Genomic DNA, 144,179 nt, shown 5'->3' on the forward strand with positions numbered 1-144,179 from the left:
TTGTTTTCCAATTATAATTAACCTAAATGTGTTTACAGTCATGTATACATTCTCTGTTCTTGCATTACCCCAACACGCTGAGCTACATCTGCACCGCGCATTATGACACTGGCGCTCGTACACACTTACCTAGCAACATCAGCTCAATACTGGTAGTTTAAACACATGCCACCCAGAAACATGAACGCATGGCAAATAACTGTAGGCTATGAACAGTGTTTTCATTAGGTTTACACCGGCTGAAAAAGATGTTAGCTGCAATAAGGAAACCAATAAATAAATACACAGAGAGATGTAATGACCAAAACAAAACAGGTTAACATGTTACGCCGAAAGGTGTCATGTAATGTGCCAGCAAAGTGCAAGAAATGGCAGACAAAATGTCAATAGAGAATGTAAAACAGTACTAAATAGCACCTTTCTGGAACTCCAATACTGTATCACAGCATAAACCAACATTAGCATTAGTGTTTATAGATATAAGCCAGAACGTAGGACATATACCTACAACTTCTACAACCTCTCGTAGCATAATCACATTCTTCTAGGTGCTATGGCTTAGGGACCTATAGGGACCTATAGGGACCTGAGCCATTTATGCGGCAGCAAGTATGGAGCGTCAAAAGTGTAAAACGTCAAATGTTTCTAGCTATGTGAAATTACATTGGGTCTGTGCCTGAGACCTGATTTGAAAGGTAAACATCTAATATTTAGCAATATAATTGTGATGGTGGCGGAGCGGCGAAGGATAAGACACGGAATCCCTTGTTTCGCAACAGACGTCACTTTTAATTTACATATATTGCGCAATAGCGCACGAGAATACAACATACACACGAACCACGTGCAGACTCAGACAACGACGAGCACGGGACACTGTGCGAACGCACATTAAATAGACAAACCACATAAGTCCCACGTGATTACGAGACGAGCCACAGGTGAGACGGATGATCACAAGACACAACCGCATCCACGGAGATCCACTGACGCAGACTAGGAGACGTAGACAACGTAAACACACGCCCAAAAGGGAGGGGCCGGGGTCCTCAACGTGACAATAATAATGCAATTCTATAGTATTTGTAAACAAATTATTAATTATGAGTATGTGGCGGAAAAAAACCTATGTGCTAAGCCTATTATAATAAAAAATAGTGAAATAGTGATAGTGAAAACAAGGGGAAAAGCACATTTAATATTTATCATTTTGTGGAATAGTTTTCACATTCCAAAAGGTTTTTAAAATGACTAAATATACCTATTTCAAGTTTATTTCAAATATTCTTTTACCAGTAAGTGGTTAAAAGAATTGCAATATTAAGAAAACATTTGTCTGTATATTTAATTAATATTTTTAACTGCTTAAGGTGTTTCTTTTAAAAGAGGCCAAACTGTTAAATTTGTCTCTTTGTCGTTAGAAAGTGTGCACTGGAGATGGATTCAAGACAAACATCAAATGTAGAAAAGTGAAATTGCTACACAGTGATCTCACTTCCTGGATTTTTGGCAGGACACCCAACTTTTAAAAAAAGCTCTCTACAGAACCCAATCTGTTTCCTCAACCAGACAACATGGCTGCCTTCCTCTGCATACCAATCAGTGGTAGTTGTTTTCTTTAGTAAAAATTGCTCAAATAAAATTCCCATTTTTCATTACAGACATTATATAACCTTTCCTTTTTCTGTGCAGCTTTTCCATTGGTAAGCTGATGAATATTACGCAATAAAAAGAAAATTAAATCCTACATGTCTTCATTTAGTTATTAACTTACAACATTATGAATTACATAATTACTGTTTGTTAATCAATCTTGATTTGTTGCCATGGAACCATCATGGAGAGTCAAGCATCAATCCTACCACCTGTAACACCATTTCTCTACGTACCATCTCCACCTGCAACAACTAAAGACAAGATGGACGTACCTTCAGGTCATTCAGTACAAACACTTCACCAAGGAAAGCAACAGGTTCTGTCTTTGCCACAAATACTGGAGGTGAATGTTGTGATACTGAAAACCCATGAACATCTTACTTACCAGTTAATGTCGACCACTGTGAAATCCATAGCCAAACCAAAGGGGCAGCTCCAATAAGGACAGGAAACCATTTTACAATTGGAAATGGTTTTGACACAAAATATGATGTCTGCGTTAGCAGGGACAGAGTCGAGCCTTGCTGGCACATTTCAACAGGCCATCAGCTCCTCCAAAAAACATCTGGTGCAAGATGAGATGGTTGCTGTGTTCAGTACACATGAGGCCGAAGCACAAGACCTCCCTTCTGCCAAAGGCACTGCCTGCCTGTAAAGTGGCTCCAGCCACAGTGATGGATGATGAAAAACCTTTCACATCCCACGCGTCACGTCAGGACAACCAGTGTGGCAAGTGTAATGGACCCAGAGAAAGACCCAGGTAGCCACATAATTACTGTTACTCCAAGTGAGCAAGTCAATGTGAAAATGAAATGGCTTGAGGTGGAGTTTCATGGCATGTTGGCTTAACTGGACATGTTGGAAAAAGAGGGTGAAGCAAAAAATAAAGCAGGTCAGGAAGAGAAAAGGGGGCATCTTAAATCTGCAAAAACAAGCACTGACACAAAACAAGAAGGAGCAGAAGAAAGAAGAACAAGTGAGGTAGATATAATGAGGGCCAAAGAGGAGGAGAAAGAAGAAATGCAGATAAAACGGAAAGAAAAGAAATTTGTTTGGCAGCTACACATGGAAATTTCTGAACTTGTATTTAAGTTTAAGAGAGCAGAAAATAGAAACATGAATAAAAGAGAAAGGAGGAACAGGAACAAAGAGAAAAAATGAAAAGGTTAGAGAAGACTCAGCAGGAAAGACAGGTCCAACAATGAAGAAGAAAGAAAAACGTAGAAAAAGAACTGTATAATGAGGAAGAAAATGAAAAGCCAAAATAAATTAAGGAAAGTAAGAAGAAAAGTCCACTAGAATGACCACTCTGCACCCAGCATGCCCAAATAGACAAGAACAAGTCACTGTATTGTTCACGGATATCACTGGGTCTGCATAATGATGGACATGGGCCAGTTTTAAATTAGAATTTTGGGTTTTGTAATATTCTCCTGGACAACTTTTCCAGTCCATAAATCCTTACAAACTTAACAAAGACACCCACATGGTCCAGACACACGCACAAACATATTAAATGCAGTAAATGAAAAAAGTAAAGTAAATAAAAGGTTGCTCATTAAAAAAAAAAGTTTCTGTGTTTTTCCATTGTTCAAGTATATGCTTTGTCAAAATGAATTTGATGAACAACTTATTTCAGCTGATCATTGCCATAGAATTGTGGATTGTCATTGATGTTAATAATCTTGGTATTGATAAGATCCATCGATCTGATTTATGATCTGGTCAGTTTGAGTCTCTGTACTTTTGAGGCCAAATCTGGAATATGACCCACTACTACAGATTACACACAGTTTAGCTAGCTAAACAATTTGGGTAGTGCTTTATAATACAACTACAATAATCCTTTAACAGGAATAAGTCCTTTAACAGGAAGAAATTCATTTGTGGAAAGGGAGCTTAGTTTGTTTTCCTATGTAACTATTTGTGAATGGAAAAAAATATGATTTATAATATTACTACCTCTTAAGTTTATACTGTGTTAGCCAACATCAAGTAGCTAAATACCATAAGCCATAGTTAAAATGTTTTAAGAATATAATTTTCTTTACAATATTCTATTCAAAATTTTGCTAAATGTACACGAGATAACATCTTTTACATCAGTTGTCTAAATGTAAAAGATCCAGCCTGTTTTCCAATTTGGAAAACTATCTTGGGAAGAGCTTGTCAAGTCCTGCACCCTGTGTCCTTCCTTCCACATCATGTATGTCTGATTGTCACACAGGACTATGTAGCTAAAGAGCTGATTATGTTTCTTACTCTCTCCCATTGCATTTATGCTAAGTTATCAATGAACAAACAAAAACATTTAGTTATTTTACAAGCACATCAAAACACCACAGACACTTTCTTAACTGCTCGTACTAACATAAATTCATGTGTTTAAAAGAGATTTCACAGTACCTTTTGATCAAGAAGGCACCGGACAAGCTCAAATTAATATCTGATACGCATGTGCCTGCTTGTTTCACCAAACGATCCACATACTGTATATTCAACATCACCACCTTTTGACATGGTGTAACGCAACACTAAAATACCACTTTGGTAATATTTACAGATGATAGATAGGCATGCCCTCGTGCCCATGTTGGTGAATGATAGCCCTTTGTGTAATATGATATCCTAAAATACCACTTTGGTAATGTTTATGGGACTCGTTGGTAATATCTGACTCTAAACAATATTTAAATTTGTTAAATCAGACATGATGCCAGATATCTGTTAGGCAAACCCTCATTAACTTCAGGGTCCATTTTGGTGAATGATTCTAGCCTTTTGTGTAATATGAAACCCTAAAATACCACTATGGTATCATTGGGGACACTTGGGTAATATTTGGTTTCCATCAGTTTGTACTTGAGACCCAATTAATAAAAGTGATTGATGGCAAACTGGTGTTTAGTGATTTGCAGGTATGTGTATTTTACTATTCTAAATGCCACAGCAATCACTGTATTATTGGACTTATTTTATATTCATAGATGTTTGTGGTTTACTTCAGCAGGCAACAGTACATTCAGTGAGTGATCTGTAGTGTAACTCCAGCACACAATAGCTGCCCTCTTGGGTGTATAAATATTTTATACTACATACATATGTTGGCCCCTCAACAAAAATAAGTTACATTATCATTTTTCCCTGAAGGAGACAAAGTGATGTGAGTCACACCAATGTCATGTGGTTTAGTCCTCAGGCTATGTAAGCCCCTCTTACAAACATACTACTATCTACTGCTTCTCGTACCCAGCCTCAGACTGTAAGCACACATGCATCTATAGCTGAATCTGCAGGGTTCATAGATTGTTGACCAACATAATCAAAACATCCTCAAGACTATTGAAACTGACTTATTTAGTCATTATGTCAGGAAAAGGTGGCTTAGATACTCGCTGTGTCTGGTTGAAAGTGGCTTAAATATTCATTATGTCATGATTAAAGTAGCTTAGGTATTTACTCTGTCAGGTTGACAATGGCTTATGTACTGATTACGTCAACCAGACATTGTCTTATATTCTTGCTATATGAGGCGGATGGTGGCTTGTCAGGCTGAAAGTGGCCTGTAAACTCACTATGTCAGGATAACAATGACAGCATTGACTCTCAAGCACCAAATCTGAGCACGTTAGCACCTGTCGTGCCTGCTCCTTGCCTATTGGCTACAGAAACTGACAGCTCTGTGTGGCTGACTAGCAAAACAAATCACTCTGCTGCTAATGTCTGGCTCCCATCCATTCTGGCTAGCAGAACACTGAACAGTACTGGTCATGATCCAACTACAGACCAGTAAAGTGGCCCGTCAACTACGTGGAAGGTCCTGTCAGGACTGCTAGATGATCTTAACTTAAACTAAATGATCTTAGGTGCAAGTGGGTGAGTACTTCTGAGAAGGGGATCTTATCAACACCAGAGGATTAAAACACCAACTACTGACAGAGCTGTCCACCAGGATTGTAAGACCTGGTAGATCAGCCACAGCAACACACCTGGACAACTACCCAAATGACTATAAACTGTGGTATACAACAAAAAAAGGAATGCTCTCATCAATAAGAGTGGGTATATTGGTAGAACTTAAGGAGTACCATTAACCACCTCCTGGACACCACCTCCTGGACACCTCCTCCTGTCAAGATGCATGATGAAATAAAGTGACTTAGCATGACATTGGACATTGGAATGTTATTCAGACTGCAGAAGTGTGTATTTACCAAATATATGCAATAGTAAAAAGAGGACACGTTATTCAGGACAGATCAAATTTAATATCAGATCATAAAACAGACGAGGAGAGGAAACACAAACACCTGTGGATCCTCCAAACACACGAGCACCATAAGGGCAAAATCATCCAGGCACTTTTGTAGGCTGAGGCAGGTCCTTCTGATCCACTTCAATGAGAACAATGCGATCAGTGACATAAACACGCACGCCCTCCCGGTCTTCTGATACTCAACAAATGCAACAAGTGGCCAAGAAAAGAACCAGAAGCTGGAAGACCAGAAAGCTCTCACACACTCACACACAACGCCCCAGATCCAAAGTGCCTGCCAGAAGAAGGAGGTGGACAAAGTGTTAGACCCATTGTCCAGACTGAGGCAAGAAACATCCATGACCACATTCACCATAACAAATTGCTTAAATTTTCCCTAGCAATGGCATCGATTGTCCAGAACTTCCAAGCCGCAGCGCGCCTAACCGTTGAACCAATTTACACTTGGCTAGTTCCTGGGCATGCAGATCAAACCCACAACGTGCCATTATCCATGGCTGGGACTACACAGAAATGGAGGAGATAATCATTGTAATCACAGGGAGATAAAATACACATCATTATCGCACTCTGAATCTGTGCAAATGTGTAACATTTGGCAAACATCCGATCTGTTCATAATAAGATGTTCAATTGAATTTTTTTTAGTTCTTGTTTGACTGGATGGATCTTTTGTTTTTGACTGAGACCCTGGGCCACAGCTGGTGACTCCGCCCCTTCCTGGAACTCTATCCAATAGACTGTGGCTTCCCTAGTCTCCCCTGGAATACTGGTAGAGGTGGAGGAATTGTAGTGGTTTTTCAAGAGTATATATATATAACGTTATAAAAAGAGCTGTTCTCATGTTTTGAGGCACTGGTTTTTAAAGCTCACTCCAACTCTCCTGTACTCAGTGACCTAGTATAAAGGCTTTCTAAATTACATAAAGACTTTACCACCGAATCTGCTGCCTTTCATGTCTAAGGAGATCAGTTGCCTCACACTAACAAACTTTGCTTTACATTACTGCTCTTTACAGAAGCAGGCCATGCTGGTCCGGTCTGCCTCTCTAAGGTATGCAGGATGACCACTGATGCCTCTTTTGTTCAAGCCCATGGCTCGAAAGATTTCCTTTATTCAGAAATATAGGACCTTTTTCTGCTGAATATAAATATTATTTTTCTGTTAAATATAACCCTATTATTAGTCTCCCTTTTTCAATGCACTGTGAAAATTATAATAGAAATACATTAAAACACCTTCTTATAAAGTTCCCTCAGATTCTCCCTCTGAAACAGGCAAGTGGGTCTCTACAATAGGAGTTAAATCACTTGGTCTAAACAGCAAATAATCTTTCCACAGTTTGCTTTCTGCTGCTGTCTGCTCCTTTCCTGGTTTGTCCCCCCCCCCCCCCCCCCCCCCTTGAATTTGAGGCTCGAGTGCACACAGAAGCATTATGACAATTAAACAAAACCTTAGCAGTACGGTTACACCTAATCATTTTAGCACTCCTGTGTGCTTTGCTCTTTAATTTGCCCAATACATTTTTCTTCAGTAAAAGCTGACAGGGATGAATATACTGTGTGCGCCATGTTTGTAAAAGGATGTGTGTGTTGTCTTTACAAAATGGCGCTACAGAAAGAATTTGGGGTTCTCTAGTTATGTACGCCCAACATCCACTGCAGAACCAGTGGAAGGCAGACATAGGGGGTATAGGAGGTACAACAAGTTTATCCCATATAGGGCATTTCTTCTGTTATTGACATAGAATTATTAGTAACAGAGACAACACATTAAGACAAAGCCCTTCTTTGTCTTAATGGGTTAAGAAACCCATTAAGAAACCCACTATTCCTTAGCAAACCCAACAAATTAGGTAGCCCCTAACAAATCCACCATATCTTAGCAAACCCACTAAACCTTTAACAAATCCAGAGGTCCTGAGCAAATCCCATAGGCCTTATTCAACCCAACACTTCATTAAAGATATACATATCTGTTTATGTCTGTAGATGCATGTGAGTGTGTATAATTTCCTAAAGCTCTGCATAAGTGGAATACCGTGTACAACATGGCCATACTGAGAGTCTTCACCAACATATTTCCTCATGGCCAAGGAAGCAATTCCTAAATATTTTATGTTGTCTGATTAATGCTACAGCATCAGTGTGACAAAATTATGCCGCAAAGTGTTTACTGTGCAATAGAATTTGTTCCACTATCTCTGCATTTACTGTAGGTGCCACAATAATACCCATTAGTAACACCTAGTTTAGTTTAACTATCCCTCGAGGCGCATTTAAAGGGAAGTAACATGGGGGTTTGTCTCCCTTACCTCCTAATACGCTACCATAGCTTAGCACACCAGCAGAGAGGGCTTATCCTAATGCACACTTATGACCAGGGGCCAGGGCTCAGGTGATTTGGAGAGACTGAAAGGGAAATGTAAGTGTCTGCATCATTTAAAGGTGGCCCCGGAGAAAGCATGCAACACTGTCACAGCCTGAAAAGTGTTGCACGATGTTGCCTCATTTCTAAAAGAATAAGCACCAACACCTATACTGGAACTGGCCAGAGGCCCTTATAAAAGACTAAAGAGGACAATGAAGGCAGTCTGGGCACACACATCTTTTTAGCTAATCACCTTCCCTCCCCACACATGTAAGAAATCAATGACAGGTTTCCCAGTACAGCGTTCCAGGACATTTCTGTTTTGAATTATTGTGTTTGAATTAACAAACAAATTCCCTATTTAATTCCACTAAGAGGTAACTCATCACGTATATCAAGATGAAAGTGGAAAAGCCCTTCATTAAAAGTATCATGATCCATGATCTACTTACATCTCTTTCCAGTCTTGGTAGTGCTTAGTGTCATGTACACATTTGCATTCTTCAACAAGAAATTAAATGTAAGCATGTAAATTATGTTAAAAGTATGTTACTTAAAAGTCAGTGATTATCTAATTAGTAATTATGAAAATCTGCATTATGTAATTGCATTACGTAATCAATCTGCATTATGTAAAGCAAGGTTTTCCAAATTTATCATCACATTATCATCACACTATCACATTATCATCATATTATAATCACACTTAGCTGGCTAGGTCCCTCTCTGTCACACGGGAACTACAAAGTTTTCATCTCGTGAGACACATAAAGCCAGATACCACATCTTCCCAAACTGCTGTTTATACAACAAAACTGGACAACTAAATATGCTTAGAATGCTAAATACCGTACATGTAACATTTCAGTGAATATGACCTAACAGATGTCTATGATTGGCTAGTGAGAAAATGATCAATAGAAGGAGAAGAAAATGAATTTCCATCCAGTAAACAGAGCCCTAGCTGTGGCATGATCAGTACTCAAACTAAAAATCTCCTAGTATCACGGCTCCCGACATGTCTGTTCCTTCTGTCTCACCATCATGGACTCCAACTCCCATGATCCTCTAAGCAGCTTCCTTAGATCCAAACCCCCTAACCCTACTGATCACATCTGTTTCCAATTTGAACACCTCTCCCTTTATATTTAAGCTCAGGCTTTCCGTTTACATGTATCTACAAACATTGCTAAGCCTTTATGATTGTACTCTCTAGTGTTTTTGTCTCTACACTGGGTTTTTGATCACGCTTTATTGCTTAGTGCTGATTATATTTGTTTGCCTGCCTATTACTGAGCCCCTGCCTGGATTACTATTGTGCTTTTGGATACCGGACTGAATTTGCATCCATGTGTTATTAAAGCTGAATTATTACTTGCAAAATCTGTGTAATGTAACACCCACCAACAGTGAGAAATCTTAGACACAGCTTACTTGATGTAATGAAATATCAATTGTGGATGGTATACATATGTATACATGCAAAAGTATTATATATAATTTTTTTATATAATTCTTTTTCAGGCTCTTTATTAGAATGCAGCCACAAAATACATCAGTATTAAAAAAAACTGAAGAAAAAAAAAATCAGTAAACTAGAAGCTTCGGCTACGGTGGAAGGTATTTAATGTGACCTCCCGTTACACTTGAGCATCAGAAAACAGATGAAATATAAAGAAGAACTCAAGAAGACATGCTGAAAGAATCGTGCTATAATACACCAGAAGATGACTTCAGAATGTCTCCCTAGAAGAGGTCAACATGGGCGTACTGCCAAGGGAAGCCACACTAAATACTAAAGACATTTTTGATTTTGTGTACATTTAATGTATTTTCTGTTGGTATCTTAATAAAGACAGATTTTTTATTTATTTATACATTAATACCATTACTAAAACAACAAATCTAATATGGTTGTATACCATATACATTCTTAATAACTGCACAAAATATATGAGAATACATACATATACATATATACACCATAATATATAATACATATTTAATATTTAGTATTTGTGCATTACATTTTGTCAGTTAATGCACAAGCCATGCTTAGATCCACTCACCATGTTGCAGTTATAGCTCTTAAAGTTGTTGACTATCCCTGCAATTACCGCAAATATAAACAAAATCTGAAGGCTCCATCGCAGGTTAATGTTGTTATGTTGACTACATATCAGTCTAAGCCTCGTGGTGAATTGGAACTTTGTCCCCAAGTGACAGAAGCAGATGATGAAGCTGCTGTTGGAATACAGGGAGACCGGGTAATGAATGTCTGCACAGCCTTGCCAAGAGCTGCATCTCCATCAGTGCCGGTCGGCCTCGTCTGCAGTACTCCGCCAGTCAACCTGCTCCCAACTTAGAAGTGAATTAAAATATCCGCACGGGAATTATAGAGGGGACCGTAGGAGAGACGGGGTCAGGGAGGGGAGCAGGAACAGAGCTCCTTCAGATTCCTGGCTGTGTAGTCGTAGCCTCGGTGCCGTTAGGCACTGGCTCTGGGTGCGCAGGCCAGCCCATAATGCCAAAGACAGCCAGCATCGCAGTCATGACAACCAATTGTCACGTTCTACCCCTCCCCCCACTTTTCTCTACCCTTCTGTCAGCAGCAGATTACCTGCTGGGCAGGAGATCACACCTCCTGCCTCACAACTCATTTTTGACACCTGTTTTGAACTCCATCTTCCTTCTTCATCTTCTTTCATGTCTACGTCTCATGACGTAAAAAAAAAAAAAAAGAGATCACGTCGATAACTATTTCCCCATTGTCACCGCTTCCTGTGTCATCAAAAAAAATAATTAAGTGAATTGAACATTAAGGTGGGAAGTCACAATAATGAGATGAGCTGGGTTTATAAGATGAAGGGAAAAAGAGCAGTGATGAATTGCGAATTTGTGATCACAGCGAGTAATTGGTTGTGAGTGACGGAGCACATGAACCAGGGATGGGTGGGGTGGGGTGGGGTGGGGTGTAGCTGCTCCAACACCTCCAGAGCTGGGACAGAGAGAAGCACTCAAGAAGCAGTCTACATTTGAAAATGTAACTGTATTAGAATTTCTCCATAAATTCTGAAAAGTAAATGTGCTTTTCTTACTTTGAGAAGGTAATCGCTCTTTTTGGATTAGTTTTTTATTTCATTTTTAAATTTATTTATTTATTTTAAGATAGGATATATTTGAATTTCTTACACTATTGTACTAAACCTAAAAGAATATAGATAATATAATAACACTGCAGCTGGCTGAGAGAAATGTGTCCTATCATTGTCAACCAAGCCTGAATGGCAGCAGTGCTGTTATCACCCATGGCAGGATATCCCGTAGCACCCAGTAGCCCCTGCTCTCGGCCTGGAGAAGGTGGCATTAACGCCTCCCTCCTTTAGCACCACTGGGTTGTTGATACCTGCCAGCGTGCGTAAACACAGTTGGGCCTTTTGCATCAGGCTTGGAGGAGTTCTAGGACATCACATCAACCACACTTCCAGGCGTTAATGAATGTCAGTGGAGGACACACTTGCCTTTACTAGTGATGTCTAACACTTGGCTAATAACTGGTAGACAACATGAAACCTACAACTGTTTATTCTGTAACTGTATCTTTATTATGTATAACTTAATGAGCAAATATCTTTTACACACATTTATCATAAACAAGAAAAGCTGTGTACATTCAAACGGGACCCATACAATGTAACCTTCACACAATTCAAGCTATAACTACTACTTACAAACACTAAATGTTATATAAATATAAATGTTTGTAGTTTAAAAGTTTCAAATTGCTATGTTTGCTTGTATTTATACAGGCTACAGATTCTAAGCAATGTGCTCCTTAACATTACATCACGCAGTATTTCTTGACTGTTCATAATGCACAGAATTTCTGTCATAGCTAAAAGTTATTATTACTGCCACCTAGTGGCAAACTGTTTTATCTGCACCAAATGAAAAGATTTGTTAGTTGAATGCTCATCGTTGAATGGTTATATAAATAATTACACAACCATTACTACTAAAAATAACATTTATTATTATAATTATTTATTTTATTGGATCCTTTCTTCTCATTATGAAAACGCACCCAACATTATATTGTAAATAACAGAAATTGTAAATAACAGAAATTTATAGAAATGCAATAACTATAAAATCTTACCTGCGTGTTACCTAATAGATAGACAGAGTAACAAAGAGACAGAGAGCAACAAAGAGAAAGAGAGTAAGACAGAGTAACAAATAGAAAGAGTAAGAGACAGAGTAATAAAGAGAAAGAGAGTATCAAAGAGACAGAGAGAAACAGAGTAACAGAGACAGAGAGTAACACAGAGAGAGTAAGACAGAGTAACAAAGAAAAAGAGTAAGAAACAGTGTAATAAAGAGAAAGAGTAACAAAGGCAGAGAATAACAAAGACAGAGTAACACAGAGACTAACAAAGAGAAAGAGAGTAACAGAGACAGAGAGTAACAAAGAGAAAGAGTAACAAAGAAAGAGAACAAGCACAAGGGAGTGATTTCTCCTCACTTTACAGCCAGCTCCACTCTCAACTCTCTCCTCCAAAATCCTGTGCCCCCATGGCCCTGACATCATTCAGTCTTATCTTGCCCACAATCAGAGTTTTCCGCCACTGACAAATCAAAGTTGACCACATACTGGTATCCCCTCCCACCGTAGGGACCAGACACAGGAACTCACACTGATCATTGTAACGTGACCACTCTTATTTTAGCGAGATCAGAGGCATGCACTGCAGTGGGGGTAGATGGAACCAAGACTAGCTCAGAGCCTTCACCACTCACGCCAAGGTGCTACAATTTGTAATCTCCCGACACACAAGTTGCATCAACTTTCTTTTGCTTTTTTCACCGGTGACTAACTTGCTTACCACTGGCTAGGTTTCTTTCAGTGAGTCATTCCATACTCACAATCCAAATGGGATTACAGGTCCAGCCTTCCCAAAGTTTAAAACTCTTGTATTGTAGTCTTTAAAACTCTTAATGCTCCACAAATTAGTGGAGTGTGTGATGAGGTTCCAGCACTGTTCACCCATCAGCCCCATTAATCGTCGTTTTCAAATGTTCCCATATCTTTTGTACAGTTATTAAGAATGCATTCAGTTTTGACACTAGCATAATCTATTAATGTAAACAACAGCCTGAATGCTATGTCCTAATCATAACTAGCTAATTAGAGTGCACACACTGCTGCTTTTTATATTATTATTTATCAATACAAGTTTGTTGTTTTTATTCTATTATCCTATAAATATGGCATTTGTAGCTGCCAACAACTTTTAAATCAATCAAGTGACCCTGTAGACTGTATTTTATTGATTTATTTGCAGATTTACTTAAATCATCTTATGAAGCAACACCAGAATTAGTATTTCCCAGAGGCAGAATTTGCTGTGATCTTAGTGCAACATGTTTAGCTGTTCTTTGTTCTTCATTACTTTGTACTGCACTTCTTTGACTTTGCTTTGTGACTAAAGTCGTCCTCTGACACTCAGAGCAGGAAGCGTTCTAATTATCAGACTTGTTTTCTCTCAAGGTTTCTTCTTTCTACTTCTTTGCCATTATCACCTTGGCTTTCTTATTAGAGGCCTGGATTCAGATATAGCTGATTTCTGCTAAGATGCTTTTGACAACATGTTGAACCATACACATAAAATAACATCTAAAAGCAACCAGAATACTCTACACCTCTATACTAATACTGACCAGTGTCCAAGTGACTAGTGACCGAGGAGGGTCGAGGTTGGCTAACATGACCTATACACTAGACATTTGCGGTTCACGTCACTCTTCAAAATACACCGGGCCAAGAGAGGGCCGGGAGACTGGTGTCCATTTTGATGTGGTTAGCAGCTTGGCCAGTGTTGGCTAGCGAAATCGCAGGGAAAATGAGGAAAAACTGAAGAGGAGCAGTATTAGCTTTACTTCCACTTTAACATAACAAACTGAAATTTAAATACTGATAATATACTTAAATATAAAAAATATCTTATATTTAAGATAACATACTAGGCTAATCAGTACCCAGGTTTCACCTGCTCTGTAAATGGATGCAAATGTCTCTAAATTGGGTGCATTCAATACAATACTACAAAGAACTGTGATTTCGCTTATAAATTTTCACTGATGAAAACACAGTGTGACCACAACTTAACAAATGTAACCTTCTCCACCCCTACAGCTGGTGCAAAGAAGAAGCAGGAGTAAAACTCGACTGAAAGACCCAAATAACACTTAACGTATTCTCTGTCATCTCCTCTCAGATGGGTTTGCTTGTACTGATTTGTGCTAAAAGCATTATGGTTGGATTTTATGTTAAATACATTGCAAACTATATGAATGAACATAAGTGATCTTAACTGGAATTAGTGCACCATAAATAAGAACTGGTGCGTCTGAGGGAGGTTTAAAGCTTAGCCAATACAAATCTGCAGATGTTTATATCATGTCATCAATGCACCAAACAGGGGTGTGATTATAAACATTATGACACTACACTGTGCTTCATAAAGCCTGTGTTCATTTAACATGAAAACAAGACTCCGTGAATGATTGTACAGCATTCATAAGGTTAGAATATTAGTGCAGAGATTTTCAGAGCTGCTCCTGTAACACTCTCACACTGTACATGTTTCCACTGGGCTAATTATGTTCAATTTTAAACCCATGAATCAGCTTTAAAATCAGGTGAATTGATTCAGGTGAATTGAGTCAGATGAATTGAGTCAGGTGAACTGAGTCAGGTGAATTGATTCAGATGAATTGTGTCAGGTGAATTGAGTCAGGTAAATTGATTCAGATTAATTGAGTCAGGTGAACTGAGTCAGGTAAATTGATTCAGATGAATTGAGTCAGGTGAACTGAGTCAGGTGAATTGATTCAGATGAATTGTGTCAGGTGAATTGAGTCAGGTGAACTGAGTCAGATGATTTGAGTCAGGTGAACTGAGTCAGGTGAATTGATTCAGATGAATTGTGTCAGGTGAATTGAGTCAGGTGAACTGAGTCAGATGATTTGAGTCAGGTGAACTGAGTCAGGTGAATTGAGAATGATTTGCATCTGCCTGCCTGCCTCACTGCCATTTGTCCCCCACTTCCCCGTTTACTGTGCCTCATCATCAGGAAGAGCTTAGAGCAATGAAAGGACAGATTTAATCTCTAAAGTCACATGGTCAAGTCCCACACTATAACACCACATGTCTCTCCGCTCTGTCTTTCTCTTTATGACGCCCTGACTCCTCTTCTAAAGAGCCAGGACGAATGGAAACCATCAATGAAATGGGCTTCTTGTTTTTGCTGCCCACATTTTGGGGAACACACGGCATCAATCAGAGCAAAATGTATTTGAGCTACAGAAGGCCAATCTCTAAATTGACTGGCGTTTGTGCCTTTAAGAGCAGGATTGCTTTAATGATTGTGCGGCTGCAGAAGGTCTCACACTCCATGATCACCCTTCCGGGATGAGGGAATTACCTCAGGTTGATTACATCCATGATTCAGCAATACTAGGACAGCTTTTACATAAATGAATTCCAGCTTTTCACTAAATTCTTCACAAAATGGCTCTTACCCTTTTTTATAAAATTTGAGAATAGCTGGAAATTTTTCAAGCCCAAATGCCTCTAGTCTAGTCATAAAACTGCATTTGCTCACCACCTGCCCTGAGGGAAACTTCAGAGGGAACCAGCTAGATCAGATGACCGATTTGCTGTTTTCCTTGTGTGGAGAGACTTGTGGGGAGAAGTGTGAGATAACAGATTTCCTATTCTGTAAACTAAACTTCCTAAAGCACAGTTGTAACTCGGATTGTCAACCCGAGAACCCTTCCATGACTCTTACTGGTGTCAAGTAAGTGCTAATGAGTACATTTCTAAGGAGTTTCCAAGCGATGCTTAACTTTTCACTGAGCCTAGCTAAGCAACATACTCAAACACTAGCATGTAATACTGTGAGCTAGTGTCTTTGAATGTCTCCAGCGAGACCACCAGCTTATCCTGAAGTAACAAAGAGTGCTACCTTAGCACTCCGTTCATTCGATGAGGGAACCCTTGGGTCCTTGAACCAGGCAGCATCCTGGGTCGTAGGAGTTCCACGGGCAATGAGCGCTAGCACGGCGAGCGATAGTCTGTTCCAGCCACCACACCATTACTGATTTAGAAGAGAGATTTCTGTTCTGAGAACTGACAACAGAACGAGGTCTCCACATTCTTGAGCATGGGTTTCTTATTTTATTTGTAGAATTGTTAACAAAAGTTGTTATTTATTGAGATTTGGTGTTAAAGGAAATCTAGACAGGCAACCACATAACTCTGAAATCTGAACCAGGGGCCCTTCCTGTTAAAATATTATAGTGAGGCAGGATGTAAAGGGGAGTGCTACACAATTTTAATGTTACATTTAACACATCAGAGACTTCTGGAGCTCTTTGTGAGGACATACTCCAACCAGCTGACAAAGCAACTATCCTCACAAAAAGATACATTAAACTGACTTAATCCTTCAGTGAAACATCCAATGAACTAATTAAAAACTGGTAAAACTTTATAATAACACTTTATAATAATAATTTCTAAAACATTTATGATTATCTTCTTAATTAACTGAAATAACGAGTTATTTTGGGTTATTCATCAATAATGAATATATTTGCAGTCATTTATAAAACACATCTGGACTTGTTTCATAATTAACTTAACATGTATTAGCTTACACTTCATAATAAACTTATCACGAAATAATGTTGTCGTGGAGTAAATGAGGGAACAGGAGGCGAGGTGGCTAACGGCACATCTTTACTTTCCATAATGCCATGTAGCGACAATGACAAAATTAAAAGGAAAGCGCCTTAGTGCAGCATACAAACAAAGGAAGTTAGGTAAGGTTGTAAGGTGCTTCTTGAGTCTGAAGAGTGGGGGACTCTTACAGTGGAGTGTCGCAGACAGTCTCAGGGTGTGAGCCCAGTACACAGCACTGGCAGAGCGGACCTGTGGGCTTTAAATTGTGAATGGAGGACAATGAGGATCAAGTGAATGCAATGATGACAAGTGGGTAATAGACGGGTGATTGGGAAGGGATATGTGATGAGTGGGTGTGTGTGTGTGTGTGTGTGTGTGTGTGGGGGCATCTCCCTCATGGCTTCGGCCTTCAATGACAAATGTATTACTTACTTATTCATCATGAATGTGCAATCTTATTCAAGACACATCTAACCTCTCACTTCATAAATAACTGACCATGCACAAATAAGTAAGCTGGATGTTATGCTTTAGTTGTGAATATACACTTGAGAAGCCTATCAAAATGCCCCCTTGACCCAAACGGTAGCCTCTGTCATGTGGTGACAACTGCATGTGGTATTAATGTTCCATTATGTGTCACGTGCTTTTTTTAAGACATCTCACCACGACCCCCTCTGGTGGTGTGTTGTGTCCCATTCACTACATCACCTGGTGGTTGTGTGTTTATGTACTGTTCTTTATAAGCCCTTTTCATTTTGTGATAATTTGTCAGTTATTGTGTATTGCTCACGGTCTTTTGCTCCAGTTAATGCACTGTTATGCTTGGTTATGTTAAGTATTAATGAGGAGCTATGAAAACTTACCTCTCAACGTGTTCTACCTAGCACGACTTTTGTGAAAACGTTGGCTAGAATTAAAAATGGCTCTAATTTGAGTAAGATTTGTCAACGTCATCTCATCTCTGGTAGATGCACACAGATAAATGGGTGAGGGTTAATTGGGACAGCTATGAAGTTCAGTGCTCACGGCATGACTACAATCCTGAGATGTTCCGTCACCATGTGATGGAAGTCAGACCTGTGATGCATATACTCATCGCACATACACCATCAAAGTGAGAGGTATCTTTTGGGCTGAAATGAAGTCATGTACCGACGTGCGAAAACCAAATACAAGTGGATTACGGATGATGCAACTGGTATGAAATGCAAGATTATTTTTACATGACTGATGTATTATTCACACGATTGTATCAAATCAAACACTTGGATGAAATAAGAGTAAAGCTCTGATCAGTGTGAGGCCGACATTAGCCATCTGTTTAAGAATGGGTGTGTCATTTGTGTGAACAAGGGGTGACCTCCGGACCCTGCTCCCTCCCCATTGTGTGAACACAGAGTCACCCCTGGACTCTGCCCCACACCTCCTTCAGCATAAATACATGTTGTCCCCACCCAACCACAAAATACAAGGGTTGCTTTCTGCAATGACGTCTTGTCACAACAAGCCAGATCCTGAGATGTCTGGTGAAATCATGTATGGGATTCATCAGCTGAAACTGCACCCATTTTGAACCAGAGAAAATGCTGGAAAAAGCATTCTGATGATGTGAATGTAATGTACTCTATATGTCTGCTTTTACCACATTTCTATCAATGAAACCTTGACTCATAACTCATCACAGTGATTTACACCTTTCATCATGACTGAACACAAATTTTAAAATATTTACTATGCACCCTCAAAACTTTAAACAGTGGTTATAGAAAATGTAGGTAAACGTGTTACATAAATGATACAGAGTTTCAAAACTCATTATCAGACGGGAATGTATACATGTTCATAAACCAGTTAAAGAGGAAACTAATGAAATGGTGTTTATTAAACATGCTGAACAGTAGCAGGTGGACTTAATCAGACTGTTAAAGCGAAAGATTTTTTAAATAAAAGGATAAAGAAACTTTACTTAATGTTTAATGTAGATTATACCATTAGACATTTGAATTTGAATTGAAAAAATGACCATTTGAGAAAGGTTATAAACATGGATGAAATGTTTCAGAGGCACACAGAGAGAGCCACTGGTACATGGACTGTGTGACTATAATGGAGAGATGTGTTTTATAAGCAGGAAACGCTAAATCTCATAATCAAAAAAAGACAAGGTATTTAAACAATAACCTACTATGAAGAGAGAATGTTTGGGCGAAAAGAGGCAAAACAGGAAAAAATCTGTATTCAGTGAAATGGTTAGGATGCTCTGATAAATTTAACTCCTAGGTGCCAACCATGGATGTGTTAGATATCACGCTTAAAATAACCACCATGCTCATTTTCTATACTATTTGTATCAGATCTCAGATATCAGAGAGCATATTCTTTGTTACTCTCCCAAGAAACCCTGACAAGATATCTTCCTACACCAATACATTCACTAAAGCCTTTGAACTCAAGGTTGACTGGTTTATAACCCTGATAGAAGTCCAGTACCTACTCACCTGGGCATCTACAAAGGTAAGTTAAAATATCTTTCACCTGGATGTACGGAAAATGACTGCTATAGAAAATAATTGTATCATTGTCAAATCCATCCCAGATATTATGCAAGGATATATTTCCTGCATCAGGACACGAGGAAGGTGATAAAAAACAAAGCACTGTTCTCTTTTTTTATAATGCAAGTATACATATAAGTAAACTTAACTTAATCCTTTACTACTTATATATACTTTTTGTAAAGCATCCTACTAGGATTTTACTTAGGAATTATTTATATACTTGAAATATATCTTAAATTCTAAAACAGGTTGGAAGTTACTATGAACACTGCACTGTATAAAAATCAGTAAAAACATCTTTGGTATATTTTCAGTAAAATCCGTGTGACAGCTGTGACATAGTAAACACAAGGCACAGACGCACGCAGATCCAGAATACGACTTTAATGACAGGGCTATCCAACAGATGGAAATATAATCCAAAAACCCAAGTAGAAAACAGTCCAGGGTCAAAACCCAAATGAAACAGTAAAGGCAGGCAAAGTTAAGGGGCAAAAGGCAAAAAGAGGTGAACACCAGAATTAGAAGTAATAGAAAGCTTGGTGCACATGTAACAGGTGAAACCTGTGATGGGCTACGAGTGGGTTGCGAGTCGTGACTGCAACTATAGTCAGTGTGAGGTGTTTCCATTCTCTCCTTTCCTCTACGTGAGCACCAGGTGTGTCCAATTAAGAGTGGGTGTTGGCTCTAGCATATATACACACGAATGGTGGTGCTGCAGGTAGGCAATATCCTCCCTCTGTTGTGGTCTGCTGTGGCTGGGCTGAGTCATTGAACGGGTAGGTTGCTTTTAGAGGTGGTGTACTTTGGGGTTGGGGTTTTATATTAATGGGTAATGTCTCTGTGCAGGTGTGCTGTTTGGCTGGTTCATGCAAGTTTCTATTTTCCACTCCGTGTTGACGGCGCATTGGCGCAAAGCTCCCTAAACCGGCTTTTACATTGTAGCCATTTGTTGTGGCTTCACGGCGGTTTTATTACTTTAACCCGGGTGTGCTGAAGGAGCACTGATCCGGAGGTAGGTACGCGGTATTCCGCACAGTTGTTGGTCATTGGTGGTTCATGCAGCTAATACCTGTTCATTGTATAGGAGTAACAGGGGGGCGCAACAACTAACAGGGTGTGAGCTGTGAATTGCAGCGGCCGAAGGTCCTGTGTGAGCGTCGCCAGTGACTGGTCCGGGTTGCGATTGGAACGAGCGGGCCTGGAAGCAGCTATTCGTCAATTCATGTTTTAATGAAATATTTCAATACCTACCTAGTGAAATTGGAGTCGCTGCTGTTTTGTTTTGCTTTGTTTGTGCTGGTGTTTTGTTTTCTTTTGGCTGCGTTGGATACGCCGTCGGTTAGGTTCCTTGTTTTTTTTCTATTTTGGTTTTTCTGTGTAATTTTATGTAACGTGTTGTCTAATTCGTTTATTGGTTGTTTTGCTGTACTTGATGTGATATTTTTATTTGATTATTAACTGATGGGTTGATGATGATTTTTGTTCTGTTAACTGATTATGGTTTATTTTGGCAGCAGTTTCTGGTTTAGTGGTATTGTTTTTAAAGCATTTTTCTTGACTGTGGGGCGTCCTGTGGGTCTAGAGGTCGGAGCAATTGCATATTCTAATTGTATCTCTTCTTTCTGTAGGACATCTGGATGTCCATTCACTCGTGGTTTGGCACCTTAATTTGCAGTGGTGTGAGTTCACGTGCATTGCACTTTTGCGTGTGTATTGGAGATTTTAGAATATAGACTGGGCGAGACCGCTAGTTCTTTGACACCCACAGCCAGTTCGTCGGAGCTCCTGTTTTTTTTTTTTTTTTTTTTTTTTTTTTTTTTTTTTTTTTTTTTTTTTTTTGTTGTTGTTGTTGTTGTTGTTGTTGTTGTTGTTGTTGTTGTTGTTGTTGTTGTTGTTGTTGTTGTTGTTGTTGTTGTTGTTGTTGTTGTTGTTGTTGTTGTTGTTGTTGTTGTTGTTGTTGTTGTTGTTGTTGTTGTTGTTGTTGTTGTTGTTGTTGTTGTTGTTGTTGTTGTTGTTGTTGTTGTTGTTGTTGTTGTTGTTGTTGTTGTTGTTGTTGTTGTTGTTGTTGTTGTTGTTGTTGTTGTTGTTGTTGTTGTTGTTGTTGTTGTTGTTGTTAAAATAATACTAATAAATGAAGTGATTTTATGGATGGGTTGTGAATAAACCTTTGATTACCTCAAATCCACATCTCTGAACATTTTATTCAGGTTTACCTGTGTGCCTAGGTGCCTTTATTGGCTTGGGTTAATACATGTCCTGGGGTGAAATTCCCCAGGTGGCGTAGTTGGGTTTGCTCTATTGCTACACGGGCCACACACACACACTAATGTGTCTTGAAATAACACAGTGGACCTACAACAGATGACGTGGCTCCCCAAACCATCACTGACTGTGGAACCTTCACACTGGACCTCAAGCAGCTTGGATCGTGTGTCTCTCCACTCTTCCTCCAGACTCCGGGACCTTGATTTCCAAATGAAATGCAAAATCTGAAAACAACACTTTGGACCTAAACCTGCTGGTGTAGAAGCAGAACATGAAATACCAATACCTGATTTAATAACCACAGTATCACTGTGCTTGATTGGCCAGCAAACTGGCCTAACCTAAACCCCATAGAGAATCTATGGTGTATTTTCAAGAGGAAGTTGAGACACCAGACCCTACAATGCAGACGGGGTGAAGGATGCTATCAAAGCCACCTGGACTTCCAAAACACTTCAGCAGTGCCACAGGCTGATCGTCTCCATGCCACGCTGCATTGCACTTTACAAGTAGGCCAACATATTTTTTCAGTTGAAAAAATCTATATATTTCACTTTTTTTCTCTTTATATATTTTTTTATTCTAATTTATTGAGATGCACCTGTTTGTCTCCTCTTTGTGGTCTTTAGTGCCTGGTTTATCTTTCATTTGATATTAGAGTGAAAATAGTCTTAAGTACTTGGCCCATTTGTAGAGTCACTTACTATTATAATGTTTTACTTGCTGTTAATTTGTGTGGCTTTTTTAAATCTAATCTTTCCTCTAGCAGGTGTTCATGGTTGATCCATATGTATCTGAGTTAGAGATCCCTTCCTTTGTGTATGCCTGGTTAATCTCACCCTTTACTTGGTTTGTTTTGGACTTGTATTTGGTTTGTTTTCCTGTAGAATTGGTTTAGCCCCTTGAGTTCAAGTCTGTCCCCTGTTATTGAGTGGTGCTTGTATGAATGTTTAAGATGTTGTATAATAAGGCTGAGCAGGTGCTGTCCAGGTTCCTTCCAGTTAGTGTAGCGCTCAGGTTTTGTTGCTATCTATGTACAGTTATTTTGATGTTAGTAGTTGTCTTGGGTGTTGTGTGTTTCATATTTGGGTTTATTTTATGTGTTTGTAGTCGTATCTTGGGTTGTCGAGGGTAACAATAAACCTTGCCCTCACCTGCAATTGTGTTCGCCTACTTCTGACCAATCTTTACAGTACATCTCAAATCCAAAGGCCTCAGTACCTCCATTTGGTTCATTCTCAGGTTACAAAAAAGTGATACTTTCTGGTAATAAGTTAGATAAACAGGCTTTTCCAAATGTTATATTCAAACGTGCACAAGATAATTTCTCATATCTGGGTTGATATAAGAAGAGCAGTTGATTAAGTAGAACTGACAGAAAGGAACTGATCAACTGTAGGAGAAAAGAGGTCTGGAAAACTCTTCATATCATTAGTGGGTAAAATTGAATGCCATTAAAATGGTTACTTTTCTTCAAAATTTTAATCTGTTCCAGTCTGTAAGTGCATTCATTCCAGAGTCAATTCAAATGACTGAAGAGTGTTATTATTTCTTTTATATGAAACTACAAAACTGCCATTTCAAATAAACTTGTGTAAACACAAATCTGCCAGAGGTATTAGCTTATCCAACTTTATGTTGTATTATTTGCTAGCCAATTTAACCACTCTCCCCTTTCTGGCTAAGGCATCCTTTAGGTTATGATAGTGCCATTACGTCTTTGTTAGCCTACATATTGAGCAGACTGTGTGTGAGAATAGCTGTGAGGACGTGAGGCAGGATGCAAGCAAGAGAAAATGACACACCAAAAGAAATAATCAAGCACATACGATGAGCAACATGAACAAGGACTCGTGGACAATGCAGATGAAGGGGAGGATCGTCGCTAATAAGAGGGTGTGGCATGGGAAAACGCGGAACAAAGGCTTTTCCTTAGCTTTAGATCTTAGTCATTGCTGATACTGTTCATTAACAGCTTGTGAACATAAATTGATTTTTAATACCATTCGTAGTGCTATTTCCCGTGCTGTGCTGATGAAACTCAAGCTACATTCACACAGCAGGTAAATGTGACCCATATCCAATGTTCTCCTCCACATGTGACACAAGTTTGTCATTTGGTTGGCAGTGTGAACTGCAAAAGCCCCAGTGAATCTATCATTTTCCATTTCCGATGTGGACCACTTTCAAATATGACACTGAAATCTAATATCCAATACTGCGGAAGTGCAGCGCAGACCGAACAGCCGGATCAAAATTCGTGTGACTTATGTCAATCCAGTCCAAATTTCCTCAGGAAGGAAAATTACAATTACAGCTAAATTAATGGTTAAAGCTCTTGGTGTAGTTATGGATTGTCGCAAAGCAGCAGCAGGAAACATAGTAAGAGCTGTTAAGTCTCTACAGTAACAGAAAGACGCAGGCAGCTTTTAAATGAAAGGCGCAGAAGGAGCTGCAAGGTAGGCTAAAGGCGTTAGCATGCGCTAAACGGTCACAACTCTCAACGTCCGAGTAGTTCGAAGGCAAGCAGAGTCCGGTGTGGCAGCAGGCTCTGTGAGATCAGACGAGAGGAATGCACGGCACCGGACGACAGGACCTGCGGGGATAAATATGGCAGTTGTGATTGAAACCAGGTGTGAGGAGAACCGGGGCCACCCTACCGTGACAGGGATCACAGTCTGTTGTTTGAAACTCATTGAAATAATGTTTCTAGGACAGCTGTTTTCTATCCCAGGGACATTGCAAATATTGGAAAAATATTATAATTACATGATGCAGAAAAGCTAGTCCATGTGTCTAACATCCAGAGTTTAAAGTCCAAGGGGCAGAGAGAGTTAGTTCATGTTTGTGCCTGGCATTTGTGCTATATTGGGAAGAACAAGCAAAGCTTACATGCAAAGTAAACTAAGATTTTTGATTTTTTTATTTCTTTTTTTTTTTTTCTGAGAAACCAAGTCAACAGCCTTTCGCTAAGCACATTAAAACAAACTCACATCTTGTTCTCTTTTATATTTGTTTTTATCTTTAAATCCATGCTTGTAAGCCGCCTTTTGTTGTGACCTACATTTTTGATTAAGCAAACACATTTTTGCTTGTGCTGATAGTTTTTTTTTTTGTCAAATGGCCAGTGATTCATCTGTTCTTAAGCAAAGACACAACTATAATAATATACAGAACTTATCGCTACCAAGAGTCATGATTTGTCAGTCAGGAAAGACTCCATTCTGTCACTGTCCTTCCGACCACTGACCACTCCCATCACTGTCCTTAAGACCACCGACCACTCCCATCACTGTCCTTCTGACCACTGACCACTCCCATCACTGTCCTCATGACCACTGACCACTCTTATCACTGTCCTTATGACCACTGACCACTCCCATCACTGTCCTTCTGACCACTGACCACTCCCATCACTGTCCTCATCACCACTGACCACTCTTATCACTGTCCTTATGACCACTGACCACTCCCATCACTGTCCTTATGACCACTGACCACTCCCATCACTGTCCTCATGACCACTGACCACTCTTATCACTGTCCTTATGACCACTGACCACTCCCATCACTGTCCTCATGACCACTGACCACTCTCATCACTGTCCTTATGACCACTGACCACTCCCATCACTGTCCTCATAACCACTGACCACTCCCATCACTGTCCTCATCACCACTGACCACTCTCATCACTGTCCTCATGATCACTGACCACTCTCATCACTGTCCTCATGATCACTGACCACTCTTATCACTGTCCTTATGACCACTGACCACTCCCATCACTGTCCTTATGACCACTGACCACTCCCATCACTGTCCTTATGACCACTGACCACTCTCATCACTGTCCTCATGACCACTGACCACTCCCATCACTGTCCTCATGACCACTGACCACTCTCATCACTGTCCTTATGACCACTGACCACGCCCATCACTGTCCTCATCACCACTGGCCACTCCCATCACTGTCCTCATGACCACTGACCACTCTCATCACTGTCCTTATGACCACTGACCACTCCCATCACTGTCCTCATCACCACTGACCACTCTCATCACTGTCCTTATGACCACTGACCACTCCCATCACTGTCCTCATCACCACTGACCACTCCCATCACATCATCCTTCTAAATATTATCCATGCCCATTGCCAACCCTTCCAGTCACTGGCCACACCCCTCACATTTTCTCATTTTTGACCACTTTTTCTCACCTGTTCTGATTTTCTGACTTCAAGCTTGCCTGAGCCCCTGAGTATCTATGATGAAGATTGAGTGTTTATACTGTCATTTGAATGTTACTCATGCTATTTTGTTCTGACACACAAATCAAAAATGTAAAGTAAATTGAATCGGATTAGGGAAGTCCATGGTCCCCCTATAGCTATTTATGCAAAATAATGTGACAATGTGGAATACAAAATATTTTGTTTTGAATGCATTTTCACTTCAAACTCTCTGCTAGATAGAATATTGGCAGAAATGCTGATTTCTGCAAATATTGCATTTTTCTCCCAGATGCATATGTTTTTTTTATACATATATTCATTTTCATGTATATTTACCAGTCGCTCAGTTATTGTCAAAGTGATTTGCTTTTTGGAGCAGCCGTGCATATCGGTAGCAGAAGGGGAAGCTGAGTGCTCACAACGACACACTTCCAGCCTCTCTTGGCATGATTGTGTATTAGAAGATACCAGCCCCAGTACTCAAGCTGAAGCCAGAGAGATTTCTTTGTGGTGTCTCCTGATAATCTAGTCAAAGGAAAGTACCTAGCCTGTCTGAATAAAAAGCAGTAAATATAATCAAGAATGTAATTCAAAATGGTACTGGTGGAATGACCATGTGTAATGCCATTAACAGAATTTGCACAGAGGTTTCAATTTTCAAGGTTTACACATGTATAATGCCCTATTGTACTTAAATGTAATTGAAATAAAAGACAGGAACCTGGAAACTGCACAAGGCCTTGTGTTAGGCAGTGTGTCTGGGCAGTGACACAGTGTAGTGAAACACATGGCAACGTGAGACACAGTGATGGGTGTGGAGCAAAGGAGACCACTGGACCTTCACTTACACATGCTGGTGGAGATGTGAACACTGTGGAGATGTGAGATCACTGGACGGCTGGGTCGGCAGCACCGAGACCAGAAACACAAACAACAAAGACTGAGGCCAGAGGAGGAGCTTTTCTTTTACCACCTCTTGATGGACTGAGAAGAACCCAGCAGAAATGAAGAGGAAGAAATAGACAGGCTCCGTGCTCAGTCAGGAGAACATCCAGTGAACACAACAGGAACAAGGGGGCAAACTTTAGGGAACGTTCTAGAAATGCAGGTGGCACTATAGACTCTGAGAGCAGCCCAGCAGCATCACCTTGCAAGGTGTCAGCGATGAAAGTGTGGTGTCCTCTCTAGAACAATAGACCTGATGGAGACCCGATGGCATTCTGAAGGACACATGAATGTTACCGAGTGGTGCTGCAACACTGGTGCTCTACGGGGGCAGGAGATGAGATTGGTGATAGCTGGACCACCGAGTATGAGATTTTCACGATCAGGGGAGGTTGCAGTAGTTCCAGAGGCTGGAGGAATTGTATCACCACCAGGGATGAACAGGATACCAAAGCTAGAGGATAGAGTCAGAGGAGAGGGTGGAAAACCAAGACATAGAGGACAGGAGTTGAGTTGAGGTGAAAACCACACAGCAGAGGAGAAGTGGAGAGATTAGCTGTGGAAGAAAACCGAATACTGAAACTGAGATGTGTATATTAGGAATACGAAACAGCACTCGTCTTCATGACAGGACTCTGGAGTATAACCTCATTAGGTACGCCTCATTAGATTGGACAAAATCATATTTTAGGACAGGGCCACAGGATCCGAGCTGGAGTTCTGGGCACAGAACAGCAAGGAAGCTCTGTGTTCACTTTAAGATCCCCAACCCTAGCAGCCAAATGGGGGTCAGCCCTCCAGCGGTTATATAGCTGGCCTCGACATTAAGCATATTTCACAAAGCCTATCTGTCTATTTCTTTCATTTTTCATTCTCCTTTTATATGTCTCCATTATTCTTCATTAAACTTTTTTTTTTTCGTCCTTTCATCTATCTGTCACTCTCATTTTATGTCTCTGTACCGGAGATACTCCCTCTGACACCTTTGTCATGTGACATTCCATATCTCCAATATCAGCATCCATTATCAGTGTCCATTCCTGTTGTCCAACTGCAGTCAGAATCTGTCCTCAAACTCCCCTCTCTCTGTTCTTCTTTCTCCTTCTCATTCTTGCTTTCCCCCACTCTTTGTGGGTGCTCATAATACATTGTCCTTTTGAAAGTAGTATTGATTAATATTTTGCTCTGCAGCGTGGGCATGAAGACCCTGAGCTGGTTAACAAATGATCAGAAATGGAACTGGAAACAATTCTAATTATAATAAGTAATTATAATAGGTTTTTGTGTGGCACAGTATGTATCTTACCTTGACTCTTAGTATAACTTCATCTTCTTCATCTGTTTCAACGCAGAACTCCCACTGCCACCAGTAGCTGTTTAACAATCCCAAGCCTGAAGCTCACAGATGCTCATACTCAAGCAAACACATCCACATGCATATACACACACACATGCATACACACACACACACACACACACACACACACACACACACACACACACACACACGCACATGTGCCAACACAGGCCACTCTTTGGCTGTGTTTGAAAGCGTAGTACTCAGATGATGGGTTAAAAATACACTGTGCTTTGCTTGATCCATTTCTATCCAAAGAGAAGCTGCCTCTGCAAATCTGTCTCTTCACAGCCACAATACGCACCTAGATTCACCGTACAAAATGTACAGGTACTGCACGAAAAATATAAAAGAGCGCACAGCATCACTGGTAGAAGAAAGAGGGGTGTGCGAAGCCACATCAAATTACCCACATCATTCTCCCAATTTCAGCCCAGCCAAGGGACCAGTTCAGCCATTTGCCAAACTGATTCAGAAATGATAAGAGGGGGAACCCAAAACCATTCCTCCAGCGTCTTGAGGTGTGTGATAATGGTAGGGCTCTCGGGCTGTGCTAAGCCTGGCCACACTGGTTCATTAGTGGCTACCACTGATGTGTTAAATGTCCATCTGTGAGCAGGCTTACATTCTCATTAATGAGTCCACTGCTCTGGGAGGGAACAGGTAGGTGAGCAAGATAAGATTAGTTCTATCAGAGCAGCAGGCTGTCATAGTGTGATCAAAACTGTATTTATTTGGATTTAATGAGCTTTGGTGTAGTCTATGAGGAACTAATGTCAACAAATTATTTCTGAAGATCTTGAAAGCTAATTAAATAAAGCTTACACTAAGTTGCCAGTTTATTAGGTACAGCTCCTACCCACTTTCACAGAAACAATGTATTACAAGATACGTGTAATGTGAAGTTACATCACAGACTATAGTGTGTGGTTTGACAGCCACACTTGCATAAGCACTGTTTAACTGAGAGTTGAAATGTGCAAAACAAGTGAACTTAGTGTGGTTCCTGAATTCCCCGATGTGCCAATACTGGAGTTTAAACTCCTAAATAATCCAGCAAAGTAGTTATTCAAAATAAAGACGAAGACTCCAGAATTATTATTAGGTTCTAATGTTGATATGAGAAACTTCCTCATTGTTATAGAACCAAATACGATTACGTTCCAGTACCATTTTGTGCACGGCAAAAAAATGTTACACCTCTCACAAAGGCCTACTGAGGCCCCAGTATGCACCCAGACACGCACCTAAAGACGTTTTCTTGCTCTTCAAATTTGCACTGCTGTTAGTATACATGCTTTCTCATTACCTCATTACATCAAAAATTGCAGAGAAAACATCCTGTCAGAAAGCATGTCACATATCAGATATATCACAAATGGGCTACAACAGCCAGAGATCAGGAGGGTTGCTGGTTACACCACGTTTTGAGTGCCTCCACTGGCTACCCATATAATTTACACTTGATTGTAAGATCTTTTCATTAGTTTAAATGCCTTCATGGTCTTGTCCCCATCAAACTGAGTGAAGCTTCCTTCAGCATCTACCTTCTACCAATGGCTCACCCTCTCATCTCTTCTTTTGGGAATGTGCTAGTCTTCCCACCAGCTGAAGAGAGGAAGTCTACTTTTTGTTACTCTAGCCCCAAGTGCTGGAACTCTCTACGCTGTAATTGTGTTTTTTTTCTCGCAGTGACATGTATTTGAAAAGGTATATCTCATTACTATAGTGCAGACCTGGATATAACGCACCTTGTTTACCACCTTGTTTACCCGTGTCTGCATTTCGTTCCTTGTCTTTCTTTAGCCGTGTGCTTTGTTTTATGTTGGTTCTGTGCTCACCCCTTTAACATGCAACTCCTACTATATCTCATTCTGCTTGCAAGTCTGTGCTTGTGTGCGTTGTTAGACTTGTTTGCTGTGTGTGTGCCAGACTTCTGTGTGTTTGCAATAAAGAGCTGTTGTTAGAGCATAAAATGTCTTCTGTGTCTTCTTTATCGCTGATGTTCCAAAGCAGTAAACACTTTTGAATTTTTTTCCCCCTCTTTTCATTCTGTCTTGTCTTTACTTTAGTTATATTCAGGGGTAAAATCTGGGGAACTTGACATTTTGCATAAGATTAAAAGAACTTGGGGCTATTTTTACCAGCCATTGCATAGTAGGTAAAAGATACCAGAATCTTTACTGATGAAGATGGTAAAAGTGACTAACATGGGAGATTAAAACAATTCAAGGAACGCGAGTAGAAATTACATTACATCTCCTCATGTAAAACTAAACGGACAACAGAGGGACACAGAGTCAGTGTAGAAGACCGGTAAAGAATCACAAAGCAAAGCCAACAAATCGCCGTTAAACAGACAGACAAATGCCTGAGAAGGAAGGACGGTTGACGTGAAATGAAATGTGCCATATTTGTGATTTTTCACCGCAATCGAAATTTGTTCTCCACATTTACCCATCTGTGCAGTTAGAACACACACCCCAGTGATTACTAGGGTGCTGTGGTGCACACGTGTCCAGAGCGGTGGGCAGCCCTAGCCCGGCACCCGGGGAGCAGTTGGGGTTAGGTGCCTTGCTCAAGGGCACCTCAGTCATGGCCTCAGGTCTGGGAATCGAACCCACGACCCTCCGTTCACAAGACCAGTTCCCTAACTACCAGGGCATGACTGCCCTTTAAGTTAAAGCACAGGACCCACACATGGCAGCATTAACAGCAGGAAAAACTGTGGCAGACCTCAGCCCGCCATAAGGGACAATAGCCACACCCGGGACCATGAGCAGATGTTGGTTGGGGGGGGGGGGGGGGGGGGGGTTGATCTGGAGCCAGGTGAGGATCAGGAGCTCCAGGTGGGGATCAGGATCTGGGCGTCAGCAGTCGCGGCAGGTGGATCTCGGAGCTCATGTGGTGCCAGTCAACAAAGATGTTCGTTCCCATGTAAAACTCCATGACCTCCTCGGTGTACGACACTGCCAGCAGGAGAAGCTTGAAAAGCCTCCAGATACCATCTACACACCTGTAGACCCCCTTGCACAGGAGGGCTGGCTGGCTGCAAGGGAGACTCGACTCCTGGAGTCGTGTAAGGGCCACTAGAAAATGAATGATCCCCCACACTGAAGTGAGCAGCAGCAGCAGAGTCCAGTGAGTCAAGGGCAGCAGAAGCCACAAGCAGCATGGGATGACACACGCCATGCACTAGAGGAGGAACAGCCAAGACTACAGGGAGCAGATCTAGAAGCAGAAGAAAATTCGTGGAGTTGAGTGGCTACAGTAGAGGTGACCATACAGGACTGCAGAGGCAGTGGTACGGTGAAGTTAGGAATTAAGTCAGCTAGCCAACTTGAGCAGCTGACCCCCGGCTCCGAAATGCATTTCATATGGACTGCACTCATCCGTTTACCACTTTTATCCATTCATCCCTCTATCCTTCCACAGGAACGCATATATTTAATTACTTTAGCCATCAAACTTTAAATAAAAGAAGACATGAAAGCTAACAAGCACAAATCTGCATTTCATATTGACCCTACTCTCATCTACCTCTTCTATCCATTCATTCATCCTCTCATCTTCCCCTAGCATTCCATTGCTTTTATGTGCAGCATTTTACAAAATACCACTAACAAACCCTAGCTCCATTTTTACATTTTTAATGTATATTCATCAGCAGAGCACAAACACTGATTATCAGCTAACGCCACCATAGTTTTCATGTTGTTACAGCCAATGCAAAAATTTTCTTCCAAAAATTTACTTCCTAGTTGCATCTTCCTTCTGTTGTGTACACACACACTACACTGAGGTGGACATGGGGACATCTGTACTCTGGGCAGTCATGGCCTAGTGGTTAGGGAACTGGTCTTGTGACCGGAGGGTCGTGGGTTCGATCCCCAGACCTGAGGCCATGACTGAGGTGCCCCTGAGCAAGGCCCTTAACCCTCAACTGCTCACTTGTATAAAAAAGATAAAATAAGTCGCTCTGGATTAGGGCGTCTGCCAAATGCCGTAAATGTACTCTACTGTCTCCCTTATGTCGTGTAGTTAACTACACTGAGGTGGACATGGGGACATCTGTACACTACTGCCACTGTCTCCCTACCTCCATTATATTTTGTTTGACTCTTAATTTTCAGCCATTCATGAAAACCATATTGCAGGTCCAAAACACGTGACATCAAAGACACTGACGTTTGACCTCATGTGTGACCTCATCATGTTTTCACAAGTCTTTTTTTTTTATATTGCATATTCCATATGCATCATTGGTCCTCATTACAACATATATATCTAGCCAGACTTGTAGCAATATTGTATAGGCTATATTAAAGTCTGTTTTTTTTGTTTTGTTTTTTTCTTTAGCCCATGACTAAATCATCTCTAGACCTCTAACCAACAACTTCTATGCATAGTCCGTCAGCCACTGAATCCTTTAATACCTCATATGAGAAGTCTTGAATCTCTCACCATTACCCCCTCTACCTTTCTCACATTAACTGATGTTTGGTCCCAAGACATGGCCGATGTCAGGACGTTTACACAAGTACAGTTCCCCAGAACTCTCTTCATTCTCTAAACCCGGTGTGTAATTGGACAGTTTATGGCTGGAGGCAGCTGCCCAGGACTAAACTTTCTCAGCACTTTCTAACACTAACTCACCTTACAGCAGTGTGAGGCTACCACTCTGCAGTGCACATGACTGTAATAGAAATATAACGTAAATATAACATTCCGTTTAGTTCTAGTACACATTAAAAGTCTTTACGTCTCTCATTTGCATGGTAACATTAATGTCAGTATGTCATTTTACACTGTAATTGTTGAAATAAAAATATTTTATTAAAAGTTTCAGTTATGTATGAAGTGGAAACTAACATTTTTGGTGAAAAACAGATGAATTTGCAACTGCTAAATATGTCCTTCACCACTAACATTAGTTAGCCAGACATTGATGCAGTGAAAAACAAGGGTCACAGGCATATTCAGTCTTGTCTTTATATTGGTTAGACATCACAGAAGAGGTTTCAGTAGTGTCAATCTTTGTAGCAACGCGTAGACAGTGGTATATTTTATTTATTGCAGTTATATAGTATCCTGTGTACCTGTCTGTCAAGAGAAAGAAGGATTACACTGACATTCACCTGATTTTTGAGCAGCCTCAGCAAAAATATAAAACTGTCAGTCAGATCATAAATTGTCAATAATACAACCGTATGTTGTTTCACAGGATGTCCACAAGAGGGCACCGCAGGAGGAGCTGCCCAATGAAATGCTGATCGTCCATCACACGACTCTACACCATTATAAGCTTGTCCCCCAGTGTAGACCATGTAATTGGCTGACAGGATGACTGACTCCTCTTTAGAAGGCTGTGGTTCACGTGTGCCGGTGCCCCCAACGGTAATCACCACACGGTCACAACAGACACACCACCAGAGGTTATTGGATGGGGCCTTTTGAGCTTGTGCTTAAAATACATTTGAAGGTTTTACATGAGGTCTTGAGTTATATGTCACACAAATAATTGGTTATTAACTGGACTAGTACTAGTTAATTCCTAGTAAATCTCCTGAAAGATTGCTTTGAGAAATACTGGACCCATTTTTAAATCGTTTGTGTTTAAATTGTTTGAAGGTGTGTATTACTTTATTTTAGACGTCTTTGTTTAGATTTTAGGGGTAGGTGCCATTTTCTCCCCGTTTCTGTTTTGTTAGGTGTCATGAAGCGCAGGGCACCCAGCAGGAGAAGGACTCCTGCTGACACACTGACATACCGCACCTGTCCACATCCCAATCACCTGACTGCTAATCACGCACACGCCTGTGCCTCATTTCTCCTCTCCCTATTTAAAGCCCACGGGTGCACCATCTTTCAGTGCTGCGCATCGCTCATCCGACAGCGCCCTAGAAGACGACGTCCCAGAGTAGCCGCGTTTTGCCATCATCCAGCTCTGTGCTGTGCCTTTGTGTTTATTTCTATGGAGAATAAACACCCTGCTCACCTGCACTCACGTCCTGGTCCCTCCCTGCCGCCGTCTCATTAAGGAGTTAGGGAAGAACTCTTACTTCTTTTTTTCTCCTCTTTTTTGGGAAGTGAGCATTCTGGTGTTGTGCTGGCGTAAGCCCATCCTGCCCATACTCCTGATATAATTACTGTTATTAATATTGTTTTGAGTTGCCATTGTTTAAACATACTGGGGGTTTCGCGTCTCTGTGAGTTTTTTCCTTTTTTTTTTGGTTTGTCGTTTTTGGGTTCTAGATTATCGAGCCCGCAAGGTCATAACAGTCCAGAACAAAGAGGGAGAGTCTGAGGATGCTGACAGAGCAGGGAGAGCACATAACATGGAGATGATTGAGAAGAACAGAGAGGAGAGGGTTAGATGGAACAACAGGAGAGGAGGAACCTGGGGAGAAGAGAAGAAAGGATATAACTATAGACTATAGTGGGAAGGAGATAAGAAAACAGCAGAGGAAAGGAGAGAAGACAGGACTGGAGAGTAGGGAGAGGTAGAGTGATGACTGGGAAGGAAACTAACATGTAGGACCAGAGGAGAGAAGGCGCTTGGAAAGGAGAAGATAGGTGGAGGAAGGACAGCCAGAGCCCAGCAGATATCCCTGATGCACACCCTCAAATTTCCTCAACCTTGGTCACAATATCTAGGTTTGTTTATAAGATAATGCTTATGGTTGTGCTTAATTACTCCCTTCCCATTATAATAGACTATTAGCTATTATTGATTTAAAAGATTATTGTTGTTTTAATTGGTTAAATGTTCTTCTGATCTGTTAGCAAAGTTTCAAACATTTTTAAATGTCAGGAAATAAGTTTAGAAATGTTTTGTAATGCCCCTGGGTAGTAGATTTGGTCAATCAAATGTTAGAATATCTCCCAGCGAGCAAACCAAAGGTGACAGTTGAAATCTCTTTATTCCACTATGTAGAATAAAACTCAAGAGGAACCAAAACTCAAGGGAAAAACCATCCTCTGGCACCCCAGCACATAAAGTACCAGCAGCAATGCATTCAGTGAAGTGTTGGAGATTTGTATTACTGAATATAGATTTGTGTTGCTCAATATAGTGCCTGTATTTATAGCCCCACAGAATGAATGTGCATTTAAAAAACTTTTTTCCTGTTTTTTTTTTTTCTTTTTCATTTTCCATGGAGAAGGGGGCTGGTATTTATTATAGGCATGGGAAGGAGAGAGAGAGAGAGAGACAGCATGCTGTTTATAAGATGTCTATTCTTTTGGTGAGGGGGAGAGAGAAAGGGAGGGGGGGCAGCCTGTTGTTTGTAACGTGGCTATTCTCTCAGTGAGAGGCAAATTGAGGACACAAGTGCCCTGCACTCAGGCATGAAAACAGCATCAGTGTTCCTGCTGCTGAGCTGGCTGGAAGTGAGGCTGAAATGAGGCTGTCTAATGACACAAGAGCCTGAGACACACACACACACACACACACACACACACACACACACACACACACACACACACACACACACACACACACATCCAGGAAGGTCTAGCAGATTCCATGCTCCATCTGAGAACTGGCTCCTCGGTCATACCAGCTGCCCAACCTCATGTCTACAGCCCATGACTGTGGGTTTTTGAAGTTATATATATAAATATATATAATAATGTGATGAAAACAGGCATCAGGTTTTGAAGGTTCACCCAGCCAGCAACCCGAGAAATAAATTCAGCCCACTTTCCTGTACAAAGAGTATGGAGTTGAGTTTGCACCATGAACTTTCTCCTCATCTGTCAGAATTAAACTTATAAAGTCGATCCACATCCGTATTCATAAAGGCATCGTTTTTTTTTCTTCTGCATTCTTCTTTTCTTCTACTTTCATACCAGCTTGATAAATAACCAAAGTCCATTTCCAAGTGTTTAATATGCAATAACCCTTCAATTGCCCCAAGGGTCAGAGAAGCCAGGTGCTCATGAATATAGAAAGAATTAAAGATGCGTAAACTTATTAATTACAAGTTTGGAATCCTTTTTGTTTACAAGGTTACTGTGTGTTTTCAGATTCCACTTGGACAGTCCTGTCATCACATAGTTCCTTTTGCCCTCCAGGTGGTTGAGAAATCAACACTCACCCACCCCCAACACCTGTTAGCTGGGGCAAGGCATGCTCTTCTGGATAGCCAATGTGCAATTGTTGCGGTCACTTTCTGGCACTTAATAAAAGTTCTTGGTAAATAACACGAAAGAATCAACGGCGTCGCTCAACATCCATGTTCCTTTTGAAACAGTTTACAAACATATGCAGACAACCCGGTGTTTCGTCATCGCACAGAAACATTGATTGACAGCAGCAGGTGGTGAAGGTTGAATTTCTGGGTGCTGTTGTCAGAATGAGCTTTGTATATCTGCCTTATAATGTCAAAGACATATAGACTTTGGTGAAGTGATGTCCTGGATATGTTTACACATTAAGAGTATTCATTTTGGGTGTTGAAACTATGCACAGATCTCTCTCCTCCACTAATTAAAATTGAGAAGGAATTATTTTTTACCATAATACAGGATATTCTGATCAATGCAGTTTGCAGGGATAATTGTCAGCGCTCTTTACAAATGTCTGTGTGCTAATCCATGAGTGAAACAAAACGGTTTCTGTTCTGATATAAATCTCTGACTTAGCAAATTCAAGACACAGTTCAACAGTTCAATAGTTAAACTCAATTCAGTTTTTTTTTTGGATGATATGACAATGCAAAATTATTGAAACAACATTTTGAATGAGGACAGGAGAGGATCCAAGCATAACACGTAGTATAATTACAAAGAGAGTCTGGGATCTGGGCAACTGGGAAATAGGTGCAACTCAAAAACCAGGTGGGCAGAGGGATAGGGTTGGGGGTACAGAAGGGGGCAGAATAAAAATGTAAAAATGAGATCCAAAAACGCAGGATAAGACACTGGAGCACCATCCATAAGAAAAATGGGCATTGGAGGTAGCATCCAGTTTTGAGGAACGTGGCTACGTTTCTTACGGTTGCTCCTCAAAAGGTCTTCCCGAGCTTTCTCTTTCCTTTCTTCATGCTGTTAAGCATAATTCACATATGTCAGAATGCCGTTCATACAGAGTTCAGCACTCAACACCATCGTTCCTCAGCGTCTGACTGGAAAGCTGAGAGCCAGAAGGTTTGACAATATTAGTTCGGTTCTTACAACTCGGCACCGGCTCCGAATTGACTTTAAAATGCGTGTGTTGATGTACACATCTCTAAATAGTTTTGCTGCACAGCGTCTGAGTGAACTCACTGAATACCGCAGTGGTTCGGCGGGTAAGACACGTGGGCCTCAGGTTAGGGTGCAAAAGGAGCTGTTTATTCCATCCCAGTGCTGAGTGTAAAAAATGCAAATTTATGCAGTGAAAAGGAAAAAATATTACTATTATCATCATTGTGTCATTGTTGTGTTCTCCATGAACACTATCCAGCTACAACAAATGTGGTTAATTTTATATGATTGCATTAAGAAATTTGTCCATATTGTCCATATGAACGTAACTGAATTGACAAAATTTTAAGCAGTTAAAAAAAAATTGTGGCGTACCCAGTCAGATCTGACAGGTTATAGACATGGAATGGGTTAGACTGAAATAAAAACTAAGAATTCAACATTTCACCTCCCCACTCACACACACACAAATTCAGTCAGTCCGATTGCTGTAAACTGCCACAGGATCGAATCTTTGCATCACTGTATCTTTTTGCTGGAAAAAAATGGTGTAATTTTTTTCGTCGTAGCTCTAGGCTATAAATTTGCTTCTGGGGTCTTGCTCTATGCCAGCACAATGAGCAAACATTTCACTACATATGAGGCTCCTGATCATATATTTGATCACGACTCTAGAGAGCATAAAGAAGCCTTAGATGCCACTAAGGTAGAAAAAAAAACAAAAAAAAAAAAACAAGGTAAAACAGGTTCTCCTCTGGAAAAATAGGCCCTCCTCAGGTGCAAGTTACATTCTTGTCAAAAGTTATGAAGTCTTGTTTCACGAAAACATCTATTTTAACTGTAATGTCTAAATCCAGCTCAATCTGGAATTTTCATAGTGCTGTTAGGGGGTAAAGGCATGTTCCATATGCACAGTAATTGCAGCATTTCGTAGAATGTCAACAAAGTTACGACAACAGATAGGTTTACTAAGTTATAAAACAAGCATACTTCAAAATATAACTCAACCACCTGTTTAATTAGAGGTTTATCTAATGAGTCACAACCATCCCTACCTGTACCTGATGTATTTTAAGACAAGATGTGGGATGTGTTGTTCCAATCTGATGTTCCATATCTTCCAGAACTCTGCAGGGGAAGAAATAAACAAAGCACATGCATTTGAGGTTTGATTTTATTCCATTGCACACCCTTAGTTTTGACTCCAAATCTCTGGTCGATCTCCAGCTGACTTTAAATCACATTTCTCCTTGGTCAGTGGGGTAATAAGTTATTGCGGTCAAATCAGACTTGATCATAATTCACACCTCTGCCCTGTCGTTTATCAACTACTTAGCACTGCCTTAATGTTTGTTTAGACACTGCATTTAAAGCAACTGGTTAAAAGATGGGAGATTAATAATACATCTTGCTGATAAGATGCTAATGATTATTATATTTCCATTTATAAGTGCACAGCATTTCTGACTGCTCTCATGTGAAAATAATAGGTTGGGGACAAGGAATAAGGTGCTTCACATGACCAAAATGGTAGCAGCCGTGTGACAAGAATACGTAGTTTTCACTTAAGTGAATTTTGTTCAGATGTCTAAGATGTAAAACGCTTGGCTGAGGTGAGATGGTTTCTCCATTTGATGGCCACATCAGTGTACACGCCTCCATCAGTTCCAACTTTACAACTTCCTGTATGTAAATTACTGTTAATAAATTAAATCAGAAATACAGAATTTTACCTGTGTGCATTTTGTAACAATAATCCTGATGACAAAAATGAACATCTATTTCCAGATATACTTATTTGAAATGCAGATTGTTAGGTTTACAAACTTTTTAATTACTATTCCTGTTTTTTCTCACCTAATGATTTGAAAGATCTTACTCTGCCATTACTTAGCAACATTCTATACATTAAATGAACTATATAAATTAAGGCTTAAAAAAAAATTATTTTTCAATATTTAACCATACTACTACGTCAGGCCCCCTTAAATAGGTGTGGAAATGCAACCACTCACAAGTTGAGCAATTTGAGAAAATTATATCTTTAAGAATGTTACAAAATTCCCCAATATTCTATAATTTGATCCCAAAAATATATGTAACACACCTTGTTTTCTCCGATTCTGAATGGGCTTAAAATTAAAGAGGAGAGTTCACTCTCCGTCATCTACACGTGAGGATTTATCTTCATTAGACAGCAGGAAGCACATTTGGAACAGGGTGAATGAAATGCCAGGTACCATCAAAACACTGTTAAATAATTGCAAGATATTTATGGAAGACAAATGCCTGCAATTTCTACCCTATCTGATTTCTGTGAGGTAAAACTTGGTGTTAGCCAACAAGTCAGGATCTCCCCCAAACGTAATGAATCAGAAGCCTCTTTCATATCAAGGGACCTATGCCTTAAAAAGCAGTCAACAAAAAATGGATTATATAAAAAGGTTCACATAAGGTCTTCTGTTGAACCATCACATCACTGTCACTTCACCTGAAGGAATACTGAACAGGAAATCCATAAACATTAATGAAATTCAGCATTCAGAGAATGCCAGCAAAGGCAGAATTACATTCCAAGACCACAAGCACCCTCCTCTGGCAGGTCTTGGAACTGCAACACCCACCAGCCATTTTCTCTTGTACTCACAAACATATTTGTGCACGCATACATATACATACTTGTCAGAAGGTCAGCCAAGATTGACTGAAACTTAGTAATATCATACATGTTTCTTTAGCTTGCTTACATGACTGGGTTAAAGTGACAAGCAAACGAATCAAATTGCTATGCTAATATATATTTTTCATCTTATCGCAAACAAAAACCGAACAAAAACACTGAAACAAAATACACAGATGAGAAATGTCAGCAAACCTTTTGTACACAAATCCACACATTTACAATACAAAGGTTTTAGCAAACATTAATTTATTTACATTTTAAATATTTGTGATAAAACAACATTTTAAGTAGTCAGGCTTTGACTTTGAATTAATATTAAGAAAATAAGCTTCAAAATTAGCTGGAAGCTCTTATACAAGACATCACAGCAAAACTTCATGCTGGGAAGACAAACGACTGTTCACTGCGATTTAAACCAGCACATTAGGCATGAGCAGTTGAACCTGCAACCTACCAGGATCAGCCAATCACCTGTATTTCTCTGTTAGGCATTCTTAATTTGCATATTTGAATGAATTGAAGAGCAACTTTGGGTATATAAAAGCAATGTTTAGTCCTCAATGCTGTTCAGTCTGTGATGTGAACTCTGCTCTCCTTTACAAATCTTTGGTGCTTGTAGTAGTTGCTCCAGCTGCCGTATACATGAAGAAATCACTTGCTTCTGAACTTGTGCTATTTTCAACCTAAAAGAAAGAAAAACCATCAACATCCCACACGCATTCTGCACAGGTTCACTACTTTCAGTTTATCCCAGTTTTTCAGGCTCATGTAGAAAAAAAAATCCAATATTCAATGTAGTGAGATCTCAAGAGACACAGATCAACATTTTCAAAACATGTTATTACTGGCCTAGGAAGAGGAACCGTGTCAGAGTGTGTCAGCAGGTAAGAAAGCCAGCAGGTAATGGATTCAGACACCAGCACACTGGCTGGAGTGGCTACAGTGGTTACAACAGACTGCACCGATTTCACTGGCCATTAGGACTAATGAGGACTAACACTAGCACCTAGAAAAGACGACTTCATCGATGTCAGCGTCTGCTTTCATAGTGAAACAGGTGAGCAAAATAGACTCCCGACCCCATAAACCAGTGAATGAAAATCCAATAATAAAACACTAAAATCTACAACGGTAAGATGACTCACTTTTTTTTCCCCTGAAACCCCCACGGTTGTGTGGAAGACTCTCCAATCATACTGCATTACTAGCCTCTAGTCATGTGCCATCACTTCATGCTAGAAATGAGGAAGCACTACGAACAGGCAATAGCACAGAGTACGTGAGGATGTGGCCAAGCTTCAATTAGGCATCCAACTGTAAATGTCTGAACCACAGACCTGTATATATAGGTGTGCTGGACAACAGCAGGTGAAAAGAGAAGTCACCACGTGCTGCCCTCTAGTGGCAGTACAGATTTAAATCGCACCCATTCCCACAGCTCAAACTAATTTTTTTTTTTTTTTGAAAATTACAAAAATACAATTTCAGGTCCATTGTGTTAATAGGTTTCTCAATACAGCCGTGTTGATTGACACTTAATGCTGTCAAATGTCCTGCACAGAGGCAGCTGACTCAACAGCAGCGTCAATAAGCTTGGTTTGACTTATAATGTTTGAGTGCATTAATAACTTTGCTCAATTTGAAATTTTTTAAATAAAGCAATGTTTTGTTCAGCTGTAAATTGTTTTAACTTAGTAAAATTCCATAATTTGCTACAGTCAACAGCTAGCTGCTAGCATTAATTTTCCAATGTTAGCTTGGTAGCTAGCTAGTTAGTTTATAACTGAAGCACTTAGTATGAAATTTAAATTTGGGTTTTACTGGGAATATTTCACCAGATTTACTAGCTAGATGTATTGCCAAATGACAATGACTTAAAATGATAGACAACCACTAAGCAGTTACATTTCATATTAACAACTCAATTCTACCCACGGTTGGTTGAAATGAAAACTGACAACTATTGGCAGCTACAGGGTTATTTACTCTATAATTAATCTTCGTGCAAAAGCATTTTCCATCTTTCACACGCCAACAAAAGGATCTTACGAATATTTAAAGTAGCAGTAGGTAAGGAAAATGACATCAATGTTTTATTTGATAAATCACCATGTCTATGAGAGTTGTACATGAGGCATAATCTGAGGTGGGACAGGCTCTTTGTCATCCTAAACACAATTTGCTAAAAAAGAACCAGGGACAAGAAGTGTGTGAATGCCTCTGCCTCTCAACACTAGGTTCTTGGGTTTATGCCTCCATCTGGGTGGGTTTTCCAAGTTCTCCACATGTCTGGGTGGGTTTCCTCTGAGGTCTCTGGTTTCCTCTCAACAGCGCAAAAAATGTGGCTGTTAGGTCAACTGGTTACTCTAAATTGACCTTGCACAAGTGTGTGCGAATGTATATCTGCTTGCCCAGTAATGGACGGTACTCCATCCTGGGTGTTAGGCGTCTTCCCCTTCCGTGCCCAGATTAGAAATTGCTGTAAATATCTTTGTGCTATGCCCAGTCAGCCATTTGGTGTTTGTCCCGATATGTCTGCCTGTGTTCCAAAAGCTAAATGTCTTCATAAATGGTTTATTGCTTTATTCTTAGTGTGTTATCATACAAACATCTGAAATCACTGAAGCAAGAGTTCTCACTTGCTGTAGATTACTTTCCATGTCTAGAAGATTTACATTTGCTTACATGTTGGCCACTGAAGTTGACATTTCCCAACATGCATAGGAGGGGATTTGGAGGCGGGACTAGAGTGCAGTGGAGGGGGAAAGGGAGGTGCCTGGCAGCTGGACCTCTTCGAATATTTAAGGCAAGTCCACTCTCTTCTCAATCCTATTGACTGCAGTTTTAATACATTGTAACTTGCATTTCATGGCATTGTTAAACTCACTGAAAGTAATGTTTTCAGGTGTTGATCAGGGAAGGTCCTTGCCATCCCTTTAGAAAACTGCCAACACACGCCAGTCAGCACCACCTCCTTCTGAAGTTTCATGATTGGTTAATAGTGTTCATTTTTAGTCGTTTAGTAACTCTGGTGTCTAGGATAGTCAACTTTTTTTAACAAAGTGATCTTTGCTTTACTACACTTTATAATTAATGCATACCCCTGGGCTGGGGGCACACAAAACTACATAAACAATGAGTAAACAAGCAGTAAGACTGCTTACATGCACATTAAGCATTCATTAATGGAACATTAGTTCCTGCTTCCAATCTCCAGTCTATGACAATGTCTAATTACTGACAATGGGCACAGCACAAAGCAATGTATTAATACATATATAAATAATAAACAAACTGAATTTACAACTTTGCAGAATTTTGTTTGGGAATTTGGGACACATCATTAACATTGTGAAGTTTAGGACCATGGGAGGATTTGAAGACGGAGCGACTGATCTCGCACCTCAACGTGAGGTCCACGAGAAGGCATTGTTCCCTTGAGAACAGGGTTAACTCCAGCCACTTAAGACCTTTCAAATCATACATCAGTAGGAAGTGTTTTTCTCCCGTCCCTGAATGCTCTTACTCTATTGGAAGTGTGCACTGTACCTGCGCAGCAGTTCACGGGCCTTGCTGGCTCTCGGCCTGTGGTGCTGCAAAGCTGCAGTGCAGTAGCCGGCTAGCGCGCCGTAGCACTGCTCGCGGACGCCATTGTGGTTGCTGGTGTCCCACTGGGGAAGCTCACTGGCGCACTGCCAAGCTCCCAGCACAAACTCCAGAACATTCTCAAACTTGCCACTCTGCACAAGGATCTGGCCACCTTCCACACAGGAACGCTGAGACCAAGGACAAAGTGTTTAATATTAGAAATTAAATCCTTAGGCAAGCACAGACGTACATTCATGCAATATGCAACTGTTTTAAATGTGACAAATTATGTACTCACCTTAAAGGCTAATAAGTGTGGATATGCTTTTCTGTAACAGTGCGCATCTCTGTTGGACCCCAGGCGAGAATATGGAATAGATCTGTACACATTTATCTTCTGCTGCTGCAACTGGTCCAGTATTGCTTTTAGACCATACAGGGGAAACCCAGATTCCAGATTTTTCCCACTCTAAAACAGACACAGAGAAACGTATGCTGTAGAATGTAAAATACACAATTCATAAGGAGTGATGAGGGATACATTATATTCCTAAAACCTGGTTCATTCCTAAAACCCGGTTAAAGATCGGAGACGGTGCTTTTAGCCACTATGGCCCAAAGTGGACATTTCATCCCTTCCTGTTTAGAGCTGTATTTAGTTAAGGAACCTCCACCTTTAATTACTTGAACATGTTATTTTACTTTTGTTTGTTCTTCTGATTATTTTTAAAGTTTTGCCATTACATTACTTTGCTGTTTTCTTCTATTTTAATAAGCATTTGTCATTTTATTGTTTCTTTTCTCTATCATGAAATGTATGAAAGGTGCAATACAAATAAAATTATTACAATATTTTAGTTATGAAGCACCTGCAGTAAGACATGTAGAAGGTGAAGTATATGATATGAAGTTATACCTATAGTGCCTCTCTGTACAAAAGGATGCTTTTACAATCAACACGAAACATTTTTACACCCACTATACCACGAGATATGTACCCCTGAAACTATTTCTCTCATACTAAATGGAGTAAAATTCCATTGTGTCATTCAATTACTGAGTCAATTATTTGCGTAAGCCTCAAATAAAAAGAATGTTGTTAGAGTTGTAATTGCATTGGCTTTAACCCTAGCACTATTAGTTAGTACTGCTGTAGCCTCTTAATTGTGATATGTAGTTACCTGCAGCATAGCTGAAGAAAAGGCCCAATTCAAAATGCTTGAATCACTGAAAGATTTCTATGAATTCTCACCTGTTCCATCAGTATGAGGGAACTCAGCAGCTGGGCTAGCTCTCGTCTGGAGAGAGACGTGCGAGACGCACCCAACCCCGTCGCCTGGAAGTCACATCCTCTCCAGCTCCACTGTCGTTGGATCACTGCTTCCACTATGGAAAAACACATTTTCTATCAGATACAAAGAAAACCGCTCTGAAAAGCAACAAAATGACAGGCTTTTCAGGACGCAGTTATTTTAGTAAACTTCATTTTCATGATGGCTATGAAAATTATGATGAGGTGGATTAAATTTATCATATCTGCCTTACACTGTCTTCCACTTTTGCTAGTGCCAAATTTTCCATTTCTAGAAGTGTAAGAAACATGAGTTAGGCGGGCCTCCAGGATGTCCATGTAAGATCTCCGCATGCGACCTGATGAGGGGGAAAAAGCGTATTCGGTTATTGTGTTGCCAATTTATTTTTACTGAGCATCGCGCACTAGTAATTAGTAATATTTAATTAATTAATATCGATATTTAGTGAGCATTAGTAATATTGACCGACATGGGCCAGTAACGTTATCTATCTAGATCAGTTTTGCGAGACACCAGTTTGAGCGCGCAGGCAAACACATTTATGAGGCTCTTTGAAACTTAACACACAAGAAACGTCAATCTAGCCAGCTACTTAACTATTACTCACTCACATAAAAATATGAAACTGATTAATAAACTATTTCTGAATAATGTTTTCAGACGTGAAAAGTCAGACGTGTGAATATTTTTGCTGTTTCTAAAAAAACCCTCAAAGGCTAGCAAAGAAATGTTCCTGATAGCTGCTTGGTTAGCTGGAGTACTCCAAAATTAGTAAACCACTAATGTCAAATTAAAAACACCAATCATAAAAACATAAATAAAACAAAATCACATCAACAGTGCCCTTTAAACACGCGTACTGCAGCATTAAACGGTTTAATTCAGATTTACACCCGGGCAGCTAGCTTAGCAAGCTACATAGAAACGCTGGTCCTCTTGTTCAAGCGGCTCTTTGGAGGGAAACGGATGTGGCGGGTGCCAGACCTCTCCCAGCCGCCTCGCTCACCTGTGAGTTTGGGCTGAGGCGCGGGGATCTCCACCAGGACGGCTCTGCGTCCACACACGTGCGCCATGTCGGGGTGCGCGTGAGGGACGCGCGTCTCGCGCTTCTCTCCTCGCGCCTCAGCCGACGTGGGACACGCGCCAGATACAACCAGATAACTGGAATAGGACGCTCAGTCACCGGACCAAAACCGCCAAACTCCTCGAACAAAGACTCTCCGTTTTGTGAACTGGTGACTCTTAGTGAGCGAAATGTCTCATCGACCGACCAAATGTTCAGTTCTGCGAGTTTATTTCAGCACCTCGTCTCGACGTGGAGAGAAACGTTTAAACCCCGTCCGTTTAAATGCGCGTTCGCTCCTCCGGTTTTACCGCGCGAGCGTGTTTTGGGTTTGCGGACAGGCGATTGGTTGCGTTCTGACGCTCTGCGTAAAATCTCATTGGACGAAACAGAAAGTGTAAAACGTAATTTCCGCCTGTTTAAGGTTGCGAGGTTGGCGCGTAAATTACGTCATTTCATCTACTTCATGAGACGTCGCGTCCTTCGTGTGACAACGCACGTATAGCCAACGTAAGATGTACAAGCAAAGACCTTGAACTGTTAAATACAAATATAAATAAGAAAATGTTTTGAAACCACGTTACGTATGAAATAGTAAGTGTTTATTAACAACAGCATGAAACAGATTTTTCTTTCACAATTTAATGTTTTTATATGTATCCTTTTTTTTAATCTGTGTGCATATGAAGCCTATTGCCATGTGACGTCAGGCCCCAGGGAATCATATCTGCAATGAACAGCTACTTCCATGTGCCCACTAACTGCTTGACTGGGTTGTGTAACAGCACATTATATCGACTGTTGTTTGCACGTTATCCTAAGAAACAATATATCAATTATATTATATTTTACTAATTTGTTTCATATGCTGGTTTAATGACACTTAAAAACTTAGACAAACATCTGTTGTGGTATTGGTACTGAGTGGCACTGAGACAGACTTTTTAATTCAGCAAAGCAGAGTGATTTTGTCAGCAGTCTTTCTTTTACTTACATCAAGACTGTATATAATGAATGAAAAAAGAAAAAAACAAACACGTATGCACCTTCTTATCACGATTAGCACCAAGGGGGGAAAAAACATGAATGACAAACTGATTCAAAAGTTCATTTTGTCCTGCTGAAATAATGTCTATGTGCGTTTATGACTTTGAGGTGAGGTTTGTGGCCTTGGCCACGGGTTTGTCCGTGTGGAGAGGGTCCAGGGCCTCTCCCCCGCTCTGCTTGCCCAGTGCTGTGCTGTTTGCTCTCTTCAGGGTACTGCTGCCTTTAGGTTTAGGGATTCTGGTGGGACCAGACCGTCGGAATGCTTCAAGAGGTATCTGACAGGAAGAAGAACAACAAAAATGTGTTTAGTCATATTAAACACAGGATATTACACTTTTTAAGGTTTATATCCATTATTGACATTGGGAAGGATGTGCATGTCATATTGTAGTTTTGTATTAAAAAGCAGTGATAATAAACACTGCCTAAAATTGCCATTTGGGGAAAAACTATAAATCAAAATGACAGCATGGTTCTTTAAATCTAATGATGGATGTAAATGTCCACAAGATGGTGGTATTTTCCTTTATCATTGAATTTATATATGGAACATGGTTACATTTGACTGCATTATTAAAAATTATTTTAGTAATCTCAAAGAATGAAGAGTGGACTCTGTGTTTTGCAGTTTGTTATTACTATTGTAATGTAGCCCCATGTCATTATATTAGTGCTTTTATATCTTTCTTCTTTGTAAGTCTCTCTAGATTAAAGCAAAGTGCTAAGTGCCAAAAATGTGAATGTTCTAGTAGACTTAAAGTTACTGTAAAACCGGCAGAATCAGTGTTACTCTAGCAGGATCAGGGCTAGGGTTACTCTTATGGCAAGGTAGGGTTACTCTACATTATTGACCGGGTTAGGGTTACTTTACATTACTGGCAGGGTAAGATTACATTATTGGCAGGGTTAGGGTTACTTTATATTATTGGCAGGTTTAAGGTTACTTTACATTACTGGCAGGGTTAGGATTACTGTACATTACTGGCAGGGTTAGGGTTACTTTGCATAACTGACAGTCAACAGCTGCAGGATAAAGAATGATGCAAATGGGTTCAATGAATAAATCCTAAGTGCAAAAGCAGCAGAGGAAAGAGATGTGTCATATCGGTTTGATACCGTCTCATTATTTTGTAGTTGTATTTCCTCAACACCAGAATAAAAGCTTTAAAAAAATATGTGCAACAAGCCAAACAAAATAAATGGCAACTTAATGTAAACATAATAGTCTATACTGTAAGTGTAGGATACAAGAGTATATGTATATCTGCTATATCACTTCTTAGTGAAATGCTTGGCCCTGTTGCTTGGCACATCTGTGCTTTCATCTTTCATATGTTTCCTTCCTTAAGCAGAGAGGCCAGAGAGAGAAAATGGTTGAATCGTTTCAACAGTAATCTATAAGGGGTTTCAGTGGGAGACTCTCCTGAGGTTTACATCACAGTTCTGTTTGCAGCACATTCAGCACACAATGTCATCTACCCCACAGCTGAGGGAGTGATGTCATCACAGAATGCCATTTTCAAGTGATCAGTCCAGCTTTGGTCTGCTCCCCATCTGTGAGTTAGATCTCATTTTTATGCTTCATCCTGAGGATCTATGGGCACTCACATGAGAAGAATTATGGTAATAATGGAGTCCATTTAAAATGGAGATCTGCGTACTCTGCCAGGTTATGGAATGCCAAACTAAAATTACATGTGAAACTGAATCCAGAACTTTGATAGTAAATGGTCCACCTCTTTCTCCACTCGTCTACACAACACTACTCACTGACGTTGCCACCAGAAGTGTGCGTGGGCGTACAAAATACACAGCACCTCACTTAGAAAGTGCTCTGCACTGCTGTCCGAAATTACAATCCAAAAGGGGAAAAGTGAACCGTGGCTGTAGATTTGTGCTGGATATTTGGAATCTGGGTCAGCCTGTGTTTCTGGCCAGGGTTAGGCACCAGAAAATCAGCAGAGTCTGAGGGGCTTGTAGATTTTGCACATAATGACCCTTAATTAAAAGTGTCCTCCCTGTGGAGTCATAAAGCTCAGAGTGAGCACTTCCTGTGCCAGAATCAGCCCACGGGCTCCACGGCGGCGCTTCAGCTACTATCTCCATGGAAACCAAACATGAGTCTTGTTTGGGGTTTGGAGTGCTACTCTGAGACCTCAGGAATCATGTTCACTTACAATGCAGCTGAAGAAGCCATTTTGTTTTTTGTGGTGTTTGTAATGCAGCTCTTTCTTTGGTGTTAGTTAGTACTGCAGCTCTTTCTGTTAGTAGTTAGTATGGTGTTAGTCATATATGGATGATATAATAATGGCCACTAAAAAAAACACTAACAGACATTTATATGGTTCAAACGTGAAGTATAAATACATGTTCACTTTTATTGTGTAAATCACTGTCTTTTTTTCCTATCAGCTCCTTTGAAGGTTAACAGTGCAAATATTACATGAGTAACTCATCTTATTTTAGGGAAAAAAATGTTCAGGAGTTGCTTGAGTTATACAGATCCCAATTATGGATAACCACATCTACAGTGAAAGTGCTGTGTTGAAACAAGCAGTATATACGCAGTCCTCTTCTTTGGGGTCTTTTATGATCAAGTAGATCATGTGTAAGTAATGAACATTAATCAGTGTTCCAGTGCATACATTGCTTTGGAGGTCTCGTCATCAAATGAAGCAGATTTCTGATACACTTGAAAATGCTTAAAGTCAGTCTTGTTATAGTAAAAAGAGATTAGGCACAGACAGCAGACAGGACATGAACCATCACAGCTGTCCTCATCAGTAAAGGGCAGTTTCCTTTAGCCAGACAGTTTTTTCCCTTGACTGTACACTCTAGGGGATACAGATTCCACAAATTTCACCCTAAATCAATTTTTAGGGCTTGGTGTAGTAGGCATGTACATTAACAGAGTCACATCATTTGCTTTCTCTGTACTGGTAAGCGTGCACCTATATTAGTATGTTAGCATGTATCTAGTCTACCAGTGTACAAGACAGTACCAGTTGCAGGACTTCATTACTAAATAAGAACATTGATGTCACAATGTTGATTTGCTGTTGACCATACTGATGAACTGTATATAAGTCAAGTGGTTAGGAAGAATACGTACATGTATGAATCATGGTGGTAGGTGCATTAAAAGTAGAGTGTGTGGTAGTCATGAATATAGTATGTGGTAGTCATGAATATAGTGTATGGTCATCATGAAAATCAGTTTGCAATTTTTTATAGCTATTTACAAAAGTCAGTGCTTACAAAGAACATGTATGAACTAAGTGCTGTTCATGACTGACCTGGTTCCTCATTTTTGAGAAACTCATGCTAAAAATATATTAAGGCCAAACATAAGGTACAGCCCTTGTTAAATCATATCAAACTGTGAACTGCGTTCTACTGCAACATTTTAAGAATACTTACACACACACACTTTCACACTGTTAAAGCATTACAATATTTTGGATTGTGCCAGAAACTATGACATCAGCCTGTGAATTTAACCCAGCCAAGAAGAGGCATGTCAAAATTCCCAGTTTGGTCTCCCGTTTTTACCCCCCCCCCGAGTCTTGTAAACTTTGAAAAGTATCAAAGACCGTTTCACAGACTCCTGCTTGTATAAACTTAAGTTTTCTCTCAATAATTGCTTTCTATATAATGTCTCTTGTTTAGAGGAATGACTACTTTAAAAAAATAATATTTTACATTTGGTTATACTTTGGGTGATCTAAGCAGGAAAAGTTGTATTTAAATATCTTCAAATCAATTCTACGAAAAGCTTCAGTACTTAAATTATAAAAACATGCAGTGTACAAACACAAATGTCAAACTTTCCCCATTATATCACACTTTTCCCATTACACCCCACTGGCGTGCTTATGGCATTAGAGCAACATTTCAAAATGCCATAAAAAAGAAACTTGCTCGTGTTTTAATGACTATAAAAGAAAATGTCCACTATAATAAATGCAAATCATGTGGTAAATGACAAATTAATACGTACATAAGTGAATACTGATGTTACATGCTCATTTGTCCTTGAGGAAATACAGTAAGCACACATTTTAAAATAAAACCAAAAATGAAAAAAAAAAAATTCCTGTACTAGTTCTCAAATGTTAATAATAATAATACTTACTATTATTATTATAACATCAAAGATCATGCACACAAATAATACCTACAAATCAATCACATATAAAGAAATGCACTAGTCAATACATGCCAGGTACACAAAGTCTTGTTATAAAGGGTTCCCTGCTCAAGGCTGGTTGTTATGGGTCAGAGTGTAAGGGGTTTTCTATTAGAGCGCTACAGTGACTACTCGGTAAATGGCAGACAAGCTCACAAGTCAGTCTAAGACACTACTTACGGTGATTTGTGATGGCCGTGAGACTGGGGTGGAGGTGGGCTTTATCATGATGCTACTCGTCATTTTACTGTGACTCTGGGACGGAGCACCACTGGATAATGCTGGAATCCTTTGCTCCTGCCCAGGAGAACAGCAAGGACTAACGAGTGGGGCAGTGTTGTTCATGGCCTGTATGTAGGGGCTGCCTAAGTGAATGTGGATTTTGTTGTCTTCAGTGGTGATGACGTTTGGGCCGGAGCTGTTGGACCTCTGTAGCTGCCAGCTGTTTTGCCTCTCTGGGGTAACGCGGAACACGGTGTGACCCGCTGTGACCTCCACTGCCTCTCCAGCCTGCGGCCTATCAGGGGTTCCTGTTAAAACAGACACTATCTGTATGGGTGACATGGCTCTGTCTGGAGTCTCGGAACCAGAGGAGTCGGGGGTCAAAGTTCGGGAATACGTTGCCATAGTAAAAGGTGATGTCGACTGGTCGTGCGTGCAGGGGCTTTCTGGGGAAGAACTCTTGGTCTTGTTCTGTGGGGAGACTGATGCATTCTGGATGATGGTAATTCGTTGTTTTGGTGGACCTCCGCTTGTTGGGATAACAGCTGTGCTCGTGTAAGACTGGGTATTTTCAGTAGTTGGGCTTGTGATCTCAAGAGTGGCTGTGTTATGGCTGTGATCTGGTGTCACCTTTATGTGGAGAGGTTGGCCTGGACTGTGTGCGACAACTACGTCCCCTTGTGAAGCGTGAGTGAGGACTACATCCCCTTGTGAAGCATGACTTCCATTTTGTCTTGATTGCATCTTGCTATTAACTGGCTGATGACTATCTCTACTCTTGAAAAAGGGACCTCTGACTTTCCTAATATTGTTGTTCAGGTTGTTGACATTGTTTAGAAGTGAGGGGCTGCACTTAGCAAAGTTAATCTCGTTGTAATTTGGTTCATCTTCTGGATCACTCTCCTCATATAGTTTCCCGTTCACCACAGCTCGTTCTAAGGGAGCCAGGCTCTTGTAATTAGGTGGCAGGCTGTCTGCTGGGTCTGTCTGAACCTCCTTTGTGGAGACCTGTAAGTCTGAAAAGCGTCTCCCGTTCATGCCAGGTCGAAGACTTTTACTGAAACGACGGTATCTCTCGAGCTCCCGTGTTAAGGTCTCCATCTCTCTGGCAAGTTCTTTGTTTCTAACTTCTTGTTGGGTAAGTTTTCTCTGAAGTGTTGCGTGGTCTGTTTTCATACGACAGATTAACTCTTCTGTGCACATGTATTCATGTATCTTTTCCTTGAGTGCTTCCACCTCTCTGGTCAGATGACTAGACTTGGCCTCCTCCTCTTTCAGCCGCTTGTAAAGAATGTGTTCTTGGTTGGATTCTTCTTTCTCAGCTAGCTGGTATTTTGAAAGCTCCTTCCTGGAGATCTCTAGTTCTTCCATGAGAGCCTTTGCTCGTTCTTGTTCGTTAGAGTACCTCTTCTCCAAGGACTCAAATTCATCCTCTGTCTTCAGCAGATCACCCTCAACCACCTTCATCTCTTTAAGCTTCCTCCTGAGCCGTTCCACTTCCTGAGTCAAATCTTTCACTTTGTTGTCTTCTTGTTGGAAAAAGTTTGGAATCGGTCCCTTTAAGCTATCTTCCTTTGCTTTGCTCCTCAGTAGCTCTCTTTCAACGGCCTCCAAGGACTGAAGCCTCTTCTTCATCATACTGATTTTGGATTGAAGGTCATTGTTTTTCTCTTCCTCAGCTTTCAGTTTGGTCCTGAGCTCATCCCTTTCCTTGGTGGCAATGCACATCTTCTCTTCCAGCTCTGCTTTGGACCTCAAGGTTTCTTTACTTTCTTCAATCAGCTTTTCAGTCACTGATGTGACTCTATCTTGTTCTGCCTGCAGTTTGCCGGTGCTGTTTTGCACCTTGTCTTCCATTTGTTTTAGTTTCTCTGCCATAGATTTCCTTTCATCCACAAGCATTACTGTCAGTGTTTTTAGTTTTGTAAGATCTTCTTTCAGCGTCAACTCGGTTTTCTCCAGTTGACCCTCAGAAGCTTCAAGCTCCTTGATTCTAACCCATAGCGCATCTAGTTCATTGCACATATGTTTAGTTATCGTCCTTTCCTTCTCAAGGTTACATTTGAGAGAGCCGCATTCCTGTTTGCTCTTTCCAAAGGCATCTTCTAATTTCTCAAGCTCCGTAATCCTGTGGTTCAACTTGTCCACTTCTACTTTTAGACTATGGTTCTGGTTGGACTCCTTTTCTAGCTTTCTGTTGAGGTCCCTACACAAGTCTTCCATCTTGATTAATTCCTCATCTTTCCCCTCCATTTCCAGCACTCGTTTCCTCAGCTCTTCCACTTCTGACACAAGGCTGGAGTTGCCACACTCGCCACGACCGATTTTGTCCCTCAGCTCCTGCAGTTCCTCCTCTGCCCTGCGGAGGGTCTTATTCGTCTCTTCCAGCTCATCCAGCTGACGGCTCAGCGTGGACAGTCTCTGACGCAGCTGTCGGTTCTGGCCATCTTCAATGGTCAGTTTGGCCGTCATGGCTTCCTGCTCCTGATGGAACTGGCTGGCTTGATCTCGCAGTTCAGTTTCCAAGCGTAGGACTTTGTTCCCCTCTTCTTGCGCCCGAGTGTGGGCGGAGCTTAAGTCCTCTTTCGCCTGTGTCACAGTAGTCTGCAGCTCCTGGACCTTTGCCGTCTGCTGAGCCAGCTGCTCCGCGAGGCGTTGTTGTTCATCAACCACCAGCAGAGCAAACGACTTCAGTTTTGTCAGTTCGTCCTTAAGGCTGCTGACTTTGTGATTATTCTCTTTCTCTCGTCGCTCCTGGCATGACTTTTCTTGATCAATGAGCAACTTTAGTCTAATGTGCAAAAAATGACAAAAAAATTATTAGAACATAAAAATTATTAGAACATAAATATCACAAATTAACAGCAAATTTTAAAAAATTGGATTATCTATGATGAAAAAGTGTTTTATCAGCACCAATGAAGGAGGGCGTGTGTTAAAACACTACCACCACAATATATATATATAATATATATATATATATATATATATATATATATATATATATATATATATATATATATATATAAAACACTATGTGTGTATATATTATACACACACACACACACCCACCCACAGAGTCATTCATAAATTCATCATATACTGAGGATGAAATAGTTTCACTTGTGTGCACTATAGCTTCTCTGTGCACTATGAGTTCTGTGTGCCACTGGCACATAGTCTGTAATGGAAAGATTTTTATGAAGGACAAACACAGAATTATATTAAATAATTCTGCTATACAAATATAAAAAAATATGACTACATTTGGCCAAGTAGCTAAAAACAGATTGCATAGATACCATTTCCTCTATGAGTGCAATAGCAGTGGTGGTCAGTTTACATTAGTTTAGTTTAAGCATAAACTGACATATTGTGACACCATTAAACACAAAACACTTAAGTAATCGGAAATGCAAACACAAAAACAAAGAACTGAGTACATGGAAAGGCATAATGTTTTTGCAAGCAGTTAACACCATTACACTACATTACACTGTCACAACATTACACTGGTACAGCATTACACTGTTGCAGCATTACACTCACATACTGTCGACTGTCCACATTTGCCTTAATGGTCTTGCATCTTAATGGTGTCCCGTTAATGTTTAAATAACCACTTGCAGAAATCACATTTTATGATTCCTTTTCAAACATAATATCTTTTGTTTAAAAAAAACAAACAAACAAAAAAAAACTGTATAGTACATAAGCTACAATGAAAATACCCATTGGTCAAGAGAACGGACATGAGTGAATAACTGAATTCCCCTTTAACTGCAAATCCCCTAATGAGGACATCCATACAGTTATAGGAACAAGACACTAGTGGCACAATTCAGCTGCCACTCGCAAGGGTCTCACCAGATGGAAAGACTTTAAGAAATATGTTTCTTAAAAAAATCTGTTGTCAATATGACAAATCATATATTTAAATCATATGTAAAAATAGTTACACTATTGACACAGTCACTGATAATGTCCTGCATCTTAGTTAGTGAGACTAGTGAGGTAAATATATTGCCACCTGTTGCAGTGATGACTTTACCATGCACAGCACAGCATTTCAAGGTTACACGCACAATTAAAAAAAAAACATAAATTGTCTAAAAATATACTGCACCACTTTATTTATTTTTCAGTCAATATGCATCAAACCCTTCTAACTATTGATGGACAAAGATAATTTCAGAAAAGAGACAGGAAGCGTGGGCCGTTTTTGCTGAGAATAAGGAATTATGGAACCTCTGTGTCGTAAGTGCTTGAAGTGGGTGTGGGTCTGTAGAGGATGAAACTAATCCTTCTCCAATCCCCACCCCTAGGAAGAGGCTCCTGTTTGACCTCACTGGCCTGATCTCATCGGTATGTCAAGAGAACACTGTGCAAGCCCAGAACCAGCAGAGGAAGTAATCAGGCTTCGATTACAGAGGGGCTTTTCCTTGACTTTAATAAGTGAAGTCCTACCGCGGAACGAAAGTCCTGCTTAATCTCAGCCTGACCGCTTTGGCCTGCACTGGATTTACTGGACCTGCAGCCTGTGTTTCAAGGAAATGGGCATGCGCTCCATGACACTGACCTTGGATAAAGTTAGAGTTCGAATTAGAGTTAAAATTAGGGTTGGAGTTAGGGTTAAAATTAGGGTAAGAGTTAGCGTTACAGTTAGGCTTAGAGCTAGCGATAGTTTGTTAACCCTAACTCTAACCTTAACTGTAACACTAAATATTAGGGTTTAAGGTTTGAGTTAGGGTTGGGATTGGCTTTGGATAAAGCTTTAAAAGACCTAAAAATCCTTAAACTTATAAACATATTGTGTTTGTTACAAGAGTTTGTTTACTGCCTCTCATACCACGGTCTTCATGAAACTGGAGAAAATAGACATCTAAAATCTCAACTAAGAAACAAGTAAATCTGCATATGTATAGACATCAATCATACTTGGGGTTTCTTCCTTCTAACATGACCAGTACAAGTTTTTTCCTATTAGTGTTAGTCAAGAAACAAGTCCGACAGTGGATGATGGGGAAAAAAAACACAGATATTAGCAAATGGCCAATGACTGGCCAGTGTTTGTGTTTTGTGTCCAGCAGGGGGAAGTCTGGCAAAAGATTGAACAGCTTCCAAAACACATTAACACCTCAACAAATTTTCCTGGATAGCCTATGCTATTAGAATTTGAATTAATCAGTAATTATATTCAAATGATCTCAGAATAAAGTAGTCAAAATATTTAAATAATTTACAGTTATACAAAGAACAAAACCACTGTACAGTGTAACTGATTTGAAGCTATTCTTAGCAAGTGAGCAAGCCAGTCACAAATTATATCAGGGGGATATCTTTGTTTTTGCAAAGCAGGCAACAAACTAGGACTAATTTAGAAGGCCCATGACACTACTTATTCAGCAGTGGATGCATCGTAGACTCTGAAAGCATGCTTGGATGCTATGTCTGGATCAGTCAAAGAATATCTGCTTGCTAATATTATTTTAAACGTTTTTTACTGGTAACCAAGTCATAAAAGCATCAGAATACCAACATGACCATCATGTAATTTTTTTAACAGAGTACAATAAACCCCAATACCAACATTAAAGTCCATAAGACTAGCAATTTTTCATTATATTGTATATTACAACTCATAATGTAGGCATATATCCATGAAGGGGAAAGAACTAATTGCACAAATTTGCTGTCTTGCATCAAAGTCCAAGCCCTAAGAGCCAAATATGGATAGAGAAATAACACGGAGGCCTTCAAAATTAACTATTAGATTTGATTTGAACAGTTGGCATGCATATTTGAATAGACGGACAGTTTTTCAATAGTTTTGTCCAACTTAAATCAGTCCGTTTTTTGTTTAAAAAAAAAACGTCCGTCTTCTTCTTTCTTAAACATATTTAGAAAAAAGTTTTGTATGAGAGTTCTCAGGAGGAATACGAATTTTAATTTTAATAATAAATTGCACTGAAAATATAATGCAAACTTTTAAAAATTAATTAAATGACTAAAGATCCCCTAAGCACAACTCTTATGTCTACTTTTCATACAGCTTTCCAAAATGTAAGCGCATTCGTGTGCGTCTGTGTGTGTACGTGTGTGTGTGTGTGTGTGTGTGTGTGTGCATGTACGAGTTCCTACCTGAAGTGCAGAGCAGCGGAGTGTCAGTGTGTAGTGCTGGCGCTAGGGCGCAGAACTCACGTCTGTGATGTGAGCATTCCAGCGGGGTAGACGAACAGTGAGAGATGCCCCCACCGCATGCTCACTGCCTATGGAGCATTACATCATCAGCCTGCCCTTATATGGGACATTATGTTGGACAGCCTCTCACAGGGGTGTGTACTCATGTGAAAGGCATAGCCTGAGTGTGTGTGTGTGTGGGTGTGTGTAAGAGAAACAGAAGGAGAAGAAAAGGAGAAAAATAGTTCTGCTGAAACAGAGAGAGAAAGAATGTGTGTGTGTGTGTGTGTGTGTGTGTGTGTGTGTGTGTGTGTGTGTGTGTGTGTGTGTGTGTGTGTGTTTGTACGAATGTGTGAGAAGAAAGACGTTTGAGTCAAAGCCAAAGTGGGAAGAACGTTTGACCACTTTTGTAACATTGCACTGTAACTTTTTAAGGTGTGTATCTAAAGCGTATTATCTAAAGAGCCTAAAAACCTACTGAGAGAACTCTCATATTGGTCCATATGCCCAAAGCCACAGGCATTACCTCACTCAAATTACCTTCTTAATACTGTGTTCTAACTTTGAGATTAGATATATTGAGACATGTTGGTAGTTAAAATATATTTTAGCATCCACAAAATTGGAGATAAGTGAGGGAGACAAGATAACGATAGACAAAGAAAACAATTCCAGACATCGATGGCAGGATATTTGCAGTAAGAAGGAAGTGTTGGGAGTGTTAATAGATCACAGTTACCATGGTTTTGTGACAAAACAAGAGATTTGGCCAGTAGCGCCATATCAGTCTAAATAACAGAAGTACTTTAGTATTAGTCATTCCTGTTAACAGGAAATGAGAGGACAGTGATGGACACTTCCTGTCTGCAAGTGGCCTTAATCGGACACATTTTGATCTTGTTGCTATAAAAATACATCATTGCCAAAATGGCTGACGCACATAAAGTTATTATCACCCGTTATCCAAATCAATGTTCAATGAGTTATTGTGGCACGTAGATTTTAAAAATCAGATCATAATTGATAATCACAATATTATGACTTATTTGTGGTCAAGCTAATTCATGATTTATCATTCATGATTTAATTCATGAAATTATGTGAGGTCAGTAGTGATTGAGATGTCTTTAATAACATATGGAGTTCAAAAATGTTGGAGAATGACTTTGTTGTATACAAGATAGATAGATAGATAAATACTTTATTGATCCCAGAGGGAAATTCTTAATAATTCTTAATCATTAATCAATCATTCTGTTAATATCTTTTCCATAGATACATCACCTGATGACATATCATCATGCTATTAGTCTAGTCTACACACCTAGAATCATGAAGAGGCTATAATGTTCAATGAAGCTGTTGTCCTCTTTAACATTAGTACACCATCCATGTGCTCCGTGTCAAACTAAATGACTTACTGTGAGAGACAAACATGAGCAGGAATGATGAAATTGGTTTGGAATGAAATACACACCTCCGTGCACACGCACACACCCACCCACACACACACACAGTAAAGTAAGTGTGTGTGATGGGGTGAGGGCGAATGTGAGTGTGTACGAGTTGAGAGAAGAAGCAGGGTGATGGGCACATATGGAAGTGATCCATGAGACAGGCTCTGCACTCCTTCACTGTTTTGAACGTTTTTTGGAGTAGCGTAAACAGGCTGTCTGATCCAGCTAGCACAAGGAGAAGAGACGCCATTCTTGAGCAATGTTGGGAATGTGTGTTACAGTCTCGTCTTCAGCAGAAACAAGGCGCGTTTCCTTAATATAGAAGCACAATTAGCTTCACATTTCCAATTCTCAAGCCCATCCAAAGTGTGGGAGACAGATGTTTTTAGCGTCTCTGACTCTCTGTGATCCAGCATCACACATTCATTCCTGCAATATGACACAAGTCTAAACACCTCATGTGGCCAGTCATGGTCAAAAGACAAATTTGTGCATAGAAAGATGCTCAGGAGAGCTTCAGGCATTGAGGAGAAAGTCTGGTAATCGTGTTAGAAGACGACGGAGGTCAACTCTGGAGGATGAAGAATGCTTGGTCTGACAGCTGTTTTAAACCTCTTTAAGTCTTATGATGTTCTTACGTCCTGATGTTGGTTTTATTAGCTTTATTCATGGAATGCATGCATGGGATTGCTGTGTTGTTTCAGATTACTTCGGGAATGAATAATCTTTAAATATGCTTGTATTTGAGTGGGTGCTTAAGTGGGTTCAGATAACTGATCTAACGTGTGTGCATGTGTGTGTGCGTGCATGCACGTGTGCGCGCGCGTACATGTGTGTGTGCATGTGTGTGTGTGAAAGAGAGAGAGAGCATGCAAAGCAGACAAAAGCTACATGTTTGTACAACTCTTTGTGCCTAGGGCCTGATTACCTGACAGCGATGATGTCACTGCTCTGTAATCAAACCCATATGGTCCCCCCCCCCCCCCTCTCTGAAATGATCTCCCTTGACCAAATGATCTCACTGTTCAAGACACAGCATGTGTATGTGTGTGTGTGGCTTTGCGTGCACACACATACACACTGATTGAAAGGACAGATGAGATCAGAACTGAACAAGCTTAACCAAAGCAAGGTGTGTTTGTGTTCTTCGACAGAGCCTATGGCTCTGGCCTTTGTTCTCAAGAGTTCATCTTTGTGTAGCCTCTGCACATTCAGGTCAGTAGGGCCCAAATACAACAACATGCCATTCTGCTCCGCACTCTGCTGAGGTGAATGAAAATATGCATTGTGATAACCGATACAGAAAACATAGAACTTGTTCAGTTTTGGTGCGTTTAAGGAGCACTTTCTTAATGGAACGTTTTTGTTGTGTTTAAGGAGCTCTTTGTTTTCTGTACTGGTTTATCAGTACTGGTTTATTTATTTTATTAAATACTGACATGGTCATGACATTATCCCCCCGTGATTAGGGTTTAAGTTAACACTTAATTCCAAAATTCTTAGGATGGGAACAATGAATGAAGGAAAGTTATGAGCCCTTTTGTCAAACCCTAACTGTGTTTACTGGCCTATGCTAGCCCTGCTCCTCACCTAGTTTGGGTTTACTGGTCTAATGCTAGCCCTGCTCCTCACCTAGTTTGGCTTTACTGGTCTAATGCTAGTCCTGCTCCTCATCTAGTTTGGGTTTACTGGTCTAATGCTAGTCCTGCTCCTCATCTAGTTTGGGTTTACTGGTCTAATGCTAGTCCTGCTCCTCATCTAATTTGGGTTTACTGGTCTAATGCTAGCCCTGCTCCTCATCTAATTTGGGTTTACTGGTCTAATGCTAGCCCTGCTCCTCATCTAGTTTGGGTTTACTGGTCTAATGCTAGTCCTGCTCCTCATCTAATTTGGGTTAACTGGTCTAATGCTAGCCCTGCTCCTCATCTAGTTTGGGTTTACTGGTCTAATGCTAGCCCTGCTCCTCATCTAGTTTGGGTTTACTGGTCTAATGCTAGCCCTGCTCCTCATCTAGTTTGGGTTTACTGGTCTAATGCTAGCCCTGCTCCTCATCTAGTTTGGGTTTACTGGTCTAATGCTAGCCCTGCACCTCATCTAGTTTGGGTTTACTGGTCTAATGCTAGCCCTGCTCCTCATCTAGTTTGAACTGCTATTATGTGGGCAACACATGTGTTTTTCAAGCTAGTAAAGCCTGGAAGAAACTCACTGGCTCATATTCACTATATTTACATCCACGCTGCTACTAAGTGGATTTGTCTTAACTCTCTTCACACAACTAAGCACTAAGAATCAAGCTGTGTACCTTCACACACACACACACACACACACACACACACACGCACACACACACATGCGCACACACACACACGCGTATAAAAGCACACACGAAAAACATAGAGAAGGTCACTGGACATACGGACACGATGAACAAACAAAATGGACTCCAGATAAAAACGGAGCTCTGTGTTCACATTCTCTCTCTTTCCTTGTCTTGCAGTTTTTTTGTGGAGTAGACATGACCTTTCTCCTCAGAGTGGTAGCAAGTATACTTACCGTTCCCTCCTGCCTCACTCCGATTGGCTATCATCTGCTGACCTACAAGGCTTGTGGGCTATAAAGCATGACATCATCTCCTGGTGTTTTCCATCTGATAAACTGCCGTGTCTTTATTAAATTGTCATTTTTTATTTCTCTCTTTCTCTTTCATTCTTTTTTTCTTTAACACACACACACACACACACACACACACACACACACACACACACACACACACACACACACACACACACACACACAAAAGGCATGTAGTTGTGTCCTTGTGTTCCCTGTTTGTTTGCTCTCAAAACATTTTCTCAGCTGTAAAACAGACCATGTTCTTAGTTTAGCAAGTATGTATCACTGCACACATTTACAGAGTACAGCTCCTTATCAAGTTCTTCTGACAAAAAAAAGAGTGTGTCTGTAAGAAGTGTCCCAGGCTGTATAAACGTGTCTGTGTAACAAGTCCCTTCTGGTAGCAAAGCTGCTCCACAGTTGGCTCTGCACTTTAAGTGAATTAAAGTGTGAGTCGAGGCTATAATAAACCACTCTAATACCACTAGACTACCTTTTCCCAGCTGAAGATTACTCTTTATAAACACTGGCAATCTTGCTCTTATGCCTGTGTTGCAGAGCCAGACAGTGTATAATTTAGAGCCTAAATAGTAGTCACCTCCCTCTCTGCCCACTGGAGTAAGTGCAGGACAGGGAGGGACGCTGGATGCCCAGTTACTGCAGGGAAATACGGAGCAGACATGGGTCAGCTTTGATCCCGGGAAATGACCCGACATGGTGTACATCCAGTTTTTATAGATATAATGATATAATCTGACAGTGCTGCTCCATGCGATTCAGTGCAGATAAATGCTGATACTCTATTAAATGCCATGAATGTAAAAATGTAAATGTAGCGTTTACCATGTTAATGCTGTTGGGAATAGCCCGTGTTAACTTGTCTTGTTCTTGTGTGCACTCGAGTAACCTTGCAAATTGGGGATTTATTTTTCCTGAGACCAGCCAAGACCACCTATGTGCTCGATGAGAAAGATACTTGTGTCAATACTGTTGAATATAATGATTCGTTAGCTGTGCCTGTGCTAAAACATTTCTCAACATAGAGTAATATTAAGCTAAAGCTTTTCACCAGAATTCATGTCTAGTATTGACATTACTCAATGATGAGAGCAAATAAATGTTTCTAGATGGTTTTTGTGTTAGTTTTATGTTAGTTAGTTAGTTTTGTTTTTTCAAAGCATGCAGTGAACATTCAAATAAACTCAAATTGTCCATGTAATACCTCAATGTTTCAAGCCATGTTGAATTTTTTGATTGAAATTTTGAAATCACATTTGTGGTCTTAAACTCAGATTTCTGAACTCAGTCTTGACTCAGGCTTGGCCACACAGCGCCTATTATGGTCTCAGTTTCATATCGCTCCCCGTCAGTCTTGTTCTTGACTCTAGACTTGATTAGCGAAGGTCTTGGTGCTGATTGGGTCTTGCATAAGGCTGCCTCTAACACAACCCCACTGATGATGCTACTGCGTGGGTGGGTGCTTCCAGTTCTGGTCTTTGGCAGCAAACAGCTGAAAATAATTACTTCTCACAGGAGAACACGATTTACTCTTTGATGGCAATGGATTCTTCAGGGGAACATGTCATAGATGTTTTCACAAAGAATTTGATATTTCAAAGTGCCGTAAGGGGGAAAAAAACAAACCACAGACTATTACAAGCGTGCATGGAGAAGACCAACGACTAGCAGGAGAACCAGGGGAAACCACAGGAATGATCTGACCCTGGCCCCAGTAGAGCTCCCTGGTTGGGATTAGACAGAGCAAGCATTGCTTCTACCGTGAGAAGCAGCATAGGTTTGGTAAAGAGCTTACATTGTGTGGTTTTGTTTATATGAAGGCCTTATTAACGGCACTGGATCAGGTCACTGCAAAGTATAGAGAACAGGGGTCATGTAGTGTGAAGATCTATGCTATAGTTTGAGTTCAAAGACATTTAAAATGTGCAGACTACAATTTATATGGGAGTATTCCTATTGACTTACACTCAGTGGCCACTTTATTAGGTACACCTTGTTAGTACCGGGTTGGACCCTTTTTGCCTTCAGAACTGCCTTAATCCTTCATGTCATAGATTCAACAAGGTACTGGAAACATTCCTCAGAGAGTCTGGTCCATATTGACATGACAGCATCACGCAGTTGCTGCAGATTTGTCGGCTGCACATCCATGATGTGAATCTCCCGCTCCACCACATCCCAAAGCTGCTCTATTGGATTGAGATCTGGTGACTGTGGAGCCGTTTGAGTACAGTGAACTCATTGTCATGTTCAAGAAACAAGTCTGAGATGATTCGTGCTTTATGACATGGCGGGTTATCCTGCTGGACGTAGCCATCAGAAGATGGGTACACTGTGGTCATAAAGGGATGGACATGGTCAGCAACAATACTCAGGTAGGCTGTGGCATGGACACGATGCTCAATTAGTACCACTGGGCCCAAAGTGTGCCAGGAAAATATCCCCCACACCATTCTGATGCCAAATTCTGACCTTACCATCCAAATGTCGCAGCAGAAATCGAGACTCATCAGACCAGGCAATGTTTTTTTTTTCCAATCTTCTATTGTCTGATTTTGATCCTGTGCAAATTGTAGCCTCAGTGTCCTGTTCTTAGCGGACAGGAGTGCCACCCGGTGTGGTCTTCTGCTGCTGTAGCCCATCTGCCTCAAGGTTTAACGTGTTGTGCGTTCAGAGATGCTCTTCTGCATGCCTCGGTTCTATTGACTGGTTATTTGAGTTACTGTTGCTGTTCTATCAGCTCGAACCAGTCTGGCCATTCTCCTCTTGACCTCTGGCATAAACAAGGCATTTGCACCCACAGAACTGCCGCTTACTGGATCTATTCTCTTTTTCAGACCGTTCTCTGTAAACCCTAGAGATAGTTGTCATGAAAAATTTTAAATAAAAATTATTTAAATAACCTTTCTTCCCTATTCTGATGCTCAGTTTGAACTGCAGCAGATCGTCTTGGTCATGTATACATGCCTAAATGCATCGAGTTGCTGTCATGTGATTGGCTGATTTGACATTTGCATTAATGAGCAGTTGTACAGGTGTTCCTAATAAAGTGGCCGGTGAGTTTATTTTTAATAAAGGCTTAAAGTCACCAAAACCAAAACCTGCTCATTTGCTCATCTTCTCTGGTTGAGCCAGCTGTTAGACGCCTCATTCAGAATTATGGTCTGTCCATATGATAATCCACACACCCTAACCCTCTCGACTCTAACCACTATCTGTAACCTGTGATTTGTCTTGGCCCGCTGGCTATGCAAAATGTTTACCTAACCAAGCTTAATGCTGCTTTAGCAGTTTTAGTGAAGAAAGATCTGAAACTGATCTGACGCAAGACGTAGACCTGATGTCACTAAATTACTCTTGTCCGTACCTAGAACTTTTCATCTTACACAAACACAGCGAAACCAACCAGAAGCTCAATGAGTGCGATTAGCATAGTAGGAGTGCTTAGAATGAGCCTCCTGCTTACATAACCTCTGTTTAATGACAGTTAACTCACATCCTGGGCTCTAATTGTGTTTGGAAATACTTTCCGTGTAGGAGTGGGCTGTACTGAGCACTTTTATTCTCCAGTGAGTGATTGCTGTATGATCTCTAAACACACGGCAGCGGCCCCGCACAGCGGATGCTGCCTCTTAATCCACTCATTTCTCATTGCCTGTGATTACTGGAAAACTCTGCAGGCAGAGGTCCCTCTATTAAGAGCCAATACATCCCCCGAGACTTGAACATCACTGCTGAGGAATTTCCAAACAGCTTACAGAAACGGGACACTCACTCCTCTCTTGAAATTGGTCTCTTAATAAAAACCACAGAGGGCTGGATGACTGACATACAAGGCAGCGCTGGATATAATTGAAATACTGTATTTACCTGTAGGGTGAAAGGATGTAAATAAAAAGGCTAAAATGGCAATATGAGATTAGGCTGTCATAATGCTATTAAATTGTGATGAGGAAAATGGTTTATTAAGCGAATCTCCAGTAGAAGTATGTTTGTTTTAGTACTGACAGAATTAATAGACTGTCAGTACAAAATCATATGATGGTTTAACTTTAAAAGCAAAAACAAAATGATTTTTGTAAAGCATGTAAATGTGTCTAAAATGAATCAACGGCTACACACACACACAGAAACAGATTTACACATAGAAAAAAGGGAGAGTTACATTCCTCCCATCGTCACCACACCTCTGTCCACACTGAGTCAATGTCATTTACATTCTTGCGTCAACATGACTGCATGCCTCTCTGGGCTGTGTGTGTGTGTGTGTGTGTGTGTGTGTGTGTGTGTGTGTGTGTGTGTGTGTGTGTGTGTGTGTGTGTGTGTGTGTGTGTGTGTGTGTGTGTGAGTGAGAGAGAGAGAGAGAGTGAGAGAGAGAGAGAGAGAGAGAGAGAGAGGGAGAGAGAGAGAGATGAGAAGTGAACAGAAACCATAGCAAGGCTTCATCTTTGGTTAATTCAGCTCACTAACTTTCCTCCTGAGATGAATCTCATAAAAAAAGATCCTTGCATGGAGAATTTTTTCATGTATTTAGCTGATGCCACCTTAAACTCAAGTGATGGAATTACCGAAGTTTGGAAGAAAGACCACACATAAAACCTCATGCTTATTTCTCTGTAGTTTCATGCCCAAACTTCACGATTTTCTCTGAAAAGAATCCCACCTGATCTCCCTGTTAAATGTTTCCCTATTTAAATGGATATAGAAATCATTACATTTGAGGACATCTTTTGTTTCCTGATAACCTGTGTCTCAGGTCTTAGGGTAAGGGTTAACCTTGTATCCTCCATCATTGGCTTTATCGTTCCACTCTTCACCTCCGGCTGGTTGCCACCATCCCTGCTTCTCCCCACCGATCTTCTGGGCCAGTTCCTGACCATGGCTGCTCTTGCTACAATCACACCAGATATAAGATCACCAGATTAACTCCCCATGTTCCCTGCCTGTGTTTCCCCCTCTGGCTTCCTTCTTTATCTGAGCTTCTCCACTCTCTCCTTCAGGTCTACCAGCCTAGCGCCTTCTCTCTAACTACATCTATTCTGCCAGTCACCCATATATTTAACACTAAGACCATCAACTCCGTCCTGTGTCTCCAAGATGCTAATGTTAATCTCTCTGTTCTTCTCCACCCCTGCACCACTGTTTCTGCTTCTCAGACTGTCAAAATTGGTAATCTCACCCTCAAATGCCTCACCAGACATTCTTCTACGGTTCTAGCAGCTCCTGAGTCATGTCCACTTCCAACAACTGTGACAACCAAAGACTACCCCTCTCCATTCCGGACAGCAATGATGAGCGATGAGCTGTACTCATTTCAGCTTCGCCAAATGCTTCACACCATCTTGCAAGCTCCTGCATGTTTGCTTCCACTGTGGCAGGGACCACTCTCATCCTAGCTGTCCCCAGCACACCGACCAACCCCCACCCATGTTTGGGCCCAGCAGACTCTTCCGTTTTCTGTTGTTCTTCCAAACTTCTCCCTATGCATAGCCTCCTCCTTGCTCTGTACAATTTTACGGCAGGGCCCCAATGCACCAAACTCAAGCCTGGTCACATGGACACATCCCCAGTAGGCCATCTCCAACTCTCACTCTGTCAGAATCAGCACAGCATCCTTTACATCCAAACAAGACATCCCGGATCACATAATCCAACAACTCAGATGCCTGTTCTTTCAAGAACACCACAGTTACATCATGTCCCAGATAAAGGAAAAGCACACCAGCAGATGTCTCATACATGACCTTGCAGCCTTTGAGGCTGGCTTTTCCCACCTACAGAGACTGCCCTGAACCCTCCCCCTAATCCAAATGTTCCTCCCCTCCCATAATGACCTCTCTTACGTTCCCTGTGGAAGGTGTGGTCTGTACTCGCAAAATGGTAGTAAGCAATAGTTTCACACAGTGAAAGTGAAATTATCAAGAGCATTTTAAATATTTGTTTATATAAACATTATTCATGGGAGCTCTATTCATATAATTAATTACAATTATAGCCTACCTGTAATTGTAAAAATCTGAAAAGTAGGAATCTGTTAGACTGATGCTCTAGTTGTAACTTTAGTATAGCTCAGTGACAAATATTGTAGGAGAGAGGAAGCAGTTACTCCATATGTGGCTATTTTGGATTGCAAGAAATCCATTCAAATTTACCGGTAATATGGAATTATAGTTCTCTGAACATGAGATCATAATTTGATCTCATCGTAATTTGATCTCATGTTCAGTACATAATTTAAATTCTAAGATCAAGCTGAGCATAAACTACATGAGAACACCCTTAAACGTAATGTCTTTGATTTAAACTAATAACTTCTCTTAAAGTAAACGTTTCCCTGTAAATAACAATAAACAGCTTAATGTTTGAACAGCAATTACATTGTGAATAAATTCAGCCTTAGAAGACAGAAAGAAAGAGGACTCCCATTCTCTGCCTTATGAGTCATGTGTCTTATGATTCAGAACATAACCGACTGCAGACAGAACAGACAATACCTTTAAAAAAATTTTTAATCAGTTGTTTCTGTAAAAGCTTTTCCTCGTACATCTGGGTTAAAGTCTAGTTTACTGTCTAGTGATTAAGACGCTCCAGGTGTTTGTGGCTTCTATGACTGTTTGTTGGGGTATTTTCTCAAACGTATTCCAGGGATTAAATCTCCGTTATGCTCTCCCAAAAGCCTGATAGGCTTGTTAAATATACAAGGCTGCACTTGCCTTCTATCCATTAAGCTTGCTACTTTAACATTTTTCTCTCTGTATATATGTATAAATACAATATGAACTATAGAACCGCATGTACAACCCATTCTGTAAGTCTTCAGTTTCCTGAAGGTCTGTATGTGTCTGAAGTGAATCTGTTTGTGAAGCATTGCACATGTCAAAGTAAAAACGTCTTGTGCAATGTTCTTTAAAAAGCACGAACATTACCACCAAGCTCAGCAATAACAAGACCAGGTAATAATGTCAGTCATGAAGAAACAGATCAAGCACATAGTGCAGGATGTAGCTTAAGATATAGCTGGTCAGTGAAACCAAACATTTACCAACAAAAAGTCAGAATACTTGAGAACCATAAAATCTAATGTTATTTTCAAGCCAACTCAGTCACTTAACCTAAACGTCACTTAACATACATACTGAAGATAAGACTGGAGGTAAAAACAAAAACAAGAAAAAAGTGCAAAAGCACGAATTATTGCTGGGTTACATACACAAGAACATATTGAGTCTCTTGTCTGTGTTTGCCTCACAGAATTCAGTATTTGCAGCTGTCATGAAACATAACTTTTTTTTTTAAGTGGTGGTGGGCCTATGTAATTTGCCCTGTACACCCTGTATAACACTCAAATCAATATTATATTCTGCACTTCCCAAAATCATAAGAAAAACCCACAAAAAAATGTGTGGACTGGTCTGGGGCCCGTGCCGTGTCCTCAGTCTATGCGCTGGTCTGGGCCTGTGTGCTGGTCTCAGTGTCAGGACTGTTTTGGGTCTGTTTGCAGTATAGAGGCAGCCTTGTTCTCTCTCTCTTCCTGTTCGTTACTGGTCCCCATTCTTATGAAAGTCACTCTTGCACTTGCCTCACACTATTAGCTATGAACTTACATTTACATTTTTGGGCATTTAGCAGACTCTCTTATCCAGAGCAACATACAAAGTGCTTTGCCATCTGTTCACAGAATTCACCCTACATAGTAGTGTAGATGGGTTACAATTCAAGATACCCTTGAACCAGACTACAACTAATCTACATGAATCGATGCCATTACCTAGTATAGCAGATAAACGTAGCTCAAACTTAAACAACAGGAATTAAAAGCAATACCTGGAAGTGCAAATAAACATAGACACAAATAAACACACAATGTAAAGAACAAGGACAATGAATGCTATCTGTGGTGTTAGTGGTGATTTAAGTTCTCAACAGGTCGGTCTTCAGGCTATGTTTGAAAGTTTTGAAAGTAGCAAAGCACTTTTTGCAACAAAAAAGAAAGCAATTTTAGCTAAACAGAAATTGGTCAAACTTCTTGTTCCTCCTCCAAAAACTAGCATTCCATCATTTTTGCCTTTAAACTGCATATGAACAATGACATGCTGAATAATGATACACTGAAATAACTTCACTGGCCTCCAATTAGCTTTAAGCCAAAATAGAGACAGACAATCGATAACAATCGGTCTATACTGATTAAAATGTTTGTGACGTGACACATGGCTGAAGCGTGACTGGCTGGTATTTCTGGGACAACGTCTGCACAAGCTTTTCTGGTCGCCAGACCGCCAACTTCTTTTTAATCTCACAGCATCATTATCAAAACATTATTCTCATAAACACACACGCACAAGTCCTGAAACGTAGTGACAGATTGCTGCATTCTCTGGAATATACGTAATTGTATTACATGTGATGACAGAGTCTAATTATGTAACTTCTAAAGAGCTATTGATTCTGTTATCTGACAGCTGTATATACTCAAAAAAGCACACAGACATAAACATGACTTTGGTATGGTTTAACATTAAAGGACCAGTAAGTAAGATTCTTCTTCATGTTATGAAAGGGCCACTATACTGCCACCTAGTGGTCTGGATATTTCAGAGATTCTGTATTAAATATACTCACTGGCCACTTTATTAGGTACACCTTGCTAGTACCGGGTTGGACCCCCTTTTGCATTCAGAACTGCCGTAATTGCTTGTGGCATAGATTCAACAAGGTACTGGAAACATTCCTCAGAGAGTCTGGTCCATATTGACATGATAGCATCACATAGTTGCTGCAGATTTGTTGGCTGAACATCCATGATGTGAATCCCAGTTCCACCACATCCCAAAGGTGCTCTATTGGACTGAGATCTGGTGACTGTGGAGGCCATTCGAGTACAGTGAACTCATTGTCGTGTTCAAGAGTCCAGTTTGAGATGACTCGCGCTTTATGACATGGCGCATTATCCTGCTGGAAGTAGCCATCAGAAGATGGATACACTGTGGTCATAAAGGGATGGACATGGTCAGCAACAATACTCAGGTAGGCTGTGGTATAGACACAATGCTCAATTGGTACTAATGGGGCCAAAGTGTGCCAGGAAAATATCCCTCACATCATTGCACCACCAGCCAGGGGTGGGTTTCCCGAAACGTTCATAGCGCTAAGTAGTTCTTAACCTCGTACGTTTCATACAAGGTTACGAAGTACTTAGCGCTACGAACGTTTCGGGAAACCCACCCCTGAACTGTTGATACAAGGCAGGATGGATCCATGCTTTCATGTTGTTGATGCCAAATTCTGACCCTACCATCTGAATGTCACAACAGAAATAGAGACTCATCAGACCAGGCAATGTTTTTTCCAATCTTCCATTGTGCAATTTTGGTGAGCCTGTGCGAATTGTAGTCAGTTTCCTGTTCTTAGCTAACAGGAGTGACACCCGGTGTGGTCTTCTGCTGTTGTAGCCCATCCGCCTTAAGGTTCGACATGTTGTGCATTCAAAGATGCTCTTCTGCATGCCTCGGTTGTATCGACTGGTTATTTGAGCTACTGTTGCTGTTCTATCAGCTCGAACCAGTCTGGCCATTCTCATCTGACCTCTGGCATCAACAAGGCATTTGCTCCCACAAAACTGCCACTCACTGGATCTATTCTCTTTTTCGGACCATTCTCTGTAAATCCTAGAGATGGCTGTGTGGGAAAATCCCAGGAAATCAGTAGCTTCTGAAATACTCAGACCAGCCTTGCACAGTCTTGCACCAACAACCATGCCAAGTTCAAAGTCACTTAAATCACCTTTCTTCCCCATTCCCTGCAGCAGATCGTCTTGGCCATGTCTACATGCCTAAATGCATCGAGTTGCTGTCATGTGATTGGCTGATTTAACATTTGCATTAATGAGCAGTTGTACAGGAGTACCTAATAAAGTGGCCGGTGAGTGTGTATTTAAAAAATGACCACCTCTGTGTGGGAAACTCACTTTAAAGATCACAAACTAGTTAATTTTAAGAGCAATTTAATTCTTCATCTCATGTAAGCTGCATATAACAGAAAAATAATCACTTTTCCAAATGATGTTTGCTATTTTCTGATGGTAAAATGACGTATTGCTCCTTTAATGCCCATATGTCCTTATTTGACACATGGGTGCCTTACTTAAATCGCTAACAAAAACATCTATTTCTATATCACGAAATATCATAAAAGAAAAAAACATTTAAACACTGTCAAGATATACTACCTAAATGCTCAAAATAAAATAATCACTTATGTTTATTGGAGCAAAAATATTTACAAGTAATTGCCATGTGAATCACGAGTTCTAGGACTCCTAGTTTAATAATATTATGAATGAGATGCCTAGATTAATCTAGATGCCTAGATTAATTTCAAGATTTCAGTGAGATTAATCTAGATTTAAAAAAATTATCTATGCCCACCCCTAATTACAACATAGCATTTCTATGCTAGTTAACAATTTTAGTGCACAATGGCCAAAGAAGCTTGACTCTGATTAAAGTCATGGTCTTATCGCTGGGTCTCTAGCTGATATTTTTATTGGCTTTCTGTGGATGAGGAAACAGCATTGTGACGTGAGTATTCTTTAAACACAAAATGGTTGGCAGACTGTAATTGGCTCACAATCAGGAACCTGTTCACCTTTTCCTGACAAAGGCCAAAGCCACACTAACAGAGCAGATAGATAAATAGAGAGAGAGAGAGAGAGAGAGAGAGAGAGAGAGAGAGATGAGAAGTGAACAGATACCATAGCAAGGCTTCATCTTTGGTTAATTCAGCTCACTAACTTTCCTCCTGAGATGAATCTCATAAAAAAAGATCCTTGCATGGCAAATGCACTGCCTATACCACCAACTATCAATTAGGTTGGGGCAGAAATCTGCTCAGTTGTGCTTCTCGCAAATTTCCACCACCATTAAAACAGCAACAGGCAGGTCTATTCCTGCTACGGGATATATTATCAGCTCCAGTTTATTTTTGATCTTCCATGACTTATTTTTAAGAGCCTTGTAAGGAAATGAAAATGGAAACATCACTGACTCCCTCTCTCTTCATTTTATATATATCACACACACACACACACACACACACACACACACACACACACACACACACACGATGGAAACCGATGATAATTAACCAATTTATGTCTATGCCAACTATTTAGTTAAATGTAGAATAGAAAGTATAAATTAAGTAAAAAGTATTGTTACTTTGTGTAAAGCATCGTAACTTTAGACTATTCTCATAAAAATTTGCAAAGGCAGTGACACCACGATTGCTCATGGTTTCCACATTCCCACCTTCTTCCCAGGAAAGGAAAAGATTCTGAGGAGAGGCACGGTGACGCAATTTATGCTGAACATGCCTTTGTTTTAAGGCGCGCACTCCAAGGCCTGTGCATGTCCTCTGTATGTTTAGAGGGAGTTGCCAAATGTACCACAGTTGTGTGATTCATGAGATTCCAGCAGTGTTCTGTGCAGTACGGCACAATTTTCAAACTCAGCTGCTCACAGACAAGTTGATGGAAATCAAAACAGTGCTGCCATGTTTATCATTTAAATCAGGGGTGCCCACAGTTTTGAGCGGGGGGGGGGGGGGGGTGGCGAACGTAATTTGTTGAGTGGATTGCAAATTGGCTACCGTGAATGTCAGTCAAAATACAACCGTCAGTGCAAATGTGCGATTCATCTACTACTATTTTATGTGACGCGATCTACGCACATTCCTTCGCGATCGACCGACACTTCCTTCGCGATCGACCGGTCGATCGCGATCGACGTAATGAGCACCCCTGATTTAAATCATCACGATTTTTAGGACATTTCTTCTAACTTTTTCTAGTTCTTTGTAGCTAACTTTGAAAGACTAAGTAATAAAGAGCCATACTTGTGAAGAAAAGGAAAGAAGAAATGTCTGTTCACAGTGATAACACTTCTTGTGAGACATGTCAGGTAAATATGTATACCATGTGAAAAGTACCTTTAAATCATGGTGCAGATTCTATGCTCTTTAAACTATGGAGCAGATTCTACACCCTTTAAATTATGGAGCATATTCTACACCCTTTAAATTCTGGAGCAGATTCTACACCCTTTAAAACTAATGGGAAAATTCAAACTCTTTAAATATAGATCACCTATATATATATATTTTTTTTTTTACTATGGAGAAGGTGCACATTTTCTAATTATGGAGCAGATTCTACAGCCGTTAAATTATGGAGCAGATTCTACACCCTTTAAACTATGGAGCAGATTCTACACCCTTTAAACTATGGAGCAGATTCTACACCCTTTAAAGTATGGAGCAGATTCTACACCCTTTAAATTATGGAGCAGATTCTACACTTTTTAAAACTAATGAGCAGATTCTACACCCTTTAAATTATGGAGCAGATTCTACACCCTTTAAATTATGGAGCAGATTCTACGCTCTTTAAACTATGGAGCAGATTCTACGCTCTTTAAACTATGGAGCAGATTCTACACCCTTTGAATTATGGAGCAGATTCTACACTTTTTAAATTATGGAGCATATTCTACACCCTTTAAATTATGGAGCAGATTCTACACCCTTTAAATTATGGAGCAGATTCTACACCCTTTAAAACTAATGGGAAAATTCAAACTCTTTAAATATAGATCACCTATATATATATATATATATTTTTTTTTACTATGGAGAAGGTGCACATTTTCTAATTATGGAGCAGATTCTACACCCTTTAAAGTATGGAGCAGATTATACAGCCGTTAAATTATGGAGCAGATTCTACACCCTTTAAAGTATGGAGCAGATTCTACACCCTTTAAATTATGGAGCATATTCTACACCCTTTAAATTATGGAGCATATTCTACACCCTTTAAATTATGGAGCAGATTCTACACCCTTTAAATTATGGAGTAGATTCTACACCCTTTAAATTATGGAGCAGATTCTACACCCTTTAAATTATGGAGCAGATTCTACACCCTTTAAAACTAATGGGAAAATTCAAACTCTTTAAATATAGATCACCTATATATATATATATATATTTTTTTTTTTTACTATGGAGAAGGTGCACATTTTCTAATTATGGAGCAGATTCTACACCCTTTAAAGTATGGAGCAGATTATACAGCCGTTAAATTATGGAGCAGATTCTACACCCTTTAAATTATGGAGCAGATTCTACACCCTTTAAACTATGGAGCAGATTCTACACCCTTTAAATTATGGAGCAGATTCTACACCCTTTAAATTATGGAGCAGATTCTACACTTTTTAAAACTAATGAGCAGATTCTACACCCTTTAAATTATGGAGCAGATTCTACACCCTATAAAGTATGGAGCAGATTCTACACCCTATAAAGTATGGAGCAGATTCTACACCCTTTAAAGTATGGAGCAGATTCTACACCCTTTAAATTATGGAGCATATTCTACACCCTTTAAATTATGGAGCATATTCTACACCCTTTAAATTATGGAGCAGATTCTACACCCTTTAAATTATGGAGTAGATTCTACACCCTTTAAATTATGGAGCAGATTCTACACCCTTTAAAACTAATGGGAAAATTCAAACTCTTTAAATATAGATCACCTATATATATATATATTTTTTTTTTACTATGGAGAAGGTGCACATTTTCTAATTACGGAGCAGATTCTATGTCACATCTTAAAGCAATTACGGCAGGGAATTGCAACATGAAATACACAAATGATATGACTTTTCATTGTGATGGATGAAAAATGTGCCACTGAAAAACAAAATGCTTGTTACATTTCTCTGTCCTCTCCTGACCACTTTCCTGAAAAACTAAGTTTTTTTTTCCCAAGAATTAAATGTTCAATTCATGTCCAAAGTGAATGTGAACAACACTATTACATTGCATTTGTGTGTGGGACTTTTGCAGAGGTGTCAATTCCAGGTTCAGAAAGTAAAAGTCCTCACCAGGATTTTGCTCAAGCTTGCTAGATTTTCTGATTAGTGCGATCCAGGTAAAATGAGTGGAATCAACACAATCCAGGAAGCCTGAGCAAAATCCTGGTGAGGACTTTTACTTTCTGAACCTGGAATTGACACCTCTGGACTTTTGAGATGTAAAAACACGAGAGCTTGCAAGATTAAATGTCGGTCTTGTCTTGAATAGTGATAAAGGACACTTCCTCTGCCCTGAATGTCCATACTGAATTACCTGATGATAACAAGTCACGTCCATCTCACGCCGCGGCTCTGCAGAATGCCTTTGCTTTTTGGCTTACTGTGTTTCGATGGTACTATTCTAAAAAATACTTACATTGTTTATCAAACTCATGATTGATTTAAGATCTGGAATGGAATCCGGTCTATGTATACAACTCTTTTGTGAGTGAGTCTTGCTCCTGCAAGATATGCTACTGTAATGCAGGTGTGTTTTGAGAGAGTTTTCAAACAAGTGAGTGTACATGACGTATAACCCAGCATAACTTCAGGTGACAGTTCAGAAGCTCTGAAGACCAGATGCATAGTAACAGTATTTGTCAGCATGGGGATAACACATGTCTGTAAGTTCCATCCCTTGGCACTCACTGAAAAGAGCATGTCAGAGTTGCAGGGAACAGTTAAAGAGGACATCGTTCCTGCCACTAGGGTGAACATTGATGGAGTTGCTCCCAATTAACAAGTAATGGCTACTATACATGTAATTGAGTAAAATATAATGTGTTAATATTATCCAGAATTAATTTGGATATACACAACAGATCAAAATCCAGTCAAGCCACTGCAATTTCTGTGGTACTTTAGGATTTAGCAAAACATGTAAATAATGCATAACTATTAAATATGCTCTGTTTTTAAGATAATAGTAAAACAAATCACCAAAGTCATTCACAAACATTAAAATGCAGTCCAGTTCAGGGAAAATCTCCCTGGGAACCCACAATGCTTTGCAAATACCAGACAGACTTACATGGTTCCTATTTATCAGAAAGAACACACGCCATTTAATAGAAAATTAACTTTCAAGGTGAATAAAAAAGAGAACATGCCTTAAAGCAGAATGTTTGTATGAAATCACAACTTCTTGCTCCTGGCAAGCAAGAATAGAAAGAGAGAAGATGGAGAGATGTAACCGTTAAGCGTTTGCCTCTAGTCAGATCTCAACCAGATCTGTGTTATGTGTGTACACTGTTCTCTGTAACATCTGGTTAGAGTTAGTAGGCTTCTCAAAACCCCACTGAAGCCTCTTACAGTACACTGTGAGGTCAGCAGACCTGGTCAGAACCCGGCAGGCAATTAATCAGCTGGGGCTCCAGACTCAGATTAACATGCTTTAAGAGCCTCCCGACAAAGGTTACCCAAGTTAAGGGAGAGAGAGGGCGAGGGAGAGTGAGACAGAGGGAGAGAGGGAGAGAGAGAGAGAGAGAAAGAGAGAAAGAGAGAGAGATCTGGTGTCCGTTCTCCCAGTCCTGCAGCACATAGCCCTGTGTGTATGTAATCTTTAGCGCCGCTTGCCAGAACCCAGAAAGGAAGTGATTACATCCAGCTACAATGCATCTTACAACAATGGATTAACAAGCAGAAAATTAAAACCTGCTGTACTTCTAATGAATGTCATCTCCACAGGGCCCCAGCTTTGATAACATGTAGGGTGAATTGCATTTTCTTCAAAAGGGTGATAAGTAGGAGTTCTGTGCCATGTTGTCTTTTGTGTTTCAGTAGCCTCATTTCACCTTGACATTGTAAAGTTCTACAATGACTCACTGCAGAAGCACAGATTACTGTTCAGGGCGTAATGGTGGGTCATTGTTAGTTATGAATCAGCAATGGCCTTACATTCGGATATGCACCACTGAGACATTATATGTGGTTCATTCCTATTCCAAGCTCCATACTTCATGACCCAATACAATGCAATAAAGTTTCATTAAATAGATTAACTGTATGTTTTGGAAGTGTTATATTACAAGAAGCAGAGAAAACAACAAAACACTTTTATGTAATAAAAAAAAAAAACAACAACAACAATGGAACGGAACATGCCTGTCTCAGCTTGATCTCAGCTCTGGATGTACAGGCGTACTGATGTACAGGCGTAACAGAAACAGACTTCACAGGCAGCAAGTCCACACAAACCGGACGAGTAATCTGAAGGTCTTGGAGTTCTGTGCTGCCCTGACACATCAGTCATAGATGCACTGATTTATGCTTTTCCAAGTCCTGTTGCGTTTATCTTTCCCTCATGTAAAGCCTTCACTTCATCTCACACAGCTCCTAAAGTGACCTCGGAGAAAATCTTATTTACAATGGCCGTCACTGCTTCCTGACACAGTGCATGATGGAGACCAGTCTTCTCTCACTGACTGCCAAACCAAACACAGCCCACGGCTTATATAATGTGATCACAATTAGAATGCATCCACCAAGGCCTGCAGACAGAGTCTTATGACGCAGAAGCCCGAGATGAAGGAATCACGGAGAGAGCAGTGTGTGTGTGCGGGCAGTGGGAACAGGATCGCAACTGGTTTGGAGGCAGTGGGGATAACAAATGACCAGATCAGCAGACACTGTCGAAGGAATTAATGTGTCGTGCAACATTCCCTGTGCATTGACTTTCTTAGAAGAACTGTATGTGATATTCAATTGCATCAAGAAATGTATTTTTGTGTATCTACAGCCTATACCTGCAGCCTATAAAAAGGTTTTTTCTTTCCTAGACAAGCACTTGTCTGCCATGGTTGAGCTGGTCCCTGAGCTCAAAGGAGATGTTCACATACACACACCAACACCAACACACACACACACACACAACACCCCTCCCTCGCTCACAATCACTAAGTTATTGACACACCGTCATCACCTGCACCTGTCCCTTGTTTTTGCCCTTTGCTTTCTATCACTGTTTAAACCCACAGGTCCAGTGCATCAAAGCTGCACACTGTTTGGAGCTGTACTGTTGGCAACGCTGCCGGAGCCGCCCTGACTTAGCGGACGTCCCCGTCATGTTGGCATCGTTATTGTTTGTAGCATCTACAGTGCGTTTCAGAGTCTGATATCTAGCACACACTGTCCTTTGTTCCAAGGTGTTTTCAAGTGAACTCTCCCCTCTGTCCCAATGCCAGTGACCCTCACCCAGTGTCGGTGTTGTACTCAGCTCAAGAGATATGCAGTACTGGTGTTCCTATGGAGTAGGAGTAGGGTTGGAGGATATCTTAATGTGTGCAGCCAGTCAGTAAACTCATCAGCAACATGGCAGTAACGCAACCAAACCTCCGGAACTACAACACCCAGAATCCCACAGTTCGATTAGCCCGATCCTCCTCCCCTTGATATTAAACACACCCGTTACTCATCGCTCTGTCTGCTATGTATAGGTTGATTTCATTATTTGAAATCATGAAATGACTACATGATTTCTGGATTGTATGCTGGTTTGTCTTTTGTTTCTGGATTACTTATTTGCGTTCTTTGCCTTACGTGGATTATGTTATTGTGTTTTTGGTCTTGGACTGCTTCTCGACTTTGTTTTTTGGATCGTGATTTGGCTGAGTAATTCCCTCTCTGGTTTGACACTCCTGCTTTTACTATGAGTACGAATAAACCTGTTCCTTTATGTCTGCAAGCGTGTGATCATTCTGCTGTCAAAGGCCTCACAGGCATGCTCTAATCCCTGACTCTAGTTCAAACTACACCAACCAAAACCGGCTTAAACATTTAAAAGTAATTCGGTCCACAACCATAGCAGAAATTAGGATAAACTTGAAATGAAATTGCATTATAGTATCACATTTCATGAAAACTTTTTAAGAATCATTGCTCACTATTTCCAACAGCAGTGTACTATTTCTTAGACTATTTTTAACAGTTCACTTTATTTCACACAGTGGTGTGCTATTTCTCACAGTGTTGAGCTATTTATAATAGTGGTGTGTTACTTCTAACAGTAACAGTGGTATTTCCAGCAGTAGTGTTAGATACACCATTACTACCAGCGGTGCTATTTCTAACCGTCATGTACTAATATTGCTGCACTATTCCTATCAGTGGTGTGCTACGTCTAACGGCGTTAGATTATGTTTCACAACGGCGTGCTGTTTCTAACAATGGTGTGGTGTTTTTACATTTCTATCTCTGTCTCGGCGAACTTTTATTAGTGTTACGATGTGACATTCGCCCTCCGCTGACCTTTCTCTTTCCTGCTCCAGCAGGTTGGTGAATTCGTCGCTTTTCCTCATGAACTCGCCGTGGTTCCGCTTCTCGTCGTCCAGGCGGTGGAGGGTCTGTTTGTGTGCCTGTTCTACAAGCAGCAGTTGCTCCAGCATCCGCCTGTACGTCTCTCTCTGCTTCTCCACCAGCTTGTCCAGCTAATGTACACGTGCACGACACACACACACACACAAACGATATCTCAATGAGGAGATTGGGTCGTGCAAGACCGTCACGATATTTATCGCGACAAAGTTCTGTGAAGGGAAACGTGTTCTTTTCATGAGTACTTCCAAAAGGACAGAAACGAAATCTCAAAAGGTGACCTATACACTTGACTAAAATCTTTACACTCCAAATTGTGTAAAACACTTTAACAAACAGCGTAACTTAAACAAGTTACTGTGAATAAATAAATAAAAACATTGCTTACGACATTTTTCATCTACATCTACAAATGTTCTAGATGTTTCCTTAATCCCTGACCTCCGCCATGGGCTTCTCATATATGTCGTCCTGCCAGCCACGTCCCTTGCCTTGTATGGCGTCTCTCTGCAGGGCCTGAAGCACTTTCTCGGGGGTGACGAAGCCATACTGGGCCTCCAGGAGAGCCAGGTTTATCTTATCTGCCTTCAGCACCGTGATCACCTCATCCCTTGCCTATAACAAAGGAAAGGCAAATATGCAGAAGTATTTTAATCAGTTATATTAACAATACTAATGCGCCACACCCCCACTTCCCAATACTAGAATCCTGGCCACAAATATGCTCTCCCCCCGTTGTGAAATTTTGTCTCTCAAGACATACTTTGTTAAGAGTCTGTGGGAGAGAAACCTATGAAGTGAATTAAGACTGCCTGGCTTGCCATATGACTATATAGCCCTCTCTGGCCTTTAACATTTTAAAGGGCGCCTCTCAGAGCTCCATCACAGATACTGCCCCGCTTCAAGCCCCCATTCCCCGTCCCCCATTATCTCATCTACCCAGACATTCAATCAGTGGGAAACAAATTCGGATTCTAAAATACCTCCATTTGTTTTACAGACAAACTGATATGGCATGAGACCTGAAAAAGACTCCATGGAGAAGACTCATGGAGTCATGGTGAAAAGAGTCATGGTCATCTTGAAGAGTCATGGTGTAAAGGGAGTCATCTTGAAGAGTCATGTAATCTTTCATGGAGAACACAAGATCGTGGTGAAAAATGTCACGGAGAAAGGAGTTATGGAGGAAACGGTGTCATGGAGCAAACGGTGTCATGAAGGAAACTGTCATGGAGCAAACAACGTCATGGAAGAAAGGTGGTCATGGAGGAACATGAGTTCTGCTGATCTCAGAAGCCCTGGTACATTCGGTAGCTTGAATTGTATTCTGTTGGAAAATTCAATCTGCAGGTTTTGCTTTAGAAATTCACATACTGAGGCTGCGATTCTGCTCAGACTCCATTCACTGATTCAGTGACGCTGCTCTCACCTGAAGCTCCCCTTCCAGCATGCTGAGGAGGAAGAGGAGGTCGTCGTGAGAGAGGTCTCTGCCTTTCCCGGACACTCCCGTCCTGTCCCTCTGTCTGCTGCTCTTATTGTTGTTCTGAACCGAGTCTGGGTCATCTGGGGGTTTGCCGTCACGCCCTCGGCTCGTGTCCCGCTTTGTGGGTAATGGCTCCTCGAGTTCATTCTGCTGCCGTGACCGAACGCGCGTCTGTGATGGCTTCACTTCGGCAACGTTCTCCTGACTGTTGCTTCGGGAATGCATGGCTATTCACCTGCACGAAAACAACAAAAATGGTCTATGTGTCCATATGTGTGTGTGTGTATGATCCACAATCAGCAAATATTATGTAGGTGTTTTAATAATTTCCTTATACAATTTTGAAGTTTGAATGCACAGACCACACAATCTTTATGTGATTTATACAGCACCAGCATGAAACAGGCTTAGCAGAATGACGGGTAATGAATAATCCTACATTGGGCTGTTCAGGCCTATCAAAGAATGCTTCTTTAACTAACACATGTACAGTATTATGCAATCATAAGAATGAGGTCATACACCCAACCTTCACTTGATCATTACCCTTACCTCCACAAAATGTGAATGTACACACACACACACTTAGACAAACACATGACACAACTGGATGAGTAATTCATGAGGTCATTGGTGGAGGCATGACTGCAGTTGCAGATCTGGTATGAATAATATGCTCTTGAGCCTCTGTCAAAATTGTCAAATACAGCACACAAACGCACGCAACGTATTTTTACACAACATGGCAACGTTGCCTGAAACTATACTGATGAAAAATGTATTTATTCAATATGATTAGAACTCCAGCAAAAAATAAACTTGACCTACAAACAATTTAGCCACAGAAAGAATAAAAATGAACCCTAACACTAACTACAGAGTTCTTGAAAATACATTGAAAGCTGTTCTTAAATAAAACTGCCTAAAGACAATTCTCATATTTTTATTACAGTTTTCTAGAGTTCTAGAATAAAATAGTAAAGATTAACAAATTAATTTTCAGTCTTATTAGTAATAGTGAGGAATGAGCCCCTTGGCCCCCTAGTGGGTACTTTGAGTATAACATGTCGGGCTCCTGCACTTTTGATTTATGTGAATTGCAATCAGAGCCGAGCTCCAGTACTAGAATCTGACAGATATGCAAGTTATGTCTTGGTGGAATCCATTTAAGTGTGCATTGTGGTAACAGACAGCTAGACATCCACCCCTTCATGTTCATGTCATCGCCCATGTTCCAATGTCCTCTCATCGCTCATGTTCCAATGACATTTTTCACCACTGCACATTTAAAAGTTTCCAAGTACTGCCACATCCTGCTTCTCCCTCAAACATATAATAATGTTTAATGTTGTTGAAAATTAGTTCATGAGCCCTCAAATCATAGGAATTAATATATAGAAATATGTCATTGTTTTTTTTTTTCCTGCTGAAAAAAGTGAAATCTGACTTCAAAGTACTCTGCCCGGGTAGTGTAGTTGCATAGCCAGATAAGCTTGTCATCACAGAGCTAGACAAGTCAAACATGTCTTAACACAGCAATAGGTCTATTTCATGTGAATGGAATTTCAGGTGAATGCAATGTTAAATAGGCAAATTGTATAATTATGAGATGTGCTGTTTACTGGCTGTTCTAAATGCATTTTAAATTCAGACTTTCAACTAGAAATAGTTCAAGAGATGACAAGTAAAAAAAAGTGACTGACAAGCACAGAATAGCCTACTGTAGGGTTAGGATTGGACTCTCCAAATGTAGTTGAATCAAGCCATGACCACACAGATATAGCAAAAACTAGTTGTAACCATGTTTTCATGATTTAGTTCTTACACAGACACCTTCATCTCCAGCGTTGTAGTTTTACACTCTTACCTCTGGCTCTGAAGAAAAGCAAAGCAGGTGCTGTCACCAAAACCAACATTTAATCATAAAATTAATAAGTACCTAACAGTGAATGATTCGAGTGTAATGGACTGAAAAAGCAGATTCCTTTCCTTACATATATAATGTATTTAAGAAAGACAAACCTTATGATTGTAAAAGATAAAATGCATTCATGTTTTGCCTAAGTACACTGAAATGTAAATGTAACAACCTCCCTTTGATAAATAAAAATTAACAAACATGCATCTAAAAAAATACACACACACACACACACACACACACACACACACACACACACACACACACACTCCGTATCATTCTTGATAATTGACCACAGGCAAGAAGCGATCAGTAACTTCAAACCTCTTCTGAACTCCAAGAGGCTGTTAGAGATTTGTTATAGAGTTCAACAATATGAAACATTTTGCTCAGAAGTGCCTCATTTGCATTACATCAATTCACTTCTCACCGAGGCGCCCCGAGAGTGATGATTCAGGAGGGGAAAACCTGCTGTGTGCTTTCATTCTTTGACAATTAGCACATTTTATTTGATGCCTGTAAGCTTGGCAACAGAGCACAAGGAAACATACCAAAACACAAATGATTACTCTCCATATAAGGAAACAACCATGTGAAGAAACGATCTCACTGTAATGCCATTGCATGATCTAATAAGAAAAATTATTAAAGACTGCTTTGGCAGGATTTTTACCAAGAGCTTAGAGAAATAGGTATGTTGCTACACACACACACACACACACACACACACACACACACACACACACACATATGTTTAGGCCATTCATCTGCCCTGTGATGAAACACGAATGGAACTTCAGTAACAGGGTAAGACGCTGATACTTGTTTACCTTATTTAGCCAATAAACAGAAAAACAAAAAATTACTTATTCTATAAATTAAATTGAATACTGTTTCCTTGTTTTCAGTTTTCATCATTAACATATCACAAATTATATGGCTGGAACTTTTAAAAGGTTGACTAATGAGAACATTACCAAAGTCTAAGATAAACATAAACATCTAAGTCCAAAGCTTGTGGTATAAAAGTCTCAAGCAATCATTAAACAGACAAGACTCCATTACTCCAAAACTAGGATTTGCCAAGAGTTGCTGACACCCTTAAACCTGTGAAGTGGTGAAGATGAACCTTTAAAATGCACAAAGGAGTTACGGGTCTGATGTTTAAGGAACATTCTGTGACATATGTGACTTATTTTGTTGTTTGTTTGTTCTGAAACAAAAATCTTCAACAAAGACCTATTTTGATACATATATAAATCTGTCTGAGCCTGTCATGCTATCATGAAAGCTACATTATTTACAGTGATGAGCTGCATTAATAAATAAAATTTTTTAATCAAAAATTAAAGGTGACCATATCACATAACATCACAACACATATTTTCTTTTTCAATAGATGTATCCTGGTGCATTTGGAGTTTAATCCTGATTGTGTTAGGTCTATATTTTCCTAGGAATTTCTATAATATTCAATAATTTATTGACTATATATATGACAACCCTACTTATATGCCAAGCTAAAGTATAGGATTTTTTTAGGAATTTTAAGAAATTCATGAATTTTTCCATATGCTACAGCATTAAATATTCAATAATTCAATAATAACATATAATGTTATCACATATTGCATTTAATCATATTAAATGCATGCTTAGAACAAAAGAGTCCAGGTTTGACATTGCAAGCCTACACAATAAGTCACAAACAAATGGAGCTTTGTGGTAAAACAAATTGGCAATAAAAGTTTAGAAAGCAGTGGTGTATCCACAATATCAGTAACCATACAACATAGCAGCCTTACTCAGCAGTACAACTAACCCTAACCATAACACTAAAGCTCTCGGGTGAACTCTATGATTACACAAATTCTGTTTTTCGTAAGGTTTTCTAATAGATGGAGACAACAGTGTAGCCTTTGGGAAGTAGAGCAGTGCTGCTTTTGCAGTGTATCTCAGTGCAGTGCTGCTTTTGCAGTGTATCTCAGTGCAGTGCATCTCAATGCAGTGCTGATACTGATTCTGTTCTGTCCTTTTGTGCCACATGGAAATGGCAGGCAGGTACAGAGGTAATGTTTGACCATATTTGACTTCAGATGCACAGATTTTACAAGACCAGCACTAAAATGACCAACCCTAAAAAAACACATTTTTTAAAACTTTCCTCTCACAGGAAAAGAAGGCAAACACAAGGAGGTGAAAGGTGAGAGTGCAGGTGTGTTTTACTGGAACATCCCTCTTCCTCTCTCTCTCTCTCTCTCTCTCTCTCTCTCTCATACACCCCTACACACATCCACGCTGTTGTGCGGACACCTCTCCCTTCCTTTTCTTTCTTTCCTGTCTTCACTCTGTGTTCTATCTCTGTTTTTTCTCACTTTCCTCTGTTTTTCCTTATCACTCTTCCCGTTTGTGCTGCGTCTTACCTAAGGATCATGGAATGTATCATTTAACTACGGCATGAACACCGTGTGTGTGTGTGTGTGTGTGTGTGTGTGTGTGTGTGTGTGTGTGTGTGTGTGTGTGTGTGTAAAAGCACATGCATTATTTCTTGAGTTTGTAGTTTAAGTATGAATCATCAGGTAATAACTCTTCCAGTCACTGTAGGTCACAGCATAGTCACGCTAAAGGGACAAAAAGCCACAGCACTGCGAGAACAAGATGTTCATACCACAATGATCAGCACTGAAACGGCCATAGTTTTAGTGTAAAAGAAGGAAGAAAGAAGACAATATAATTCAAATTTATAATTGAAAATGTCTTTATTCAAGCCACATGTCACTTTTATTATTGGCCATTTCTGTAATTGCGGTAAAAAACATTAACTGTAACCCGAGATCTTCTATAACACTATGAGCACAAAATAGTATTTTTTAAATATTATTTTAAAGATTAGCTCTGATGCATGTGGGGTGAATAATTGACACCCAGACCTGTTCCGTACACTGCATCTGAATATTATTTCTTTGAGGGTGGTTGTTTTTTTGTTTGTTTTTCGAAGCCTCTGGAATTATCCAGATCTTTGCATTGACTCCCAAAATGTAACTGTCTGCATCCAGAGTCTTTTGAGTTGAACACATTTGACCAGAGAAGGTAATGTCATTTGTAATGGAAGGATGGTATCATTTGTACTGGAGTAGAGATGAGCCTTCACCTGTCCTTATAGCCATTACAGGAGCCCTCAATCTTTTAAATGTCTGATAACTTTAACTTGAGTCACTTTCCTTGCATCTTGAATATTTTAAACAGAAGTGTAAATGCATGCAAATCAACACAGGTCTCCCAACCACTTGGAGGTGCCCTGAGTCAGTTTAACCAGATAAAATACAAATTAACATGTATCAAATTAACTTGTAACTTTATTTTTAATTGAAATGTTTTATTTTATGGGCATGCACCAATAGACATATACATACAAGCCACAGCACACAATGGCAATGTCACGGTGAGGGAGCCGGGTCGCCACCAGAGGGCGCGCATCCCGGCCAGCAGCCGATCCCAGCACACACCCCCACGCACGCAACCACTCCCACAGTCGCAATCACCATCATACTGAGCATTCTTGTTTACTTTGCTCTTCTTAAGCCCGCAGGTCGTCTGGTCCAGTGCTGCACATTGCCGCTACATGAGTGTCTCTGGTTTCTGCGTGTCAGTCACTGCGTTCCCTGCCTGCGTGCGCGCTACGAGCCTTACTTTGCAACACTTGCAGTGTCTGCGTTACAAGCCTTACTAGTGTGCGCTACGAGCTTTACCTTGCATCACTTATAGTGTGTGCGCTAAGAGCTTTACCTTGCATCACTTGCTGTGTGCGCTAAGAGCTTTACTGGTTTGGTTGCCATGGACAATAAACATCCTACTGTTCAACCCCCGTCTCCGGCTGCCTCTGTCCCGACGCCTCCGGCGTCACAGACAAACAGACAGAATTCACACACTAATCACACACCAGTGGCCAATTAATTGCTATTTACTCAATACCACCGCTCTTATTAAAGATCTTTATATGCTTACACATTTACCAGCCCTGGCTATTGAGCATGAACAAACAAATGGAGCTGAAAATGTTAGGAAATAAACTAAACACCCCAAAGGTCTGTAAAACAACCTACAGCATTATTGATGTCTTGAGGCAGTCAATGCAGACATGACTTCTCTTCGTTTGTCTGGACTTTCTTTTCATCGGTCGGGGCTTACTACTGATCAGCACTGTACTTTATCACTCCACTGAAACATCTCACACCGTCCTTCAGAACTTGACATTCTGCACATTCCTACACAGCTGCATGCGTGACTGCTGTGATGTGCAGAAACTCATCACAACACACATTCACATGAGCACACCGGAGCAACACTGGGAAGATCCTAAATGTACAAATGTTCTAATCTTCATCATATCTTGACATAAAACTTAATTGACAGCCTGAGTGAATATTACCACTTTATTAACGATATGTTTTTAATAAACACTTAGTGGAGGTCACCTATTTAAATGCATGAACGCTGTCATCAAAGTGATGCAGCCCCTCTTTACCAGAAGATGCATTCTTGCCAAGTGAAAGCAATAAAAAGCGTGGGCTTTTCCATTGCGGTATCCAGAGGTGGGTTGTTTTCAAACACTGGGGAAATCACTATGGAGATAGGTAGGTTGTCACAGCAGCATTTTGGCCAGTGGTGGTCTTGCATTTCCAGTGGGCTGAAGAACAGCTCGTTCCTCTGAGTGAGAGAAACCGAGAGAAACCGAGGCCCTGGCAGAGTGCATGATTGGCCATTCATCAAACTGCAAAATCCCACTGTCTTTTTACATCCTCAATACACTCATTTTGCAATCTTTTGTAGACGTTCAAGACAAAACATTCTCCACAGCAGACTCTCAATTCATAGTCAAATCCAGCAATGAGCCAAGTCTAAAAACAAACCCTTTGATAAATGTACAGGTCTGTGCAGCAGACTTCAGAGCAGACTTATTTTCTTCACCTTCATTCTAAACGAGAGCAGGGACCATCTGGGCAATGGCAGATGGAATGACAGACTGCTGATAGGAGGGATGAGAAAGTCCTCCACTCAGGACAGACCCACTGCACACAGTCTTGGCCCCTACCCCACAGTCCTCCTTCTAATATGTTTACATCTTGGTCTTAGGTCTCAAACAGAACTTTTATTATGTGTGGTAACTACAATAATGATAATTGTGATAATTGTGATAATAGTGTGATAATTTAATGCACACTAACAGCGTAGGCTTCATATATCATCTTAATATATGATAAATGACATCGCATATATCATGTCATGAGAGTTTTGTTTTATTGAACAGAATTTCGAACTTTAACAAACCTTTATGGCATAGTGCATAAAGCCCATATGTCAGTGGTGACACTGAAGGGGCTTTACATTTAGAGGTTCAGTTTGGTTTAAATGTAAGCTGGGAGCAGGGGCAAGGACAGCATGCCAGACCCTGCTGTAAAGCTGCCTGGATTTGTTGTGGGCTTAATTCAGCGAAACACAGATGAATTGAGGTGCCCATGCGAAGACCTGTGAGAAGAGGTCGTGATGTTGTGGTTGCTGGAATGGAGATTGGCATAGGATATTTTCACATCTTATTCTGTGGTTATGTACAATACAGCTTGTAAGTTTAATATGGAAAGTAGAAACTGACTTGACTCCTGTTTTTTTTACTCTTAACTACAACTGCATCTGCTTTTAGTCTGACACAAACACATGTAAGATTTACTTATAATAAAACAAAGAAATATAAAAAAAACGAACTAAATAAAAATACAATTTTGCACAGGTCTATTTTGTGAACATCTGAAATAGTTTTCTGTGATTCTGAACTACTTTTCTGTGGCACCTTGGCTTATATTATGCTTAGTATTATATTGGGCCTGGATGTACCCGCTCATGTCTTGACCTTTCTCTTTGTGATATCTGTACAGCCATCTTTACTCCAGGTTTTCATTTCAGGGAGACTGAAACGCTGCTTCTGTCAGACCAGGCAACTTGTTCTGAACCAGGTGCAGAGCATTTCATGGGAGGCAGACAAATACAACACACAAAGCTGAGATTAATATTCCAAGGAACAGGCATAGGTCACAAATACCAGAGGTCAACAGGTAGCCAAGCAATCAAAACAAGTCCAAACTTATAATAACTAGACAAAGCAGGGATCAAAGCTTGGCAAGAGAACACAGACGTAGAAATTGCTTGGAAATACAAACTATAAGCAGCGGCCAGACTTCAGAACTGAACTACGCTATTGGGATAGCTTCAATGGACTGTCACTAATCACGTAACGAGGAACAGGTGATAACTATGGGGTGACAGACTAGGGGCCAAGGGGCAGGTGTGCAATGTTCCATTGATCCTCACTTCTGGTGGTTAAAGGTGGTGCCCTCCTGAGCTGGTGATAGGGGGACTATTGTGCAGAGGTTGGGTAAGTTGTGGTCTCCCTGCCTTTAGCATTTTGCCTCCCATGGCACTGAATGGCATATGATTTTGTTTATGCTCCTGTTTCACTTTGCCTCCTCCCTGTCTCATGCTTTGAATATCATCACCCTTCAGTATTTGTACCTGCAAATGGGTTCTCCCAGTCTAACTGTGCATATCTACCTCTTGGTTTCCTGTCTTATTTGATGGACGTCTAAGCCGTTTCTTTATGTGTCACTTTGCTTTTGTTTCTCTGTGGTTCAGTTCATAGTCTGTGTTCTCATTAATCAATTTTGTTTATTAGTTATCCAGCTCCTCATGGTCTCTAATTAAAAATGGAGATTGCCCTAAATAAACATCACCCACCTCAGCACATTCTCCCTCTCCTTCTATTACAGGGTATTGTGAGACAAGAAATAAATGAATATCAAGGAGGAATGCCTGTTGGTGTTATGTGGATCATTGCAGAGTGCAAATATGCATTTAGAATGCAAATATGACTGCATACACAGATATAACACACAAACATGGGGACTGAAATGTTTTTTTGTTTTGTTTTGTTATTAGATATTTCAAACGGAGGTTCTCAGACAAAACATATGAAGCTTACTGACACAAAATATTTTTTTACATAGTAACAGAGAACTCATAAAAGAGCTGGTGGACAGGGGAGTCTTACTGATGACTCCAATATGCCCTACTTTCTTATTATTGCTAGTATATACAAGGACTATGGAATGGACTATCCAAGACTTAACACTAGATGGCAACAGCAAGCCAATTTTGAGCAAAATGTGACTGTTTTTGTGTGCATTTCCAGTCCTGAAAATGAATGAAAGCAAGTTAGGAAAACAGGGATTATGTAGCTAATGATACTTGGTATCTTTTTCTATCCCTGAGTTAATCATTCAAACAATTTATTTCCTTTTCAAGTTAGCAATTTTCTATGATAATTTTTCAACATGTTAAAAATTTTTCTTTTAGATTTACCCTTTCTGGGTATTAAAAATATTACAAATATTACAAATAACTTTTTTGCTGAAGATTGGATGGCACATCTCTTGTCACATCTATCATCATACCTAGTGAACTAATTCTAAATTGAAAAATATCTCGATGTAAATGAACTTAGCTGTGTGTCGTGGACAGTTTTACTACTGTGGATTAGCATTAAGAATACCAATGTAGCTGAAATGTTTGCTTTGCTCTGTCAGTCTGTTTTTTATGACTTACTGAGCATTTAATCAAAATGTTAGAAGTCAATAAACATTTTGTACAGAGGTCCTTTGGCAGCTGTACAAGCAAAGTGCTTCTGAATTAGTAGGAAGAACCGGTTTGAATATAAAAAAGACACACCATTGTTCACCTTAGAAATTCCAAATAAATAATTAGTTCATTTTGATTCTAAAGATCTAGAAATTAAAGATCAATTAGGGATCTTACTAACCAGATCAATTAGGGGTCAGATCGGTTAGGGAACTGGTCTTTTGACTGGAGGTTTGTAGGTGTGATTCCCAGGCCCTAGGTCATGACTGAAGTGCCCTTGAGCAAGGCACTTTTTCCCAACAGATCACCAGGCATCGAGCTAGGGCTGCCCACCGCTCTGGGCACACGTGCACCACAGCACCCTAGTGATCACTAGTGTGTGTGTGTGTGTGTGTGTGTGTGTGTCCTCAGTGCACAAATTACTAAATGTGGAGGACTAATTGGGGTGCAAATCACAATTGGCAATATGGCAACTCCAGTATATATTTTGGATCCATGGCATGGACACAAGCCAGTTTGCCGAGCCTAGAAATAGCTTATCCACACAATAAGAACACTGAGAACCTCTTTTAAATATAAACCAAGTTAAAGCCGAAACGTAAAACATTTGTTTGTAGAGTGCGTGAGTCTTTACCCATTACATTTCTTCTCCTGCATGTCTCTGAATATCAGCATCTTTATCTTTGTGATCAGCGGGTTATTCAGTTAGCTGGCTGCACCACTTCAGGAATGAAATATAGTAGCATAGTGTCTATATTATTGGCATATAAAGGGTCTATGTTATTGGCAAAATAACCACTAATATAATCTCAATCCATCGGGATTATGGCCCTGACCCATCCAGTGTTTCTCTGTTGCATACTGTAAGAGGCCAGCTTTTGCACTCATAAAACAACAATGCATTCTGTGTCTACAGAATTAGACCCAGTCATGGAAGCCAACACTACCTATTAATGCTCTGTGCGTAAATCTGTCGTGGCAAAGGCATGAGGCTACGCAGCAGACAGGAGAAAATAGCTTGATAATTGCCTTGGCCATCTCACGAATGCCACATGCTAAGCCCTCCTCATCATATTTAGGTACAGTTCCTGGCGGCCGCACTATAACCATGGTAGAAAACAATCACAATGCACGGGGAACATACTTGGAACAATTAAGGTTCATTGAAAAGAAGCCAGATGCCACTGCCTGTTACTGATTGCACATGCTGGTACATTATGGTAAATAGGTTAAATTACTGTATGCTCCCTACCAATTCAGGAATGATCAGAATTTTTAGAACACACACACACACACACACACACACACACACACACACACACACACATATGCATGCACACAGAACGATTAATGCACAAATTAGTTTGATCTTATGACTCAATGAATCGGATAAAAATTCAGTAAATCCTCTGCCTTAGGCAGGTTAATGGATAACTTTTTTTTTTTTTGAATAATTGTATTTTTGACTTTTTAATCAGCGTTAAGAGTCCTACACATCTCAAGCAAGACCTCACTAACAATTTGTAGCATAATAGGAAGCTGGTGTTAAATGAAGCAGTGTAATATGCTCATGTTTTCTTTTACTCATAAGGACACAGGCTGCTATGTTCTGAACAAGCCACCCTAGTTTTCAAATTACACATCCAAGAGGTTTTATATAAATAGAGAACAATTATAGGCCTAGGACACAACCTTGTGGGACACCATATTGCTCTCTGTTGGGTTTGAAAAAGATAAAGTAGATTAATGGGTCAAGAACCTTTAAAAGAATGTATGGTCCAGGTGGCCTGGCTAGATGGCATAGATTAAAGGTCACTTATTTGTCTCTCTCACATGCGAGATCTTTGGGTTTTGCAAAAAGTGTTTTTTAACAGTGTGTGAAGGCCTCCACGTGAATATCATGTCACAAGTTGAGTGTCACAGTGTCTTTAGACTGATGATGTAGTGCTTATTCCCTCTCCATAGCAATTTTCATGTATCACTCATAATCTTGTGTAATTACTGAATCACATGTAATTACTGAATAATGATCTTATGGGATGCTACATAGTTAATTTGCTAGATGGCTAGGTCGCAACATTAGCCCCTCTGATGGTATAAATAGAGTCTTTTTCCCCGAGCCTAGTCCAGGGGCGTTCTGCTCAGAAATAAGAGCCCTGATCTAAAAGAGAGCTGCACTGCCCCATGGGAAATGCCATGTTCACCATGCTTGGCCTGGTTGCCCTTGCTGCACTCTCTTCTAACAGGGTTAATGTAGCCCAGAATAGTGATGGACAATTTGTGAATGAATCGTTCTTTCTCAAAAGTTCCAACACGAAGGAACCACATTTGTTTGCAATCAAAAACTAATTCTGAATTATTTTCATTATTTTCAAATATTGAACTATCAAATTCATTTATTGCAGTGATGCTATATGCAACTGACAACAATGGCAAATATTTTTCTTTATGTTGTAGGTGTACTTGTGTTGATGGATCCAATGGTTCTCATTTTCTTCAAATGACTCTCACATTCAAGAGTTCCTGTGGTCTTATTTGGGATACTTAAATTGTAAGTATTTCCTAGCCTTAGTGAATATGTTGATTTACATCCTATGTTATACATCGCAAGCAACACATTGAAACCCTGAATGTTCAGTAATTTCAGGGGAGATTACAATTCCACCTCACTCTAGATGCTCACTCCGGGTGGGAATCACATATGAACATTCAAATATGTTAATTCACTGAAATAGGTGGTTTAAAAGAAACCAGTTCTAATGTTTCTTACTAATCCAGAACATTGAATCTTTTCAGTTCACAGAAACACCTGGGCTGAGAGGATTTCTAGTCATAGTGCCAATTTTAGTCACAGTATGGGTGGACTGTGATGATACCAAGATGACTGTAAACACACAGAAAAAAATAAAGACAAGCTCTGCAGACAGACTGCTATAATGCTATAGTTTGATATCTTTAGACTAGCCTATCTGTAACAAGACTAAAAATAAATGACTTCTGAGTAGAGTAAGAAGAACTTCACCACTTTGAGCTCGCATTTACATGCTTAAAGGTGCATTGGATTGCCATAACATAACATACATAGGCCTGCATTCAGCAAACAATCAGACAGAGAGTATAGCTGCTTTTACGAAGAACGTTTTCACTTAAACTGCTTTCAATGCCAGTATGTAGTTAGTACGTGCAGCTTAAAATAATCATGGCCTAAAATAATCATGACAAGTAAAGGCCTCCGTGCGTTATCAATGTTCTGAATAACAAAACATTTTTGAATATGATAATCTGACAAATAATATAGATGTGAAATGTAAATGGTTAAGATCCACTCTGAACATACTGTACAGACAGCTGCACTGTTACATGAGAAGTAAAGATGTGTGAAAGACTTAAGGGCATAATGAATCAGGGGAACAGGGGGTATAAAACGAATTGTTGCAGGAATACAACATGTCAGTCTTGGTCAGCCCTGGTACCCCTGACCATCTGTCTGTAGGAATTTAGAGTCTCATAAAGCGCTTCCTGACATGCCCTTTACCGTAGATGACCTACACTATATTGCCAAAAGTATTCGCTCACCTTCCTTGACTCACATATGACCTTAAGGGACATCAAATTCCTAATCCATAGGGCTCAATGTGACATTGGTCCACCCTTTGCAGCTATAACAGCTTCAACTCTGGGAAGGTTTAGGAGTGTATTTATGGGGATTTTTGACCATTCTTCCAGAAACACATTTGTGAGGTCACATGTTGATTTTGGACGAGAAGGCCTGGCTCTCAATCTCCACTCTTCATCCCAAAGGTGTTCTATCTGGTTGAGGTCAGGATTCTGTGCAGAGTTCATCCACACCAGACTCTGCCATCCATGTCTTTATGGACCTTGCTTGTCATGTTGGAAGAGGAAGGGGTCAGCTCCAAATTGTTCCCACAAAGTTGTGAGCATGGAATTGTCCATAATGTTCAGAGTTCCTTTCACTGGAACTAAGGGGCCAAGCCCAGCTCCTGAAAAACAACCCCACGCCATAATCCCCCCACCGCCAAACTTTACAGTTGGCACAATGCAGTCAGACAAGTACAGTATTCCTGGCAACCGCCAAACCCAGACTCGTCTATCAGATTGCCAGATGGAGAAGCTCGATTCGTCATTCCAGAGAATGCACCTCCACTGCTATAGAGTCCAGTGGCGGCGTGCTTTACACCACTGCATCTGACGCTTTGCATTGCACTTGGTGATGTATGGCTTAGATGCAGCTGCTCGACCATGTAAACCCATTTCATGAAGCTCTCTGTGCACTGTTCTTGAGCTAATCTGAAGACCACATGAAGCTTGTCTGTAGTGATTGACTCTGCAGAAAGTTAGCGACCTCTTCGCACTATGCACTTCAGCATCCGCTAACTCCGCTCCATCAGTTTACATGGCCTACCACTTCATGGCTGAGTTGCTGTCATTCCCAAACACTTCAATTTTCTTACAATACAGCTGACAGATGACTATGGATTATTTAGGAGAGAGGATGTTTCACGACTGGATTTGTTGCACAGGTGGCATCTTATCACAGTTTCACGCTGGAATTCACTGATCTGCTGAGAGCGACCCATTCGTTCACAATTGATTGTAAAAACAGTCTGCATGTCTAGGTGCTTAATTTTAAACACATGTGGCCATGGAAGTGACTGCAACACCCAGGGGCGCAGATGGCACTGGGGACGGGGGGGACATGTCCCCTCCAGATTTATATTGACCCCATCCGAAATCTAGCATCTACAAGCATAAACGTATATATTGTACAGCTTGGTCCCCCTCACTTCAGAATTTCCATCTGCGCCGATGGCAACACCTGATTCTGATCATTCGGATGGGTGAGCCAATGCTTTTGGCAATATAGTATATATGCTTAGTCACAATGATGGCAGGGATATGATTAGCAAGGAGACTATAGTGAAATTGAATGATACCAGACCTGAAGTGAAAAGGACACAAGTGGAACATTGTTACGAATTGAACAGGCAGAGAGGGATCCAAATGCGGAAGAACACCGCTTTTATTGAAATGAGACGCTGGTACAGAAACAGGCAGGTGAATCACGAGTACTAGGATAAGTAACAGCGTTTTCTTGGCGTGGTCAGGACGGTCCAGGGTCATACCGGGGGAGCAGAAGTCAGGAGGTACAGAGGGACTAGGCAGGAGACAAGGTCGGGGACGTAAGCGAGGGTCAGAACACAGGAGAGCAGACAGGTAATAGAAAGGCTTGGTACGCGGCATGAGTCGGCAATACTTCGCGACTGAGACGTGCTGGGGAAGGTGTATATGTGTGACTGAAAGGGGGCGTGGTAATGAGGGGCAGGTGAGGCTGGTTAGGGAAGATCAGGTGGCATTCCTTACAAACATGCATGATGCTCAGCAAATGGAAGCATTTCTCACCAGCATCTCCTTCCAACGTGACACGTGACAGCCAATCAGCTGTCAGAATCACTGGCTGTCAAACCATGTTTTCTGGATTAGAACCTGTTTTCTGGATTAGAACTGTTGACTTGTGTGCTCTGTTCAATTTGTTGATTTTGACGGCTGCCTGTTTTCACTGTCAATCATGCAGGAAAAAGTTACAAAAATAAATAATAAATATAAATAAGCAAAAAGCTGATTCTGATTTTGCTGCACTGATATCAGCAAAAAATGCTGGATGAGACATGGATCAACTTTTAAAGGAAACCAATCTGATAGCATCACAAATTCAGCCTGAAAATAGGTCTATGAGTAGTGTGCAACAGTGCCCAGCATGCAAGAACAGTCAAGCTAGTTTATACACCACCATTTAACAGTAGAGTTGTCTTCATGTTACCAATTGAAACTATTATGTTCAGGCATGATGCAAATATTCACACACTCGCATACACGTGAGGATTTCCATTGCTATCATTTTCATAACCCTGTACTGAGGAAGGGTTATCTGGCTTCTTGTGAGAGCATTGCAATTCAGCTCACTGCCACGAATCCGCAGCCAACAGTGACTTGAAAAAAAAAGCAAAGGACGACCTTTTCAGTTTGGCCATGAAGTACAGGAAGTTCAGGGTCAAAGAAAGGAGACACCAGGAAAACTAAGCTGGAGAAGAGAAATGAAATATAACCAAACCAAACATTTATGAAGTTCATGACTCTTATCATTTTAGTATATTCAAATTGAATACTAAAAAATAGAACATTCTGCTTGCCGTTAACCTGCTGAGTTTTAAGGTGGACTGGAAATAAGTTGGATAATAAGTTCACTTCTGCTCTGTCCATCGTTTGTATTTTTTGCTAGAAAGTAATTATTATCTTATTAAATGTCTACTAGTATTAAGTGAAAAGTCAATTATAGTACAGGTAACCTCTTTCTGTCTGCTCACACCATACCTAGTGTGTGTTTGGTGTGTAGTTAGTAGAACAGCTATTTTGTTTTTTTTGTGCACATTTATCACACCATGATAGTTTTGCTTTGTATTTCTGCATATGCATTTAAATCAAACAACAATAAGTTTAAGATTGCATTTGATTGCACTAGAACCCAAAAAAGCTGAATTTATTTCTGAAAAACACTATTTTAGCAAATGCATTTAAATGATTAAATGCAAAATTACAAAGAAAAACAATGAAGTCTTATTTAATTAGAAATATGTACATTTCATATAAAATCGGTATGAGCTGATGCACCTTTTCACAGGTTTCAAAGGAGCAAAAATACATTTTTAACACCCAAAGCAGTATTTATGAAGATACTATTATTTATTTTTCTAGAAAATGCAGCTCACAGTACAAATTGCTTTGTAGTCCTCAAATCAACCAGTTTATGCTGCATACAGCAGGTCCTCCACATGGAAGTGACCATAAGTATCTTTAAGGTATCTTCATGGAAGTGACCATAAGTATCTTTAATCCTCCATGGTTAACTGAATATTTGGCTATTTACAAATATTCCACCAGCATTTAAAAACAGTTAGTAGGCAGGCTACTTTGGTTACGACATTTGTGTGTACCATGGCAATCAGCAGGTGGCAGCACGACTAGTAACGTATGGAGCAAACTTACATCAACGGAAGAAAGAGGGCGTGTCTAAAAGCACGCGGAATTCAGGTGTTTTGTAAACCTTAATACGGTTTTTCCTATCTCTGTTTTTACTCCTACAAGATTAGACCTCTTAGAGTTGCTCCGTCATCTCTGGTCTTCAATAAGCATGTCAAAATTTAGATAATTAACTGCAAAAAATATTAACTGATCAACGTTATCGCGACAACAGATACTTAATCGTGTTGAATGAGGAACGAGCGGTGGAAATTTCTAATTCCTTTCTAATTCTAGAGGAATTCAGTGAGGACGACTAACTGGGACGATAATCCCAAATCACGTGAGACTTCAGCATCAGATCATAGTAGTTAAAAGGGCAGAGTTAAACAATAGTTTTATTAATTACGTAGTTATGCAAGTTAACGCTCATTTGAATGTATTTGTGTTTGTTCAACCAATTTTGAGATCATTTAATCTTTGCTCAGACACACCACTTTATTGTCAGTTATTTAACTCAGCGCAATTATTCTTTCTTGTGCGATAGAACAACGTTTGGATGGCAGGTTAGAATAAGCCAGCTGAGCGTATTTACACACAAACACTCTCTGCTGTTTTAACGCGCCGCTTTATTATTTGCTTTCGTCTATATGAGAACCAGGACAGCAAATCCCGCCTCCTTCACGCTCATGAAAGTGCATCTACACACATTTACTGTCCTCCCCTTTTACACACACACACACACACACACACACACTTTCTTACTGGCTAACTATGCATATTTTTTTCTACAAATTAGCCTAGAATGCTTGTTTGTCCAGCAGACTGACATGCAGGTTTAACAAGGTTGTGGTGCTAGAATTGGTACAGAAGCCTGTTTGAATTACAAGATGTCCCACAGTCCCTGTTCATAGGCTTGTGAACAGGATTTGACACATTCAGAGACAAATAAATAATATATGCATGAAATGTAACAAGCTGTCCTGTGTTTGTCCCTGAGTACCAACCATCCGTCTGAATGTAACCACAGCCTGAACCCTATGCTGAACACTGACGACTAAGCATAAATCAAATTATGTTCCACCAGTTCTACAGAATTCAAATCAGTTCCTCTTTTATATAACAATTTCCATCCTCTTGGGTACCCAGTAGTATTTATTCCTATTTTTCCACAGTTAAAGTATTGACATCTTGGTGATTTTATATGACAAACTGGATGCATCTGGTCTAGCTTTTCATAACAGCTTCATCACATATATTACCCCTCAAATCCACCAATTTTGTCGCAAAGTCCTTTGCTCTATCTGTGTTTATGCTGCCAATTTCGCCCGCATATCTGGTACACTCTAAAAAGCACTAGAAAGCTCTCCAGATTCAGTTTGCAAGGTATATTGCAGCCTGATTTTAGATTGTTAGCCGTTATGCAGTATGCTAGCAGCCTGTAATGCCCTCTGATGCTTTTTAACAGCTCATATGACATAACAGTAGACCAACAAAGATAAAACAGGCTGTAAAATTCATCATCTGAATACCACAAGTATTATTTATACACACAAATGTTGTACAGTTAGATGCTAATTTTTTTTCTCTAATGCGTGCGGATGAGTAAGGGACTTTTATAGTCTGCAGGGAATGAGTCTCGGCTTGTTTGTGGATGTTGGAGCCACATGGACATAATGAATGCCCAGACGTATCAGTGACACTTCGCCGTCCGTTTCACCCTAACCCTATCTCTTTCAGAGAAGCAGGTTTCCAAACCCAGACGATGAAACCTGAGGAACATAACTTGAACCTCTCCAACCCACCCCCACCCCCAACTGACCCAATTTAAATATCGCTGCCTTGAACATGAAAATCTCAGTCTGACCTCCCGCAGCAGTACGTCTGCCTTGAACATGCTAACATGACTCTGCAAAATATATATATATAAGATTAGCAAATGCTGCTTCATTTTAATGAGCCTATCAGTAGCAAATGAGACATACACAACTTTGCAAAGTAAATAAGGACTGCAAATATAATGCACCGGTATCCTCACTTGAAGGAGCAGTCTCTCGTGGGGGTCTCGCGTGGCACGTTTTGCAATATCACCCACATTGTTCAGATTCTGCCATGGATTCTTTTAAATAATGATTATAATTTCTGCAATTTCTTCCTATGCAAGAAAGAGATATGCAGGTTGATTTTCCTTACCTCTTAATGTGTGTGTATGTGTGTGTGTGTGTGTGTGTGTGTGTGTGTGTGTGTGTGTGTGTGTGTGTGTGTGTGTGTGTGTTGCAGTCTTACCTCTAACAGCCTAGATCTTCAAACAATTCCTGTCTGGTACAGCTGAAGTTGTATAATATACATACAATGCAGAAACGTTATCCAAAGTGTGACGGTCTGCCCTTTATCACTTCCTGTTGTCCTCTGCTTGTCTTTCTGTCTCTGCTTGTCCTCAGTTTGCCTCTATGAATGACCAAGGTAAGGAGTACTGGCTCCAGAGAGAGATATAGGGGGGGGGGGGATGCTACTGCTGGAGTGTGTCTGGATCAGCCCAAAAAAAGAGATAGAATGGAGGGAATGAGCTAATGCCCTGTCAGAGGAATGGACAGCAATGTACAGAGCAGGAAAGAATAAACAGAGAAATGAAGTGGGAGGGAGGAATGGAGAGAGAGACAGGACATGACCTGGCATGCAGATATCAGTGGTGCTGCTAAATTTAATGCCCCCTCTCTCTGTTACACACACCCCTCCCCTCACATTCATGGTATACCCCTTGGACAGATGGCCTTGTCAGGAGATTGTACCCTCAGGAACTCTAAGAGAAAGACAGATGGCTATATATAGAGAAAGAGAGTCACAGAGAGAGAGGGGGTACCTCAAATTTTGCCTAGTCATACAAATATGAAAAATTGAATCAAGAGTCTTTATATTATTTTATATATTATAAAAAGGCATACATGCCTTCTTTTATAGGCTGTGGAATCACAGTTTATTAAATGCCTTTAGTAATGACACTTAAAGAGATATACATACTGAAGAAATGTGTTACCACTCAAGACATGTTGTGGTCTTCTGTTGTAGTAATATGGCATTGCTATAGTAACTGTTCTGTTTCATGTGTTTTTAATTTAAAATGCTCAAAGAGTGAGTGAGTGTGAGTTAGTGAGTGGGTGAGTGTGAGTGAGTGTGTGTGGGTGAGTGAGTGTGGGCCTCTGTGTAATATTATTACCTCATTGAAACAGGAAGTGATGAATTACTAATTAAAGGTTCCTGGATAATTTGATCCAATTTATAAACTACAGTAGAAATGACTGTAGAAAGTGTTTAATAATTGTGGAACAGGTCATTTTATGGGAAATAATTATTTTCTAAGGGTTTCCCACACGTTGGTTAACATCAAATTCAAGGACTTTTAAATGACTTTCCAGGACCAACTTCCTCAAATTCAAGGACTCCACCTGCTACCCTTGAATATGTTATCAAAAAATGATGTTAATACAATGCAAATTCAAAAGACTGAATGCCATATTTCAAACCATGCATCCTGAAATTTGCATTTTTCATGCATGACATTACACGCTGATTCAATGAAAACTTCACTCACACTCAACGTTTACCAATTCACCTGTGATAAGGTGGCACGCATGTAAAGTGGCTACACACACGTTAACTAGGTATGTACAGGAAACACTAGAATGCAGTGCTGAACAAACAAATGAATTTTGCCAATAAAAACTATAAAGAGAATGACCAAACTTTTGCAAAGTAAGTCATTGGCCCTGTGGAATCTTGTGCGGGCAAAATAATGACACGTTAACAGCAGACAAAAAAAACCCTAACAAATCAAAATAATAATAATATTTACATTTAACGGCATTTAGCAGACGCTCTTATCCAGATTCATCCTAGGAAATAGTACGGATATTAAACATATGCGTATACACATACATACATACACAGAACAGAGGTATGAATTTAGTATGTATAAATTTAATAGTATGAATTTAAACTGGGAGTATTATACTGATGAGCAATTCATATCTGCTAAAAGGTAATTTTTCAATTATTTATTTCAACATGTGAAGTCGGGACAGAAGCAGCTGGAGGCAGAGGCTGAGGGTAAGCGGCTTTATTATCCATAACAAGAACTCAAATACTCTGCCACAAGGCAGAATAAACACAATAAGGAAACAAAAACAAAGAGCATAGGCAATATAACCAACGGGGCTCGGTGGTCCAGCAACAGTGCAGACTCTCCAATGATGCGAGGCGAGGGAGCAGGCTGAATGCACAGCACTGGTCAGCGCGACCTGTGGGAATAAATACGGCCCGAACCTGATTAGGTGACAGGTGATTGGGATGGAAGGAGTGTCTGGGAATGAGAGGGTGTGCTCTGTGTAGTTGTGGGCGTGCTTGTGAAAGAAGGGGTGCGTGTGTGCACGCCCTCTGGTGGCGTCCAGGCTGACCCACCATGACAGAACCCCCCCTGAAAGATCCCTCCAGCCAGACTTTCCTCTGGCGTCCCGGACGACGGGGAACAGGAAGGCTGGGATGCTCATGATGGAAGGAGGCGAGCATGGAGGGGTCCGGCACCTGGGAAGCCGGGACCCACGACCGCTCTTCAGGACCGTAACCCTCCCAGTCAACCAGGTATTGCAGCGCTACGCCCCTGCGCCTGGAGTTCAGCAGTCTCTGAACGTGGTAAGCAGGTCCGTCCGATAGCTGTAGCGGAGAAGGCGGTCCCGGCCTCGCCTCAGCACTCAGAGGACCCTCTTGGATGGGCTTCAAGGCTGAAACATGGAAAGCTCTGGATACTTTTCTGTCCCCCGGCAGGCGTATCTGGTAGGTACCAAGATACCGTCAGAGTGACGAAAACCCGGGAAAGCACTCGGTGAATAAGAATGGTGTTTCCTCAATTAGCACCCTACGTGCAACCGATCAAGGGGAACTCCCCCCAAAATAAACATGTGTATATATACATAAGCCCTTCCTCCCACAACCAGCTAATCTCAAGGGGGCACATTTTTTGTCATCACTAAGCTTTGGGGAGTTCATTTCAAAACATTTCCGATGTAATAACATACAAAAAAAAAGAATAAAAATTTAAGAAATCAAAACGAAAGCATCACTGCCACACTTGCATACTACTGTTACATGTTCATAGTGATGTGTTTATCTTACGTATTGTTGGAAGACTTTTTATATAGGCATTTATAGGTGACTGAATTTCAATTTTAGGAATAATATATTTACAATTTAATAGCTTGCAAGGAAGGCTGCACTCATAACTTCAATCGCCATAATGTTCAATAATGAGGAATAGGAAGCAGTGAGATTTGCAGTGTTTTAACTGTATGTGATGGCATACCTACTACGATACCCAGGATCCATGTGTATAGAGGCCTTGCAGCTCTGTGATCATTTAATAATTCTCTTCTGTAGCATGTGAATCTTTTTACGTCTTTCATCTTTTTGTTGAAGCCACCCGGTGGTAGCCTACTGTAGCAGCAGGACGTAGCATTTATTTGGTATTAGTAAATTATGTTACACCAGTGAGGTTATGATATCTCAGGGTATCTCAGTCAGTCAAGTGTTGTTACTATTTTATCTGATATTAAAAGACATGTTAGCATTGACTGTAATTGAATTTGTCCATTAGTACTATATTGATGTATAAAACAGCATATTTTGAGTTTAATTGATATGATTTAGCTAAGCTAACATTTATGTTACTTTCCTTAAGCTAATATCCTATGCTAATTTTTGTAACTGTTCGCATTCTCAAGTTTATTTACAGCGATGCTGTAATTATTATTACAATGTAATTTCTGTAATGGCAACATCCTTTTGTGTTTGTTACAGTTTTACAATGATTTTTTTTCTTATTTGATAAGACTGAGGTACTATTGCTTTGATCCTGAGGCCTGTTAATATTCTACTGAATTCTGAAAGCTTTTCAGTAACACCTGAAACTCTTGCAAAAAAAAAAAAGTGTTATTATTGACTCTGATTTCTCATTTGTAGCATTAATTAATGTGACGTGCGGAGGAGCAGGCACGATGACAACAGCAACGGTGCAACATATGACTTTAATGGACACAAAACACGCAGCTCCGGCGCGGTAGCGCAAGCACGGTCAAGCGACACTCACGCTGGCACGAAACTTTAGACGAAGACGAGCACGAGACATTGTGCGAACACACATTAAATAGGTGCTTGAATACATTCCCCAGTGATCACGAGACAAGGCACAGGTGAGACTACGAACACGCTCACAAACAACCCACACCCACGGAACTACAAACATGGACATAACTGTCCAGACGACATAACGACACGCCCACAGGGAAGGGTCCGGAGCTGTCACCGTGACAGAGCCCGCCACCAGGGGCTCGCTACTCCCGGAGCATCCCGCGCAGCTGGAAATCCCCGAACCTACACCGACGGGCAGGTCCGGAACCGCCGGGATCACGAGCCTCCGAGAGCCGTCTCCCCCGATGGTGGGAACCGCTGCGAACAGCTCTAGAACACCCTCCCTGGGAAGACAGGGGAAAATACATTAAACACGGGCACGTTCACAATCACACACACTGGAACATTAAACACGAAAGGCACAAGAGGGAAAAGGGGATTAGGAAAAAACATTGGGACTGACACACAGACAGGCACAGGCAGCCATGTAATCATCCTGGCTGCCTGCCAGAGCGCTAGCAGTGGCTCCTCCTATCTCCGTGATTGATCTCCTGTGTACTGACCTCTGTTCTCGTTCCAGATCTCGTTTCCAGCCTAGTCCTCGTAAACCTTCTGCTCTCTGTCTACCCGGCGTGACCTTGGACCATACTGACCTCGACCACCGCACCCATACACATCACACACTCTGCGGAGTTATTCATCTGTTCGAGTACTCCGTATTCACGTCACAAATTAAAACTACTACATTCCACAATTGATCCATGTCTGCCTGGTTGGTTCATTACAGGTCTTCTTATTGGATGACCTAAAAAATAAACTCCAACTTGTATGAAATGTAGCCTAAAAAATCCACATCAATCCTGATATTTCAGCACTGTGCTGGCTTCCAGTTACAATTCTAATCTACTAATACACGGAACACATGCAGAATAAATGTGAAATATTTGTCAATTTTGATTTTCACTTCAATCAAAATTTCTCCTCTGCATTTACCCCTCTGGGGTGGGTTTCCCGATACGTTCGTAGCACTAAGTACTTCTTAACCTCGTACGTTTCATAAGAGGTTTCGGGAAACCCACCCCTGTGCTATTAACACAAACACACACACTAGTGATTACTAGGGGGCTGTGGTGCACACGTGCCCAGGGCGGTGGGGAGCCCTAGCCCAGCACCCGGGGAGCAGTTGGGGTTAGATGCCTTGCTCAAGGGCACCTCAGTCATGGCCTAGGAATCGAACCCACGACGCTCCAGTCACAAGACCAGTTCCCTAACCGCCAGACCATGACTGCCCCTTTAGTGTTGCTAAATTATGTGACACTGGAAAGGATGGAAAGGATTATGTGACGTGTAAAGGAAGCAAATGCTCAGTTTAAAAAAATGGCTATTTACTAACACAAAAGTCCAAAATAAACCTGTGATGGTCAAAAACTAACCAGCAATAAAGTGCATCAAACACACAACATTAATAGACCTTAAACATAAAAATAAATAACACCCACCTGAGGAGTGGGAACACAACAAAGCAACACAAATACAGCCACTGCTGACAGAGGCAGCCAGCAGGGGGCCTCTGTACCGTGACACTGTTGTTGACGTGTAAAGCCCACAGAATCTGAGTGAACTGAATTGTACACGATAACCTGCCTTGCTTGGTGTGTTCTCATAATGCAGAATTTATCTTAGTTCTTGAAATGAGCAAGATCACAGCTTGAGAAAGTACTTTATTCTAAACTTTTAAGTTGTGACTCCAGTGATGGAGTTTTCTTGTTATCTGAGGTGCCACTGTCATCCACCCTCTTCATGCAATCACTGGGGTTTGTGATGAGCGTGCATGACTCTGGGGTCACTGTCTATCAGACAGAACTGCAAGCTGATCACTAGCACGTAGCTCAAATGGACTATTCATGCATGTCACGGTCACAGTTCCGGACCCTTCCCTGTGGGTGTGTCGTTGTGTTGTCTACGTGCTGTTATGTCCATGTATGTACTTCTTTGGGTGTGGGTTGTCTGTGAGTGTGTTCGTAGTCGCACCTGTGCCTTGTCTCGAGCTCACGAGGGTTTGTGTTAATCACCTGTAAAATGTGCATTCGCGCAATGTCTTGTGCTCGTCTTTGTCTAAAGCTCGTGTCAGTGTGAATGTTGCGTGTGAGTGCGTGTGTTGTCTGCGCCGCACTTCATCATTGTTCAAGAAATAAAAGCTTTGTCACAGTATCCGCTCGTCGTGCCTGCCTCCTCCCGTTATTACAGAAAGATGAGCCAACATAATGCCGGGATACGCCTCGAAGAAGAAGAAGGGCAAGCGTCGCCAGTCGTTCTTCCCTGCACCTGCTAACGAGGCGTTGATGAAGGAGGGAATGGCTTGGGTATGGCTTGGATGCAGCTGCTCAACCATGGAAACATATTTCATGAAGCTCTCTGCACAATGTCCTTGAACTAATCTGAAGGCCAGATGAAGTTTGGATGTCTGTAGTGATTAACTCTGCAGAAAGTTGGTGATCTCTTCAAACTATGTGGTTGAGTTGCTGTCATTCCCGAACACTTCCATTTGCTTACAATACAGCTGACAGTTGACAGTGGACTATTTAGGAGTGAAGAAATTTCACAACTGGATTTGTTGCACAGGTGGCATTCTATCACAGTTTCACGCTGGAATTCACTGAGTGACCCATTCTTTCACAAATTATTGTAAAAACAGACTGCATGCCTAGGTGCTTAATTTATATACTTGTGCCCATGGAAGTGACCGGAACACCTGATTCCGATCATTTGAATGGGTGGGCCAATACTTAAATATAATGCAATATAATGTATGTCATATAATGTATGTCATGTGCAAAGGGTCAGGCAAACTTCACAATTGATATAAAGCAGTCTGTCTGCAATACAATGGTGACTGTGTAGCCATAGATTACTCATCTGCTGAGCATACCAGTCATGAAGAGTCATGAGTGCTGAGTCATGAAGAGTCATGAGTGCTGAGACATGAAGAGTATGAATGCTGAGACATGGAGTCATGAGTGCTGAGTGTTATGACCCATTCTAGGCTATAGGCCACAACAGCGTCCAAGCTGACAAAGGTAATAATAATTTTAAATACTGAATAAAGACAACACACATGGGTTCTACTTTAGCGTGATTGTATTAGATACTTTTTTATAATTTGTTGAGTGGATTGCAGATTGGCTACCGTGAATGTCAATCAAAATACAACCGTCAGTGCAGATGCTTCATCTACTACTATTTTATGTGACGCGATCTACGCACATTCCTTCGCGATCGACCGACACTTCCGCGATCGACGTAATGTGCACCCCTGCTTTAAGTCATTATAATCATATAAAAAGAAATACTTATACATACACCAAACAACTCTGGTATTGTTTCAGAAGTGACATATGCCAACATAATAAACAAACCCCACACTAGAAAGGAAATACATCTACATCTAATACCAAACAGAAAACACACAAATCTATCTCCCTACCAACAAACAAAGACAAAACCAACCCAAAACAACATGGCAGTCACTTCCTACTAACCAGAGGGGAGGGAGGAGAAGGAAGGACAACACAGAACACCACATAACATGTAGGATCACATATGAATACAACCTTACTAAAACAGCCACGCCAACACTTCAGGCCAATGCAACACAAAAGTCTGCACAATGCAACAAACGTGCCCCCAAGCTGCCACTACAGCTGCTGGCCTGTAGTAGCTCCCCTCTGCTCCTGTCAGCTGTCCTTATATCCCCTTGGCCATCCTCCTGGGGCGGAGCAGCATCCCAATTAGGAGAGGGATTTGCAGAAATCCCGGTCTGGAACCTGGATCCACTTCAGTCCTAAAACAGAGCATGCATGCATCCCAGCAGTAACATACATAACAAACATACATAACATGAGCCATGAGTGCTGAGTGCTCTACCTCAGTCAGCTGTGTTCTCTACACATGATGCTCATATATTGTACATGTGTAAGATTGGACCTGATCTCCAAATGCATGCAGGAGCAGAGAGACTTAAGCACAGGACAGGGAGGTTCATACTGTTCTGTTCTTTGTAGGGACCGTACCATTTCTGTCCATCTGAATTTATTTAAGTGTAAAACAATAAGCATACTAAGAAGGTTTTTGTCTTTAGTGAATAAACTGCTCCTCAGTCTGACAGTGTTCTCTTGAGTGCCGGTGTTCTTGAAGCAGCATTCAGAAGGCAGCAGAGTGAACGGGCTGGTTGCATTTGGTCACTGCCGGCATTTGGTCACTGCCGGTAGAGAAGGTAGCTGATTCTCACATGAGCCTCTGGGCACTGTTTATGACCCGCCATAGGCCGTGTGTCTCTGCTTGAGGTGTAGCTGGTGTACTGTGCCAAAATACATTAAGTGAGAATAATTTTGATACTGCAGTGGCAGAAGGTAATAAGCAGACCATTCTTGAGATTTATTTTCCTGAGTGATCATAGTAAGTAAAGTCACTATAATGTATTCTCTTCTCCATTGATGTGGCATTGGCGAACAAAAACCCTTAAATAGGTGAACATGCACATTACTGTGAGCTGGTACTCTATGTTCAACCAATAAGATGAAACCACTAATGATGCATGTTATGTGCCTATTAATACTCCACTGTGTGTGTGTGTGTGGGTGTGGGTGTGTGTGTGTGTGTGCGTGTGTGTGTGTGTGTGTTAAGGAACATCACTGAGTTGATGCCTATAAGCATGCTGGATGTGGGAATAATCAGCATTGTCACAAGAACACAGTCTTATAACAGTGCAGGTCTATATAAGGACACCACCATCTCTGTTCATCTGAATAAGAATTATCATCTGCCAAAGAGCTACAATTCTATAAGAACATGCTTATTCTGTTACACTGCAGTAGTTCCACTGTTGTGCATCTTTGTGCTTTTCTGCTTCTGAGTCTTTATATTCTGCATTAATCTAAGCTGAAGTGCATGTGTGGGTTATATTCTGATGGAACTGAAGGTACATGAGTCATTCTGACTGCATGGTACATGGTTCTGCAGAGCTGGACGTTGGTGGCAGTCAAGTGGTTTGAGGTGGTTGATGCCACAAAGCAGCATGTAGTCACATACAGAACCAGTTCTATGTAGTTTTACATGAACATGTCACACAAAACATGTAAGAGCCTATAGTCCCAAATCGTTTCTGTTTTCAAGCATTTTGAATAAAAATTCAAATAAAGCAAAATTATCTGATTTATTTCTAGTTTGAATGTGGAAATGTTACAATATTTCAGTGTTTAGACACACTAATTACAAACATCCTGGTCAGTCTGATGTAAGGACAAGATTAAAGTTTATGCAACAAACAGGCCATGCAAACACACACACACACACACACACACACACACACACACACACACACACACACACACACACACACACACACACACACATGATGATCCCAAATGCATTGCACAACAAACTTATTTAAATGGATCATATTGTAATTTAGCCAGAAAATATATAATCCGAATTACCCAACTAGTCGCAGATGTTGGTGACATCACATCACCATAATCATCTGCTCGCCATTGCAACATCATATAATATGTTGAATTACACTTTAAAGGTTTCATAATATATGCACATTGTAAAGCAACGTAAAAAACATTTCTATTCTTACTATAACTGATGTTAGAAGGCCAAACATGCAGAACCTTGCACCCTGCACCAGACTGGCGGTTTCAGAAAACCTCCCCTGAACCCCCAGCTCAACTGCCCAGCAGCGACTCTTGAGAAGGCTGAAGAATGAACATCTCCTCCCACCATCCTCACCATGTTCTACAGAGGGACCATAGAGACCAGGGCAGCTCCATCACTTGGTCCATCTTCGACTGCAAGACCTTACAGACAATAGTGAGGACATCAGGAAAGACCATCTGGGTCCCTCCACCCATCTGTGAACAGGGACTGAAGCATTCCCTCTATCAGAATCTTCAACTCCCACCGTTTCTAACAACAAATATATGAACAAATACTGTATTCTATTGAACAATAATGCACTCTTAAACTAGTGTACTAGCTGATACCTCAGTGACTGCTGTGTGCTATAAGCATATCTGTTAGAATATCACAGCATGTGCTTCCATTGCACATCCACTAGGTGGCATGCACTGGTCAGTGTTGCCCTATATAAGATAAGATAAATCTTTATTGTCATTGCCACTTTTTCAAGAACAACGAAATTGCAGTGCCTTCGACTCAGAATTGTTTAAGAATAAGTAAAAACAAAGGTTCTATATTTACAGATTTAGAAATTTACAAAAGTACAAATTTACACCATTTAATCAAAATACACAAATACAAAAATTGCACTGGTTTATAAACAAAATTGCACTTGCAAAATATTGCACTGGTTGTATACTGATTATATTGCACAGATATATATTGCTCCAATGTAATACAGATTAAATATCGACTGTGAAGTGAACATATTACACATGACTAAAAATAACTAAGCTGTGTTATGAATTTAAAGCCATGATGGCTTTAGGGTAAAAGTTGTTTTTGAGGCGGGTTGTCCTGGTTTTAAAAGCCCTGTATCTCCTGCCAGATGGCAGTAGTTGGGAGAGACCGTGTCCAGGATGTGATGAGTCCTGTACAATGTCTGTGGCTTTTTGGCGGCATCGAGAGGTGTATTCTCCGCTGACCTGATGACTCTGTGGAGCTATTTCTTTTCTTGTGCTGGGCAGCTGCTGTACCACACGTCCATACGTAGGCATGCTCTCTATAGAGCTGTGATAGAAGGCACGGAGTACGTTTTTGGGAAGGTGGGTTCTCAGAAAATACAACCTCTGCTGTGCCTTCTTTAGCAGCTCTCAGGTGTTCACACTCCAGGTCAGATTATCTTCCATCTCGATGCCCAGGAACCTGAACACTGGTACCCTCTCCACACTGATCCCACCAATAATGAGTGGCTGGATGTCCACTTTTTCCTTTGTTTTTTGAGGGTTGAGGAGCAGGTTATTAATATTGCACCACTCTGACAGCTGCACCACCTCGTTCCTGTAGGCCTGCTCGCCCTCCCTGTCTGAGATGATCCCGACCACAGTGGTATCATCTGCAAACTTGATGACCTTGTTGCTGTGGTGGGTAGCGACGCAGTCATATGTATAGAGGGTGTAGAGGAGTGGCCTAAGAACACACCACTGCGGTGTCCTTGTGTTAAGAATGAGAGCCGTGGAGATGTGAGGACCCAATCTGACCCTCTGGACGCGACCTGACAGGAAGTCCAGTATCCAGTTGCATACCTGTGATGGGAGTCCAAGATCTGACAGCTTAGATACCAGTCTATGTGGGAGGATGGTGTTAAAGGCCAAGCTATATGTTGTGTGTATTCCATTTGTATTCTTTACACTCATGTTCTTCCATTGTGTGTCACCGTAGTCCTAGTGGAACATCATTTCACTTTATTTCACATCAACCAACCTACTGATGAAATATCCTTAGAATTCCCTGTATCCCTTAACATTTTTGTTAGTATATAAAATCAGCCCCTTCTCCTGCATATATAGATTTGGCATTGCAAAATATTTTTTTACACCTTACAGGAAGGAGATTACAAAACTCTTTCACAACATTCATTTGTGACATAATGATAACATCAATAAAACTTTAATGCAACAAAGCATTTGAGTTGGGAGTGCAGCAAAAATGTGGAATGTCTTGTGGTCTGTGAGAACTGGGCTTAGAAACACTGACTTAAGAGACAGAGGGCAGCAGTCCAAGGAAGGGCACTCAAATTTGGCCCTCTGTGGAATCATCAGACTCACCTTGTGTCCACAGGAAATTGGGCATGTTCCATTTCTACATCTAAACAGATAAAGCTGTAAACCAGTTCATAGTTTAATGCAATGGTCCCGGGAGGAGATTTTTCTTGTACATGCATCTGTAATATCCTCATGTATCTGTAGTCCTGTCTGGTCAGTTTTAGTTTGTGTCCTTTCACAATAGTAAGAGTCAAAATAAAAACTGTGTCTAAGTGCATATTACGAATACAGTAATGATTTGTTCAGTCCCCTCATCTGGGACGCCTTCCCTGTGGTAATGTCAGCCAGGAGGTTGATTATTTTTATCCTGTCCTCTCACGTTTCTTCACCACACTCAGGTGCACCCGGGTTCTATTCCCCAGTCATGTTTTCTGTTCCTGTTTTCTCTACCTTTGTGTTTACTTAGATGGCTCATTAAAATAAAGCCGCTTGGCTCACAACTGTGTCCTGCGTCCACAACGCATCACTACTACTGTGGGGAGTAAGACACTCTGAAGTGTTTAAAGTGTTAAAAATAAATAATCCATTTTGTGTGCCCTGATCGGTGTTGTTGTGATCTTTTTCCACAGCAAACAAATCTGAAGCTGTACTTAGGGGGAGAATGTGGTAAGATGAGTGAGTGTGTAAATTGTTTTCACATTTCTTTTTCCTGGTGTTTTTTTTTTGGCATATCAAATATAATCAGTGCCACATCAGCAATATTTAATATGAATTAAAAAAGTAACATCAGATACGTTGATGCACTGGCACTGTGTAAAAATATGTGACTGAAGTAACACTTTTCTCAAAATGGTGGCTGTGGGGCAAACTGAGCCAGAGTCTTGGGGGTCCGAATGTTTAACACTGGAGCTCCTGAGATTTCAAGGTTCTGAGGACATCACCCCTCCTTCTCCTGCCCAATTAGCAGGACCATACATATGTTAATTTCAGAGCAAGACAGGAGCAGAAAGACAGGCAGGAGCTCTGTGGCAGGAGCTCTGTGGTGCACCAGGTCTAGTCTGTGTGCAGTCTGTGTGCACCAGGTCTAGTTTGTAGTCTAAAATAAATAAATAAAGTTTAGCCCTGTTTCGGCGTTATGTGTGAAGCGCTACATATTGACATAAGTATTATTTAGAGCGGTGAACCATTATCATTAGCGTGGTATTGGCGTTATGTATGAAGCAAGCGTCTCAGATTTTCTTGTGTATGCACTTCAATAGCGCCACACATTTACATGGCTGAACCAACCATTATCACGGGTCCATATTGTTCCCGTGAAACACATTATCATTAGCGTGGTATTGGTGTTATGTATGAAGCAAGCGTCCCAGATTTTCTTGTGTATGCACTTCAATAGCGCCACACATTTACATGGCTGAACCAACCATTATCACGGGTCCATATTGTTCCCGTGAAACACATTATCATTAGCGTGGTATTGGCGTTATGTATGAAGCAAACGTCCCAGATTTTCTTGTGTATGCACTTCAATAGCGCCACACATTTACATGGCTGAACCAACCATTATCACGGGTTCATATTGTTCCCGTGAAACACATTATCATTAGCGTGGTATTGGCGTTATGTATGAAGCAAGCGTCCCAGATTTTCTTGTGTATGCACTTCAATAGCAGCAACAAAGTAATAAAGGTATAGTAAAGTAATATTTATTTTTACATTTACTTATTTTTACTCATACAGCATAGTAACATAATATTTTTTTGCAGTGTTTATGCTTGTGTTTGACTGATATTTCGTTTGTGTAAATAAGATATTTCGTTCGTGTAAATAACTTAGCGTCATTTATTTATTTTTACTCATACAGCATAGTAATATAATATTTTTTGCAGTGTTTATGCTTGTGTTTGACTGATATTTCGTTCGTGTAAATAAGATATTTCGTTTGTGTAAATAACTTAGCGTCATTTATATATTTTTACTCATACAGCATAGTAATATAATATTTTTTGTGTTTTCTTGTGTTTGACTGATATTTCGTTCGTGTAAATAAGATATTTCGTTTGTGTAAATAACTTAGCGTCATTTATTTATTTTTACTCATACAGCATAGTAATATAATATTTTTTGCAGTGTTTATGCTTGTGTTTGACTGATATTTCGTTTGTGTAAATAAGATATTTCGTTTGTGTAAATAACTTAGCGTCATTTATTTATTTTTACTCATACAGCATAGTAATATAATATTTTTTGCAGTGTTTATGCTTGTGTTTGACTGATATTCACGGATTGCCGTGAACCATTATCACGGGTCCAATCACCTTTTATTGTTCCCGTGTATGCAGGGGATTAGCCCGGTTTCGGTTTCTGCGTTATGTGTGAAGCGCCACCTATTATAATAAAGTATAATTAGTATGCGCTGTTGTGGGTGTGTTCTTCAGAGTCATGATAAAAGCTGAAACCCAAAGGCAGGCGACTTACATTTTCACTACTATCCTGTGTGGAGACGACGCAAAACACCATGGCAAGACAGAGGACATTCACCGGTCAAGAAGTTGCGGCTTTGCTGACCACGAGGACTGCTGTGAGTCCGATGCGGGAGAAGGACCCTCCTGTTTTTTGACCAGCGATTCATCCGATGAAGAAAGAAGCAGTACATCGGATGAGGTACAACAGAGCCCTCCAAGGAAGAGACGGACACAGGCTGACACCACACCTGCACCAACCGTACGGGCAAAAGATGGAACTGTTTGGGAGAAGGTTGGCATCGCACGCTCTCGTGTCAGCAGCTGTTCGCCTAATTCAACATTCGTTGAGCCGTCCGGGCCTACAGAGCATGCAAAGGTATAGTAACTTCATATTTCTTTCCAGTGTTTCTGCTTGTGTTTGAATGATATTTAGTACGTGTAATTTACCTAGCGTCATTTGTTTACTTTTACTAATACAGCGTAGGATCACAAGCAGACTGCAGAGTTTTCTGTGTTTGCTCGACATGGAGATGCTGCGAATCATCACAGACTGCACTGTCCATGAAGCCCGCAGAACAGACAGCAGCTGGAGTTTGTCGGTCAGCGAGTTTATGGCATTCGTAGCAATCCTATTTCTACGAGCAGTCCTCTGTCCAGTTGGAGCGATGTCGGACTGTTGGTCGGCAATGTTCGCTGTGCCTTCGATCTAAGAAGACTATGTGTCAGGTGCAGACAAACTGCAACCGGAACCACAGCATAACCCCGTGCGCTGCATGCGGCAAGTACACCTGTCGCAAGTGTAGGGCAGAGTGTCCCTGGCTGTGTGGCAACTGTGTACCTAAAACTACATGAAGGTACGTCGATAAGTATATTTATATATATATGAATGAATGAATGTTTCAATTTATATAGCGCCTTATCTAAATACCCAAGGCGCTTTACAATTGTTAACACAGCTACGTTACAGACAACCAATCACACACACATATATATACACACACACTATTATTTGAACATAACCAAAAATCTCTTCTCTTTCTGTTCCACAGTCGCACATCATGAAACCCGGTGTCACGGTCTGCCCCGCATCTCCTGCCATTTCATGTCTGTTTCCGTGTTAGTCCTCTGTTTATTTCTCGTCGTGGTTGCTGGTTATTTTTCTCATGGTTGCTGGAATTGGATTCCCGTTCTGTTATGACCCATGCCTGTGATATTTTCACAGAATCAATCTATACATGAATTAATTCGTTCTAAATATAACATGTACTTCTGTGCGTGCATACACAGTGCGCGCAGGAACACGCCGGTGGCCCGTTGACCTTGGCAGCGATGAACGATGAACCTGCCGCAAATGTAAGAAAGAGGGTCCCTGGCTGGTACACATGAATAAATTCGTTCAAAATATAACATGTACTTTGTTCTTTGCAGTGCGCCGTTGACAGACATCATGAAGGTGCGTGCATACACAGTGCGCGCAGGAACACGCCGGTGGCCCGTTGCATGAGGCGAGTACACCCTGGCTGTGTAGCAACTGTTGGCTACAACTACATGAAGGTACGTTGATAAGTAGGCCTACATACGTAACACCACATATGTTACGTGTTTTTGTCTTCTGAAAGATTTTATTCAAAATGTAAGGTGTACCTTGAATTGTTCTCCACAGCATCAACGCGTGTGTTGCATGCGGCAAGTGCATCTGGCGAGTACACCCTCAACTTCAAGACACCCTCAACTTTCTTGACATTCCACTTCAAGAAACCCGGAATAGACATCCATGTTTGATCAAAATAAAGTTGTTTTACAGCACATGAATTTGTTCTTCCTGTCTTTTCCTCTCCTTTTCCAGTCTGCTGTTTAGATCACAACATTTATCAGCCATATATATAATTGCGCCATATAATTTCTTAGCTTTTCAAACGCGAATTCAAACGCGGAAACAGAAAGTGTAACAAATATTATATAGTGTAGTAAATATACAAAGAGCTTCAAACAATATACAAAGAGGTTCAAACAATTTTATTTATTTTTATTGTTTGACGGGACTCATTTGAGAAACTGTCGTCTCTACGTGCGCTTGAATTGTACCTTTTGAAACACGAGTCTACAAAATTTCCGCTGTTTGTTGTAGGATCGGTAACATATACAGTCTGCTTGTTTGTAACCAAGTTTTCCGTGAAGTATCACGTTTGGTGCTTTGTATGAGCTTGGAGGTGAGCCGCTTGTGCTTTGGCAGGCGTATGAGCTGGGGGTGAGACGCTTCCACCGCATTACCAAGACAATGGGCGTTAATCTCTTCAAAGCAGGGGAGTGGGCTACATGGACCTTACTAAGCCTTGCGAAAATTTTCGCGGCCGTCGGGTTCCTAGTGTTAAGGGGAGGAGCATGCGTGGAATTACACGCAAACAGTTGACAACACGCTAGGACACAACACACACGCAAAGACTAGACAAACAAAACGGTGTATAAACAACGAACGGAACGGGACCCGCACGTGCGCGCTCGGTAAGACAGTGACGCACCGCTCAGGTTCGCAGTCGCCCCCCCCACATTAAACACAAGACGACAGGGGAGCGAGCGAGCTGTGCAGGGTGTTGCTGGTGGAGACATTGTGTGTTGGTGCTACGGTTGTTTCCTAGTGTGGAAGTTGAACTCACCTTTTTACACCTTGTCACAGAGCACATAGACCTCAGTCTTTCCTGTACAGGGACCTTGAACAACATTTAGCCTGCTGATCTTCAGTTCTGCAGTCGTTGTAGCTTCTACACACATGCACCCACACACACACACACACACACACACACACACATACACAACATCTTAGTATTTTAAAGCTATTATCTGAGATCTGAAGTATGTTTGTGTAGTAACATGGTGAAACGTCATACTCTTGTCTTATGTAGGGTTGGACACGAGGGGACTGGACTAGACTCTGTCCCCATCCTCACGCTCCAGCTCACACTGAAAACACAGCCACACCACGTTCATGTCCATGTCTTCAATGCTCTTTGAGTGACCAGCTGCAGAGAGAGAGAGAGAGAGAGAGAGAGAGAGAGAATACAAACACAAAAATGTATCAGAAAACTAAATCTTATGGCAGATTTGCTAGTACACTTGCACAGTCAGCATATATGGTTACACTAGTTACACTTTACTATAGTTACATTACAAAGCATTACAAAGAATGAGGCTGCAATTCTCACATCCTCCTGCGGTCTCGAGGGCACAGCATCCAGGTCGGGATCATCCTGCAACTTCAAGCACTGAGATGGTTGAGACGGACCTGCCTGTCTGATTCTCTTACCTGCTTCTTCCTGCCACATTCCAACTGCCTTCCAGTTAGCCCAAAACCTACGTCCACCTTTCCTGTATACTTGTTTGTCCCCTTCAGCCAGTCTCTCCCTTAGCATTCTTAATTGCTCCATGTAAATGACCCCTTGGCTGGAAGACCAAAATCTGAAAAGCACTGTTATCTGCCTGTCATTGCTATGCAGATCCATCAGCTGTTTCTGTGTACAACTGATACATCACACACACACACACACACACACACACACACACACACACACACACACACACACACACACACACACACACACACACACACACACAATCAAATGATGAGCTCTTTACTAAACACCCCAAACTACTTTAATGTTTGTGTGTGTGTGTGTGTGTGTGTGTGTGTGCGTGTGTGTGTGTGTGTGTTTGTGTGTGTGTGTGTGTGTGTGTGTGTGTGTGTGTGTGTGTGTGTGTGTGTGTGTGTGTGTGTGTGTGTGATAGAAAAAACTGACGCATCAGTTGTACACAGAAACAGCTGATGGGTCAGCAGAGGAATGACAGATAACATAGTGCTTTCCGTCTCTGCACATTGCTCTGATGCAGGTTACAATAAACACACATACAAAAGTACATGAATACATACTGAATCACACTAGTCAAAGTCCTTCTGCTAATCAGAATGACATGTACATAAATCTTTACTAACCACCCCAAACTACTTTATTTTCTGTGTGTGTGTGCGCATGAGAGCATGCGCGCACACGCGTGTGTGTGTGTGTGTGTGTGTGTGTGTGTGTGTGTGTGTGACAGAAAGAGAATTCAAAAGGGACAGAGAAAGAGTGATAATGTTTGTGTGAGAGTAAGTGTGTGTGTGACGCAGGATGTCGATGTGACAAAGATACAGAGTTACAGTTACAGTGATAGTGAAAGATCTTGAGAGAAATATATAATAGAAAATGCTATACTGTGCGTGAGAGAAAAAGACAGATATAGACTGTAAATATGTGTGTGTGTGTGTGTGTGTGTGTGTGTGTGTGTGTGTGTGTGTGTGTGTGTGTGTGTGTGTGTGTCTGCATAGACATGTGTGTGCATAAAAAGCTAGTACATCAGTAACTCACTTTAGTTTCTGCAGTTTACATTATGGATCCTCCAATAGAGCAAAGAACTGCTTTACTCCCGAGTCTCCTGGTTTATTGTAATCCAGATTAAGCCCTCTAAGGTGTGACGAGGGACTTGACCTTAGAGCTGAAGTTAGAGCAGCACGGCCTTCCTCTGGAATACGTCAGCTAGTTAGACTGCAGAGAGAAGGAGATAAACTCCTGTGTGTGTGTGTGTGTGTGTGTGTGTGTGTGTGTGTGTGTGTGTGTGTGTGTGTGTGTGTGTGTGTGTGTGTGTGTGTCAGTATCTCACTCTAGTTTCTCCAGTTTACATAATGGATCTTCCAGTAGAGCAGACAGCTGCATAACTCCTGAGTCTCCTGGTTTGTTGTGGTTCAGATTCATCTCTCTCAGGTATGATGAGGGATTTGACCTCAGAGCTGAAGCTAGAGCAGCACAACCTTCCTGTGTAATACTGCAGTTATACAATCTGAAAGAAAGAAGACTCACACTTACAGCTCAACACACAAAACACACACACACACACACACACACACACCTATGCATGCATGCACACAAAATGTCTCTCCGACACACACACAAACTTACTTGGAATAAAGCTCCAACACTATTAACTCAACTCCCACAACAAATGTTAATTATATAGAGAGATTCTGTTTATATAAAGAGAGCTTCTGTGTGATACAGTAATAATGATACAGTAATACTGTATCATTACAGTATTACTGTATCATTATTACTGTATCACACAGAAGTAGTAATAATGTACATACAGTAATAATGTACTAATACAGTAATGTGTGTCTGTGTATCTGGCTAATAAAGTAATAATGTGTGTGTCTGTGCATCTGATTAATACAGTATTAATTTGTGTATGTATGTATGTGTGTGTGTGTGTGTGTGTGTGTGTGTGACTGTGTGTGTGTGACTAATACAGTAAAAATGTGAGAGATCAAAAGGGCTGGAGAAAAACTGATGTTATGGAAGAGTTTTCCAGATTCAGTTTCCAATTTCCAATCTTTAATCTGAGGCTTAGGAATCACCTATTTAATCAATCCTTCAGTTAATTTACTGCAAATGAAGGTGTACAACGTGGCCATCCATTCGTATAGTCTTCTGGTAATCTGAGATGTTGATGCTGTTATACGGCCATGTCACGTGTTCAGTGTAGATTGTGATGAAGATTTGAGTTGAATGCAGAAGCTCAGTGAGCCCTCATGACTGTTGTCACCTCCAGGTCCCTCCTTTTAGTTGTGCTGCAATAGATACGCCTGCCAGAGCCACATGCTAATCACTGGCACTGGTACAACCTGCTGGGCCAGACAATGGAGGATGAATTTTTGAGTCTTGTTCTTCTCATGGTTTCTTCTTAATCCCCACCTAAGTTGATTTTCCTTGACACTGTCACCCCTAGCTTGATCATCAGGGATCTGATTTGTAAATGTGCTTTGTGACAACATGTGTTGATGAATCGGATGTGGGCTATGGCCGATGCCCTGACAAAAGCTCGCCCTCATGACATGCAGCATCTGCTCCTGAAACCGTAGCAGAACGTTGAACCTTAAGAGGGGACCGGCTTTGTCTTTGTATTTGATGAATGAATAAAAGTGTTGTGATCTTATTGCATTTTAATCACAAAAGAGGGGATTGAAGGAATATTTTATCTTCCTCTGTCTGCTGTAACTCTGAACATTATGTCCCCTAATGCTCTCTTGGCGCATTTCCACTAGGGCCTGCTTGGCGCGGTACGGTTCGATTCGCGACGGTTTGTGAGTGTTTCCATTAGTACCAGGTACCAGTTTGCCGGTACCTTCAGGTATTTTTTTTGTACCTACTCGCTCGAGGTTCTAACCGTTCCAAAGTGGAACAGTTCTGTGACGTGGAAGAACAGCATGACACTGATTGGCCAGGGAGTGTCGTCACAGGTTGCGTCACAGGATGCGTCACAGGAGAGCGACTCCTCCGCTATCGACTCCTCAGCCATTTTTAAAACCCAAAAGCGATTACCGGGCGGTGAAGGACCATAACGGACGCAGCAGAGCAAACCGCAAAGACTGGAAATGGTTCCAGCAAATGGATGCCATATACGGTCACCGGCCAGCCAGTAACGGAAGAGAAAACGTGCTGGACACGGCAATGTCGGTGCTGGAGGCCACGGAAAATGGTGAGTGTATTGTGATTTCACAGTTTTACTAGGCTCGTAAAAGATGTAATATGAACGTAATATGAACGCATCTATTGTAAACGCAGGAATTTACAGCTGTGTTTGTAGTTAATGTTACCACCACAGTCACTACTGTACAATAGCTAGCTCTTAGCCACAGCGTGGAGCCTTGCTAGTTGCTAGTTAGCTGTAGCCATAAACAAAGCATGAGCAGCGATGACGTGCTACACATTTTGTGCAGTTACGATATATTGTTGTTGCTTTCACGGGAATGCTTGTGTTTAATATTTGTTTCTTTTTTACGTTCAAGATTCCCCTTCCACTGACGAGGCGAGCGCCTCTTTGGAACCTCCCGCCTCCCCCGCATCATCCGTCTCATACACGGAACCAGCGGTCTCTACACCGGCTGGATCTCAAATGCCTGTCCGGCGGCCCAATACAGGTGAGGAACACAAAAAACATGTGAAGCACCGGAGTAGCATGAGTACCGAGTGCATTTCAGTTTTACTAATCAACTCCCATTACCCTCTTTTTTTGTCAAGGCAAGCGAAAAAGGACCCAGACGGACTTGGATATTGGATAACTGACACCTCTGGTGGCTCCAATTAACATCCATTCATTTGCAAAAGTGTCCACTGCCTGAGGAATCAGCAGGGGGGATAAGAGCTGAACTTGCCTCCAGTGTTATGTAAATGAGGCGTGTGTCAGGTATGGGTGGTTGATGCTGAAAGCTTGCACCTCCTTGGCTGCCATATGAGACTGTGCAAGATCTCTTGCAAGAAGTCTCCTCATCTACAGAACCATATGTTTGAGATTTGATTTGTGAAAGGTTGAAATAATGTGAAATTGACACAAACATAATATTTGAATTATAATGGCATATAAGTGGCATATTGATTAGTCAAAATGGCTCTGATATTTTTAACCTTATTTTAAGTAGTTTTGTCTTTTGAAAAACTGCTAATAGGTAAAAATGTTTTTACATAAATGTATACAAAAAACCCTCAGCTACTTGAAATAGAATAATATTATTGAGCATTTTTAACTTATCAAGATCAAGATTTTGCAGTGTGTCTCTTCCAAATACAGCCATAACCAGCAAACAAAAATAGGAAATTTAGGAAATCTTACCAAAAGAGATATCACTACTACAGATTTTCACTACTCTCTGAAAACTAACAATGTTGTGTGTGACATTTGTGACCCTAGGCTTGAAAATTGCTTCATATGGGCTTTTCAAACTTTTTTTTGGCCCACCTCCACCCTTTCACCTTTGGAGGACAACTTTGTTTTCATGTAAGGATCAAAAGAAAACAATTCTGTATAATACAGTACAATAGTGATAAAAACAATTGGGGTTAGGTGAACCATACAGGACAGGAGAGAAAAGAGGGGGAGAGAAAAGAAGGGGAGAGAAAGTAAAAAGGGAAAAGACAGAAGAGCAGAAAAAACAGCTCAAATGATTCACCAACTGCTGCTACTAAATGAAGAGCAGAAAGTAAGACATACAGCACAAATGACTGATGTATGTGTGTGTGTGTGTGTGTATTTATGTAAGTGCAACATAGGATAAATGTACAGAATGTACTTATTAGCAAGGCCCCAGAGGCCAGAGGCAGGCAGAGAAAGACCAGGGAACCCCACCCACCCACGGCCCCTCCAGGATCATGTCCAAAGCCTGCTGTGTACTGGAAACCTTTGCTATCCTTGCTTCTCAGTCAACAGAGTAAGTGAAATGTGTGGTGACATGAATTTTCATCCACATGTAGGTGGCTACAGTCATCTTTCTCTTTATTATAAAACTGACACAGACATTATTTGAACTATAATTCCAAAACATCTCAAGTCTGCCTCCTTTGTACTAATTTTGGATTTTTTTCTCACTGCAAAAGGTGACATGATTATTGGTCAAAATAGCTAAAGTTCAGATTTCTCTGAAAGGGTCTTTTCTTCTCCGTCTGAGTCAATGGATCAACATAGCTCACACTATCACCCATCCCCCCGTCTACCTAGAAGTGGCTGCATGACAAAGGATGGCCTCATGATCCAAAATACCTCAGCACTGGCTTTTGGCAGGCTCAGGTAGAAATGTAGTAATGTTAGTAATGTTTTTCTTCTAAAAAAGATAAGTGGGTTCAAAATAACAATTTTTGAAAAAAAATTACCAAATTAATTGTGTTGATCCACCACAAACAAGGTCATGCAAACGTCTGTAAGCTGGTCCTGAGTGTGTCTGCCCATCCCCCAGCTGCATTGTTGTGCAGGGGACATGCATAAGGTGAGAGAGGCAGTCAGAGGGCCTGGCTGAGAGCAGAAGCTACAGAGGACATGATGTAAGTTTAGAAATATATACAATAAAGTTGAAATGTTCTCAACAGAGCACTCACATACAACTATCCACTCAGTCTGCCACTCCCTCATTTGGGGAGAAAGCTACACTATTGTGGCTATTCCCCACTTTAGACAATTTAGACAATTTTTAATCATGGAGGGGTCTGAAATTTTCATCTTAGGTGCATGTCCTCACTGTATTGGAATATTTTATTGTCTGAGTGAAAGAGAAACAAAATGGGGTCACTAAAGTGGGAATAGCCACAATACTGTAGCTTTCTCCCCAAATGAGGGACTGGCAGACTGGGTAGATAGTTGTATGTGAATGCTCTGATGAGAACACTCATGAACAATTGTGCAAATGTGAGATGTGTCGACTGCTACAGATACACGTGTGGCAAATGTACCAGGGAGATACCCTGGCAGTGCCAGGCATGTTCTGACAGACTGCTGAGTGACTGCTGAAGTGCTAGTCACACAAGAAGGACATGCCACTCACACACACACACACACACACACACACACACACACACACACACACACACACACACACACACACACACACACACACACACACACACACACACACACATACACACACAGCCCTGCACTGCAGCCTATTGTAAATATGTGTGGAATTGTTTTATTCCTTGTATTTTTTGTATAATTTTATGGCAATAATAAAAAGCATGGAACATAAAAAAGCATGGAAACATAACAGTTGTTCTTTTGTATGTTTCTCATGCTGAAATTTCAGTCCTCCTGACTTAGACACAAATGCTTCTGGTCATTACTCACATGTACCTGGCTATAAAATTTCTAATTTTCTATTTAAAATATAAAAAAATAATGTATTGTTTGTGCTTTGTTGCTCAGATAAAACTAAACTAAATACAATATATATAACCTTTATATTATAAAATACAATACAATGAATAGAACTAACTAGAAACTAAATGGCTAAACTCAATGAAAAACAACAATTAGTTGTGAGCTGAAGCATGCCCCCTCCTGTGGTGCGCCAGTAATGGCCTTATTTACAGAACAAAAGTGCCTGCTTACAGCTGATAATAGGGTGTTAGCTAAAATCCTTCAGCTCTCTCGACCCTTCTCTGGGTTCCGATGGTAGAAGTGTTGAAAGACCCTTCTCTGGGACTTCTAGTGTTAAACTATAACTATATTATTTACATATTTTGTACTTTAAATATCATATTTATAGGGCTTGAAAAGCCCTATATTGTTATTCCTTTTCTCCAAATTTCTGCAATTAATGCGGCCCGAACCGCTTAACGTACAGACTCCGTTCGAACTGCGTTTCGAAGGTCTCGGCTCTGTGTGGTGTGCTATCCGTTTTTGGAGTCGATTAGAGTTATAGATTTTAATAGAATTGAGTTTAAAATGAAAAATGTCCCTATTTAAAATGAATGGTGGAATGTTCAGAATTTCAAATCATCACTGCCAGTTAGAGTGTGAGCTGGCATAAAAAATGATCAAAACGTTCTTGGATAAACTGCTGTAAAATCCTTACACCTTGACCTAGAAGCTCCATTTAAATTTTAAATGGGAGAGAAACTTGTCCTTTCTGGCACGCCGAGATATCTAATCATTTGATGAATTAGTTTTAGAGTTATGAGCATTTGTTTGGCACTAGACACAGAAAACTGCCCCATTGGCCCCCATATAAATATATCAGAATCAGAATCAGCTTTGTTGAGATTTTTGTGTGTTTTTAACTTGTCATAAATCAGTCATTTTTGGGTCAAACCACACCAAAATATATCAAAATCATCAGCAAGGGGTCCTCTCTCACACAATCTCTTCGGTGAAGCGATAGGTTAAATGGGTCCCGAACTACGACTGTTTGATCGGAGGGTGCAAATCAGTTAGTTATTTTTGAATGTCTCTCCCCCTCCCCCACACACGCACGCGCACACACATGCATCTCTCATACCCACTACACACAGTCACACACATATACACCACACAGACACACACACATACATACATGCAGATGGGGCAGATGGAGCAGAGGGGCAGATGGGCCAGATGGAGCAGAGGGGTAGATGGAGCAGAGGGGCAGCTAGAGCAGAGGGGCAGATGGAACAGAGGGGCAGATGGGGCAGATGGAGAAGAGGGGCAGATGGAGCAGAGGGGCAGATGGAGCAGAGGGGCAGATGGGGCAAAGGGGCAGATGAGGGAGATGGGCAAATGGGGCAGATAGAGCAGAGGGGCAGATGAGGGAGAGGGGCAAATGGGGCAGATGGGGCAGATGAGGGAGAGGGGCAAATGGGGCAGATGGAGCAGAGGGGCTGATGGGGCAGATGGAGTAGAGGGGGCCGATGGAGCAGAGGGTCAAATGGGGCAAATGGAACAGAGGGGCAGATGAGGGAGAGGGGCAAATGGGGCAGATAGAGCAGAGGGGCAGATGGAGCAGAGGGGGCACACCTTTTCAAGCCCTATAGTATTTCCTTCAGGAAATGCAAGTCTAGTTTATAATAAAGTTTGATTTCATTTGATTGTATGACTGATGCTTTTTATGCAGGGTGTGTTCAGCCTGTTTGAGTAATACCAAATTATTACCAATAATTAGAGTAACCACATACAATAATGAAGATAAAGATAAATAAGATACAATAATGGTATGTGTTAAGGGGCATTGACCGGTGACCAGTCGCATACAAATGATGTCACGACACTACAACCCGCGCGCCAACAGCGACTCCACCCACATTGTGGTGGTCCACCATTGTAATGGAAACGCAACGCGACCGTACCGTTCCGTTGCGAATCGATCCGTATCGCACCGTACCGCTTCAAGCAAGCCCTAGTGGAAATGCGCCATCTGTGACCCCTGACACCCTTTTCACACCTCTCTCCCCTCGCTTCACACCCCCCCCCCTTTCACACCTTTTCCCTCCTCCTGTGCGTTCTGAGTGTGTGTACCAAGAACTGGCTCAGCATTTCTCCTCAAGGTGCTGCGCTTGATGCACACGTATGAATCATGTTTCCCCTCCACACAGGCTTATCAAGAACAATGCATTTGCTTCCATATATGGTAGAATATATCACCTTTGTTAGACTAGCCTTCTTGAGCCTACCCTGTTGCTTGCATGCACAGGGCTGGTCTGTGTATGTATGAATGAGGGGAGCCCCCTCTCATTTTTGAACATTTGGGTACAGCTGGCCTGTGTGAATAAACCTCTCTTCTTTAAGAGTAGTTTGTTCCTCATTTGTTCCGAGAGCTCTCAGCCACACACTTCTCTGCAGCGTGTTACTATCTATTAAGGATTTATAGTGGTGTTCCTCCATGACCCTCCGCTCATTTGCTGAACACAAGAAAAGGGCTTTCTACTGAGAAACAAAACTTTTACAACCTGTATCTTGTTTAGTTCCTCATTGTACTTATATCCCTGTTTGTAACTCTTCTTACTCCATGGTTCTAGCCCTGAAATAACTTGTTACTATTCCTAGTGTGTACTCGTTTTTGTTACTATTCCCAGTCTGTATTCCTGGTCTATTGTATCCCTGATTGTGCTTCATTACTTGTGCCCCACTCTAGTCTTGTTAAGGCAGTTACTCGGTTTTCCCTGTGTGTTAGTATTTTGATTCCGTTCAGTCCCTGCACCTGTTCAGTCCCTCTGTTTCTTCATGCCCTGACCACCTTGTGTGTCTAAACCCAGTTTGGGTTTCTCCCACAGTTGCTAATAAACCCAACTTCTCTCAGTAATTGTGTCTGCCTCCTACGCTCGTCTACCCACAGTCTGTGTGTGTATGTTTGTGTGTGTCAGTAACTCACTCTAGTTTCTCCAGTTTACAGTGTAGATCCTTCAGTAGAGCAGAGAGCTGCTTCACTCCTGAGTCGAATAGTTTATTGTGGGTCAGATTCAGCTCTCTCAAGTGTGATGAAGGGTTTGACTTCAGAGCTGAAGACAGAGCAGTGCAGCCATCCTCTGAAATATTGCAGTCAGACGGCCTGCAGACAGAAGGAGATAAAACACACCTACAGCTGCACATAACAAATGCATCTCACACACAAGGTCTTTCACATTTCAGAATACACACTCTCAGAAATGAAGCTGCACCAGTCTAATCACCCCAAACACATATGCTGTGTGTGTGTGTTTATTAGAGAGGGATGCTGCGATGTGTGTGTGCATGTGTGTGTGTATAAATAGAGAGTGAGAAAGAAGGGAGTGTGTGTAAGTGATTAATGTGTATGTGTTCTGATAAATACACTGATAATATGGGTGTTTCAGAGATAGAAAAAGGGTAATAGCAATTATTTGTGTGTATGTGAAAGAGAGACACACACTATTTTAAAGTGTGTATTTATAAGCACATATATAAAGCATATGTATACATATACTTTTGCATATTTGCCAAATCCGTTACTTTAGTTATCCTTTACTTTAGTTATCTCTCATGCTCTTAACATTTTTATGGTGCTTTGACACTTGTATTCATTTCATACCAATAAAGACACTTTGAACTACTAAGACTGAGAGAAAATTGAGTGAAACATTGCGTGTCTTTGTGTGTGTGAGTGAGTGAGAGAGAGAGAGAGAGAGAGAGAGAAAGACAGAGAGAGATTGTGTGTATGCATGTATGAAAAAACAGTAAGTCAGTAACTCACAGCCTTCCTGTGTTGCAGCTAGATAACCTGCAGAGAGAAGGAGAACAACTCCCCCCATGCACTACAACACACACATACACACCACATACTAAATGTCACTTCTACATAAACACAACCAAACACTAACACCCACATACACACACTCAGAAGTTAAGCTGTACAACTCTACATTTTTTAGTGGCGCTGAGGCTGATTGTTTTGGGGAACAGTAAGAAATCTTCAGTTGGAAACTTCTTCAGATTTCTTGTCAGAATTCAGTGGACCCCTCACTTTGACCAGTCCTATATGTCTAGCAATGGTTTTACTTAGAGACATTAATCCATGCTGACACTGATTGTACTGTCATGATACGGGGGCCCCCTGCCTGCTGCCTCCGTCCACAGCGGCAGTAGTTTATGTTGTTCTGTTGCTGTTGCATTGTGTTTGTGCCTCAGGTGGGTGGGGACCATTATAATCCCCAGCACCTGAGGGCCATTTGTTCATCTATATATAGCTTGTCTTTGTACCAGTACTGCTGGTTATTGTTTCCTTAATTCGGATCATGTCACGGGTTTTGTGTTGTGCACCTTATTCATTAAATTCCTCCTTTTCCTCAAGAGTTTTGTTTATTCTTAGTCATTAGAAACACTGCACATGTCATGTTCACTTCCTGTTCATAAATCTCACAATGTTAATGTTAATCAAGGAGCACCCCAGGGATCAGTTCTTGGCCATTTCCATGTAATTATCTATATGTTACACCTTGGTCAAATTAGTCATAAATATGGTCTTCACGTCCACTGTTATGCTGATGACCACTACCCTAGCACCCCTTGCTATGCTCTCCTATATTCAAGATCTTAAAATGTAGATGAGCATTAATTACCTGACTATCCTTACAAAACTGTGGTTCTAGTCACTGGTCCTAAGTTCATAATTTCCAGACTTCATGGTGCCACGATCTTCTTCTACCCCTGCTATATTGCTAGACTTGGGCTCATAGCCAGCCACCACCACACTGACGCTCTGGTTCATGCTTAATCATGTCCAATCTTGATTATATTAAGTTATTATATCTTGATAACTCTCTTTCTCCTGAAACTCAAAACTTTGTTTGGCAAACCAAAACAAACTGGTCTGCTCACTTTAGTATGTCTGCTACGTTACACTGGTTATCTATCTCACAATGCATTCAGTTTAAACTTATTTTCACACACACACACACACACACACACACACACACACACACACACACACACACACACACACACACACACACACACATCTTGGTGAAGCGTACTTACTGGCCATGGCCTCCACTAGACACAGCCAAATTAAAACATGAGCATAGTATTAAAAATGCGTCCACAACACTGTTGTCATTAACGTACCCTTTACCGCCTTGTGTTACAATCTGAAGATGAGGTTTTGGTCAGCCTTTTCTCATAATATCCACTTTTTCGTTGAATGGCCGTCTTGAAAATGGTTGTTATCCTGCGATTCCATGCTTTCCGCTTGTAAAACCTCACGCTAGTGCTGGCTAGCAGCTGCTAACTAGCTAGCACACGAGCTAAAAGCTCACGAGACACCAACCACTACGCACGAGGACCAGCGAGCAGTGTTGCCAACTCCTCAGTAAGGAAAGTAGCTATTGGTTGTCCTTAAAGTCGCTAGAAGTCGCTAAATGACGTCACCACTTAATTTGCATAATACATGTTTTTGAAGTTGTAAAGGAATAACGTTGGGAGAGAAAATGAGTAAAAAAACACCCTAAATATGTTAGAACTACAAATGAACAACATCTGTTGCCTTTGAAATAGGCAGTCACTTCTCAAAAGAACATGGCTTTAATGTTTTGTATAAATAATTTTTTACGTAAATTACAACGATTTTTTGCTGTGTTGTTAAATGTTAGTATAAGAGTAGCAGTTAGCAGGATTGAATGAGGTGAAGAATGGCTGAGACTGGGTGAGTTAAATGCAGTGATTTCTTTTCGTGTCTCACTGAAGACTAAAGCATTTATATTTACATCCCGCTCTGTAAATACGGGGCGGGGCGTCAGCGGCAGCTTTGGGCATGCGCAGTTCATTTGCAGTGTGGACGTGGAGACTGCACTGAGTGTTGTGGGGTGGGGCTCACGACAGCACCCGCCCCAGAGGACAGCAACTGAAGAGCGTGTGTGTTCAGAGTCTCCAAAAGTCGCTAGATTTGTCGCTAGTCGCTTTTTACTACAAAAAGTCTCTAGAGGGTCTGAAAAATTGCTAAATATAGCGACAAAGTCGCTAAGTTGACAACACTGCCAGTGAGAATACCCTGAGACCATTGGACAAGCCCCCACCATTCTAATTCGAAATATGATTGGTTGATAAAACAGCCCCCTTGTTTTATATCCGTTACCATAGCACCCCTTGTTTTATTAGCATGATGTCACAAAGCGGCAACTGTATATAAACTCGTGCTGAGAGTCATTTGCGGTATACAGACAGAGGAGAGCAGTACGCGGTCTTGGACATAGTTACAAGATTTATTTACCACAGCATATAGACTTCAGCTACGCAGATTGCTGCAGAGGTATGTATGTCTTTTGGACTTTTAGCGCTAAGGATTTCTGACGTTCCTTTGACTTTAATTATAGGGCTTGAAAATTAATGCGGCCCGAACCGCTTAACGTACAGACTCCGTTCGAACTGCGTTTCGAAGGTCTCGGCTCTGTGTGGTGTGCTATCCGTTTTTGGAGTCGATTAGAGTTATAGATTTTAATAGAATTGAGTTTAAAATGAAAAATGTCCCTATTAAAATGAATGGTGGAATGTTCAGAATTTCAAATCATCACTGCCAGTTAGAGTGTGAGCTGGCATAAAAAATGATCAAAACGTTCTTGGATAAACTGCTGTAAAATCCTTACACCTTGACCTAGAAGCTCCATTTAAATTTTAAATGGGAGAGAAACTTGTCCTTTCTGGCACGCCGAGATATCTAATCATTTGATGAATTAGTTTTAGAGTTATGAGCATTTGTTTGGCACTAGACACAGAAAACTGCCCCATTGGCCCCCATATAAATATATCAGAATCAGAATCAGCTTTGTTGAGATTTTTGTGTGTTTTTAACTTGTCATAAATCAGTCATTTTTGGGTCAAACCACACCAAAATATATCAAAATCATCAGCAAGGGGTCCTCTCTCACACAATCTCTTCGGTGAAGCGATAGGTTAAATGGGTCCCGAACTACGACTGTTTGATCGGAGGGTGCAAATCACATAAAACAAGGCTTCTCCACTCAGAGTGGCAGAGACAGAGTGTCAGTTATTTTTGAATGTCTCTCCCCCTCCCCCACACACGCACGCGCACACACATGCATCTCTCATACCCACTACACACAGTCACACACATATACACCACACAGACACACACACATACATACATGCAGATGGGGCAGATGGAGCAGAGGGGCAGATGGGCCAGATGGAGCAGAGGGGTAGATGGAGCAGAGGGGCAGCTAGAGCAGAGGGGCAGATGGAACAGAGGGGCAGATGGGGCAGATGGAGAAGAGGGGCAGATGGAGCAGAGGGGCAGATGGAGCAGAGGGGCAGATGGGGCAAAGGGGCAGATGAGGGAGATGGGCAAATGGGGCAGATAGAGCAGAGGGGCAGATGAGGGAGAGGGGCAAATGGGGCAGATGGGGCAGATGAGGGAGAGGGGCAAATGGGGCAGATGGAGCAGAGGGGCTGATGGGGCAGATGGAGTAGAGGGGGCCGATGGAGCAGAGGGTCAAATGGGGCAAATGGAACAGAGGGGCAGATGAGGGAGAGGGGCAAATGGGGCAGATAGAGCAGAGGGGCAGATGGAGCAGAGGGGGCACACCTTTTCAAGCCCTATAGTATTTCCTTCAGGAAATGCAAGTCTAGTTTACCTCAAAGATTGAACTCTAAGCCGGTATGCTTGATTTACAATGAAAGCCTGTCAGTGTTAAAAGAATATAACAATTGGAGGCACCATGTTGAGAAACACCAAGCTTTTGGGACAGCATTGCCTGAAGGGACAGAGGAGAGGGCAACTAAGGTGCAGAGCCTGCTAGCTTCTTATAACAGGAGCTGTTCCACATTACTAAAGACATTTACAGCACAAGAGAGGCCACAGCCGCCTCACTGCGAGTGTCATGAAATTTAGCAAAGAAAAAATGACCCTTCACTGATTCTGAAACTGTCAGAGACTGCATGTTTGTAATATTAGACGAGGTAATCCACGACGATAAAATCAAAGCCAGTGTGACATCTGCAGTCAAAAGCGTGCACACAGCACAGTTGTGTGTATGTGCGCTTCTGTGATGCGGGACACCAATGTTTTCACGAGGAGCTGTCTACAGGGTTTTGAGACTGCTCGGGCGCAAAAGATGGCTCATTATTTTAACTCAACAAATTCTCTGTAGTGTAACATGGAGAGTATATTTCTTCAATTTTGTGGTTTAGTGCCATATGTTCATATTAATGTGCTGTCATTCATATTTTAGCGTGGTCACTGTTAATTGATTTAAGTGCAAAACCTCTGACTTTAAAACATTTCAGTAATAAACCAGAACTCCCAGATGATGAACTCTCAACAGCAGCTGCAGTTCCCCATCTCCGAGGACGCTGCCTACTTCCTTCCAGCTGGACAGGTAATGCTAATGATAGTGTTCAACGTAAATTTAAAAACACCTTGTTACCTTTCCAAGCTGAAATGATTAGTGTGTGTGTGTGTGTGTGTGTGTGTGTCGTAGTACTACCCTCAGTACGTGTCCTTGGCCCAGCAGTTCCCTGTGGTCTATCCTGACTGGAGCTCTGCATACGGTGAGGAGAGGCTCTTAACTCAACATAGATTTTGTTAAATGTTAAATGGCCAGTGTAAATGAAGGAGAAAAAAAATGGGGTGGAGCCTAAGGTGTTATCTGATTGTGCCTTGTTTTCTCCAGGTGAGCCGTATTATTACCCTACGCAGGCCCAGTACCTTTCTTCAGGGCCAACTACACCCATCATATTGAGCTCTGCCCTGCAGCAGCAGGCCCCACCCCCTCAGTATGCCCTGCCCCAGCAGTTCCCTGTAGCCAATGAGCCCATGGGTTTCTACTATGGCACCTATCTTGCCTGGAGCTCTGCGTACGGTGAGGAGAGGCTCTTAACTCAACATAGATTTTGTTAAATGTTAAATGGCCAGTGTAAATGAAGGAGAAAAAAAGACTTCTTTTCCCTCTCCACATTGGGGTGGAGCCTAAGGTTTTATCTGATTGTGCCTTGTTTTCTCCAGGTGAGCCGTATTATTACCCTACGCAGGCCCAGTACCTTTCTTCAGGGCCAACTACACCCATCATACTGAGCTCTGCCCTGCAGCAGCAGGCCCCACCCCCTCAGTATGCCCCGCCCCAGCAGTTCCCTGTAGCCAATGAGCCCACGGGTTTCTACTATGGCACCTATGCTGACTGGAGCTCTGCGTACGGTGAGGAGAGGCTCTTAACTCAACATAGATTTTGTTAAATGTTAAATGGCCAGTGTAAATGAAGGAGAAAAAAAATGGGGTGGAGCCTAAGGTGTTATCTGATTGTGCCTTGTTTTCTCCAGGTGAGCCGTATTATTACCCTACGCAGGCCCAGTACCTTTCTTCAGGGCCAACTACACCCATCATACTGAGCTCTGCCCTGCAGCAGCAGGCCCCACCCCCTCAGTATGCCCCGCCCCAGCAGTTCCCTGTAGCCAATGAGCCCACGGGTTTCTACTACGGCACCTATGCTGACTGGAGCTCTGCGTACGGTGAGGAGAGGCTCTTAACTCAACATAGATTTTGTTAAATGTTAAATGGCCAGTGTAAATGAAGGAGAAAAAAAGACTTCCTTTCCCTCTCCACATTGGGGTGGAGCCTAAGGTGTTATCTGATTGTGCCTTGTTTCCTCCAGGTGTGCCGTATTACCCTACGCAGGACCAGTACCAGTCTTCAGGGCCCATCATATTGAGCTCTGCCCTGCAGCAGCAGGCCCCACCCCCTCAGTATGCCCTGCCCCAACAGCGCAGGAGAGAGTGCCAGCAGGTGAGGAGCTGGAAAGGTTGCCTGCTTGAACCTGGTCTCACTCCCAAAAACCATGTCCCACAGATTAGAATACCAGACCCCAAACAGGGTGGATGTGATGTCACGGAAGAGATTATGTCCGGGGCAAGAAACGCATCTACGCCCACACCCATTCAGCTGAGCTCAATACGAAAGGCCTATGTGTATGCTTACATTACGTTAAAATGTTTGTAATTGCTCCAAATTTGACAATGTTCCCCACTCTTTTCCTCAGACTGTGGTCGCAGTGCAGACCGATGATGAAAGCACGCCACCTACAGCTACTGTAGTGATTCCACCCGGTAAGTGTGTTTTCTTAATGTTATTATATCATGTTTTTGTATTTTATTAACTTGGAAACCGAATTGAAATTGCACCTTGTTCAGATGATCATGGGAAACCTGTGTCTATGCCAGCAGCTGCCTCAACCCCCCCGCCTCCATCTAAGGTGCCCGAGCTGGTGGTTCCTTCAAAACTGACAACGGAGCCTAACCTGTCCCAGGGTCTCCAACTGGCCTCACCACTGAGCACAGTGCCTGTTGGACAAGACTCCGATTTCGGAGCGTCTGCCTCCCCGCCACCTCCTCTGACGGACCTTCCTCCAGCAGACATCCCTGCTCTTGAGCCCAAGATGGGTGAGAGTATGGATGCGCCATTGGTATCGGAAGCAGTGCCCCAAGCAGAGAAGGAGCCTGTTGAGGCCCCTTTGGAGCCAGAGGTATGTGCTACTTCTGCTGATGGGCCGAAAGCTGAAAACATCTACATTTGGCAAATGTCTATCCAAAGCCAAAATTGCAGTCGCTGCCATTGCTATTCGACCAGTTTCCATAGTTGAACATGTACAAGGGGTAATGTCATGTCAGAGTTGGAGGAAATTCAGACAAAGAGCGCAATCCTCACTAATATTTAAGGCAGATATAGTGGGGATGTATACAACTCTATTGTTTTTGAAGAAATTGTTTTTGGGACAGTCTCTGTTTGCATTAATGAGTCTTAAGAGACTCTGTCATACAGGAGAGAAACCTGTTGAATTAGCATTTTTTGACTTTGCCAAAACTATTTTTCCAGATATATTTGTCATCTTTGAAGTTTTCTTAAAAATATTTAAAAGTCTCGTCTCGTTATCGTGAACCCAATATCATGTCTCGTCTTTTGAGATGAGTGCCACACTTTGGACACTCCTGCTTTAAAGGCACATGTAAATGGACATTCTACATTGTAGAGCATCATGGGATTTGCTCTAGAGTCTAGATTGTTTACTAGCCATGCTGGTGTTGTTGGTTTATGCTAGTTTCACTTGGAGCTGTTGGTTACACCCTTAGTGTGAATTATAGGGGACTTAGTTGAGCTGATTGTCTTAATTAAGATTGCCCCCCCACCCCCCCTCCAGCCTCCAGTTTCGAGGTCCTCACAGTGCCAGCGCAAAAGTCCACGCAAGATCATCACCAGTGTCTCATTCAGCAACGACATCCAGCTGAACAAGGCGGAGAAGGCGTGGAGGCCCTCAATGAAGAAGGTGCGCGCCCACAAGGCTGAAGCTGACGAGGAGAACCTGGAGGTGGCCAAGACCCTGGACCTGCTGCGACGTGTGCGCAGCATCCTGAACAAGCTCACGCCACAGATGTTCCAGCCACTGATGAAGCAGCTGACGGAGCTGAGCATGGACACGGAGGAGCGGCTCAAGGGAGTCGTCGATCTCGTATACGAGAAGGCCATCTCTGAGCCCAAGTTCTCCGTGACTTATGCTAAATTGTGTCGCTGCCTGATGATGGTGAGTGTGCACATGCCCACGCGCGAATGGCCAGTTCCACATGTGACCTCTATCTTGTCCCATGTGTTTCTGCAGCTAAACTGCACCAATGGGACTGAGGAGTTCAGGAGGTTGTTCATGTTTTGTTTATTGTTAAAGCTGGACACTGTAATGCATGCATTTCACCAAGTGTTCAGAAACAGCAACTGCCCTCCCAAGACTTCTGATTGGTCAGAAAGGGAGGAATGAACTGCTTTGATCTGTGTCCTCTGTCCATGCTGTGCAATTACTGGCCAAGGACACAGAATAATGAAAGGGCATAATTTAGTGTGTCTGAAGAGATCTATCTATCTATCTATCTATCTATCTATCTATCTATCTATCTATCTATCTATCTATCTATCTATCTATCTATCTGTCTGTCTGTCTGTCTGTCTGTCTGTCTGTCTGTCTGTCTGTCTGTCTGTACGTCTGACTGACTGACTGACTGTCTGACTGATGCCAATGTACATAAATTAACAAAAGGCAACTTTTTCTTATCTGTGATGGCAGTTAAAGTAGTATGTGTTGAGCAGTGATATTTCAAGCTTATCCTAAATTTGCACACAGGTCAGAAAGCAAAATTTGCACCCTGGCTACATGTGTTAATGTTGCTAGTCATGAAAAAACCTCTTATTCACTTGTGCTTGTTGCTTGCTCTTCATGGTACCCAGCTGAAAGTGCCCACCTCTGATAAGTCAGGAGGCACAGTGAATTTTGGAAGGCTGCTGCTCAATTGCTGCCAGAAGGAGTTTGCGAAGGACAAGGACAGCAACGAGCGCAAGCAGAAGGAGCTGGAAGCCGCATCAGAGGTGCGACAGTCTCACCATCTTGATAGTGCACCTTCCCTCCAAGTGCACATCATTGGATGTGTATTGTTAGAGTGAAGTCCAGTCGTTTTAGTTGTGTTAAATGTGCCGTATATCCGGGCCTCGTCTCGTGTTAACGCCAACCCCCGATATTTCCCGCCAGGATGAGGAGCGTCAGCGCCTGATCGAGGAGCTGGACGCCATGAAGGACGAGGCCCGCCACCGTTCCCTCGGTAACATCAAGTTTATCGGGGAGCTGTTTAAGGTGGAGATGCTGTCGGAGCTTATATTGCATGACTGTATAGTCAAGCTGCTCCAGAAGAGCCACAGCGAGGAAAGACTAGAGTGTCTCTGCATCCTACTCTCCACCATTGGCAAGGACATCGAGAAGGCCAAGGTATCATGCGCTTATGTTCCTCCTACCTGGCTGTTAACTCTTGGCGGTAGTTTTTACCAGGCGGTAGCCACAAGCATGCTAACGAGAGTCTTGTTTTTGACTAATCAGCCCAAAATGGACCACTATTGCAGCTACATAAGCAAAATAATAAACGCGAGGAAGACCTCATTGAGGATCCGCTGCAAACTGCAAGATGTCCTGGACCTCAGACAGGTAAGTGTTACACACCCATCCGTTGGACTTCTTCAGTGTCTCTACAAATGTTTCCTTGCTTTCATTAATTTATACTTGAATGCTTACTGTACAAGTATAGTTTATAGAACAGCCGTTGACCAGCTTCAGTATTTGAGTGTGGAGGTTTCATTGCTAGTCATGCAGAGGTGGTTGGACTGCTTTCCTTTTGCAGGTTTGCTTTTCTTAATTGCCCATCCTGACAAGGTGGCTGCCGTGTTGAATGCATTTTGAAAGCGCTCCTCTCTTTCCAACTACGGTAGAATAACTGGGTGCCCCGGAGGGGTGACCAGGGCCCCAAGACCATCGTCGAGATCCACAAAGAGGCAAACTTGGAGGAGCAGAGGGAGCAGATCAAGGTACCTGAGCAGCTCCTGTCTAAGAAGGACTCCAGTCGGGCGTGTTGGTCGCGACGGGGCCCACCCGTCTGGAGGCCGCATCACCCAACCTCAGGAAGATGCCTGGAATTCGGTGCCCATCATTACCAAGACCAGGGTCCCGGCGGGTCCTTTAAAAGGCTTAAATAAAAGATTTTTAAGGTCTTTAAATGTATTGAATTACATTCTTTTTTGAAGAGTGGCATTAAATTTCATCTAAGGGGAGTGAAAAAGCTATTAATGTCCAAAAAGACAAAAAATATTTTCAATTCTACTTCTACAGCGCAAGTCTCAGTCTAACCACACAGTAAAAAAGAAGCATGGTTGGACTAGTATAACATGGCTAAATCAGCCAGTTTCATTTCAAATTCAATTCAAATACCAATTAAAACAGTAGTATTTTGAACCCGTGACTGTTCTTCTATAAAAACATTCACATACACACAGTAGCGCCATTCACTCTAGTTCTCTTGCCAAGTGCATGTGTGCCATGTCTTGCTATTTGTTATCCATCTTAAAATCAATTTATGTACTTAAAAAACCAAGGGCTGATGCAGGAATACCCTCAACTTGGTGATGTCGCCTTAAAGATTCCCCTACCTTTTGCTTCAACATATTTGTAGAGATATTGCCATATTTGAGGCAAGGTTCTCAAAAATGACAATTCAAAAGTAAATACTGCAATCGTGCACAAATGATTTGATGATTTGAGGCTGTGTTTATCAGACATTGTGCTAATAATTTGCAAGGCAAAGCAGGTCTCACATTAACATGGACTACCTGAAAGCTTTGGAGGGGCCCAGCATGAGAATTCATGTTTTTGCCATGGTAATGGTCTTAATTTTTATTCTTGGAGGTCTTAAGTCATTAAATTTGTAGGTCAACAATGTGCAGATACTCTGCAAGACGCGGCCCATCGACATTGACATTGCCTGCAGGACATAAGAATTTGGCTGTCCAATAATTTTTAAAAATGGAATGATGGCCAAACAGAGGCTATTATTTATTTTTTTTTATCCAGACAGTGTTACACCAAATGCTAAACATCTGGAGCCTTTATTAATAAATACTCAGAGCTACGTAAGGAATCTCAGCGTTCTCTTTGATTCCACACTTACATTTGATAAACAGATAGTACCAGTTTTTATCAGCTAAGGAAAATCTCTAAGCTCAAATCTATTTTAACTTTTAAAGATATGAAAACAGTTGTTCATGCTTTTATTACATCATGGCTTGATTACTGTAATTCTCTGTATTTGGGTATCAACCAATCAGCTCTGTCACGCCTTCAGCTTGTTCAAAATGCAGCAGCTAGGCTCCTGACTGGAACTAAGAAAAGGGAGCATATTTCTCCAGTGTTGGCCTCCCTACATTGGCTGCCTGTTAAGTTCAAATTAAATTTAAGTTAACCTTACAAATTCATGTTTGACTGAATATGCCCTCTTAAAGTATGTAGGCATACCGTACTATTTTCATGTTTAACTGAATAAACCATTGAACACGAGTAGCCTACATTTTATTGAGCATGTTTTTTTTTCTTCAAGTATCAAAGTAGAACAGCTTTCTCAAGCAGTCATTGATGCATTTTGGAAACAGGAGATCCTCTGTATTAAGAACCCTTATCTCAAAAATGGACTTTTAATCATTACTTGGGTAGCACGCATATTCCGATTGAGCCATTTTAATCTAGATTAATTAAGATTAGTTTCAAGATTTCAGTGAGATTAATCTAGATTAAAAAAATTAATCTATGGCCACCCCTAATTTTAAATAAAGAAACTATTGTCATTTTCAGAGCAAGATAGCCTATAGTCGTCTGACAAAAAGACAGAAAACTATCATTTAAAATTGGGTGAATGCTATTGTCTAATTGCTTGATTTGACATTGTATTATTTCAGACCTAGTAGAATTAACCCTGCCAAGGCTGAAATTTCAGGATCTCCAGGACATCACCTCTCCTTCGTGCCAGAAATTACAGAGAAATTATCCATCTTTTATTATTCAAATGCATCAATAATCAATATCAATGCATACATCAAATCACTGAGGATGCAGCTCTAGCACTAATATGCCTAAAACTACGAGGATTTTCGAAAGGCAAAGCAGATACTGACTAGCTCATTTTATATGTGTTTCATGAGCATTTTACACATATTTTTTCGTGCTAAAGAATAAATGTGTTAGCGGTACGTATAATGCAATGGCCAATTCACTGAATCCTGCTAAAAAGTAAACTAAAATATATATTGAATCACACTTGCTGCAAACTTCGTTTTGATGTTCATTATATTCATTATATTTGTTGTAATGAAACATACTTGCACATTGTGTTAGAATTTGCGTATATGTGCGATATTTGTATACATGTGTTATCTGTGTAATTCTTATTCTTAAGAGTCCTAGACTTCTTGATGGTCAGTAATGGTAGTCCAGGGCTGTGGTGATACAACCATAGCAGGGGGTAATTTGGGGTGGTAAGAGGGGCCAGGGCAGTGGGTTGATCCTTCATCCATTTCATCTTCCCCCTGCTGTTACCTCATTATTTATTATTATTTATTAGCTATTATTGGAACTAATAAGAAGCCAGCAACCTGTGATCTTAGTGGATGTGGGGGTTCGTAATTGGAAATAAGTTCTTGGATGTAATCAGGAGCAATGGGGTCATGGCGAGGGTCCTGCCTCAAGAGCACGGTGGTAAATATAGGTGTGTTGCATATCTTTAAAAATCTCTTGATTGTTTTTACAGGGCATGCCTGCCTGCTTGAGGCCATTCCTGCCCCCAACGGTAGGATAGCACTCCCCAAGTCTTGCCTACCATTTCTTGTGCGACATGTTCATGGCATTTCATATGGCACCCAAAGGGGGGTCAATAATGATTTGTGATTCATTTTGTAGAAGCATCACCTGTAGAACTGTTACTTTTAGACGCATGCTTCATCTGTGCAAGATGCAACCCTAACAAATCATACTAACAAAAAAACTGGTCATACCTGAGCATGTTTTGGGCAAGTATTTACACCACATGGGTTAAGAACTCTTCTGGTGTTTCATTTTTAAGATTAAGGTCACTCATGGTGTTCTTTTTAGGTGACCTGGATGTGTTAGTGGGCGAATGCACCTCTCTCCTCATATAAAAACATTGTTTTTCATGTTAACATGTCTTATTCTTTGCCTCTGCCTGCAGATAAACCTATTCCTGATGTCTCATGGATCCCTCATGCCTGTGCTATTTTCTAGCTCCACCCTTTTAGCTGTGCTGCCATAGCTAGATTTGCTGGAGCCTTGCACACTATAGTCCATTAATTTATACTTCTCTGTACTAAGACATGTCTAATGATCTTGTCTCTCCTCTTGATGAGGTAAACCTACTCCTGACATCATGCTGCTACTGAGTCTCAACCTGTTCCAGCTGTTATGGTCCCCCTGCTTCACCCCAACTCCACTGCGCTGGACAGATGTTCCTGTGCCAGATGTTTTTCAGACATACGTACACCCAGCAAATCCTTAATCAGAACACACTGACATGTTGTTCATTCCCTTATCTGTGTGTCTGCACCTCACTTAGAATCTCTCTCCCTGGACTTTTCCATCCCCCTACATCCAGTCTACTGTACCTCCTCTCCTGATAAGGAGAACACCAATCACACATATGGTTTATTATTCTTACCAAATTGTCTTAAGACACATCTGTTTTGTTCTGTATTCAACTACACATATTATCATTAAACTTTAGAACTCTTTCCTGATACTTGTGTGTTGTGAATCTGTTCTCCTGGTTCCTGAAGTGTTCACTTAGGGTGACCGGATCAGAGATGGTGAAAAAGAGGCATATAGTTGATATTTATATGAAAAAGCTTTACTGGCCCTTAACAAACACTGCAGGAAAAAAACACTGCCTTTAAAGGCTATTTGAACTCTTTTACATTTAAAATGTGCAAAACACAATTATACATTTCCATGACATTCTGTGCTGTGATAAATCATGTGTGGCTCTTTCTCATCAAGTCAAAGTGTTTGTGTTCTTCTTTTCAATGTTTGTCCTTACAAAATAAAAATGGTAGCCTAAAAAATAAATACAAAATTTAAAAATATTCTTTGTATTGGCACAAAATTAGTCATTTAAAAAATTGTACACTAAGCCTATGGCTGATACTTTTCAGTCCACCTCATATTGGGCGTATTTTTCAGCAGACTGAATCTTTCCCAACAGTTGACGATTACTCATCATACTTCAGTTTTACTATTAGCTTACTATTACATCATACTTCAGTGACATGAGATAAGCATGTTAGGTCTCATTGGTGACCCACATGAGGTGAGGTGATGGGGTGAGGTAACCATCACCCTTCCTCTTCGTCATCGGGCCAAGGTCTCCTTGTTCTCCAGATGTACCATTCTGACGCAAGATCAGTGCAGACAAGCCTAGTAGTTTTCTTGTGAAGTCCTCCACCAGCGAGCTGCTCACCTGCCTGGGTGAGTTCCTGTGCCGACGTTCCTGTCTGCTGAAGGACCTCTCTGCCCATGAGCCCTTGCAGTGTGTTCGCAGTGTGGACCGCTCCTTGACACTGACAGGATGGCAACAGCAAGGCTTCTTCACTCCAGGCACCGTGGTCTTCCTCTACATGCTGTGTCGTGACATCGTTTCAGCTGAGGTGGCCACCAAGGAGGAGCTGCAGGCCGTGCTGCTCACCGGTTTGTACGTGTCTTTCTCCTTTGACTGTCATGAGATCAGCTACCCAGACAAACCTTTCCTGCTGGAAGAAAATAGAGGGGCCTTTTGGACCCGAACCCTGGAAATCGTGAACCGGATGAGTGGCAAGATGCTGCATATTAATAACAACCTGCAGTATTTTGGACAGATCTTCAATGACCTCAAGAACAGGGTAGATAATTAAAGCAATAAATAATAAAGTGTTTTTGTTACATTTATTCTTAGTAAAAAATAAACAACAACAAAAAACAGTACCACATCTTAGTCAAGGGATCCATTTGAGAGACCAAGCTCCCAATCAGTGTGGTCAAGGGACTCTGTAAACATTGTTCTGCAGCAACGAATAGAGCTGGAACCACTGCTGTATGTCTCATTATCCCATGAGCAAAGCACACGTGGATCATCATCACTTTTATTTATATAATGCCTGCCCCTAATTATGCTCTAGGTATTCCCAGGTCTTAACATTATTTAATGCCCGTGTACTGCTGCAAAGTTTAGAATATACACTTATACCTCTTGAACTCTGGGCAACTTAAGTAATTAAATCAGTTTTTAACCAGTAAGATCAACCAGTGAGATCAAGCAGTAAGATGACCCAGTAAGTTAAACCAGTAAAATCAACCAGTGCTCCATCAGCGTCTCAGAGGTTGTCAACTTTCCTGCAGTGTAGAATTAGCTGTGCTTTCCTTTTCCTCCCTGTGTGTCTTTTTCTTTTGTGGTTGTTGCTTAGCACAATGAGGCATGAATGTAAAAGAAAACTCTCAAAGTATCACGAAAGTGGGTAACACCTCAGCTAGTGTCAAACTGTCATGTTTTAGGGTTTACTGTTTACTCTTCGGTGGCAAAGGGTTTTCAGCTTCATTTAACTTCTGTTGCTGTGGGGTTTTTAAGGTCCTTTGGTGCAAAACTTTAATTTTAATCATTAAAATCTTTGATCACACATTTCAGATGCTTGCTTCTTCTGTGTTTTCTAAGACAATTTAATTAATCTAAATTCTCAGCTGACTTTAGCTTACTGCAAACTTGAATTCTGGCTGTTGCAGGTTGTGCACTTCCAGTGAGGTGCCTTGTTTACACAGATGTCATCAGCAATAGAGGAACTTTCAGACCAAGGCTTATATAGAGCTTATAGACTTCAAACTTCTTAACATTTTTGACAGAATCCCTGCTCATCCATGTGAGATGCATACAGACACTAGCATGATCTGTTGTGTCCTCCATTGTTGCTTGCCAATGATTCTACCTTGAAATGCCACAAGGCAGAATAAACGCAATAAGGAAACGAAAACGAAGAGCACACACAATATAACCAACTGGGCACGGGAGTCCAGAGACAGAGCAGACTCTCCCGCGATGCGAGGTGAGGGTGCAGGCTGAATGTGCAGCACTGGTCAGTGCGACCTGTGGGAATAAATACGGCCCAAACCTGATTAGGTGACAGGTGTCAATACTCTGGTAATTGTGATGGAAGGCGTGTCCGGGAACGAGAGGGTGTGCTCTGTGTGGTTGTGGACGTGCTCTGTGTGATTGTGGGCGCCACCCTCTGGTGGCGTCCAGGCTGACCCACT

At 41.1% G+C, this 144,179-nt stretch overlaps 3 protein-coding genes and 1 long non-coding RNA gene across 5 annotated transcripts; 2 read left to right on the top strand and 2 right to left on the bottom strand.

Annotated features, from left to right (window-relative positions):
- The first annotated feature begins 20,357 nt into the window (after positions 1 to 20,357).
- Positions 20,358 to 21,153, top strand: LOC143526599 (uncharacterized). The gene is made up of 3 exons (XR_013133901.1): positions 20,358 to 20,391; positions 20,462 to 20,627; positions 20,700 to 21,153. It is a non-coding gene; the product is annotated as an uncharacterized LOC143526599 (long non-coding RNA).
- Positions 21,154 to 40,480: 19,327 nt separating this feature from the next.
- On the bottom strand, positions 40,481 to 46,632 carry LOC143475022 (uncharacterized). Its single transcript, XM_076972762.1, has 6 exons — positions 46,205 to 46,632; positions 45,431 to 45,535; positions 45,138 to 45,271; positions 44,184 to 44,354; positions 43,847 to 44,073; positions 40,481 to 40,980 (listed from the first exon to the last, which is right to left on the bottom strand). Exons 1-6 carry the CDS (start codon positions 46,269 to 46,271, stop codon positions 40,848 to 40,850), a joined length of 837 nt encoding a protein of 278 aa, XP_076828877.1. The 5' UTR covers positions 46,272 to 46,632; the 3' UTR covers positions 40,481 to 40,847.
- Positions 46,633 to 46,841: 209 nt separating this feature from the next.
- Positions 46,842 to 100,954, bottom strand: filip1l (filamin A interacting protein 1-like). 2 transcript variants are annotated; one of them, XM_076972585.1, is made up of 6 exons: positions 100,632 to 100,954; positions 81,653 to 81,941; positions 80,665 to 80,838; positions 80,158 to 80,336; positions 51,678 to 54,510; positions 46,842 to 47,583 (listed from the first exon to the last, which is right to left on the bottom strand). In XM_076972585.1, the coding sequence occupies exons 2-6, from the start codon at positions 81,929 to 81,931 to the stop codon at positions 47,404 to 47,406; spliced, it is 3,645 nt and encodes a 1,214-aa protein (XP_076828700.1). In that variant the 5' UTR covers positions 81,932 to 81,941; positions 100,632 to 100,954; the 3' UTR covers positions 46,842 to 47,403. The 2 variants fall into 2 exon arrangements, with proteins under 2 accessions (XP_076828700.1, XP_076828772.1); XM_076972657.1 differs by lacking the exons at positions 80,158 to 80,336; positions 80,665 to 80,838; positions 81,653 to 81,941; positions 100,632 to 100,954 and adding an exon at positions 57,921 to 58,067.
- Positions 100,955 to 134,059: 33,105 nt separating this feature from the next.
- LOC143527886 (uncharacterized) lies at positions 134,060 to 142,792 on the top strand. Its single transcript, XM_077023248.1, has 7 exons — positions 134,060 to 134,275; positions 134,529 to 134,595; positions 134,710 to 135,011; positions 135,684 to 136,064; positions 136,757 to 136,894; positions 140,644 to 140,682; positions 142,304 to 142,792. Exons 1-7 carry the CDS (start codon positions 134,060 to 134,062, stop codon positions 142,790 to 142,792), a joined length of 1,632 nt encoding a protein of 543 aa, XP_076879363.1.
- The last annotated feature ends 1,387 nt before the right edge of the window (positions 142,793 to 144,179 follow it).

The sequence above is a fragment of the Brachyhypopomus gauderio genome, chromosome 1 (genome assembly GCF_052324685.1).
Source record: "Brachyhypopomus gauderio isolate BG-103 chromosome 1, BGAUD_0.2, whole genome shotgun sequence".
In the NCBI taxonomy this organism is placed as follows: domain Eukaryota; kingdom Metazoa; phylum Chordata; class Actinopteri; order Gymnotiformes; family Hypopomidae; genus Brachyhypopomus; species Brachyhypopomus gauderio.

Bases quoted from the DNA above. Each gene is read 5' to 3' on its own strand.
- filip1l (XM_076972585.1), bottom strand. From the start codon at position 81,931: ATGCATTCCCGAAGCAACAGTCAGGAGAACGTTGCCGAAGTGAAGCCA. The intron at 80,839-81,652 runs GTGAGAGCAGCG...CCTTTGTTATAG, and splicing joins TGCTGGAAGGGGAGCTTCAG to GCAAGGGATGAGGTGATCAC. The intron at 80,337-80,664 runs GTCAGGGATTAA...CGTGTACATTAG, and splicing joins ATGAGAAGCCCATGGCGGAG to CTGGACAAGCTGGTGGAGAA.
- LOC143475022 (XM_076972762.1), bottom strand. From the start codon at position 46,271: ATGGCGCACGTGTGTGGACGCAGAGCCGTCCTGGTGGAGATCCCCGCG. The intron at 45,536-46,204 runs GTGAGCGAGGCG...CCCCCTCATCAG, and splicing joins GCCTCAGCCCAAACTCACAG to GTCGCATGCGGAGATCTTAC. The intron at 45,272-45,430 runs GTAAGGCAGATA...GTTTTTCCATAG, and splicing joins TAGCAAAAGTGGAAGACAGT to TGGAAGCAGTGATCCAACGA.
- LOC143527886 (XM_077023248.1), top strand. From the start codon at position 134,060: ATGAAGGAGAAAAAAAGACTTCCTTTCCCTCTCCACATTGGGGTGGAG. The intron at 134,276-134,528 runs GTGAGGAGCTGG...TCTTTTCCTCAG, and splicing joins GCAGGAGAGAGTGCCAGCAG to ACTGTGGTCGCAGTGCAGAC. The intron at 135,012-135,683 runs GTATGTGCTACT...CCCCCCCTCCAG, and splicing joins AGGCCCCTTTGGAGCCAGAG to CCTCCAGTTTCGAGGTCCTC.